Raw genomic sequence first — 143,621 nt, 5'->3', positions numbered from 1 at the left:
AATGTTGTGCAGTTGTAATATACCGTGTCCTGTTCTGTGTTACCTCAAGATTCCCACTCAAAAAACCCTCAATTTCCTCCGGGCCAAAACACACACAGCATGTCTGACAGAACGATCGTATGGGAAAGAAGTACAAGTTTGGCGTGTGAAGTCAAACAAGTGGGGTTTGTGGAATTACCCCTAAACAGATGCAGTGGATTAGAGGTGGAGCGGGCCACACCCGGACTCACAACACTTTGATTGATTAGTGTGTAATTAGATCGGTTGCTGATCACTGGTTGACAAAAATACGCATCGCATCCTACGACAAACAGATCCGCACAGTAGCACACAGAGAAAGTCTTTAAAGCTTTTCCCTTTTCCACACTTGACATTCACCAAAAAGCACCGGGGAATTCCGTGTGGTTTTCTGTTGACAGCCCTGTAAGTGGGGCGTGGATCACAAAGTGCTCAACAATGCTGCTCACTGTTTTGTGGGCGGTGACGCAAGGTAAACGGCAGATAATAGATCTGACCAAGTGAAGATAAAGAGCATCCACCAACGCTGAACGAGACAGCTCAGTGATGCCGGAGTGTCAAGTGTAGGCAGCTGCGTCACAGCTGGTCACGGTTTTCCTCTATAAGAGCTGCTGCGGGTTTGGCAGCCACTTCAGCAGAACGGTTGTTGTGAGGGGAAGGAAGGAGGAGGAGGACGGGCTGACCAGCCTTCCCAAGCATAAAGCACACTGCTCTTTTTTTTTATTTCATTCTTTTTTCTAACACGCCAACGTTCCCCCCCGTCGTGTGTTCACGCGTAACCGAGCTGTCGTCAGCAGCCGGAGCGTTCTGTCCTTCCTGTCCGTGGGCAGAGGTTAGCCGGTCTGGTCTGAGGGTTCCTGCTGAACCCAGACGGCAGCAGGTGACGTCCCGCCGGTGAGCGCTGAAAACAAACCCTGGAATGCAACATCATAAATAATAAAGATGTTTTTGGGCAAACAGCACCGTGTGACCGAGTGGAGTTTTCCACATTCCTTCTGCATCGACTGACTCCGTATTCGCCGTGAACAGCTCGAGCTTTTATTGCTTAACGTAAACCAAAGTATTGGCGTACGTTTTACTGTACAGTCATGTCACCCATATTAACATCTTCAAAATAAACCAGTGGATGTGTGTTTCTCATTGGATTCACTGGTTTAAAGTTACACAAATGTTTCCACGAGTAGATTAAACTGTCAGCGTCCACTCTGCTGTGTCCAGAGTAATGTTTCCCTCAAAGTAAGACTTGCGTTCCTTACTTTAAGCACGGAAAATCTCAAATATTTTGGCCCCTTTCATATATCATAATTACCGCCGATGTCGTAAATCCAACGCACATCCCGGGACTTCCGCTTCATGCTGCAGGTGTTCAACAGAAACACTGGACGCTCAATCGACCACTGTTACGATGGATTTGTAAGAAAAGTAATGCAAAGTTGCAAAGTCACAAACATTTTTTAGAGTGCAGCTTCCAGTCGGTGGACACCTTGTGACCGAAGACTGAGAAGATGAAAGGAAGCCGAGCTCACAGCTCCTCATGACCCTCCAATGAAACGAGGGTCTAATAGAGAAACCAGCAGGAGTAAACGCTCCATTACCCAACCTGAACAAAGCTGTTTTCCAATGAGAGTAACTCAAAGATGCTCTATAACAAAGATTGTTTTATTGTCTTTTGCTAACTTTAGATATTTACACAACTAACAGTCATATTCAGCATCACAAATATATATGTTAGTTAACAGATCTGTCGTGTTGAGACGGAGGAAAGAGGCTCGAAAAAAGTTCATTTTTGTGTCTGAATGTTTTGGAAGATATGTGAAAATTAGTCAAATATGGATTTATAACTTTGGTGAGTATGGAGTGAAATAATCTGTCATTTATTTTTAATGTCCACTTCTTCCTATTGGAGGTAACAGACTCAGGACCTGCTGCGAGTCTCCTGAAGGGGCGAGGACACCGACCTTCAGGGGGAGGATCGTCTCTCCCAAAGCCACGCCCCCAAAATCCCCAAAATCCCCAACATGAACCACACACATGACTATTGTCGGCATCTTGTGGAAGACTCAGGTCGACAGGTAGTAACGACGTCCAATCGTTTCATTCGTTCCAAATAGAATGATGAGACAGGCTTCTTACAGTCCGGCCACAAATACCAGACTTTCTGTTCTTTCTGTTCTTTCTTTTCTTTCGGTCCGATCGTGATTTATTGGCTCTCGGGACGTAAAGATAATTTCAACAAATGCACCTTTTAATGCTTCTCCCCTTCCTAACTTTAAAAGCTTCCTCCCGACAGCCTTCCTCTTTATCTGGATCATCATCGTAGTCGACTCTATTTTTCTTACGTATAACATGTCGACAAATAAAAAGCATCTAAACTAAACAGAGTTTCCTTTTTCTCCGGCCTGAAGTTAGTAAATCTATCAGTGAGGTATTTATCTAAGAGCTTTGTTTTACGGCCGGCCACGTTTTCTAAAGTCTCCCCGAAGTCTCACTTCCTGTCACATTCCACGTAACCCGAGGGGCTCCGAACACACGGGGATAAGGAAGCGTAATGTAGGATTTCAAACTGTAATCCATTACATCACAGCGTTGCACTCTCACACATCAAACAAAGAGCAGATTTAAAAGGTCTACTCAACAAAGGCTCTCTCACTCCATCCTTCAGATGCTTCTGAGCGCAGAGTCGACAGCTATGTGACGATGAACCTCTTCGGTCATTCGACGTAGAGGAAAAGAGAAAAGGGGGGGCGATAAATCTGCTGTATGTGCTCCAACCGGCCCACGTCTCACAAAGAAATACGACACTCGCAAATCTCCGAGAGAAACAACGTGACGCACGACTTTAATATCCACTCAGAGCCGAAACCTTCTAACGGCTATTCTCGTCTTTGGGCGCCGTGTAATTAAGTTCCTGTCGCTCTCTCCGCTCTCCAAACATCGCCGAGGCCTTTGCCCGTTAATTAGTTCCGGTGTGTGATCGCGAGCTCTGAGATGAACCAGAGAGGAGGAGGAGGAGGAGGAGGAGGAGGAGGAGGAGGAGGAGGAGGAGGAGGAGGAGGAGGAGGAGGAGGAGGGCCGTAAAGTGGAGCATCAATCGAGAGGAGGAACGTCCGTGTGTCGTGTTGATGAAGAGAGCGAGGGAGGAACCTCAACTCTTCTCTGGGTTCTTCTAGTTTTATTAGTGCTTTCCAGCAAGAACCAAACATCCTTTCAACACACTGTAATCTATCACACCCAGAATATATGGTTTCAGCACCGCTGTGTCACACCACCGAGTAATAATAATAACTTTAGTTATGGAGCAACTTTAAATAGTTTACAGACAAAGCAAAGCAAACTAAGATGAAAGTTAAATCCTGATAAAACAGTACAATAATACAATAAAGAACAAACTAAGAAATATAAATATAATTAATAACAAGAATTAAATAAAATAAAAAGAATAAGAAGAATAAAATAAAGCAGTAAAAAGCCGACCTCACATGAGAGCCGGTCTGTTTAATGGGTCTGAAGACATGATTTAAAGGAAAGCTTCTCTCTCTCGGTGCTCGTATGGATGCTGGCATGTTTCCATATTTGACATGAATCACATGTGACAAATCCGTGATGGGATGTATGGCACAAGGTGGAGAGATGGAAGTTCCCCCCTCGGCTTTCATCTTCAGATGCAATTACTGCGCTTGTGGAACAGGCCGCGCTGATTAATGCGGCGCCCGGTGATGTACTATAACAGGAGGGGCATATTTATGAAGTCCTTTTAATCTCCACTGACAACAGCCTCATCTCTCCGATGGCCACATTAGGGGCCAACTGAATTACTGCTGTCACCTGTCGGGGGATTTTTCACCAGGACGGCGCCTCGTTTGAGGTCAACTTCTCCCCCTTTGACAGCAGATCATCGAGTCCAGCAGAGAGAGAGAGAGAGAGAGAGAGAGAGAGAGAGAGAGAGAGAGAGAGAGAGAGAGAGAGAGAGAGAGAGAGAGAGAGAGATACAGTTTTGGGGATTTCGAGGAGGCGGATTATAGGATCAAAAAGGCGATGGCGCTAATCCCCCCCCCCCCCCCGTTATTAAAGACGATAGAGTTATAAATGACGACACATGCAAAACTTCTCCAAACTCTTGGTAGCGTATGTAAGTACTTAACGGACCCGGGCTCGGGGGATGGGGGGGCCGCCCCTCCGAGCTGGATTAAGCGAGGAGAGATGGGATGTTGATCCTGGAGTTGCTCTCAGTTTCTTTTTTCCGTGAGGAAAGTGAAACGACTCGATGCAGGAATGCAGCAGCAGCAGCAGCGATGGGTTTTTTCGTGGGAGCTCCTGTCTCTCCGCACTGCGCGCTACGCAATTATCTCCAGAAGCTCAGGAAGCTAATTGGAAGAGATGTGGGATAAATCCCAGCCCGGGGGAATTGTGCTAATTTTCCACTTCCAGCTGACCTAATAAGAGGGCCATCCACTGGAATGACACCGGGAGGGAGGGAGAGCAGCGCCATCCTCATTCTGTGTTAACATGCATACTTAATGACCCTCACACGCGGGGATCGAGCTCCACAGATTATAATACATCTTCTTCTTTTTCCTCCTACACGAGCATTCCGGTGCACGAGTGTGTTATTTCTGGGAAGTGAGCGCCTCGTCTTCCTCTGTCCGATGAGCGGATTCCTCCCGAGCAGTGAAGTGTGCACGAGCAGGGCTGCTCTGTGCATATGACAAATCTAATCCCGCTCCTCGGAGGTTCTTACAGGGAAGTCTCTATTCAGACACACACACACACACACACACACACACACACACACACACACACACACACACACACACACACACACACACACACACACACACACACACACACACACACACACACACACACACACACACACACACACAGTTCTGGTGCTTCACAAGCTCCAGGTTTACTGAACATCATTTGACCACTGAAGTAAAACGTTTAAGACCTTCATTGTTTGTTTGTATTCTGCTCATTTTGTTATATTATATTATTGATATTCTTCCATCCTAGAAGTACTGTAATTATCAAATATATAAATAAATACAGAAGTTATTTTCTTTGATAGTTGAATTATTTTTCAGTGATTAAAGAGGCTAAAGACAAAAATGCCGTCATTCTTCACATAAACCCAGAGTGGAATGTAACTAAGTACATATACTCAAGTATACTGTCCTTTATACTACTTTATACTTCTCCTCTGCTACATCTGAGAGACACATATATACATATATTTAGATATTTTGCTGCACTATTTAACAGGCCTGCAGCTTGAACTCCTGGTGGCTTCTACAAAGAAACCGTCCAAGATTCCACGTCCAACTTTGTAAACCGCGAAGTGTCATTTTTTTCAAAATGAGCTTTTTTTGATAGATATGTAATAATGATAGTGAGGAGAAAATACTTCCAATTTAAACTGACAATCAAAAATATCTGTTTTGTGGTTGTGCACGATGTTCTCGTTAGGTTTTCCTCAGTGGAGCGAGGCTCGAGGAGGACAGCGTGTCTCGTATGCGCTGCAGATTGTAAAAACCCCCCCGAGGCTGATTTGTGATATCGGGCTGTATACTGCACGCACAATCCAAAGCCATGTGTATTTGTAATCAATAAGCTGCTGCTACATGTCTTGTTTGTGGTTGTCTGGCACCGTATTCTCCGGTCATCGCTCTACATCGTCCGTTCGAACACACATGAACACAAACACTCCGACATGCACGCAGGCTTATTCATCTTTTCCGTTATTTCATTTCAGTCGCACCAGATGTTTGTCGTTGAAAGGAGCCTCGTTAGAACTAAAGTGTAAAGGAGGTTCAGAGTCATGGATTATTAAATCGGGAAAAACAAAACAGTCCAGCATGTAGCAGCTTCTACACCACACGCAGCCTCATAAGCAGTATTGAGTAGTATTAGTATTAGTAAGTTGAGGAAGGATAACGTTTTGATACTGAGGTTCAAAATGAAGTCCTAATGAGTTTTAGTCCCAAATACATCGTATACTGATTATTGCAATAATGTTCGCTAGGAGCGTTAGCAGCAGTAAAGTTAGGCTACATTATTATTATTTATATTCTGCCACGACGAATGCTGTAATGAACCCACAATGGACTCCGTTAGATTATCAGAGCTGTTTTGCACTCACAATTCTCCTTCACTCCTTCACAAGTTCTTCAAAGCTTCATGTGTTAAAGCTGCATTCTCTCTAATGTCCACCAGGGGGCGACTCCTCTGGTTGTATAGAAGTCTATGAGAAAATGACTCTACTTCTCTCTTGATTTATTACCTCAGTAAACATTGTAAACATGAGTTTATGGTCTCAATCTCTAGTTTCAAGTCTTCTTCAATACAGCATGATGTTCATTTAGTAAATGATGGTCCATTTAGAGTCAAACAGACCATAAAGCAGGGGATGCTTTAGGGGCGGGGCTACACAGTGATTGACAGGTCTCTACCAGAGACGTATACGGCGTCTCTACGTCACTCCTCCTCAGTCCACTGGTAGCAAAAAGAAACATGGCGACGGCCAAAACGCCGAACTCGAGGCTTCAAAACATCAGTCCACAAACAATGAGTGACGTCACAACGACTACGTCCACTTCTTATACACAGCCAATAGACTTGAAGCGATTATTTAGACTTCAAGTCTATTTCTTTTAACAATATGTCTCATAAAAAGGCACAAAATAACACAATCCTGCAGCTGAGCGAGAGCAATGCAGTCAGCGCTGTGTGTAGCTTTGTTAGCTGTTAGCCAAACACACCTTTCCAAAACAATAAAAGTGAGCAAACTGTGTTTCCACATCGTGTCTCACTTGTGGCCTCCTACCAGAAGGGGAGCCAGCCGTAAATCAACGGTAATAAAAAGGTGCGTTGAGAAAGTGTGAGTCACTCCAAACTACCAGAGGTCCTTGAGCAAGCAGCCATAAAGGAGCACCCGAAATATGAAGCCGTTTGGTGCAACAGTATGCGACATACAAAGTGGACGGACGCACACAAACTCCCTCACATTGACTGATCTCATCATCTCCTGGCGGAGACACTGAAAATACTTGCTTTTGCTCTGCACTGCACTGTTACAGGCCTTCAGCTTTACTAACGGAGGACTTTGCACATGAACAGATTTACAGATACAGTAAACTGGTGTCCGGAGCTCTAAAGCCCTCCTCTACACCTGAACCTTAATCCCGCTGGTGTAACCCGGCCAACATGTGACCGTAGTGTGAGGGTCTGACGTGGCTTTGGAGGGCTCGGGTCATGGGGGGGGGCAGGGAGACGCTTTGAAGTTCTTCTTAGAAACGTGTCAGTTTGGATCATTATTTTCTAGCCTCTTGTTGAGTTCATGTAGTTTTATTTTTATGATTAGGATTAAGGAACACCTTCACATGCACCAAATATTCCAGGTTTTGCCCTTTACTCCGAAAAAGACAATAGTCCTAATAATCTGTTTACATGGCTAATAATCCCCCAACAATTCCTTTTGCATGTCCTAACACGTCGTTTATCATGTCAGAATATGTCAAAGTGAGCTAACAGATGTTTCTCAGCGTGTTCCAGAGGTGGAGGACTTGTTGGACGTCGTTCATTCCTTCAAACAGCTTCTCTAAAAGATATTTGTTCATCTCCAGAAACCTGTTGATGTCAAAGTCCTCCATTATGTTTCTCCTGATCGTCTCTACTCCAGAACTAATTCAGAATATCCAAACGGAATATGATGTTTCCATGAACCATATCAAGTCATTGATGCTTCTCGTAGGTCAAAACTTGCTTCTCAAACACTTTGCAGCAGAATTACTGTATTTGTGACTAAACAAAAGAAACAAGAGACCCCAGTACCCCCCCCCCCCCAACAGATGCAAGCAATGACACTCAAAAGCCTTTCCAGAGGCCGGCTCATAATGCCTTTTAATGGTCTTGTTTAACAAGCAAGGGAAGTGGTTTTTTCCCCCCATTACCCACAAACCCCCCAACAAATCTTGCCCAGCCAAGGACAAGGAGATCCCAGAGTTCAGCAGGAGCAGCATCAATCTCCTCGTCCCCCAAAGACGTGTGCTTATTCACTAGAGAAGGATCAACGGAGATCTGGACCGTGTCAGAACTCACTAAACACGCTATCTCACAGCCTCCGCTCTGCCGCTTCAGCCAAACCGCTCGCTCTAAACTGAAACGCCACCAGAACAATCGGCTGTAATTGGTGTTTTTTCTCGAAGAGCGGTCTCAACACCGCCGGATAAATTCAACGAATCAACTGCACGTTGTCTGGATTAACCACAAGAAACTTCAAAACGCTCGGGTGGCGTTGTTCCCAACATGTCCTCTCGTTTTGTTCCACAGTGTGACAGCAGATATTTCCCACTGGAGGAGACTTGAAGCGAGGAAAACAGTCATGAAAAGATGAAGTTCTAACTTCACAAACTGTTGGATGGAAAACTTTCCCCTTCTTCACACTAATCCTTCCTCAGCGGAAGTATTTGTCCAACACACGACTCCATTCGTAGAGTAGGTACAGAACCTTTGTAATAACATCAGGGTAACACCTTGTTTTTTCAATCTGCAGCCAGAACAGGTGTGTACTTCACTCTACAAATACTGCAAATACTCAATGCAAACACACTCTCGGGCAGGTGGGGCTGGCAGCACACTGTAGCTACGCGCTGATGCTGACTGGCATTTATGAGCAAAGTTCACACGTTAAATACTTGTCAGGACACGACCTTCGATTCGTGTTCAGGTCCACCTTCACTGCACACCAGGAGGACGTTAAATGTCTCGGATTAAAGACAAAGAGGGGCCAAGCCAACAGCAGAACCACTTCACAAAACATGACTATCGAAAACACTACAGCTGTTTATGCCGAAGTGCTTTAAATCTACAACTGATCAATAATAAGTAATGTACATGAAGGGGTCACTCGGAGAATCCTCCCCTCAAACCCAAAAGAGCGTTTTAGCGTCTTTCAGCTCGTTGTTGTGGTTTCCCAGCCAGGCAGTTCTTAGTGTGAAAGCTCTAAAAACAACCTGCTCAGCTTCAAACATCAGACTACAGACAAGTTGCTGAACTTAGTGGAGCATTTAGCAGCTGAAGAGCCAGATGTTTCCCTCGAGTGTTACTGAAGACCTAAAACAGTGAACGCTAATGTTAGCCAACTGTACTAGATGTGTTAACGTGCAACTGTTTGGCTAACCAGGTCACTGCAACAACCTTTGGTGTGCGTTTAGTCAACACAAACACAGGACTTTCACAATTGAAAAGAACTGAGCCACGCTAACTGTCTCATGTTTCCAGTATTTATGCTAAACTAAGCTAACTGGCTGTAGCTGGAGTGGTATCGATCTTCTTGTCCCACTGAAATAATAACTTATATACAGTATGTCACGTCCTGCTCTGTTCTAAGGTTATGATTTTCCATCCATAGTTTCTTCCTTTATTTCAGAACACTTCCCTTCCTTCCCTCTCGTGTTTCCTGGAAAAAAAGGCGACTTCAAAAATAAGTACGCATCCAATGATTACAAGGTGTTTCAGCTTTATTTCTTTATAGGATTTTCATTAGTAAGGGTGTCATAAAAAGCCTGTAACGCAAAAAGTTGTGTTTTTCAATTAACAAGATATTAATTCTCTAAAACACAAGTTTCCATATCTCACTGAAATGTTACTCGTTAGGTGCTTGTGTCTCATATTATGAGTTATGAGATATTTTGACTAGTAATGAGTCTGCTCCATCCTGATGAGTTTCACCTGTTCTTCATCAGCCTGCTGTCTCCTCACCTGAACCTCGTCATCACCCTCCTCTCCTCCCGTGTCTAGTATCTGTGCCTCTATGTCGTATTCATTTGTGTATTTTTCTTTTCTTTAGTTTCATTTCTGTAATTTTTGTATTTTAGATTTTTCAAATTGAGGCAGAAGAGTTTTTGATAAATAAAATATTCTAAGAGGTCTTGTTTGTTTGTTCTTGTTATTTTCTTATTTAAAAAATGTAAATAAAGTGTCTGTTCTGTTTGTCTGTTACCTGACTACTCAGACTCTGCATCTCTACAATACCTCACTGAATTCTTCCTGTTTACTCCTCGACCGTCTGCGTTTGGGTTCGATCCCGGTTCCGGCTCTCGCTGCCCCGTGACGCTGCTGCTTTAAAGGCGTTCAGGTCTAACGAATGACATGAGACGGCGGCGTCGTGTTGGAAATCACCACCAGGCCGCTGTGTGCTGCGACGCAGTGGAACCAAACCGTCCCGGATCGGCATCGCTGAACAGAATAAGTTGGAAGCCACGGGGCTCACGCTGCTCATAATCAGTGTGAGATTTTATAAACTCGCTATATGCTTCCAATCTGTAATATCCGCTCTGCTCCAAGGAAGCGGAGGGGGAAGGAAACATTAAAGCAAACCCCCCCCCGAGGTTTCCCATGAGGCGCTGAGACACGCCGGACTTTATTGCACTGTGTTGCTTTTCTAGAAAAACTCCTTAGATGTCTTCTGAAAGAAGCTGCACACCTACTTTCCTTTTCAAATTTCAAAAAGTCAAAAAATGTTCAAATGTGTACCGCAAATGTATTCATTTGTGCCATATTCATCAGGATGTGGTGTGGTTTTTAGTCAGGTATACAGAAATACATGTGTATATTTCAAACATAACTTGCGCTACATTTTAAAATATAATTCTCCAAACCACGTTTTTCAGCTGAAAATCAATGTACATGTGTATTTAGTAGCGCTGTTGATGGTTTCAGGGCCACATCTGGACATTTTAGTGCAATGTATTTGAATTCTACATATTGTGGCAAACTGGCTCTTGTGATTTAGGCCGAGCCTACACGTGGACAAATATCTCTGATATTTTCCTCTTATGTTTTAAAATAAAATTCTGTCCTCACCACCTTCGTTTTACAAAATATCTCCGTCCACACCAGAACACAAAAAACGACTCCAAAGCTCACCGGGCCAGCAGGTGGCGATGAAGACTACGTCAGCGACACTTCAAATACCAGAGAGGAAGATTCTGAGCGCGCTCAGTGAGCCGATTCTCCTTTGACGGTGTCAACAAAAAGTAAACAATAGTAAAGAAATAGCTAATTATTTCTTTAATTATACAAATTTTGGTCGCGCACCTCTGAATTTTTGTAACTTGGAGCGATCACGTAACTGTCACCAATAGCACATTGAGCATAAACGCCTTCATGCTTCATCTGCTGAGACCAAACTCGCCAAACGCGAGTATAAATAAAGCTTAAACTCTACAAAACATTCAGACCTTTCGGGAACAGTCTCCTGCAGAGGTTTTTGATGTCCACACAGATACATAGTAACCATAGTTTAAAGAAAAATCAGGTTTATTGACCTAAAACAATGTTTGCAATATCAGTTTTAAAAGAAATCTGTATTTGTGCACATGGGGAAATTTGTTTTCTTATTCTGCCCTTACTTTAAGTGGTAGAGAGATGAAACCAAACTTGCAATACTTGTCACACTTAATGGAGTTTAACGGATCTAGAGGATAAAATTCTGCTTAGCGCCGAGAATGTTTTCAAGAAAACGCTGTTCTTCCGTTACACCTGTGCGTTTCACGTTTCGCACACAGCTCTCGTCTCTCTCTTCCTCTCATCCCTCCATCCGTCATGTTAACGATCCTCCCGTTCGGGTGTTCCTGATATCCCGGCTCCTCTCAGAGGATCCTGCTCGGCAGAAATAAGAGTGTAGAGCAGCAGAGACTGTTTCCTCATTGATTTTGGATCTGACCTTCCTGTAACCTTGCGTAAAACAATCGCCTGTGTGCACAAAAGCTGCAGCAGGAGGAGGAGGAGGAGGAGGAGGAGGAGACCGGCTGACTGCAGAGACGCTCAAACATAGAAACAAGCAAAGAAAAGGCAACTTTATCACACTTCCTCCTCTGACTGCAGTGAAAACACAAGCGAGACAATAGCGTCCAAACAACCTGAGAATACGAGCTCCGTCCCAGAGCTGGAGGATCCCTGTGAGGCCCAAAAAAAAAAAAAAAAAAGCTGAGAATTTCTTCATCATCACATGGAGTCAAAGATGTCCTTCATTCTCAGAGGAAACAGATAAATTAAGCAGAGGGTAAAGAGGTGAGCCAGGAATACCCAGCTGTGAATTGGCCTGAAATGCGTGACTGTGCCGAAACCGAAGAAGACGGACAACCTGAGGGGTCATCGCTCTGTGATTAAATACCGTGTGTGCTGGAAGTCAAACCTGGAGGGGATTGAAGGGGAATGGAAGTGTGGTTTAGCTGATGTGCAGCTATACGCAGTGTGACCCGGACCAGCATGATGGCAGGTTGTGAAATAGACACGAAATGCAATCTTATTGCTTTCGTGTGCAGAAAACATGAATTGTCTTGATTTCTTTTTGAGTCGCTCACCACGAAAATAATGCCAATGGAAAGTCAATGAGGATCCTTATTTGTGGTGGACACATGAATTAAATGCATCCATGTGACTAAGCAACAGTGAGAACAAGTGACGTACTTTATATTATCAAAAAAGACGACTATTGGTGGACGGGAGACCGTTTTCCGAAACCTATCTGTTGGTTTTGTTGCCTCAACCTAACTATTCATGGTTTTGTTGCCTCAACCTAACTATTCATGGTTTTGTTGCCTCAACCTAACTATTCATGGTTAATTTACGGCCAACCATTTAGTCTTTCCGAACTTAACTAAAAAGTGACAATTCGTGTCCCTCTACAGGAAACCAATAGATTGCATTTCGTGACTCATGTTGCGTCACCAGAGATTGCTCTTTCCTTCTCCCGTGATGAATAAAAGTGTTTTCGCTCACCTTTTTCATTTTTCCAGCTCCTGCACTCGTCTCACTTTCGCTCACATCTGTTTCCACGCTGTCTTGTTATCACGGTCCTTGACCACGGCAGGGAGCTCGCCGCATAATAAGAGATCACAGTGATGGATGGGGCTGGAGTTTGGAGAGACCTCTGGAAAGAAGTCGGGGATCGAGCTTATGAAGTCTGGACGGGAATCCAGAACGTCCTGGAGTGAGACGGGAGAGGTGAAAACCTCAGACTGAAAGCCTGTAATCAGAACAGAGCAAACTAGTAATTCCCTCACTTTTCAGGGCTATATTCTGTTATCCATGGCTCAGATCCATTATCTAACTAACTAACTAACACACACATACAAACACACTTGGGTGTGTCTCATTACGTAATGGCAAGGGTTCTCTTTAGGACACAGCGTCCCTTTTTAATGCTCTCCTAAACTAAACTTTACAATCCTGTTGCTGAGGTGAGACATTTTTTCCTCCTAAGACTTCTTCTGTGTACACTTTTAGGTGTGTGTGTGTGTGTGTGTGTGTGTGTGTGTGTGTGTGTGTGTGTGTGTGTGTGTGTGTGTGTGTGTGTAAAACATTCCACTGGGCTCGCTATTGTATTGAACAACAGCAGGACAAAGACTGAGGCAGCTGTTCACTGTGAAATGTGTTACCAACAGAGATCTGTGATTGCCGTTATTATGTGATTACATTCTTAGATTTCCAGTTTGGGTCAAGTGGAAACAGAATCTGTTTTGGGGATAAAATGCAAACATGTAGCACACCGGTCCATCCTAAAGGCTTTTCCCACACCAGGGCGTGACGAATAAACAACACAAACATGCTAAATGCTCGCCTGCGAATATTTGATATATATGTTCTGAACATGTAGGTTGATGCTTTTATTCATGGTTCCCAAAAATCGACCTTGTTCTGGAAAAAATGTTGCTGCTTTTTCACCGCGTAATATTCACTTTCTGTCGGAAAGTACTCAAGACAAAAACATTGATGGATTTGTTGCCTAAACCTAACTTTTCCTGGTTTTGTTGCCTAAACCCAACTGTTGGTTGAGTTGTCTAAACCTAACTTTCATTGTTAAACGTAATGCCGTCCCCAAAACAAAGTCGGACCAAGGGACACGAAAAAAACAGACAATTCGTGTCCCTGAACACGAAACCAATAGATTGCATTTGGTGAGACGGTGAGGACCGGGCTTTGAACTCGTGCTCTCGGTTGATACTTTGGGACGTTCACAGTTCATTCCTCACTGAGGAGAGGCAGGTATTCAGGTATTCTTCCATCCTTTTCATTCATCCTTGAATCCTCGCGCTGCCAAACTTTTTGACTTAACGTCACCAGATGTTACTAAAGTTCTTTAGAGAATGTAACAAACATATCAAACAGTGGTCGTTATGCCTACCGACATCCTTTTTTAAATCCTTTTTAGAAAGGTTAAAAATACGGGAGATTCACAGGAAAATATTTAAACGTCACCGGATGACAGCCGGAAAGAAGGGTAAAAAAACGGGAGAAAACCGTAAAAAATATGTATGTTCATCAAGGCAACCCAACCTGACAAAATCACAAACTACATCCTCAAAAAATCTCCACAAATGAACGATAAAATTCCACAAAAGTAGTGAATATATATTGTGCTGGTATGCATTATGTTTTACGTGTCTTCTCTTTATTGTGTTCGTCCTTGGGAGATAGCTGACAGTCCACAGAGAAGTTAATTTTTTATTGTAGTGCGTCCACAGACGGATCTAAAATAGCTCCATCCTGTAGCTGAGGTTCATCCACCCCAGTGTAATTCCCCCTTTTGTATGGAGCCTCGCTGAGGCTGTCAAAGGTCTGTAATGAGAAGCATTAGCCTCCTCACTGCCTGTTAATTGCTTTTCTTTGTCAAAAACGAAGAGACGGAAATCGCTCACTCTGCATATTTTAGATAGCATCGCCGCCTTTCGCCCCATCTGCACATGCGTTATATTGTTTGTCTGAAAGGACAGAAATGTAAAGACCACCCCCCCCCCCACCCCCCCTACCTCCATGCAGCATGGGACCATGAGACAGTGAACAACCATCAACATGCATTAATAATGTGGCAAACCACTAACAACTACAAAACCCAACACAGTCTCATGGCAGTTCGTAAATTGGTCGCAAAATGCAATCGATTGGTTTCTTGTAGGGTGACAAAAAATGTTTCACGACAACATTGGGTTCAAAACAAACAGTCAGATTTAGGCCAAAAAAAACTAAACTCAAGTTCAGGCAACTAAACCAACAGTTAGGTTTAGGAAAACTGTCACGAACACTTTGGAAAACAACCAGAACGCGTTGTCGAAAAACATATCTTCTGGTTGAAAGTCCTGTTTCTGACTGAAGGTTGTGTTTGTTGGACCCCACCCCTCCAGCCCACCAATAGTCATCTTTTTGGAAGTTATAAAGTACGTCACTTGCTCTGACTGTTGCTTAGTCACATGGATGCATTTCATTTGTGTCCACCACGAACAAGAATCCTAATTGACTTTCCATTGGAATTATTTTCGTCCTGAGCGAAGAAAACATGGTACTAGGCGTGTGGTGGAGTTGGACAGCTGAGCGCTGAGGGCAGGGAGTGGATGTAAACAAGACATTCCATTTATTGAGGTCTGCCGCTCGGCTGTAGTGAGTGTGGAGGGAGTGGAGGGACCTCGACACGGAGATGTCCTTACCCGCGGCGGCACAGCGAATGTGAAAGTGTGTCTCCAGCCTTACATAATGACAGCTGTGGGGTTAATGGTGTCACGGTGATTATATCTGTCATAACTCATAAAGGCTGGGTCGTTAGTGAATATATCAACAGTGTGTCCATAGATGGTAGATACTTGTTCTTATCTAAGACCTCAGCAACATTCCAGTTCCTGCTTTGTTTTCCAACCTTTGCTCCGATCAAGAGTGCTCTGTGGACTAGTTGACTGCAAATCTAAAGTTAATTTATGCAACATTTTCTTAACATCATATCATGCTGATGTTTAACAGAAATGTTAACAGAAAATTAGGGGTATAAGAAAATATCAAGTGTATCCCGATATTTTTATATTGATTCTCAAAAATGTATAGATTTCAAGCAAATGTTCTTGGCAAACGGCGGCTCAAATTGCACAAGAAGTAGTGCTGTGATGTTTCAGCGACTGATGAATACAAATACAGATCCAACTGTTCTTTTTTGTTCAGATTGTATGCATACGACAGTGTTATTATAGGATGACAGTTTTCCTATAATTAGATTTAAAATAAATCACAATATATCACCTTGCTAACACTATCGCAATATATTGAATCGTAACCTTTGTATCATGATGCGTATCGTATCACCAGATTATTGCCTTTAAGTAGCTTTAATTTCAGATTATTTCACAGCCAATCAAATCGTACATAAAGCAGTGATGTCAGCGTCTTCACATCCCTTTGATGTTTACCATGTTAGCATGCTACCATTTGCTAATTAGCCTTTTGCACAATAATGTTATTCAAAATTACAATTGTTCCCAAATTATTGTTTTCATTTAATACCATGTGCCAGTAGTTGCAGAGACGTTTCACTCAATAACAAAAAGTTCAACCGCATTGTGGCGCTAACCGAAAAGTCCGACGATCTCAAAGGATCCACCCTGTGGGGACCATGAATGTACATACAAGACTTCACAGCATTTCATCCAACAGTTGTTGAGATATTTCGGGATGGACCAAAGTATCGTGGACCGACATGAAGGGACGACCATGCTGGTCTGCCTAAAATTATACAGCAAAACAAAGACACAGAGCAGTTATTGCTCCTCAAAAGAAAAATGTTTTATTAGCTATTAATCTGCAGATTCTTTTGTCAAGATTAATCGATTATTCGTTTGGTATATAAATAAAATGTGAAGATTTTCCATCCCAGTTTCTCAAAGTCCAAGGTGTCGGTCTAAAACAAAAGATATTCAGTTTGATGATATAAAACAGAGAACAGCAGTACATTTCTATATTTGAGAGCCTGAAAACAGCATTATCTGCCATTATTGTGTGATAACTGACTTGTATTTACTTATGTAGTTGGTGATTATTTATTATTGTATTAGCAAGTAGTTCATTTATTATTAGTACAGTTCTTGAAATCATAAAGTCATTGGTTGCATTTTATTGGGTCTCAATATCTGAAGTGTTGGGAGTTCATTTTTAGCTCCATTTACCTTTTTATTAAATCTAATCTCTCCTGGGACCTGGAACCATGTTTAGCACTCAGGTGTTTCTGTCCAGAAGTAGATAAATACACAATATCAGAGCCAAAGATATCTGTTGCTGGCTGAAGCCAAGCTGCTGCTCACGCAACCCAACCGTGTCATTGGCTGAAAGCAGTTTGCTGTAAATCACTGATTAAAGGAATGAACTGTAGTGGTTGTATTTATTGCTGCACTGTGCTGTACCGTCTGCTTTTATGGAGGCCACACACACACACACACACACTTACAAGAGGCAGAACCGCAGAAGGCAAGGTTTACCAGGCTTTATTTAGAAAAGTGTTCTGTAGATTTTTCAGTCAGGCAAATAAACCTCAATTTGTTCATCTGTACGGGACCTCCCTGTCTGATGAATGAACCTGTGCACTAAGTGCCAGCTTTTAAATAGGAGCTATTTGACTAACAGTCGCACTATTAATCAAGAGCTGGAGAAGAGGATTGTACAAACAGATTAGAGATGATTCGTAATAAGACTCGTATCCGCAGGTCGAGACCTCCTCATGCGCCACATGACAATTACTTTGGATGTCTGTGTCTCTGTAGTTGTTTTGGTCTTTTTGAAATTATTTCTCTGTGGTTATTTGCCCCCGTTTGTCATCAATTTGCTTTGTATCTGTTTTTTGTCGTTTAGTGCCTCTTTGTGGTAATTTTGTGTCTCTTTGTAGTTGCTTTGTGCCTCTTTGTGGTAATTTTGTGTCTCTTTGTAGTTGCTTTGTGCCTCTTTGTGGTAATTTTGTGTCTCTTTGTAGTTGCTTTGTGTCTCTTTGTGGTAATTTTGTGTCTCTTTGTAGTTGGTTTGCATCTCTTTGGTGTCATTGAGTGCCTCTTTAGTCATTTTGAGTCATGCTGTAGTTGCTTTGTGTGTTTTTGAGTAATTTTGTGTCTCTTTGTTGTTGTTTTAGTCTGTTTGTGGTCATTTTGAGTCTCTTCCTGGTTGTGAAATGTTGTGGGTGAAGGTCGTGGGTCCCTTTAGGCCCCTGGGCCTGTGCTCAGTAGGCCCGTTCACTAATCCATCCACATTCTCATCCTTCGCCGTCAACATTAAATTCAAATCCTTTTAACTCAGCCGTCCACTCTTTCCTTCGCTGTGTTTCTCCACCCTCTTGCTTCCTGCCACCCATCCTTTTTCCACCCCTCCCTCACCCCAATCTGTTTTTTCCTCTCTTCTTACACTACTTGCCATCCCCCTCTCTTTACCCAGTCCACTCCCTGTCTCCTTTTCCATGTTCTCTCTCTCTCTCTTTCCTGCCTCTCTCTCTCTCAGACCTCTTTCCACTGCAGCCGTATCACCTAACGCTAATGAAGGTTTTTAATCATTTATATGGAGGAAGAGAGGGCTCACACCCAGCGGCACGAGATACTGTGTCTGCAGAAAGAAGAGAGACAGAAAGAGAAACATACTAGTAGACACTTCACCTTCAAAGGGAGCAGTTAGTTGTGTGGCTTTCTATTTATTTGCAACGAATGCAACCCTTCAAACAGGACCCCGGCATAAAATTCCCTCTGTCTCCTTAGCTCAACAAACTAGTTTGCCAAAACGAGACGACCTGAGGGCACGATGGCAGATAACAGTTAACTGAACAGATGTCTGAGTGGAAGCGCAGCATTGTGCTCCCACCCAATCTGGCCCTAGCTGGGCCTGGCCTGCAGTATTTACACAGGATAACATGTGTGTATGTATGGCTCGGGTCCATGGAGAACATCCAGGCCCATAGATCCAGAGCCAGAGCGGGTCTAGTGACCCCTGTGCTCTTGCAAAAATGAAAAGTAATTGGAATGTGGATGCTTTACAGAGTGAAAGAGCTGCATCTATGTTGCAGCTCAGCTGGGACCGAGCTGGCGGAGATCACCCATCTCTAGACTGTCCTGCAATCTCTGAGCCTACATCGTAAACAAGATTTTGTGTGTGTGTGTGTGTGTGTGTGTGTGTGTGTGTGTGTGTGTGTGTGTGTGTGTGTGTGTGTGTGTGTGCATGCTCACAACAAATAGATGATAAGCAGGAAAATAACATCTGTTCAGGCTCATAAAATCTTTTCTCGATGCTGATATCTGGCTCATAGCGGAGTGTAGAAGTTAGACAAATGTTTTTTTGCACCAGCTTTCAGCAGTGGTGGACGGTACCTAAGTACATTTAAGTACTTGTACTGTACTTTCCAGTTCAAGCTACTTTATACTTCAAAATTACTCCACTACATTTTGTGACAACTGTAAAGTCTGGTTACTTTGCAAATTAAGATTTAAGACATTTGAGGACCAAAACAGAGCCAAAAGGAGTAACATGGACTTTCATTTGCCAAGTGGTCCGATAAATGACTCCACACTAATGCTAATGCTACAAATGCTAATGCTAAAGGGACAATATGTCAATGTTGTGTTCATCGCTTTCTGCCCTGCCCCCAAGTGGCCAAACAAATGAACTAATCCAGCTTTTACAAGGATGTTTGCAGGACTTTTACTTTGTGGTATCACAACTTTCAAGGTTCTTAATATTTCTATTACAACAATCTAGGGAGTTATCTTACTTTAAAGCAAGGAATCTCTGTATGTCGATGTGTCCTTCGCGTCATCCGTCTGATCCACTTCACACGGTGTATGGTTGGGGAGCCAAGGATGTGCAGTGTTGAAGATTGGTGCAATTCTGACACTTTTTCAATATTATGAATAAACTTTCAATGAACAAGATATGTGTTCGTCCTCGGGAGATAGCTGACTGTCCACAGAGAAGTTCATTTTGTATTTATTGTAGTGTGTCCACAGATGGATCTAAAATAGCTCCATCCTATGTAGACTTCACCTACAAAATGTCACTCAAAGACAGATACCAACTAAAAGTGAAATCAACTACAAAGAGACAAAAAAATACAACAAAAAGAGGCTAAAACGCTATAAAGTCTGTGTCTTGCTCCTATGTAGCAGAGGTGGTGGGGCCTTCGGGGGCTTTTTGGGGCTCTGCAGACTCGAGTCGAGCATGACGTCCACAGCATCATTACACCCAAACTCTTCTTCACTTACGTGGAGTCAATGAGCGATGAGCGGTTGTAGGCCAAGCAATCAGCCAGCTCAGAATGGACACGCCCCCAACGGCCACTGCACTACTAGTAATGGGCATAACTTGTACATTGATAATCCTGGAAGCTGTCTAAACCTATCTTTATTGCCTTTAATATAATTTACATCTTTCCCACTGCTATTGGGGGTGCTCCTGCCCTTCAGCAATTAATATTGATTTCTGTATTTCTTCCTTTACTACCTGAGGGCACAACAATACTTATTAACCTCCCACAAATAAAGACATCTGCACGCTGCAAAACGTCCCACATGGCAACCCGATAATGATTTAAGGCTGTAACCAGGGCAGAAAATGTTTAAAGCTTATTTATGTCTGTTTTTCATGGGGGGGGGGGAGGGGGTGTGTGTTTATTATGTCACATTCTTTCACACGAAGTGAAAAGGCGGGAGTTTGTGAGTCCTCGCGTCCATTCATTGGAGGCATTACCATGTTCTTTGATGGACTTCATTGGGCCCAAAGGAGAAGGACGTAACCCTGTTTATTTAAATGCACAGCTTTGTGGGCCCTTAAATGCTGCTCTGTCTTCATCCCCTCAGTCACTGTGCCTCCATTCACTGCAAAAAAACAAAAACCTTTGACCCCTTTTGTCTGCTCCATTTGTTGCCCCATTCGATTGCAATCTTTGTGCTTCATAGATTTTCTCAATTTAACAATTTTCCAGTAAAACAAGGTCGTTTCTCTTCAGACCTGCCTTTGGCTTTCCTGGCTGGCTCTCTGTGCTGTTCTGGTGGGAATCTGCACCCAAAAGACCCCGTTTGCTGTGATGTCCCGCTGGGAATGCTTACCCAAGTGACATTGCCATAATAGATTTCAGTCTTCTTTTTTTTGCTTTCTCCCCCTCAGCTTGTTACAATTAAAACCGTAAGCAAAGACACTAAACAGATTCTCAGCCAAGCAGTCGCCGAGTCTGGCCAGTTTTTCTTATTTCAGATAATAGTCGGATTATCTAATTCAGAACGGGGCCATTATTTGAGCTAATATTGAGCCCTTTGCTCAATACAGTGCGGGCTCGACAGGTCAATCCTCCCCAGGACTCTCTGGAAGATTATAATATTTCATCTCACAAAAGAGGTTTTAAACGGCACGTCTTAATTCAGTCCCCCACTTTACTCTTCATGGTTGAATTGGAGCTCTCAGTCAAATCACTTTGGGGTGATTCGTGGGTCATGATGTCATTGTAAGTGCAAAACTTTTAGACAGACAGTTTAACATAAAGTTTTAATGCAGTGAAGTTAAAACATTTATCAGTTTAAAGCCTCTTTAATCACTCGGCCCCTTTTCAGGTGAAAAGAACCGCTGGTGCTTTGACTTGTTGTTGGTACCGTGATTCGGTGCAGCGTTGCTTCGGATGCTTTATGTTTTTTTGGGCAGAGGCGGTTCTGTTAGTGTCAGTTTATGAGCAGCTTTTACGAGCAAGTCGCAGCTCTGCTTACAGAGAGTGATGGAGAGGCCTTGAACGGTGCCATTGACTGGACTCTACGTCTACAGCCGGCTAAAATCAACACCGGTATTATACGCTATGGTGAAAGACCTGCCAGTAAAACACTTCTTTGAGAAATACCGTCGTAACCTCTTTGTTTCTGCTGCAAAACATGCATCTACTCTGGAATACGTGTTAAACTGAAAAGGAATATACGTTTAATAGAAGAGAGTTTAGCCAACTCCCTGTTTTAATGACTGATGCATCCGGCAGCCTTGTGATGCGCCAATTTTGGGGTTTTGGAAGAAAATATCTTCTTTTTAAAGAGCCTTAAATTGTGACCCACCACAGAGAGGGGTAAAAAAAAAAGGCCTCAGCAGAGACAGACAGGAAAGTGTGGTAATATGAGGTGTTTTATGACGCCGCCAGGGGCAGCCTGATAATCGTGAAATATTGTAGCAGCGCTGGGGCCAGAAAATTCAGCCTTCAAGATCCTGAGCAGTGTTTCTCTTAACAGGATCGTAAATTACTTTGGCAGGTGGGCCACACAAGACAAGGGCCCAAGCTGAAAGTCTAACTTTCGACAGTGGCGCAGGACTAACTCGCTGGTCATTGGTGCGAAAATCTGCTTTACATGGTGAGGGTCGACCGGCGTGGCGAGACTCTGAAGGCTCTTTAAGTTTAGCTGAGATGGTGTTTTGTAACATAAAACCGAAGTACACTTAAGAAACATGTCTGTGCAATGAGTCAGGTTTGTGTTTTTGTGAAAACCAAAAGACACTGTCTGTGTGTAATACCCTCATTATGGGGACATCAGTCCCATTACACACTCACATTGTGGGGACTCACCTTCCTTTTGGGGACCAAAATGCACGACCCCAAAACGTATTACAGTTGCCCTTAGGGTAAGTCAATGTTATGTCCTCTAAAGTGATGGAAACTCAAATATGTGTGTGTGTGTGTGCGTGTGCGTGTGTGTGTGTGTGTGTGAGGAGGGGACAGCTTTAGTAAACCAGAGGGCTCATAAAACCACCAGGATTTATATGGAGTGAACAGTCTGTCCAAGAACCACTTCTGAGTTATGTGTCCAACAGAGACTTGTCCTCAGACACAGAGCAGGGAGGGGCCCCAGTGAAATCCAATAATCTGGTCTGGTGTTCAGTTTACTGAGTCCCCAGTTAAAGCCTCCTAGTGGCAGTGTGTGTTCACTCACAAAACCATAAACATTTAAAATAATTAGCAATAGAACATTTTCAGTTACGGTAAAAGTATGTGCAAAAATAAAAAATCTTTATGGATGTAGACAGGAGATACACACGTTTGTAGCAAAGGTGCATTTGTAGCATGAATTACCAACAAAGTGTCTCTGAGTGGAACATATCCGCAAAGTTACTGCTCATTTTTTGTGTGTTTTCCAACGAAAGTCCAGGAACACGTGTAAATTTCCACTTGTTACATGAAAAAAATTAACTTTTGTCTTTACAGGAAGCCATGTAGTCAGGTTTAGGAAAAGATTATCGTTAGTGCAAGTAAACGCTGCTGTCAGCCTTCTCGGGTTGCTTACAGTAAATATCAAATCCAGTAGTATGCATGATTAGCTGTGGACAGACAGACAGACTCACACGACTGACACATCATCCCCCCTCCCCCCCAGACTTCGGCCTTGGGGGCTACACATTCAACCTCAAAGCCCAGAAACGTCCCAAACAAAGCAAAATACATTGTTTATTGGGAAAAGCCTGCATCGTATTCCTTTTTATATACATGCATTTGCTTTGCTGATTCATTTATGCATTTATCCATCGATGGATGATGTATTTTTTGAAGTAATAGCACATGTTAGTAGATGGATGGAACTGCATGCATATTTTGACAATCTGGTCAGGGTATTTGGGAGACATAAGAGATGTTAAGATAAGATAGAACTTTATCACTCGCAAAAGAAATTCTTGTGCCAGAGTTTCGTTAAAGATTACAACAGAAGAATAACAAAAAAACAATACAATAAAAAATACAAACATATGAAGAATAAAATAACAATTATTAATTGTAAAATAAATAATATTGACACCATTACAAAATAGAATACAATTGCAATAAGGTAAATATATAAAGTACATAAAAAATAAACAAAAATCGAAAAAGATGAACAAAACAACAAAGGACAAGAATAAAATTACAAAGTGTATAAGAAGTGATACTAACACCAGTAACTAATAGAAGTTAAAATAGAAACATAATATTGAGCATCACATTGAGAGAGATGTTGTCAATGATATTGATAGAATAATGAAAATAATATTGCACATGAAATTGAAATGTAATATTGCACGTGTGGTAATCATTGTTGTATATGGTCATGAGTGTTCAACACTAGTTCATTCAGCTGACAAGAGTCCAGCTGAACTTTTAAATACAGGTCTTGGGACTCAGATGTAGATATCTTTGTGAAAATAAATGTTTTTGTTTTTTTTGCAGGGGTTTTGTCAAAGAAAACATATTTGAGGATATGAAAATGACTCTTTTACAACAGCAATAACGATGCACTAAACGTGAGGCTGGCCTGCATTGGACAGATAGGTGTGTGTGTGTGTTCGCGGTGAGCAGAGTTCATGACAGCGAGGTGGAGCAGGTCGCGGGGGGGTCAGCGGGCTCTAGCCTGGTGGTCTGCAGATGCCCAGAGTGACAGTTAAGACCCGGAGACCTCTAAAGGGCCGAGCCGCGAGGTTATCACAGTCACCATCGCACACTTCCCAGGTTGTGGTGACATGTTATGGCTATCGCTGACAGCAGCTTAAAAAGCAGGTTACATCAAATAGAGAGCTGCAGCCGAGCATGTAAGAACCCGTCGCCGCGACATATGAGCCAAATTAAATCTCTGCTCGGTTTATTTTCCGCCTGAGAGACCTGTTGTTTTTTTTTTTTTTACACGCATTAGCAAAAGTTACCCAGAAATTATACGCCTTGCAAATGATATCTGATCATAAAATCACGCGATGCGATCGGGTAAATGAGGGTGTTTTCTGGGGCACATTCTTATTTAACAATCAGTGAACACACACACATGCAAATGCTGCATACGCGTCAGCTGAAGCAAATCCGAGAGGTTCGTCCCACACTTTTTGAAATCCCTGGGACTTTTTTTTAGGTTGTCCGTCCCCCCCCCCCCCCCCCAGTAAGAATGAGTCATTGGCCTCACAATGGGCCCCAGTGACAGCCCCGTCCTCCACAGAGCTCTGATAGCGGGAGAATGCAACTCTGGGAGGGTTTGGACGCTTTATATTCTCTCCACGCCTAGACCCCCCCCCCCCCCCCCGTGTCTTGGCACCCCTCACCCCCTCACCTCCTGTCTCCTCTAATGTGGCTTTATTGACTGTGACACACTGAGCACGGAGACGATGACCAAACAATTAAAAGTGCCCCCCAAAGGAAGGGCCATCAGAGTCACAAACCATTCCACAGGCTTTGTGTGTGTGTCAAGCAGCGGTGGACGAGTGAGGCGGGTAAACCCCCCCCCCCCCCCATCACCATGAATATGAAACGGATCCTTAAGCATAGTTTGTACTCGTCGTAGTGAAGCCCGCGCCAGAAAATGATGTAATCACGGCCGACGCGTCGCGCATGAGGGGTCGAGTGGTCGCACCTCTGAATTTTTGTAAATTGGTGTGCGATCACGTGTCTGTGACAAATAGTTCACTAATAAAAACACTATTTACATGTCTGAGGATTATATAAAGAAGGCCAATTAGGTTTTAGATGCTTAAGAAACAGGAAGTCTTCTAGCAGCCAAATCAAATAGTTTACAGGATATTAAACTTTCATTTCTAGAGATATGAGTTTACCTCTTCATTGTGGAGGTTAGTTTATATCTATTTGTTACACCTACAGTCTATGTTCATATCTCTGAGTTACACTCGTTGTCTTGATTCTTCACACTTCATTTTGTTTGTACGCCCTCTGGAGTTTAGGAGAATAATGCGACGAACAGTGCGTTGAGTATAAACGCCTCCGTTCATTCTCAGGTATCAACAAAACTTCCTAATTGACCCAGAGACGACAAACACAATCTTTCATTTTGGTGAAATCATCATGAGAGCCAAAAAGAGATCGAGATGTGATTAAGATTGTTAGCTGATGACTGTAACTCAACCCTGAATCCTTTAAAGGCAAAACATTTTTACAGATTACCTCCCGACACACATTGTACCGCACGTCTAATCCTCCACAAACTGGGAACAGTTATCAGGGAAATCAAGCTGGCTAAAGCTCCAGCAAACATCTCAGAGATCAAACCGGATTATGAAGAATTGTGTGCATCTCTGCAGAGATGGATCTCTGATGAAGTGGGGCAGGGGGGGGATGACGGCAAATGCCCTTAAAGAAACACACACATGCATGCATATAAATGTGTTGCTTCAGAGAGTTCCTGACGGCTTTCAGGGCCTTAATCTTTGTCTTCGTTTCCCTCCGGTTCTGCTCTGAATGTAAACGTGAAGCGAAACCCCGTAACGACTAGTTCTAATGGTCTGCGTGACCTCTGACCCCGTGTCTCTGTCAGGGTCTTCACAGGGGCCACAGGCCAGACGCATAATCGCTTCCATGAACTACTACATGGCCCTGTCAAATGTGACTTTTAGCCCCCCTCCCCCGTCATAGACTTAAATGTTAATTCTGTGAAAACGCAGCTAATGCCCGCCTGTCACTTGTCGTCAGGTCTGATTACGTTCGTGAGCTGTTGTTTGTCCTCCTTTATTAGTTTACGCTGCGATGAAATGATCTGCGTTTCATTATGACCTCCTGGAAACAATCCTGTCGACAACTTAGACACGGGTTACACACACACACACACACACACACACGCAGGGACAAACAAACGCACACACCAACGTGGACACGGAACGATATTTAGAAGGAGGAATAGAATAATGTTGCAGGTTTTTAGTGAACTGTGTAGAAAGCTGTAAAACAAAATAATCTGGTCGGAATATGTTTACATATTTACCTATTAAAGGTTTTTTTTTTTTGTTCTTAAAGCCCGTCTGTTCTGTACATTTTTGCATCCATATATACCGGCAGATCCCCCCCCCCCCCCCCCCCCCCCCCCCCACACACACACACACACACACACACTGAGCCATTCTCATTACTGTTCGAGATGACATCAGGCCCTTTTATCTCAGTTGGGAACAGTATCGACTGGATTTTCAGCCTTAAAGAAACCTGGAGGAACATGAGAGCAGAGTGAAGAATTCACTTTCCTCGTGTTTTTTGTTCACGGAGGAAATCACAAACTCATAAAAACAGGTCTGAATATTCGCAGGTGAGCCGCGAACACAAAGCCGGAACTCGGCAAGAGACGGTGTTTCCTTTTGTTGAGCATCAGCTTTTATTCCATATGATTCATTTTGGAGAAACCCTCTGTTACCACACAACTAAACCCCGATCTCATTTACTCTTCAAGGGATTAAGGTCACACTTTTAGACAGTTTGAAACACGATTTAAATTACTGCAAAACTATTCAGTCAGGTTTAGTAAAAAAACATCATGATTTAAGATGAAACTAAGTAAAATATGTACGGAAACAACAAAAGAGGAAAACACGTCACAACAAAAACCACTTCAGAAAAAAAACAATACCGGTCTACTGGTTTAATTCAAGTCCATTCAGTTTGTTTATTTATTTTCAGAATCAGCTTTATTGGCCATGTATGTGTGCGCAAACATGGAGTTTGACCCCGGTTACACATTACTCTCATCGTACATACATGAAATATATACAATAAACAAGAGAAATATAAAAACAAGGACATTAAAGATAACAAGTAGAACAGAGAAACTAAGCATAAACATTTAACATTTGAATACTATGTACAATATAAATATATATCTAAGAATATATATGAGCATAAAGAACAACACAATGGACAATGGATTTGGGGATATTAGTGCAGAAATCATAGCCCAAAATCACAAATCTTAAATTTGCCTCAGAGGGCTTTACAATCTGTGTGACCAACAACATCCTCTGTCCCAGGACGCTCACGTCAGAACAGGAAAAACTCCACTCTTAGTTCCTGTTTCCCAAGAAAATGTGTTTTTAGCGAGTCAGACGTTCAACTCCCTTGAGATGCCGATACTGTCACACCTAGTTAGCTTATTTTACGTAGCTCAAAATGTTGTTAGCGTGTCAATGTTTGCTGTCATGAGTCACAGTACAAGCTGAGGGGAAATTCTCTGATTACAGGACTTAAAGTGCAAAAATAGAGAAGTCTTGATGAATTCAAGTCGTATGATCACTACTTCACAAACATGAATCTTTGCAGAACCTGAAAACACTTAAAAAAGTGTCGAGAATCAAGAATTTTCTATGTTTTTTTAATTCTTTGTTCACTGTGGAGGCATGAGGGAAAGATTCAACAATTCAAGGTAACACGGTTAATAACTGATGTATAAATGGTCATTTTGTGAGTAAAGGATTCTTTTAAGGATTCTATAATATCAACTGTACGTCAAAGAATCTGGAGTTCCAGTCGGTCACAATTTGTTTTTTGCACAATTAAAAATGTTGCACAATTAAAAAAATACACAAACATAACCAAGATAAATAATTAATATACATAAGATATGACTACGTGATATCCACTCTGTCACATTGAACTCGCAGGCAATAAACTGCAGGAACGAGTTTCACCAAATATGACCGTAACAGATCACAACATCAGTGTGTCCTTTAAAAACCAAAGTGTTCTAATCACAAGTTACCTTGATGAATGAAAACCTGCTCCAGAGCTACCCACTGCTACCATCTACTGGAGACCGTCTGTGTTCCTGCTACACCGTCACAGCCACCTGCAGTAGATGATCCGATGTAAGCAGGGTGACCTTCTTGGGTTTCACACATGCTGGAGCCACAATCAGCCCCGAACAAGGACAAGAAAACCCTCAAGAACGCGGCGTAATCTGCTGACGTGAAAGCAAACTCCGCCAAGTAAACCCTCGTCCCGCCGCCCGAGAGGATCGTTACTCCGACGTCCAAATATGACCTCAGATCACGGACCATAAAACAGCAAATGTGACACAGGAGCTGCTAACTGTGATGACGTCAGGCCTCTTTAGACTCGTCTCCTGTTGCCAAAGTCGTTCAAATACAATTTTAAAAACAGTTTTTCCTCAAGCCTCATAAATAAAGACGTGATTAAAGGTGATTCAGAGCTCAAATTTCCTCTCGAGGCATTAAAAAATGAGGAGTCACAATATCCGTGTTTGCTCTGTGAGAGAATAAAGTAGTTATGTTGTAAAAAAATGTCTCATAGTGACATGTTGAGGCCTTCTCAAATACTGTAGTTTAATGAGTTTAACCTGCAAAATATTACAGGAACACAATCTAACTTTCACTTGTGTAAAAGTAGTCCTGTTTATTCTCGAAAGTAGGTTTAAAAAACACTTTTCTTGTATAAAATACATTGTTTTTGTCATTTAAATACATGTCCCAGAGCAGCGAATTGTAAATTGTGATGCCTTTTGAGACACTGCCCCCCTCTGGATCAACTCAGAGACATCATCCTCTCAGGTCACACAAACAAGTGTGTATAATGTCATTCAGTAGAACATTAGTGCATCATCTCTGGCTCTGGATATGAGCGGCTATGACACAGTGAATCGCTATCATAATGAATACAGTGTTTTTAGTGGAAGTTGCTGTTCACACCTTTTCCGTCCCCGGTTATAAACCAGATTGATACGGCTCGCGGTGTAATGTGGAACATCTGCTCGGCGCTAAAGAGGATGTGGATCCTGTCATAACAATCCCCAGACCGGCAGCGTGTCATTCAGTAATCAGATGACTCCGTGAGCATCCACTGGGATTTGTAGACGTTTCCCGTCTCCTTTCCCTCACACACAAAGACTTACATAACCAGAGAAGAATCCGCCAGAAAAAAACGGGATACATAAGGAGACGAATGGGCAACAACGGGTCTCATGTGGATTCTGCCAGACAGACAGAAACATCCTGGTCTCCAGAGGTCTGAGAGGGAGTCTGCACCTGCTCTCAGGAGCTCATCTTATTCAGCCCGGTCTCCTAAAAATCACATTCCCATAAAAATATATTATTTTCCTTATAAAATAAAAGTTTTATGGGAATGTTATTTGCACGGGATTACGTGGATTACGTTCGTGGATTACGTTCCGCTTTTGACATATTACAAATCAGAAAAAGTTTCAAATGAATCCTCAGCTTCAGTGTGTCGGGGTGGTGGTGAGGAGACCAGAAGACTGCCGTCCATGTCCCACGTACACAAAGTACTTCTGTTGCCTAAACATGACCAAGTACTTTTGGAACGTCTGTTCCAATCACATCCACCAGCATCAGGAAGTCAGTGGTAAAGTAGTAAAGCCCGCCTCTTGCTTGATTTGATTGGCTGCCATTGACGAGCGATGCGACTCTGTGCTTGGCGCTAAAAAGTTGAGAATATTTGAAACTTTTAAGCGCGTCTAGAACATAAGAGAAGAGCGCACGCCAGAGGAAAACAATGGGTTTTGCGAGCGACGCGTTTCAAGCGACGCCTCTCGGTGTGATCGGCCCCTAAGCTACGCTCGCCCCCTGCTGGTTCTAGCCTCATATCTGATGGAAAGATGTGAAAGTGGTATCGACCTTTGCAGATGGTTTGTCCTCAGTACAACCTTTCCCTGGGTCTGGGGGGGAGCCTGATGTTGTTTAAGAGTATCACCTCTTGCAAGGACAACAGCCAATCAGCAACCAGCATTCCTTCTTTTTTAAGAGTGTTGGTGCCGGCACCGAGAGACCACGGCCCCCCGACAGCCCGGCGTACACAGAGTAGAGCGGTGAAATCACTAGCACATGGGCCATAACACACACACACACACACACACACACACACACTCAGCTTGTGTTTGGAAAAACGGCATGCTCAGCGCCACACTGCTGACCCCTGACGCACCCGGACTATTCTTTAGAAAATAATAAAAATAAATGCACCTGGGAAACTTGAGATGAATCTGGAGATATTTAAACATTTATAGGGGAAATCATAAGTCTGATATTTACGTTTAAAAAACTGTTCGTAGCCATATCTGCCGTGCTAATTGTAAACGTGGCTACAAAAGTTAATGGCAGCAACACAATGTGTGTGTGTGTGTGTGTGTGTGTGTGTGTGTGTGTGTGTGTGTGTGTGTGTGTGTGTTGAGCATGTGTGAATGCTTACATGTTACACAGAGAGCTCTTTGTGCGTCGCTCTAAACTTTCTGGAGGCACCAGCAGTCAGAGGCTCCAACTTTGTGTCAACGACTTTGTGACAATATTTATATAAAGTTTGCATAAAATGATAAATATACAGGTGTATTTACCTGTAAGGACGTCGTCTCTTTCCCCCGTGCCGTCTCGGAGCCCGGGCACCGCGGACACACTGGGGCAGTGATTTGTCCGTGTTTGTTTAAGCCTCGGGTTTCAGGTTGAGCTGAGTACGTGTCACTTTCATTAACGCGTCGGTGCTGCCGGCCATGTGACTGCAAGGTCATCTAGAGTTACACACTTTCCCTCTGTGGTTACCAGGACGCTTTAATTTTAACAGGCGAGAAAATATAGAGCTGTATCCAGCATATTTCAGCTGGACCTTCTGTATATCATGTCAGTTCTTAGATGTTTCTGCTGTGCTTCATCTGTCATCATACAGAAGACTAGAAGTGCATCTTTTCTATTCATTAGCAATTTCTTCCCTTTTCTCTCCTCGCTGAAAAGCCCTGTGTGTTTTTATTTTGAAATGCAGCATATGCAATACATAGAGATTTGATTTTTTGCAAGTAAAAGAAAGAACCCGGAGTATCTGGAGAGGCCTTGTCTCTTCTGTGGCCTCTAAGCTGCTATTAGAGATTTATGGACACTTCACAGCTTCAGTATATTAAACCACTGCCGCCTGCCAATTTGCAGGGGTGTTGCAGGTGTCAGTGGGAGTGTGAGGTGAGCTCAAGCTGGTCAATGGCCCCATTATGAACCTAACACGTTCAGGAAAGTCAAGAGAAAATGTCCTGAAAATCGCCATGATTCAACTACATCTGTTCAAACGTACAAGTATACTGTTTAACCACTAAACATACTGTAGTTTACCTACAAATGTTTCTTTTCCTTTAGTAAATGTAATGTTTTAATTCAGCCTGTTAGAATGCTAACATTTGCTAATGGGATTAAAAACAAAGTTTCTCTGTTGACCTGATGGTGCTGCTTTTTAAAAAGTTATGGGATCGTGAGCTTTTACGAGGTCTGTTTGCCAAGTCCCAATCAGATATGTTTTGGTTCCTTTTCTTTTTAGTGTGGTTTTGGTTTCACAGTGAAAAAATGAATGCGGACCAAATAAAAAAAAGATGGAGAGAATTTATCTTTTCTATCTCGAGAGCTGCCACTATCCTTCTATAAACGTCTATATATGTCCTCTGCAGACGGTTTGGTGCGGCGTCATCAGTGATGCAGACGTTTGGGTTGAGCTTTGGGTAGCGACAGAACAAATTCATTTGCAATTACAAGCGGCTGATAGATAGGTTGAAGAGCTCAGACATCTGGCCGGAGATCGAAGTAGAGTTGGTGCTCCTTTGCGTCGAAAGGGACCGACTGAGTTGGTTCAACATCAGATCAGGATGCTCCTGGATGCTCCTGGATGCCACCTTTAGAGGTTTTACGGGCATGTCCAAGGGAACACCTCAGGGATCATCAGGAAGAGATGGAAAACCTTGCCGGGGAGAGGGATGTCTGGAGAGGATGGATGGATGGATGGATGGATGGATGGATGGATGATTGGATGGATGGATCATGGATGGATGGATAGATGGATGTAGGGATGAATGGATGGATGTAGGGATGGATGGATGATTGGATTATGGATGGATGCATCATGGATGGGTGATTGGATGGATCATGGGCCGGATCATGGATAGATGGATGTAGGGATGACTGGATGGATGTAGGGATGACTGGATGGATGTAGGGATGGATGAGTGGATGAGTGGATGGATGCATCGTGGATGAATGATAATTGGATGGATGGCTGGATAGATGGATTTAGGGATGAATGGATAGATGGATAGATCATGGATGGATGGATGTAGGGATGAATAGATGGATGTAGGGATGAATGAGTGGATGATTGGATGGATGCATCATGGATGGCTGGATAGATGGATGTAGGGATGAATGGATGGATGCATCATGGATGGGTGATTGGTTGGATCATGGATGGATCATGGATAGATGGATGTAGGGATGACTGGATGGATGTAGGGATGGATAAGTGGATGATTGGATGGATGCATCATGGATGAATGATAATTTGATGGATGGTTGGATAGATGGATGTAGGGATGAATGGATAGATGGATGTAGGGATGAATGGATCATGGATGGATCATGGATGGACGGATGGATGTTTTTTTCAACCCAGATGTCAAGCACACATCGGACTCATGTTAACCTGTTTACGTGTGTCTATCTCAAGAAAAGCTTGTGTTTTGGTTCACTTCCTGCAATTGTTTGGATTGTTCTCAATGAAATCCAACCACACTAGGCTTCACTTTAAAACATGGAACAAAACTCACTAAATGTTGGCTCGAGAAGTACAATTCATCCTTCCACATTTCATGGCAATTAATTCAACTTCATGGTGGTGCTGGAGGAAAGATCAGAGGATCACCACAGTCATTAGGGTTCATCATCTTGGGACCATAACAAAACTAATTTCAACTCTTTCAATACTTGTTGATATATTTCAGTCTGAACCAAAGTGGTGCTTGACATTGCCAATCCATGAGCTCCTCCACCAGCATGCCAGAAAAATAAAACTATTTAAAAAATAATCTGAATATGCATGTTGAGAATCAAGTACTCTGAGCATGTGGTTTTTCTATTTCATTTGAAGTCTATAATAGCAGCATTTTCAGATCTTGCGAGAACAAAAAGAGCAGCCCAATGTCAGCACATAACTAAGACATATGGAGGGGTTGGTGTGCGGGGCGGCTTCCTTGTTATTGTCCATCAGTCACAGCCAAGAAACTCTAGCCTCTGTGGGAGAGGAGACTAAAGAGGGGGACTGTCTCTCAGTCTTCCCTGTCTGGTGTTTCTCCGTCACTACCCGTCTGCTGGCATCTCAGAGTTTCTTTACAACCTCCCTTTGAACATTATATTCAGTAGCATATTTCTTCTCAGCTCTGGTAGGTTAGTGTTAAACATCGAGCTGTCTAATCGAACCCGACAGTCAATTTTGGGGTCATTAGCCATCAGAAAGTTAGTGATTAAGCCTTATTATGCCGACTTCCTTTTGATGTTGCGGACCTGGAATTACGGATCTGTTCGGTTCAATTTGATCTCACAGTAACCAGGTGGCACTGAGAGAAACCGCTGTACGGTTAGTGCCAAAAAGAGTTAATCCTGAATCTCATTTTCCGTCTGTCACTGCAGTTCTGGTAGTCGCAGTGTCAAACTGTTTCATTGTGCTTTCCATTTTCTTGTAACCAAATCAAATTCCACTCTCAGCGACCCAGATCTGCTCTCCACGTGCTGGGATCCCCCTTCGTCGTGAAATAACTGTTTCCGCAATAAAGACGCCGGGCTTCTCGTTTTCACTCTCCTTCATAAAATGCTCCGATCACATCGGGGCCTGCAGCTGAACCCAAGTTTGATTTGTGAGTTAAAGGAGCAGAGATAATCACAGGGCCTCTGTCTTATATGACCAAAGCACTTTGTGTTCGTGGGCTTGTGATGCAAGCCAGTGCAGCAGGCTAAACTGTTTTTAATTTGACCAACAAGGTTTTAGTTAGGCAAGGAGAAGGCAGGAAGAGGAGGTAAAGAAAGAATACACACAAGAAAGGGGGGGGGAGGGTGGTGATGAATCAAACTGAAAAGTAGCTCCACAGGAGCCCCAAGGTCCCCAAATGGAGTCGATTACCAGTAAAAACTCACTTTTTCTGAGCTGACCGGCAGGGGGTCCGAGGTGTTAAGGTTGAATCATCAACAGTGTGAAATAAAAGATGATGATGGTTAAAGACACAAAGAGAAAATAGAGCTCCAGCTGCTCTGCCCAGAGCGGTTTATCTGGATTTAGGATTTCCTTCATCCATCAATGCCAATTACCAACTGCCTCGGTGTGAACAGCTCTCTTTCTTTTCCTCTACGTTTTTGTCTGCTAGGCTTGAGGGTCCATGAAAGACAACAAAGGACATTAGAAGTTGTTCTTTCTTCTGACAATGACCTCACCGTTATGCTGCAATCAGAACAAGACATCTGAAGGTAAAAAAAACTAATTTGGCTTTGATTTTAGTCTTACAACAACAAGCTTAAATCTCCCCTTTCATGTTGCCAACATGCCCAAGTGACCTTAACCTGAGAACCGTGGCCAAGTCCGTCCAAACGTAAAGTGATGCCTCAATATATAACATTTACATAACAGCAGTGATGTTTGACATTCTTCTAATTCTTTGTCTAAGAGATGCATTTGAGACAGAACCCTCACACTGCTAAAGTGCCATTGAACGCAGCACTTAACCACCAGTGAAGCAGAGTCCAACGGAGACAGACTGTGCAACTAAGTGTGAAATAACGCACGGCTGAGAGAAGAATTACTCACTCGACTTTTCACGGCTGAGTAAATGTTTTTTTTGTTTTTTAAATGTACTCAGAACCAACATCTGCTGCAATAATTAGATTAAAATCATCCCATCCGTCCTGACAAGAGAACACAGCGGTCTCAGTAGTTGGAGAAGAGGATTGCATGTCAAAGAAACCCAGCCGAAGGCTTCTTTTTGTGCTACTAGCAGACATGATCATCTCTGACTGGAGCCTGAAGGCGGACTTCACTCTGCTTCTTCCTCACCAGCAACCATCCTCTGAAAGAAACAAGGAGAAGTGAGAGAACCGGATGGTACCGAAATAGCCACAGGGAGCCAAAGGAAGACATGGATTTGATTCACGATAAGCATTTGCTGTGAAATATTGCTGAACCCGTTGGTGTTAAAGGACTAATTTAGAGAAGAGAAGATTGACACCTCTCCTTGTTGGAGCTAGAGCCTCATATTTAAGCTAGAGCTTCCTATACAAGCCAGCTAGCTTACCTACAGCTAGCTTACCTACAGCTAGCCTGGCTCCATCTAACGCTAACAAAACCGCCTGCCAGCAACTCCGAAGCTCACCAGTTAACACATTATATCTTCTTTGTGTACTCTGTACTAAAAAAGGTTTGTATACACAACACATTTTAAGCTAAGCTAATCAGCAGCTGGCTTTAGATTCATATCAATCTTGTTATCTAACTATCAGCAAGGAAGCAAAGACGTACACAGAAATGTCAAACCTTCCCTTTAAACTTTCTGCCCTTTTGGAAAACTATTCTGAATCACCGGGAGACATCGTGTGAGCTTTCAACCAAATAACATCATGTTCACGCATCACCTCCTGTGGTGAAAGGTGATATCATGAACGAACTGCATGTGCTACGCATTTATTCAACCTACTCTATGCCTCCTATTAATGACTGATATTCTTCTCCTCCGCGACTGGAAACTGAATATTGGCCACTTGATGTGACAGCAGTAAAGTGTGATTTATGTTGCAACGGTCTAATTGGCAGCATTTCCTCCGTCTCCGGGCTGCACTCGTCAGATATTTTGACATATCTGAAAACCTTGGGAGATATATACTTGGCTTTAAACAGCGCTGGCTGGTCTCAGATCATTTATCTCTGTCGACCACGGAATAAAAAGCAGGCCTGCTTCTGTGGCTAACTGCATTTCTCTTTGGAAATATCGATTTACGTAGTTCAGCAGTATGTCTTGATGGGATTTTTTTTACACAGTAGAAAAAACAATAAAAGTCTTATTATACATGCAGGCGGTTTAGGAACAACTCGTATAACTTTACACCAAACTATATTTTTCCAGCCATTTTATCGTACAGTCTAAATATACTATGCTATAAAATGTTATGAACTGTAATATGATCTAGAAATCATTTCTGATAATGTAGACGTCGGCTGGATTTGGTTTAGTGACGTTGTTTATTTGATTTGCAGTGGATGAGGCGTTCATCTTGACACACGTTTTACCAACAACACAAGCAATACACAGACATGATGAAAGCACTTAAGGCTCAGGACGGATGCTCATAACTTTGATCCCTTTTTATTGATCACGTTTTCAATCTAGCGCCCAGATTTCTATTTGTCCAATAATTTGTTTTATGACCAAATTCCTGCAGAACTAACGATAATCCCATCAGCCTCACCTATATTGTTCGCTAAGTGCTAATTAGCAAATGTTAGCAAGCTAACACACAAACATTTTGTAGAAACTCATCCCTGTCTTCTACAAAATAACATATAATAATATATATAATAAGTCCTGTTTGTTTGACCCATCTTCCTCATCATGTGGACTTCCATGGACTGTGTTTGTGATACGTCAAAGACAAACAACATCCGGGAGAAAATACCTTTCCCCCAAAACCTATTTGACATACAGTCTCGTTTTATTAGAAACTGAATTTTGGTGACCAATCTGCAAAAACATACCTGCTAAACATCAGCACGTTAGCGTCGTCTTTTCTGAGCATGTTAGCATGTTGACATTAGCATTTAGCCTCGAGCTTCACTGTCCCTAAACACAGCCTCACAGAGCTGCTATCTGTAGACTGTAGACTATTAATCACAGCTGAAGATGTAAATCAGTCCGTATGTTTCTATCATAGTTATTTGATGGCTTTATAATAATAATGGATGGAACTGTAAAAGTGCTGCTATGTACAAAGTTTGCAGCAAAATGTTAAAAACCTTGAAATGTGCCTTTTGTAAAATAACATTAACATGATTTAAAGATGACCATTGATTCATTTTCCCACTGTTTAACGTTATAGAATTCATAATAAATGACGACTCCCACCTGACTGACCTCCTGTAAACAGCGTCGCCGGTTAATTCCTCGTGAGCTGGAGCCCTAATCCGAATTATTCACAGTTCTGTCATTGCTATGTTATGCAAACACGCAGCACATGTCAGCTTCATAAATCTCCCTGCGATGTCTGGTGTAGCGAATTATCTTAACACGGCGGGAAAACAAGCAAAGCCTCTTAGCTGTTGAGGCACTATTGATTTGATTTGCCTCTTTTCAAAAAAAAGGGAAATTTATAGATGCACGTCGTCTTCTCCAGAGAGCGATATCCGTTTCCCCTCAGGAGGAGGGATGCTGTCTGAGCGAGGCGTGAAGAATCGGGTCCAGGTCCAGCAGGACCGTGGGCCCCTTCGTGGATGTATAACATGTTATTAAAGCAGAGAAAGTTGTTACAGGACTGTTTCTCTTGAAGGTAACCCAAAGCTATCCAGTTCTGTGGTCGCAGGATGAAAATGTATTTCTCTCAGTAAACTGAGCACCGAGACAGCTGACGACACTAAACCCTCCGTCTCGGTTTCCTCTCTCCCCGGTTTGCTCCTTCTCTCACTTCAGAGTTGCTACTTCAGCGACTCTCATTTTCACAAACACCACAGTTTCACCCGAGGAACAGTTTGTTTTGTGTGTTCAGGCTTTTTCATGCAGCCACATGCAAACTATTGATTTGTTTTGGTGATATTTTGGGGGATGAGCTTCCCAGGGATCACGGTTTAATGTCAGCAGTTTACATTAACGCTAACTATGCAACGCTGCTGCAGAGATGTGAAATTGCATCAGACAAACAAAGAAGATCTTTTATTTAAAGTCACAGTGAGGAGCTTTTAACTGGTCCTGAACCAGTCTCAGTGTAGTCCTGATCCTCTATCAGACCTCCATCAGTAGAGAGACCATCAGAGAGAAGATGGTCTGTTTCTATAGTTATTCTTGATGCTCGTCATCGGAGCCACCGGGTCAGATTCTGGTGAAACCAGATGAACTCATGCAGGTTCACCAGAACCTCCTTCAGCTCAGACTCCAGCAGAGACCGGTCCACCGTGGACGGACCCAGATCCTCCAGTAGAGACCGGTCCACCGTGGACAGACCCAGATCCTCCAGTAGAGACCGGTCCACCGTGGACGGACCCGGATCCTCCAGCAGAGACCGGTCCACCGTGGACGGACCCGGATCCTCCAGCAGAGACCGGTCCACCGTGGACGGACCCGGATCCTCCAGCAGAGACCGGTCCACCGTGGACGGACCCGGATCCTCCAGCAGAGACCGGTCCACCGTGGACGGACCCGGATCCTCCAGCAGAGACCGGTCCACCGTGGACAGACCCGGATCCTCCAGCAGAGACCGGTCCACCGTGGACAGACCCAGATCCTCCAGCAGAGACCGGTCCACCGTGGACAGACCCAGATCCTCCAGCAGAGACCGGTCCACCGTGGACAGACCCAGATCCTCCAGCAGAGACCGGTCCACCGTGGACTGAGCCAACACCGACACCACGCTGCTGGAGACCCAGGACATATTGCTGGACCTGCTGGAGGGAAGGGAGGCACGGGAGAACCAGAACCAGGACCGAGCGGGGCAGACTGTCAGACCTGCTGCAGTAACATGAGAGGTTTTCTAAAGAGACTCTGGTGCTCAGAGTCCCAAAAGTAAAAGTAAAAGTGCTCACTGTCCACCCTGCATAATGAGTGATTACTTTTGATACTTAAAAGATATTACTAGTTTTAATTTTAGCAATATTTGGAAAATAGGACTTTTACTCATAATCATACTGAATTATATAACTGTCATTCCTGAGCTGAACTCCCTGAATCTCTAGTTTTACGCTTTTACTTCTGTCCTCTGTTCTGTGGAGTACTGGTGTGCTGGGACATTATCTGTACAGACGCATGTATGTGAACACATGTATGTTTTTTTCCATGCATGGACAGATCAGTGTCCTGGCAGACCAGCGGATGCACCTGTGGAACACAACGTTTTTCTCAGCCACAATCGGCATGTGGACGCTGATAACGGTGTTCCACGGGTTCAATGCATTCTGTGCTTGGGTTGACAGACGGACGGACGGACGGAGGAGGTATAAGAGAGCTGAACTGTGTGTGTCTTCAGACTGACACCATGACGCACACTCTGGCCCTCCTGCTGCTGCTGCAGGTGGCATATGGTGAGTATGAGGCTTAATAACTGGAGAAGTCAAAGTGACAAAGACAATAAGATCAGTTAAAATCCTTCACTATTATGTGTTTGTAGTTTTTGGATGTGGTGAACCTGCTGTCAAGCCTGATACCAACAGGATTGTGAATGGAGAGGATGCTCGCCCCCACAGCTGGCCTTGGCAGGTAGTGTGAGCTTAATGTTTTGAATTCACAGCTAATACAGTTAATTATAGACCATTTCACAGTCGACGTCATGAGTACGTCACAGCGGGAAGGAAAGACTGGAGGCCAACGTGAATCACCTCAGAGTAGTGGGCTAGAGTTACACATCGAAAAATGTCATCTTGCCGTGTTGTTGGGTAGAATTGATATTGCATATGTTTGACGTGATAAACTGTGAGTCAGGGATCCAGTGAGCTACAACATTGGCGAAGCGTCTCAGAGATGGAGAGAAATGTTGCTAACAGTTTAGCTTAGCTTCCTGCTAACCTCTATTAGAGAGATGGAGAGAAATGTTGCTAATAGGTTAGCTTAGCTTCCTGCTAACCTCTATTAGAGAGATGGAGAGAAATGTTGCTAATAGGTTAGCTTAGCTTCCTGCTAACCTCTATTAGAGAGATGGAGAGAAATGTTGCTAATAGGTTAGCTTAGCTTCCTGCTAACCTCTATTAGAGAGATGGAGAGAAATGTTGCTAATAGGTTAGCTTAGCTTCCTGCTAACCTCTATTAGAGAGATGGAGAGAAATGTTGCTAATAGGTTAGCTTAGCTTCCTGCTAACCTCTATTAGAGAGATGGAGAGAAATGTTGCTAATAGGTTAGCTTAGCTTCCTGCTAACCTCTATTAGAGAGATGGAGAGAAATGTTGCTAACAGGCTACACTATTAGCTAGCTGGAGATTGACAGACGTTCAAATTATTCTGCCTCCACCTATGCTCCGCCCACCGACTTCCTCATGTTTACTAACAGAAAAGAGGTCTATTCTCTAAATTAGAATTACATTTTAATGATTAACATTTCTTTTCTCAGATCTCCCTGCAGGTGAAGCACGGCAGCCGTTTCCATCACACTTGCGGAGGGACTCTGATTGGACCTCGCTGGGTGCTGACGGCTGGACACTGCATCGGGTGACTAACAATACGACGCCACAGCTGCTGTGTGAAGCGTGTGATATGAGGGAGATGTGATCTGACATGAGGTGTCTTGTACAGACCAGGAGACGTGTACCGTGTGGTGTTGGGAGAGCACGACATGAGCCAGCAGGAGGGCACTGAACAGATCAGAGACATTATGCGCATCATCGTACACCCGATGTGGGACATTGATTTTGTGGCTGCTGGGTGAGTTTATTTTATAATAATTTTAGAAAGCAAATCAATAAATTCCCTTGTTTTTGAATCACTAGTGGAATGATTTACATATTGTGAAAAACTGTCTTTGTCAGTGTGCACATACATTTGGGTATCTGGAGTCCCTGCTTAACCCACAAACTGTGAAATAAGACAAACAAATCAAGAACTACCTTTGCAAAGATGCACCATATTTGTTTCTCACAAGCCAATCAGAGCAGACTGGGCTTTTGACAAGAGGGAGTCTTAAAGAGACAGGCGCTCAAACCGAGTGTTTCAGACAGAAGATGAACACATAGTGAAGAAAATAACATGTTCTAGAAACATAAAATACAAGCGTGAAGCTGATAATCCATTATGTGTCCCCTTTAATAAGCATAAATAACACTGATTGTTAATGTACACCTTTACCGTTTAAAGGAATCCAACAAATTCATGTTATTAATAAATGAATTATCTTAGCTGGGCCTCAATCAGTGAAAAGCTAACTATAACCATGATTTTCTCACAGCAATGATCTTGCCCTGCTGAAACTGGATAAGAGCCCCGTCATGAATGACAGCGTTGGCGTAGCTTGTCTTCCAGAGGCTGGAGAGATCCCCGTCCACGGAGCACCGTGTTACATCTCCGGCTGGGGAAACCTTTACAGTAAAGTCACTGCGTCGTCACATTATTCCCTGTATATGACATACTAGGTTGTTTTTATTTTCAGTCTGGGATAAGACAGTCTGACACTGCATCAAACACTGCAGTGCTCCATAATACAGTAGTGATGCCTCTAGTGGACACCAGGAGAATAACATGTATTATCTCTATAATACAGCAGTGATGCCTCTAGTGGACACCAGGAGAATAACATGTATTATCTCCATAATACAGCAGTGATGCCTCTAGTGGACACCAGGAGAATAACATGTATTATCTCTATAATACAGCAGTGATGCCTCTAGTGGACACCAGGAGAATAACATGTATTATAGAGATAATACAGCAGTGATGCCTCTAGTGGACACCAGGAGAATAACATGTATTATAGAGATAATACAGCAGTGATGCCCCTAGTGGACACCAGGAGAATAACATGTATTATCTCCATAATACAGCAGTGATGCCTCTAGTGGACACCAGGAGAATAACATGTATTATCTCTATAATACAGCAGTGATGCCCCTAGTGGACACCAGGAGAATAACATGTATTATCTCTATAATACAGCAGTGATGCCTCTAGTGGACACCAGGAGAATAACATGTATTATCTCTATAATACAGCAGTGATGCCTCTAGTGGACACCAGGAGAATAACATGTATTATCTCTATAATACAGCAGTGGTGCCTCTAGTGGACACCAGGAGAATAACATGTATTATCTCTATAATACAGCAGTGATGCCTCTAGTGGACACCAGGAGAATAACATGTATTATCTCCATAATACAGCAGTGATGCCTCTAGTGGACACCAGGAGAATAACATGTATTATAGAGATAATACAGCAGTGATGCCTCTAGTGGACACCAGGAGAATAACATGTATTATAGAGATAATACAGCAGTGATGCCTCTAGTGGACACCAGGAGAAGAACATGTATTATCTCCATAGGACAAACATGAGAAAATTACTCTATCTGGTGGAAAATATTAAAAGTTAGAGGCTAAGTAGTCTGAACCAAGATGGCAACCTTTATCACTCCTTTTAATTTGACAAAGGCAGTGCGGACCAGATCCACACCTTCTGTTCTTACCTTTCACAATAAAAGCCCTTGAGAAATTATATTCGCAACCGTGTATTTCGCATTTTCGTGTGATATGTCACTAAGTCATGTGAATACTTTCAGATCATTACTGTTACCAATCCCTCAATGACTCCGTTACTTTGACATTTTGTGATCGGCTTTGTGATGGAAGAAGTATTCACATCCTTTAACTGAAGTTGCCCGACACTTTTCTCAACTCTGCCTTGATGCATTTCCTTGGTCCTCCTTGTGTCTCAGCCCACGGCCCCATGCCCGATAAGCTGCAGCAGGCCTTGCTGCCGGTGGTGGAGCACGCCGTGTGCAGTCGCAGCGACTGGTGGGGCATCAACGCCAAGAGCACCATGATCTGTGCCGGAGGAGACGCCGTATCCGGATGCAACGTGCGTCAGGCCACCACGTTCCTGTCAGAAGTGAACTTCCCGCTGTGATCGAGGGTCGAATGTTTTACTCTTGCTGTGTTTCTTGTCTCAGGGAGACTCCGGGGGTCCTCTCAGCTGTTTGGGTCAGGACGGTCGCTGGTACGTCCAGGGCGTCACCAGCTTCGTGTCCTCTCAAGTCTGCAACGAAGTGAAGAAACCCACCGTCTTCACCCGCACCTCCGCCTTCACCGACTGGCTCAGTGACGTGAGTTACTGATCTACACCAACAGCTCGAATGTCACCAAGAAAGATAAAAGATTTCATAATCAATAAGTCATGTTTTCTCTTCAGGTCATGCTGCGATACTGACGGACTACTGGACTCCAATGGATCAATAATGAATCCCGATATTTAGTTCATTGTTTCACATCAGGGTCTGAAAAGATACAATTTAGCACAATAAACCTTTTCAGTCTTTTATCAGCACGTCTCTGGTTGTACATTATTGCACCTGCATTTCAATTATTAATGATTATTATTTAATTTCATCAGCACTACATGAAAGTTCAGCAGCTTTTAAGTAAAAGTCGAAACACAACAGTGTGAAAGTAATCCCACAAGTGAAGTACTCTTTATCCATCCTGCATAATGACTAACTTTACTTTGGATACATAAAATGCATTTTTTAAAATAATACTTATATATTATATACATGTTACATCTTTTTACCTCAGCAATATTTTGAAAATAGGACTTTTACTCGTAACAAAGTATTTTTTACCTTTAACAACAGAGTTAAGAAAGTTCTTTGATGGACAAAGCGAAAGATTGTTTAGTTTCATTGTTCCGTGCATCACATGCTCGTTAAAACACAAACCTCAACTGTTTATTACAAAGTACTGCAGCAGCGAGAATCAAACCAAATCAAAAAAGATTCAGCGTCTCTGTAAAAATGCATGCTCCCCCCGTAGACCATCAGTGTGTGTGTGTGTGTGTGTGTGTGTGTGTGTGTGTGTGTGTGTGTGTGTGTGTGTGTGTGGACGACTTATGAATCAGGGTTTCACATCATCTCCGAGGTCGGCCAAAGCTCCACGTACCGTCTGATGGACCTCGACGCTGGACCTCAGCGAGCTGCTGCATCCGGTAACGGCAGCGTTCTGAGACTCTTCTGATAAAAAGACGTCATGTTTAGTACAACAGACGTGACATGATAGAATATCAGCTTTGTTTTAAATGCATCATGTTTAAAAAGGTTTGTATTGAGAGTGATCGATGCAGAAAACGCAGTAGTAATACCTCTGTGTAGTACTCTACAGTGAGAGTACTAAAGTACTGACATCAATAATAGTGATGGACCCTTTTAGAATGATATATATTCTATTACTGTGTTATAACTATTGATGCATTAATGTGTTCATATCCCTTTGATGTCATGTTTAAATGAATCATTCAAACACTGATGAGTGGCTTTAAAACTGTGACACGAGACCATGAAGTCTCCATCTCCATCTGCTGGAGGACGAGTGGAGCTGCTGAGTCCTGACGGCTTCACAGCAGCTCCATCCAGTGGACGGACCGGAGGACGGACCGGAGGACGGACCGGAGGACGGACCGGTGGACGGGTCAGAGGACGGGCCAGAGGACGGACCGGAGGACGGGCCGGAGGACGGACCGGTGGACGGACCGGTGGACGGGTCGGAGGACGGACCGGAGGACGGACCGGAGGACGGACCGGAGGACGGATCAGTGGACGGACCGGAGGACGGATGGACCGACCTGCAGTGTGACGCAGACAAACAAACTCTGTAACATTTAACTTTAAACTGTTTGATGGGTTTCCAACAGAAGCCTGATTCTTTGGGGATCTTTTTAAATCCTGTTTTTGTTTCACAGCTTCAGTTGAATATTTGTGTTTTTCTGAATTCTCCTTCAATTCTTTCAGTAAAATCATCTTAAAGGAATATTTCAGCCGCAACATGAGAATTTATACGTGAGTCACTCTTCCAGCGTTTCCGTGAACTCTTCAGAATACTTTAGTTTAGTTTTTCTCTCTCTCCTCCTCAGTGAACGGAGACCCAGATCCAGTGAGACCTGCAGACTCAGATCTGAGATCTAAATATTCGCTTCGTGCTTTTGTGTAAAAAAAACAACAACATATTGTTTCTGAAGCCCCAGAACATCACAGGTCAGCTGCTGCTCTCACATCTTTTAAATCAAAGCTGAAGACTTTTAGATTTATGAAATCAGTTTCATATTTGTCTCATTTGTATTTTCTGATCTCTTGGCCTTTAAATGTTTAAACTCTATTTACGTGACCTTTAATAATGTTACTTTTGATGTTTTATACGAATAAACTTGACTTATAGATAAAACAGAACACCAACCAGAAGAAAGGTGGCGACGCAAACTTAATAATAAAGATGCAAATGCAACATAATCTGTCATTTATATATTTATATCAGTCTCACATCATTACAGTTATTTAATGAACATGTTTGTTATTGTGTCATAAAGGAAGCACAATAAGCAGTTGTTGTTTGCTCGATAGATTAAAACAGAGATTAGAGGAAGTTCTCCTGTTAACCGTCAGACTGCTGCTCGTGCTGCTGTTCTCATGTGTTCATTCAAATGTGAGAAGTTGGTGAAATGTTTGAGTCATTTTATTGTAAATGATTATTTCCTCCGTGTGTCAGGAGGTCACAGCAGGAGGCCTTCTCTGCTCTCCGTTGGGTTTTATTTTCAACAACGTGCATTTAATTATTCATCATGAAGCATCATGAAGCATCATGGAGCACTGGAAACATTATGTTTCAGAGAACAGAACTTATTACTGCAAATATGAACCACACTATGTGTGTCAGGTTATTATTTATTACATGTCCGGATGTCAGATGTCTCCCTGAAACAAACTGTCTGCGTCGGTAAAGCTGGAGGTGGAGGATCGTATCTCTTTAGAAGCCGAGGACCGGACCTGAAGACGGACTCTCCGTCGCGGAGCGGTCCGTGTCCTCCGGTGACCTGGATCACTGCGCCCGCTCTCCGGTCTGGACGAGTTCTAACAGCTCCAGGTTTTTATGTCTTTATGGATCTCGGCTCAGCCCGCTCGTAGTACTACAGGGAGCCTGACCCCGGGTGGACTGTGCCAGCATGGCAGCCAGGTGGCATCGACCCGGTGACCTCGCGGGCCAATCATTGACTCCGGCACCATGACAACAAGGAAAACAACGACTTATGGAGCTCACGAGGACGAGACAGAGAAGCAGCTTTTAGGGGAAATTAAGAGATACGTCACGACGTGTTTTCTTAAAAGCAGAAAGAATAGAAAGAGATACCTGGAGACGTTTCAACCTTTAACTAAGCATGATGACGGTGCTTTGATCGCCGTGTGGGTGGAGGCACGGTGAGAGTTCCAAAGGTTGAAGGTGAACCGGAGCTGATCTTTCCGTCGTATATGTGGGTCTTCTGATGTGTTCAACGTGTTCAGTCAATAAATAACCCGGAGAATCGTAAAGCGGAGCCACTCCGAGATGTTTCTTTAGACTCGAGTCAGGTTCACTCACAACATCAGCTCAGCTGCACAGAAGCTCAGCGATCATTATGAATCGCTGTTTGATCCATAATGTCTTATCTGCTAAATAATAAATAAGCAGCCTGAAATCATGACTCAGTTACGCAATATTTGAAGGAATAATTATATTTACATGGTGATTTATTGCTCTTGATTGTTATTATTAATTTAGATGAATGAGGTTATATTCAGATACTTCATCGTGTACTGTTTATGGTATTTATACAGTTTGCTGCTCGTCTCTGTGTTCAGCCGTTCGTCTACGAGTGAAGTCGAATTATTTGGAACATTTTTACCGTATTTTATTTTCAGTGGTCAGAATGTGCAAAAAATAAAAAAGTTAAATAATCATAAAAATAAAACAAATCCAAGTGAATTCATTCAAATCACGGTTCAGATTTTTGCACATTTTTCATTGTTTCAGAATCAGAAAAGGTTTATTATTTTGTGTTTGCACAAACAATTAATAGGACTTAATAAAAATAAACATAATTAATGATCAGATTATAAACATGTATATACATTTATTTATCAATACGTAAACCAAAATACTACGTCTGTGAATGTTTGATATCACTGACACAATAAAATCTAATATGTTGGATTTGTTTATCATTCGTGGTTTGCAGAGATTGTTTATTTGGCTGAACACTGTGAGCCTGATGGAGCTGATGGAGCTGATGGAGCTGATGGAGCTGATGGAGCTGATGGAGCTGATGGAGCCTGATGGAGCTGATGGAGCCCGATGGAGCTGATGGAGCCTGAAGGAGCTGATGGAGCTGATGGAGCTGATGGAGCTGATGGAGCCTGATGGAGCTGATGGAGCTGATGGAGCTGATGGAGCCTGAGCTCTCTTATTGGCTGTGCAGTAAAATAATAGAGAGTAATCACGCTGGTTATGAGCTGCTGTTTAGAAGATCAGTTCAGATATCAGGTCACTATCTCTAAAAAGATCATTTTACTCTAATTGTTTTAAGATAACCGCTGTTTGTGTCTTTACAGCTTGAGAAGAAGAAGAAGAAGAAGAAGAAGAAGAAGAAGAAGAAGAAGAAGAAGAAGTGTGTGAGTGCAGTCGTTCTCAGTCGTCACATTCAGAAGAACATCAAGCAGCGTTCTTTAATTAACATGAATCTTTACAGTTGACCTGAGTGAACTCTTGTTTCGTTTTATTGGCTTTGGGAGTAACTGAAACAGATTAATCATTGACTTGTAATCATACCGTTGACTTTAGATGCATTATGTTGTTTCATTCGTATCTCTCGCTATAAACTCATTCTAATGAGCAGTAGATGTGTACAGAGGAGTGTGTGTGTGTGTGTGTGTGTGTGTGTGTGTGTGTGTGTGTGACGGTGCATCGTGTTATGTAACAGTTCTGGTCGTGAATACCAACATATCTGCTGAAATGAAATGCTGTTGCTCCAGTGTGACATATGAGTCAATATATAAATATATAAATATATATTAAAATGTGTAGAATTCACATTTAACGACAGCGTGCAAAGACAAAGAGTCGATATGATGCAGAACCTAAGAAGATAATGTGATAATGTCGTTACAGTTTATGGTCTTTGTATGGTCGTGAGTTATAAGTATTTAAGAAAACAAAACAGTAATAGTTCAAAACATTTCTTTAAAAAGTACATGAAGAGATGAAAATACAGCAAAGTGAACATAGATGACACATCTCTGCAGCTTCGTGTTGCACTTCCAGCCACCAGGGGGCAGCTTCCTTTATCTCATCACGGTGTTGGTCCACCTGAGCCTGCGGACCTGCTGCTGAGACTAAAACCTGTAGACAGGTGTTAACAGGTGTTTATGCGAATACTATATTCTATTTATAGAGCTGATACCCCACTAAAGTCAACATATTATTATTGTAAAACACATAAATACAAAAAGAAACTGCTGTGGGTCAGATTTCCTGCCCTTTCAACACCAATGATCATAATACTGTGGATCATTTCCAGCCCTCCTCATAATTAATAAAACCATAACATCGGCTTTATCACACAGATAAATGTACCTCGCAGCCTCTTGCACTCTGCACGTGTGCACGACCTTTGAACCGCGAGCAGCCTCTCACTTGTGTGTGTGTGTGCGTGCGTGCGTGTGTGTGCGTGTGTGTGCTCGACGCCGCGCTATAAAAGCAGCGCTCCGTCCGGAGGAGAGCAACAGGTAACCCAGGTGAAGCCTCCCGCTCTCCGCTCTCCGCTCCGCTGCAGGTGCGTACATCTCGTCCACCATCACCGCTGTGTTAGCGGGGCCGCGTGACAACTCACCGTTACCGGGGACATCTGTCCAATTGATTAGAGGAGGAGGAGGAGGAGGTAGCGCGCGAGAATGTATCAGAGATGAAGTGTAATTTCTGTAATTTGTATTGAAGTTATCTGGTAAAGTCTTGTCGGTTCTGTGTGTGTGTGTGTGTGTGTGTGTGTGTGTGTGTGTGTGCGCTTTTTTTAAGTGTTATTTTTTAGTGATTTCTTTGTGATTTTTGAGATCCAGTCCCACTGGATCAACCATAAAGGTGGAAAAGTTGAGGCTATTGTTTTTTTATAACTTCATCACGTGACACAGATTGTTTATACATTAAAATCACTGCATTGAAAGAGTTTTATTCTGAAAAGCTGGCTTGGACAAATTTCCACTTTATCAACTTCTGCTCCATTAATAAACCTGCTTGTAAACATATAATGACATGTCTATAATTTAACCATATAACGTATTAATTGTGACTTTTCCTTCCTCAGACCGTCATGGCTCCAAGACCACGGGTGGGGACCGATTCCTCCCCGACTCTCGGTGCGTCCTTTTCCTCTCGGACACTTTTAAACCTGCTCAAACTGTGCTGCTGTTTTCTAACATCCCTCCCTCCCTAGACGGCGACGCTCGGGTTAAAGATGTCACCATCCTGCCGTCTCACTCCACCGTGGACCTGGTGAATGAGGATCCAGATGGAGAAGACCCCTGGGACCTCCCGGAGCTCAGAGACACCGGGGTCAAGTGGTCAGGTGAGGCAGCTCGCCGGCCTCCGCGCCGCGTGTACGCCTTCACAAAAACCCGACTCTGAGTCAGTACTTTGTACGTGTTCTTACAGACCTGGATACAAAAGGGAAGATTTTGAGGGTGCTGACTGGTATTGTGAAGGCCTTGATGCTGCTCGGACTTCTCTACCTGTTTATCTGCTCGCTGGATGTTCTCAGCTCAGCCTTCCAGCTGGTCGGAGGTAAATTCACAGAACAACATTTAATATCTTGATGTCTTTATCACCACCAATCACTGCACATTTACTTTATCTCCTTGATAATGCCAGGGCCAACAAAGCGCTGCTTATCTAATGCGCATGCAGCGCTGTGTTTTTTGACCTGAGGTTTTGTGTGTGTGTGTGTGTGTGTGTGTGTGTGTGTGTGTACAGGCAAAGTTGCTGGTGACATCTTCCAGGACAATGTGATATTGTCCAACCCTGTGGCCGGGCTGGTGATCGGGGTGTTAGTCACAGTGCTGGTGCAGAGCTCCAGCACCTCCTCCTCTATTGTGGTCAGCATGGTGTCCTCTGGATGTAAGTCGGACACACACACACACTTACATTTTTGTCAACATGTCTACGCAGACACAAGCATGCATGGTTAGATTACTGAACGTGCTAACCGGGGGACAGGCCCAGGGGCCCTAAGTGTCAGGGGCCCCACCTGTTCTTCACCTACAAGATGTCTCTCAAAGACTCAAAATGACCACAAGAAACATAAAATGACAAAGAGACACAAAGCAACTACAAAGAGACACAAAATAAATATAAAGAGACACATAAGAACTACAAAGAGACACATAAGAACTACAAAGAGACACATAACAACTACAATAAGACACATAACAGCTACAAGAGGCACATAAGAACTACAAAGAGACACATAACAACTACAATAAGACACATAACAGCTACAAGAGGCACATAAGAACTACAAAGAGACACATAAGAACTACAAAGAGACACATAACAACTACAATAAGACACATAACAGCTACAAGAGGCACATAACAACTACAAGAAGACATTTAAAGAGTACAAAGAGACACATAACAGAGCTGCTAGACTATTACAAAAGGGAGAAAAACAACCACAGACAAAAAATAACTACAAAAAGACCAAACCAATTACAAAGTGACTCAAAACAACCACAAAGAGTCACAATACCTCAGAGAGATGCAGCTAAACAGAGACACAAATCAACTACAAAGAGCCATAGAGATGCAAAACCACAGAGATGCGGCTAAACAACTACAAAGAAACGTACAACAACAAAAAAGAGCAACTAAGCAGCTATAAAATGAGTGTGTCTTGCTCCTATGTAGAGGAAGTGGGGGGGTCTTAGTCCAGCGACCTGTTGTCTCATTATCCTCCCAATGCCTGCGAGGACCTATAGTATACAACACATTAACATAACGCCGCTACTCTTCTTCAGTGCTGGATGTCCAGTCCGCAGTGCCGATCATCATGGGCGCCAACATCGGAACATCGGTCACCAACACGATCGTGGCGATGATGCAGGCAGGAGACCGAAATGAGTTCCGCAGGTAAATCCGAGAGCATGTGATGATAAAGACGGGACGAAGATAAACCCCGAATAACTCCCGCTAATAAAGAGCGTGTTCCCTTCACTTCCAGGGCCTTCGCCGGCGCTACGGTGCACGACTTCTTCAACTGGCTGTCGGTGCTGATTCTTCTGCCCCTGGAAGTCGCCACGGGCGTTCTGTACAAACTCACCCACCTCATTATCGAATCCTTCAACATCCAGAGCGGAGAGGACGCCCCCGACCTGCTCAACGTCATCACGGACCCTCTCACCGACTCCATCATCCAGGTACATTCAGAGGCACCGAAAGCATCAGGAAACAATGATACATTAACACAAAGAACTTTAACAAAAATATGTTGTTTGTGTGTTTTCTTAGTTGGACAAATCTGTCATCACTGGCATCGCCACCGGTGATCCAGCAGCCAGAAACAAGAGTCTGATCAAAATATGGTGCAAAAAAGAGGTCAACACGGTGAGAAATCAACACGCCTAAATTGTTAGTTTGCCGCACACTGAACACAACACGGCAGCAGTAAAAACATAATGAAGCTACACTTACCTCTTCCTGTTAATCACTGATATTGTCCTTCTTGCATTGTGACCACAGTGATTGCATTGTTAGATCATGCTCTGAAGGTGTGTTATTTTATCAAAGGTGGAATGTTGCGTGTGGTAATTTAAAGATTATCACTGACTTCTTCATTATTGCTGCTATTTTTTTTGCCTGCAGACTTTCTGGAATGCAACAGTGGACAACTGCCCTGCCGGTGCCGTCTGCTGGGTCGAAGGAAACCTGACCTGGACCCAGATGAACTCGTCTTGGACCGATTACCAAGAGAAATGTAAGCGTGCCTCTATCAGCCGGGAGGCAAAAAAAGAACATTTACAAAAGCAGTTAGGATTATCTGATCCACTGAAGCTCAGTGACATATGAGACACAACAACCTCCTTCATCCAGACCTTCTGATGTTCGGACAATGACTACCTTTGAGTTGTAACAGTGACTCAGCTCAAACCCTCCCTTGACCCGTCTACCTGCTCAATACGTCTATTCATGCTGCCTCACTGAAGCACCTGAGTGGCCACGTGACCGTTAAATGGTCAGAGTATTCTGCCCCCGTGGAGCCCACACTGTCACTAACTGCACTCCTTGAAGAAATATTAACTAACTTATAGTAAAAAAAACAAAAAGTGATTTCAGAGAGAACGCAGACAGAAAGGGCTGCAATATGTGTTTAAGGATATCAGGGAGTCAAACTGATTCAGCAGCAAAAAAACAGGTTAAAAAAGATAAAGATAGAAGCTAACGTGTAACAATAAACCTCCACATCACCTGGTGATCAAGACAGAAGACAATGAAAGAACACTGTTCCTCTTTATTCACAATCATTAAAATACATTCAACACACCTTCAGTTGCTAGCGTAGCATAGAGGTGCTAACGCTAGTTAAAGATGTGCTAACGTACTCTGCTAATGTTAGCTCCACAGGTTTTTAGGTAGAAACGTCACGTTAAGAAACAAATATCTCCTTTCAACTTCCCTGGGTAACGAGTATTGCTTTTCAACCGTATCCTCGTACAACTGCTCGTATATATTACGAAAAGTTGCTCCTCATTTTTCGTGCTTTTTCAGCAACACTTGTCAATCTTTGCTCGTTACATGCACAGAGTTTTTTCAAACTAAACTTCTGTGTTCACAGGACACAACTTAGTTAGGTTTAGGAGAAGGTCTCCTAGGTGGGAGTTTCAAAGCTGGATGATGCTACCCTATGATTGGCCAGTCTGCGTTTCGAGGGGCGGGACATAGCTTTCTTTAATTGTCTATTTGCACATAGACACTTATATAAAATGACAGTGAAAAATGTAAAGAGGTTTGAACATTGTCCAGGAGAGGTTAGAAGCCAAAAATGGCTTATGTAGATCCCTCCGCTATTAGATATTAATAGTCTTACGTGATAAAAGGATCAAATATATTTTTTTAAGAATAAAAAGACAAAGAAACAAAAAAATGCTTTCAAGTTTTAAGACTAAGCAGTAATACGAAGATAAAACAGTTAAAATAAATGCCTTTGAGTTTGGCTTTATAAATAGTATAAACACTCATTTTTTACAACCAAAGCTCCATCTATCAAAGAACGGTTCGCTCTCAAGTGAGTCATGCATATGAGGCTATATTTAGCCGTCACATTAAGTCGAGCCTTGAGTGGACGCTTTTAATGCCGTTCGTCTCTTTTGACCGTCCGTTGCAGGCAAACACATCTTCGTCAACGTTAACTTGCCGGACCTGGCCGTGGGCCTCATTCTCCTGGCTCTGTCCCTGCTCACCCTCTGCACCTGCCTCATCCTCATCGTCAAGCTGCTCAACTCCATGCTGAAGGGACAGGTGGCTGTCATCATCAAGAAGGTGCTCAACACAGGTAAGAAAAAATGAATAATAATCGGCGGCGTGCTCTCACACCTGCCCTCCCATGGTGGTGCTTGAAGAGGACACAGGTACGGCCTCCCTGCTGCTGCTTCTGGCTCGCCGACGGGTCCAGCGGTCCTTCTGTGTGACGGACAAAGCTCAGGCACAAACACTGTGGTGATAAAACACCGTGGGCTCACTTCACCGGGTTTATTGCTCACCTCCGGTGTTTTCTGTTTGACCGCAGACTTCCCCTTCCCCTTCGCTTGGGCTACTGGCTACATTGCAATGTTGGTGGGAGCGGGAATGACCTTCATCGTTCAGAGCAGCTCCGTCTTTACCTCAGCTATAACTCCTCTTGTTGGTAAGTCATCGATGACATAACATGTTCTTAAAATGTCTTTTTTTAATACACACCATGATTTATATCTCGTCGATCTTCTTTCACCAGGTATTGGCGTCATTAGCCTCGAGAGAGCTTATCCTCTGACGCTGGGCTCAAACATTGGTACGACAACCACGGCTATACTAGCTGCTATGGCTAGCCCTGGAGAAACACTGTCAAACTCCCTGCAGGTGAGACGCAACACAAAGTTTCCCTTGTGTCCCTGTTTTTAGCCATGCTAGCAGCGTGGGTCTATCGATGGCAATATTGCTCTTAGGTCCAAAGTGAAATATCTCCCCAACTGTTGGATGGATTGCGATTAAAGCATTCATGCTCCCCAGAGGATAAATCCTACAGACTTTGGTGGTCCCCTAACTTTTCCTCGAGGGTCACTATTTTGGGTTTTTAGTTAAAATGTCTCAACTACTATTTGATGGATTGCCATGAACTTCCGAATCAGATATTCATGGTTCCCAGATGATGAATCCTAATAGCTTTGATCCCCTTGTAGGGTACGTTGGTCCAAATATTCACAAAAACAGCTGCATGCCAGAGAGGAGAATAATCAAAAACCTGTTGCTTTTAAATATTTGGAAATAAGTTAATTGAAAATATAACTTGTTATACTCGCTACAAAGTTACACAATAGTGTTGTATCATAGAGCCCCATCATTATCATCAAAACTAATGGCGTTCCCATCAGCCGCAGCTGTGCTTTTACTGCTAATTAGCAAATGTTAGCATGCTATCACACTAAACCACTAGAGTGAACATGGTTAACATTTGACCACGTGCTAAACATGCTTACACTGTCATTGTCACCATGTTAGCATGCTAATGTTAGCTTTTAACCAGCCCAGCAGTTGCCAGGAATAAATGTTGGCCTTGTACATATCTGACGACAGATACGTTGAATATGGACATTTTTGCATTCGCTCAGAGCAAGTGACGTAGTTCAATGAGCGAACTTTATTGAAAGTTATTTTGTCTAATAACGAGAGTATAATAATAAGACCGGTAATGGCGGGAGGGCGGGTACAACAAAAACATGACTTTCACTCAGGAGACTGCCATTCGTGCCCAATTGATGTTCTGCAAGCGTGAGACGAGGCTGATATGAAACGTGTTTTTTGGTTGCGAAACGTTGACATTCGATGTATCCCGCAGGTTTTGCAGCTACACTCAATGCCAACATTATTTTCTGCCAATTGCGTTGCTTTTAACTCAAAGCATTTTCTGTTCATTAATATTTGACAGCCTTGTTTAAATGTCATATGTGTTTTCGTCTAGATTGCACTTTGCCATTTCTTCTTCAACATCATGGGCATCTTACTGTGGTATCCGATCCCCTTCACACGGCTGCCCATCAGGTTGGCCAGAGGGCTGGGGAACCATACGGCTGAATACCGCTGGTTTGCCGGCCTCTACCTCATCCTGTGTTTCTTGGTTTTACCTCTGAGTGTATTCGGCCTGTCGATGGCCGGCTGGCAAGTCCTGGCCGGCGTCAGCGTGCCCATCGTTGCGTTGGTCATCTTTGTGATCATCATCAACGTGATGCAGTCTCGCTGTCCCCGCTTCCTGCCCAAGTGCCTCCGCAGCTGGGACTTCTTGCCCCTGCCCCTGCACTCCATGAGGCCCTGGGACGCCGTGGTGACCTCCGTTTTTGGCTTCTGCGGCAAACACTGCTGCTGCTGCTGCAAGTGCTGCAAAAAAGACGAGGACGAGAAGGTGAGGAAGAACAGCACGAAGAGTCTGGAGATGTACGATAATCCGGCCATGACGAGAGATGAGGACACAGCTGTTAAAGCGACACATCTTTAATATTGTGGAGTTAAATTTGTATCTACAGGGTGAAACTCAATGCAATAATGTAATTTTAACATTGATGATTCACGCTGCAGAATATGCAGAGTGTTGAACCTGCTGTTTCTGGGCATGTGATGTTTATTATATGATGTTTTAAATGTGTAGTTCCGACTCAGCTATGACTTAACTATGGGTGGTTCAGAAAGTTATGACTTATTTTTATATTTTTTATGGTTTGTGCGAGAGGCCGTCGGTTATATTTACATTTTAAATTTCCAATGTTTAATGTTTAAAATATTTGTTATCCTTCAGTATTTAAAACTATATAATATTTGTACAATAAAGAAATTACTATTTTTTAAATGGAGCACTATCACTTTATTAAACTTTTTGTATCACTTTTATTTATCACTTATATGTTGTCATGTTGTACCTTTTGTCATCTGACCTCGTGGGTCCAATTAAAATGTGTGTTCTCCTCCCACACACACACACACACTGCTGCACATGGACACTGCCCTACCTGTCTTTATGGGGTCCGGGAGCTCCAGAGGAGACTCAGATAAAAGGGAGACTTTAGCCACATCGTTTATTAGTTTATTGACTAGTATCATTCATCAGGGCAGTGGACAATGCTGAAACCCTTTCCACTCTATGACATTTTATTAACAGGCTTACAGACGTATTAAATTATTAACATAGTCTTGAATTGTTTGTTTATTCTATTGTACATTTTCCTATTCCTATTTAAATTAAATTAGGTCTTATACTATTACACTGTGTTAATTGTTATGCACTAATCACCACATTTTTTTAATGCGTATTTGGCAATAAACCGTTTGTTTCTCTGAATGTTTTTTTCTGAGCCAAATTTATTAAATAATTCACAGTAATAACACGTAATTCAACACATTTTATTTTTGTCACATTGTAATCAAACAGTGAGACAGTTTAGTGAATGCATTGTGCGACCGCTGCTCTGTGAGACGCACTGACAGCTGACCAATGAGCAGAGTAGGAAGAAGAAAAGATCGTCGTTTATCATGAACAGATGATGTGTGACGATGAAGTCTTTATGGAGTTTTAGGGAGATTTGTAATCGAGGGGCGTCCGCCCTGAGCAGCAGCAAGATAAATTGAGTTGATTCCAGACACTGGTGATGGAGGCTAATGAGGCGGATGAAATTATGAAGCTGATGAATCTGATGAAGCTGATGAATCTGATGAATCTAGGGAGAACGGGCGGGGGATGGGGAGGCGGAGGAGCGCGTCTAACAGTGAAATGAACGTACTAAAGGCAGATAGTCAATCATATTTTAAAAGACGACAGCAGCAAGATTATATGCTAACGATGTCATTGAGTCAATATTGGAGAGAAGAGATGAGAACAGCGTGAGAGGAATGAATTACAGATGAATGACAAATGAACTACAGGTCTAAAGCATGCAAACGTAAAGTCTTTCTGAAAGAACTAAAGCTGAGCAGCTCAGGTGATGTTCTGTGTTTTGCGCTAACAATGCTAGGCTACAAGTGGATGCGCAGACAGACAGAAAGTGCAAACAACAGTGGCACGTCATCAGTGTTGATGACACAGAGCAACATTAGCATTCATTTGAATTTAAATCCCACATTCTCTCTCTTTTAGCTTGTTTTTTGGTCTCCACCAACTCCTGTTTGGCGCTGAACACACAGTGTAAAGTGGCTTTAGGAGCCTTGAGATTGAATTAAAACAGCTAAACAGTCGGGGGTCTGTGAAACCAACACTACGTGCTAAAGGAATGCTAAAACAAACCCGTATTCTCTTATTTTTTCCTGTTTAATTTTGAAAAACTTCTTATTTCAGACGTGTGTTCTCGCTCCGGTGTGATTGTCTGCCCCGCCCTGATTGTTGTCACCTGTTCCTCATCAGACCAGCTGTCACCTGTCCCTCGTTATCTCCGCTCCTCTACTTGTGTATTTAGTCTTTGGGCTTCCTTTTGTCTTCACCGTTTTCACTCCAGCATTAGTTTCATGAGTGTTTTTAACCTTATTTCTGCATCTAAGATTTGTCTCGTGTTTATTTTTGGAAACCTTTACCTGATACTTTGGACTTGAATTTTAGTTTTTGTCAAGTTACTTTTACTTTTTGTGTGTACAAAAATTAGAGCAGCTCTAGCTTTTCATCTTTTCATCAAATGATCACTTTGCACTCTAGCTTGTTTCTCATATTTGTAGAAGCTTTGTCGCTCTGCACCTCAGCAATCATGTGTTTTGAAAGCTATGGCTTCACTTAACAGTGTTCATGAACTATTAAGTAGTAGAGAAACACTCCACCAGTTATTAACAGTGCTGCCCAATGATACTGACGGACAATGAACCAGATATATGACCAGCTGTTAAATGGACATTTCACCACCTCTTATGTAGAGGTTCAATCAGTGTTTATGGTAAATGTAGTAAATTGAAGCAATAAATTCCTCAGTGCAGCTATATTGATCCTGAAAGCCGAGTCATCCCACTCGCCGATATTTACACAATGGAGCCGACGGCAGGTTTAGGAAGTTTCTGTTTTTGAGCGGCATCTATAGCACGGCACCTTGTGGATACCCGGAGGCAGAGACTAGAATATTATGTAGTTGTTCCTCGCCACAAATGTCGCAGCTGCAAACTTAGATATTTGGGTCAATCTAGCACGCACTGAGGAATTACATTACATTACAGTCATTTAGCTGACGCTTTTATCCAAAGCGCCTTACAATTCAGATGCTATCATACCTTAGGCTACGAGAGCATTTTTGGGGTTAAGTGTCTTGCTCAAGGACACATTGACAATACAATCAACTACAAATACCACAAAAATCAACGCTAGCGTGCTCACGGTGTCGACAATATTAAAGTATGCGTGCAAATCTCTGATCCATGTACAACTAATGCACCAAACAGATCTGCAGAATAACTCTTAACAAAAGCTAAAACTCTTTGCTTTTCACATCTAACATCTGAGTGCCTATCTTCTCTTTTAGAGCCACGGCAGTAATGTTAGTTGTGCTAACAGCGCTAGCTCTTTGTTTGATGGTACCACACCGTCATCTTTGCTAACACTCCCAGGATCAATATACAAAAATCGATATCACATTCCTCAGCAGTTCACATGTAATCTGGCGATACTGCAGCTACTGCTATTGGTTACTCCGCTGTTTGGCTCATGAATAGTTGGCTATCTTAAAAAAAGTGCCAAAGTTGGGCTCTATGGAGCACAGACTGTATATAAGAAGTAGACGTAGTCATCGTGATGTCACTCATTGGTTTGTGGGCTGCTGTTTTGAAGCCTCAAATTTGGCAATTTCGCCGTCGCCATCTTGGATTACGGCCGTCGCCATGTTGTTGTGAACAGGAAGTGACCATATCTGGACTGAGGAGGAGTGACGTAGAGATGTCGTATACGTCTCTGGTAGAGACCTGTCAATCACCGTGTAGCCCCGCCCCTAAAGCATCCCCTGCTTTATGGTCTGTGTGACTCTAAATGGACCATCATTTACTAAATGAACATCATGCTGTATTGAAGAAGACTTGAAACTAGAGATTGAGACCATAAACTCATGTTTACAATGTTTACTGAGGTAATAAATCAAGAGAGAAGTAGAGTCATTTTCTCATAGACTTCTATACAACCAGAGGAGTCGCCCCCTGGTGGACACTAGAGAGAATGCAGCTTTAACACATGAAGTATGATATGGACTCAAGTTGGGTGGAGCTCTGCTGGAATTACACAACGTCACCAAACCTCATGAAGCAATTAGAAAGATTATGACTTCTCTCATTAAAAACAGGTCAAACAAGTCCAAAACATTACTGGATGTGTTACATTTACATCCATGTGAATGTCTCCAAGTGTCTTTCAGGTGATAACATAAACAGCCATATCTTTATCTGATCATTAAGGTGTAGCACTGATGGTTTTACAGCAGAAGGCCGGCTGGTATGTCATTACTGGCTGAAGGTCCACAGCAGCCAACCATCAAGTGAGGACACACGGCGGCTGTGGTAGACACAATCACATCTGCACGGTTGTGTGAGTGCAGAGTAAAGTCTGTGTGTGAAACCAGCAGGCTTTATTTGCAGCATACGGTGGTGGTTTGAAGCTTTTTTTCATTTTGGCACGTCGTAGCTGGCGGAGCACGTCTTTTAATTAAACACGACTGCATTTCATTTAGTCCCGTCATCTCCGCTGTGCTGAATTATGAATCCCACCGCTCTGCTCGGCGAGGCCGGCCCTGCATGGCTGGTTGAGGCGGAGACGATCGGTTGAGGGGAGGACTTGAGCTCGAGTGGTTCAGGCGGGTCTCATCTACATCATTGACGTTAGACACACGTGTGATTATCCTGCTATGAAAAGGCCACATGTGAAAAAGACTTAATGATTATAATGCAGCAAAACCAAATGATACCATTGACCAATGATTTTAGTCTAACAATGCTCACTTCCTGTTTGCTTAAAGGGTTGTGGGTTCAGTTTTGATTTTGCATGATGACATAGAAGTTGTGGAACGATATCAAACACTGAAAGCAGAGCTTTGACGTGAACGCAGGCTGCTGCAGCGCCGTCATGACACAAAACATACTGAATCATGAAACAACAGCTGCACAACGTACCAGCCGGGCAGTGGAACGTACCGGGTCCAGTAAATAACAACCAACAACCTCCCACTGCGTCCCAGAACAAACTCGCTCCACACACACACACACACACACACACACACACACACACACACACACACACACACACACACACACACACACACACACACACACACACACACACACACACACACACACTGCCAGTAACTTTTCATTTTATTCAGAGTGGACAAATTGTCTCTTCAGTGTGTGAGTTCCTGTGACGGAGTGTAGCTCACTTTTAGCAGTGTGGCGGGTGGTGAAACGCCCCCCCCCCCCCCCACACACACACACACACACACACTCTGCAGTGCATCAGGACATTCAGTACTCGTGTTAGCTGGTGACATTGTGAGGCTTTATTTGTGTTCTGACCTCGGGTCCGTCGGGGTTCTGGGTGTGGATCACTTTTTAATTGTTCATACTGTGCAATAAAAAAACTGATAACATTCCTGACTTACTTCACATCGTTCATAGTTCATCGCTGTTCAGATGCAACATCGACACATATTTTAGATTCATGAGAGGACCTGTGTGTGTGTGTGTGTGTGTGTGTGTGTGTGTGTGTGTGTGTGTGTGTGTGTGTGTGTGTGTGTGTGTGTGTGTGTGTGTGTGTGTGTGTGTGTGTGTGTGTGTGTGTGTGCTATGGTTACATTGGTTGTGTTGTGCTGTGCCTTCTTCTGTGATTTCACTTATAATCACAGGTATTGATATCTTTTGCATGTTTCATGTTAAATATTCTTATCAAAGAAAATGTAGTTTTATTGTTTCTTGAAGTTTGCTTTTGTTCCCTTTTTAGATTTATTGTCATGAGGAGTTTGATTTTTGTTGATTTTCTTTCTGCTTTGGCTTTAAATATGAAATGTTCTTTTACTTTGTGATGTCGTGTTTCTGTACGGACTCCAGGAGAAGCTTCTGCCTCGTTAGTGACTAACAGAGACTCTAATATTATTATTAAATACATAAGCAATTCAAAATAAAACATCAATTACCAAACTTCAGGTAAATGTCATCACATCCCTTTAAAAACAGCAGTTTGTGTTCTGTGTGGGATAAAGAGTGATGTAGCTGCTTGTTGTCTACATTTCCTTCATCACCTCAGCCAGCGGTTCACCGGGTCACCAGATACAGATGTTGCCAAAGTCCAGCCGAGGTTGAACAGAAATACGCAGTTTTTTAGCCGTGTTGCTGCAGGAACACAACGGAGGAATCCATCGTTTCTTCCTGTGGAGGGAACCAGTGACGCTAACTTCCTGTTAGACGACAGAGATACGTCGTCTCTGCAGCTCTCTGTTAGAGTGGGCAGTACAGTGTGTGTGTGTGTGTGTGTGTGTGTGTGTGTGTGTGTAGCTGAGGTATAAAGCCACACACTACTACCACCTGAAGTGCTCACAGGCAGCCATGTGTGTTGTTTCTGTTTCTCTCACTGAACAGCGCAGCAGGAATGTCAACGACTGTAAGAGCAGCTATTTGAGAAGAAGTGAAATCAAATGAGATTAAACTCTTTGATTCTAGTTTTTTATTGTCTTCACAAGAATGTTTCCCGGTCAAAGTTTTTGTCCCTTCATGTTGATCAAATATCCTGCAAGGCTTCAGTGAGAGTTTAATTCATCTAGAACAGGATGAACGGTGTGAAAGAGAGTCGGTCAGCGAGTAATAACGCTGTTAGTGAGAACTGAACTACTCAAGGTCACATCATCCGACGTGTTAACTCATTAAACCATCAAATGGAAATAAGGACTCTCCACCACATCGTTTAAGTCCACTTCTTCATTTCTGGCAATATTTGTATTGTTGTTACGCAACAGGAAAGAATGTTGAATTGTTATTTTGAAGTCGTGACACATGTGATATTGGATTCTTCGTGAGGAGCTTGGAGGTGATCCAGCTCTGGGATTACACAGTTAAAGATTTTGATCCATAAACAATCCATAAAAACTCCTCATGGAATGTTTTTATGGTCTGTCAATTTACTTAATTCAGCAGAGAAATGATAAGAACGATGTCAATGAGTAACAGCAAGAAGTGTGCGAGCAGATATCAGGTTACAGACCGGATGTGTTCATCACAACCACGGCTAACTTCAGGACAGCTGACTTAATTAGAGAGGGCTATTAAGGAAGTTAAAACTGATGTACCGTAGGAACCAAAGGTACCGTGGAGGTTCGACACCATGATGATGCAGTAAACTCACCGTCAAAGCGTCCAGGACGCTACATCCAACACATCCATGTAGAAATTAGCAGGAAGAAAGCTAATTAACGTTAGCTGTTAGCAGCCGGTGGGCGGTTCAGTCCTAACGTTGCATTGAGTATCATTATGACACGTTCAAGCTCTATTCAGTGAAACTAGATTTTAAGCGAAGGGGAAATATAACGTTATCACGACGTGTTAAGATGTATTCGTGTTAATCTTTTCATTTAGTGTTTGTCGAGAAACTTGAATAAATACAGATGTTTGAAGGAGATTTTTTCAACACAAAATATATATTAGAGAGGAAATTATGACACGTTTAAAAATAAAGTGAAGTGAAAGCTTCATGTGTTAAAGCTGCATTCTCTCTAGTGTCCACCAGGGGGCGAGTCCTCTGGTTGTATAGAAGTCTATGAGAAAATGACTCTACTTCTTCTCTACTTCTACCAATGAGCCACAGTTTCCCCTTTTTACTGGTTGCAAAAAGTCAAGATGGCGACAGCCAAAAAGTCAAGATGGCGACGGCCAAAATGTCGAACTTGAGGCTTCAAACTGTCGGTCTTCAAACCAATGGGTGACATCTCTACGACTACGTCCACTTCTTATATTCAGTCTCTGCTCCGAACACTAAGTCACACTCAGTGTTTTGTTTTTGACCTGTTTTACTCTTCTCAGATTGGCTGTTGAGAATCTTGGTATTGGTATCGACAACTTCATTTCTGGTATTGTGACATCCCTAGGCGGTTTGGTAAAGATGAAGCAACGGCTATCAGCCCGTTAGCTTAGCTTAGCGAAAAGACCGGAAACGGAAAGGGACCAAAAATCCACCCACCAGCACCTCTAATGAAGCTCACAAATGAACACATTACATCTTGTTTAATAGAATCAACACTAGGCGAGCTGTCTCTACTGGTGTCCAGTCTGTAAGCTAACCAGCTGCTGGCTGTAGTTTTATATTTAGCAGACAAACAGAAGAGACCGGCATCGACCTCCTTATCTTAAGCTGCGTTTGTGTGGTGTCCGGAAAACGTGAACGTTAACCTCACTTTGGATCAACATTTTGGAAAGTTTTGAAAATGTTGGTACACGACTTTCTTTATGCAGAAATACTGCAGACGAAAGTAAATGTTTGGTTGATGACTTTAATTCACATGTTTCTTGTAATATGGTATCAGGTTGTAACCGCTGAGTGACCTAGATTAGTTATTAAAGTGATGTATTAGCATTAACCCTGATAACAAGTCAAGTCAAGCAACATTCTAGTCGTAATAAATATTAATCGTTGATTTTTGTTCTCAACGTCCATTTTGTTTCCACATTAGCTCGACTAACTTTGTGAATTGTGACCGTCTGAGGAGCACCTGAATGCATCGTAACTAACTAATGTGTAGCGAAGCTTCCTCCGTGGTTTGATTTTACATTCCGCAACATATTTTATTGCTGGAAACACATTTGACCTTTAGAGCATGGATTAAAGAGGTGGGGCGTTGACAGATCCTGATATCTAAAATCTATCATTTATGGGATGGCAGTACCCATAAAAATACCACATGAAAGGATATTACTGCAGGTCACGCCTGAACACTTGTTGTTGTTTTGGTGACCTGACGACAGAGACAGAAGGAGGAGGAGGGAGATCATTACTCCATCCCTCAATTATATCCAGACTCCACTCTGTTGACACGTTGTAACTCCTTATTTAACTAATGACCCGAACACCAGGCGACACGTCACCGCTGCAGACGGAACATCATCCCGACGCGCCGTAAATACCCGTTAAGACGTTAAGACGCGACCGCGCGGCCCGTTCCTCCGGAGTTCAGCTGTTTTTATTTATCAGACGCAGTCGCAGAGAAGCAGCCTGAGGACGTCGGCCATTATCGTTAAAAAACACAGCGACAACAGAGAAGCATCACTTCTGACCGATGCTCCCTGAAGGTGTCTCATCGCCGTGGTAACTCATCCTTTCAGGTCAAACCGTTCTCGTCTCCCGTAGCGACGGCTCAAACTGATATCGTCTTATTATCTTTTGTATCGACCCGGAGCTCCTGAATCAATAACGTCTCAGATTCCTGTGCTCCGGCCTCGGACGAAATGTTTTTAAGTGCCCCCCCCCCCCCCCCCCACATGTCCAGTCTCCTGATCACTGATCATCCCGATGGAGCCGATGGGCTCAGGAACAGCTGACCGATTAGAACGCAGCTTCCGGTGCAACTTGTCCATCCCTGAGGTTGTGAGACAGTCTTGATTCTACGTCTGATTTTCAGACAAATAAAAAACGAAAAATACTTCAGAAAAATGCGTTTTATTAAATTCAGGAGCAAGTGGGTCAAATATTTATGGACATGTTTTGTGGAGGTGTCGAATAAATGACCTTATGTTGTTTCATTGATTCTTATAGTCTCGAGCAAACTTTACCTCCAGAAATGTGAAAACGTTACCCAATTTGAAAAATAACTGGAAAGCAGAAGAAACATTTAATAATGATATCCTATAATATTATATAATATTAATAACAATTTGTTTTGTACTTCTCCTGTGTTCAGGCTGCTTCCTCGGCGCCGCGTCCCCGGAGACATTATGGACTTTAGGCCGGACGCAGCATTAATTAAATGAACGATAAGTGTTTTATGTTCCTCAAACAAAACGATGGAACAAAACGGTTACCGAGGAAACATCATCACCGCTCTGATAAAGCAGCACTTCACTGCTTCTCAGAACTTCCAATGAGTCACATGTCTCTGAAAACACAGAACGTGTCGGAGCTGCTGCGACTCATCCCCCCTAAATGTGTCTGTCGGATCACTGCGCCGGCTGTTTGTGAATCATAAGAGATGAGAGAGGATCGCGGTGCAGAAAGCACACAGGCACACGCCGGACAGGCTCACGGCCCAATCGCAGGTCTGCAGGAGCCGCCGCTCCACGTTCGGGTTCCCCGCCGCTCCGTGGGCTCCTCCCACGACGCCATCCCGCTCTCTTACCGAGCCGACACCACCTCGGCTGACGGACGAGGCCCTCGGTGCAGACGCTCGCCGACTGGCAACCCTTCGTTCTGCAGATTGAGTGCATGCAAAAAAACCCCACAAAGATTATCTCAATGTGCAGGCGAGAGGTGGTAAGAACGATATGTGGGGAAATGGCGCCATCCTGTGGCAAACGGGTGCAAGTGGGTGCAGCACAATTACCCACCGAGACAACTCTGCAGCGGCACAGTGACAACAGTGACAATGACAGAAAGAAGAGATGCATATGTCTGCAGAGAAATGAGAACAACACATTTAAATAAATCATCACCTTTTCTTTCTCAAAATAGCAGCCTTTAGTGTCTTTAATGTCTTATTCATGACCAACGTTCAATTAGCATTGAAACGTGTTTCAATAATTAAAGGTAGATCGAATTATCAAAGGAGGATAATAAAGTGTAAGAGCTTTCTCCTCTCGCTACACGCAGTCGGAGTAAACCGCCTACCAAGAGGAGCTGTGCTCCGCTCTGACTCATCCTCCTCAAGGCTTTCCCCATCTGGACTCGGAGCAGAGCTAAAGAACAGGGCATCACTGCCTCCTCTTCCTCCGCCTGCACACATCTGAGGGGAGAAATCAATGGAGACGGTGTCACACGCGACCACCAACAAATATATATAATGTATATATAACCTATACAGCTCCTCTCAAAGCACTTTACACTACATGTCAACATTCACCCACTCATTCACACACCGATGGCAGGATCCAAACTAAATGTTCATTCACCCATCTGGGGTTCATCGGGGTTCAGTGCAGAGGGAAACATTCAGCATGCAGGCCGGAGGAGCCGGGGATCGAAATGACAGAATAATACTTGAAACGGTGTTTTAAAAATACTTCAGAAAAATGTGTTTATTCTGGACCAAGTGGGTCAAAAAAAAATTGTCGATATTTTTGGAGGCGTGGAATAAACGACCGTGTTGTTTTAGTTTTAGTCTCATCAGGTGAAGTGAATGTTTCCGTTTGCAACTACTGAACATGAGTTAACGCTGCCTACGCACTGTGCCGTCATTTGTAGATATTCCATGAATTGGTTTGGTATCTTATCCACGTAGTCGTGAATGAGGAAGAATAAAGACTGAAGCACTAACGGGGTTCAATAAACGGCGATCAGCCAAACTGCTGTTGGTGTTTTCGTCACAGAACGTCTTTACTTCAGTGAAGACAGTTCACTAGTTATTTTTGATCCAAAGGACAATACGTCATAAACCTAACGAAGGATTTCACTCCCGCTCCCTGTAGGTATGAAGAACTCATTCTAAGCTACAAAACCCGACGATTCTCAGTTTCAGGTGATTAAACGATGAAAACAAAGCTAATAAATCCCCAAAATGTTACGCACTGTTCCTTTAAACTAACAGAAGAAGTGCTATAAACAAATATTAATGATCATTATTATTTGTTGTGGCAGTTCATGAATTTAAAACAAGCACCTTTTTAAGATCATCAGCAGGACGTCCCGCTCGTCACGCTGCGACTCATTAAACATGCTGAAGACGCTCGCTGGAAGAACGTGGCCTTGTTCTGCCAAAAGCACCAAGTTGAACATTCCCTGTGAAAATAATAAAAAAAGATAATCATAAGAGGAGCTGGGGGGTTATTCACAGAGCAGCGCCTCGAAACAATAACACTGTATAATGCTGTTTTTATTGCGGTGGGCCTGAGCCTGAACGCTTTAATGAAGTTTATCACGGCGGTGATGAGGTTACGGTCACCTGGGGGCTTCCTGCTGCAGCTGCTCGGACGTACATCGACACAGCCTCAGCCAGCGACCATAACGAGTCTCCTCTCCGGCTGGAGGAGGAGGAGGAGGAGGAGGAGGAGGAGGAGGAGGAGGAGGAGGAGGAGGAGGAGGAGGAGGAGGAGGAGTAGTAGTGCTGGTCTCCCATCTTCAGCAGAGCTGCAGAAAGAAGATAAGTACTCTGCGGTGTTCATTGAGCGGACTGACGGGGAAAAACACAACAATGAGAGGAACTCACCTGCGGGATGGGGATCGTGGTGTAATATGGAGAAGTTGTGATACCTCCACCGACAGTCGTGATGGAGGTCCAGCTCCTGTGTGCAGAGGGAGGAAGAGCAGAGTGATGATGACTCTTCATCAAGCCGCCTTCACAACTCGAGAGACGTCGGGCCTCGTCGCACAAAGCCATTTCAAATCCTCGTATCGCTGACTTGTTCTTGTTTCGATTTCTGGGATTCCCCAATATGTTCTTATTTTTTGCTTAGAGAACGTTTTCCTAAAACAAAATGACAGAAACCATCTCGAGCGTTCACAGCAGGCCTCCTCTATAAATCCTGAGAAGAGAGAACTGTGCATAAAATAAACGCTCTAATTCTTGGGTGTGTTTGCACACGGCACATCGCCAGTGAATCCCACTGCTCCTCTACAATAACGTGAATACGAATAACGTGAATACGAATAATGTGAAAAACGTGAATACCAATAACGTGAATACCAATAACGTGAATAACGTGAATACCAATAACGTGAATACGAATAACATGAATACGAATAACGTGAAAAACGTGAATAGGAATAACGTGAATACCAATAACGTGAATACCAATAACGTGAATACCAATAACCTGAATACCAATAACCTGAATACCAATAACGTGAATACGAATAATGTGAAAAACGTGAATACCAATAACGTGAATAACGTGAATACGAATAACGTGAATACCAATAACCTGAATACCAATAACGTGAATACCAATAATGTGAATGCCAATAATGTGAAAAACGTGAATACAAATAACGTGAATAACATGAATACGAATAACGTGAATACCAATAACCTGAATACCAATAACGTGAATACGAATAATGTGAAAAACGTGAATACCAATAACGGGAATACCAATAACCTGAATACCAATAACGTGAATACCAATAACGTGAATACCAATAACGTGAATAACGTGAATACCAATAACGTGAATACCAATAATGTGAAAAACGTGAATACGAATAATGTGAAAAACGTGAATACGAATAACGTGAATAACAAAAACGTGAATACCAATAACGTGAATACAAATAATGTGAAAAACGTGAATACGAATAACGTGAATACCAATAACGTGAATACCAATAACGTGAATACCAATAATGTGAAAAACGTGAATACAAATAACGTGAATAACGTGAATACGAATAACGTGAATACCAATAACGTCAATACCAATGACGTATTTATAATATAACGTGTTTAGAGGGCGTTAGCTATAGTATGCTAATAACTAGGGCTGCCTTTTAGTAATAGTCTACGAAGATTTCTTTAGTCGATTTGTCTTTTCTTTATGCTGTTTTCAAGCTGAATTATTCCTCAGAAACTCCTCTGGTAAACATCTAAAGCATTCATTTATTTAAAAGGTGCTATATAATCATTATTATTAGTATGCAGTCGATTATTCCGTCTATGGGCTGAGAAATACTTTATTATGCTTTATTATTAAAGAGCAATAGTTAGAAAAGATCTCTTAAAATGAACAATTAATACGTTTTCTCAGAAAGATCAACGTTTGTATTGCTGACCCATTTTGATAAATTCTTCTTCTTTGAAAAACTAAGCCTCTATTCAAAGAAGTTGCATTAATTTCTAGTGTTGGAGTTACTTGAGGAGTCCTTTCAGCCCACCAGGGAACGGTTACGAATATTTAACGCATCTGGAGTCGACTTCTCTTATTTTAAGAGGCTTTTTTAGAGAATGTTGCCGCACGAGGCCCTTTGATTTCAGAACTGTGCTGAAAATCAGGTGAAAGAGTCTGTGTTTGGTTGAGGACATGAAGGGGTTAAAACATTTACCTCACACAGGTGTGCAGCGTTGCTCTGAGCCAAAGCCAGACCGGCTTCAGCCGCCAACACATACTTCACCAACGCTCCCTGCCTGTTTGCAAACACAAGAACAACAAACGCAGAATGAGCCAAAGAGAGCCTGAGATCAAATGGGGACAATTTAGAAGAAGTAATTGAAATGAATGTCCGCACCGGGAGCCCCGGATGTAGCCCAGCAGGGCGTCTCTGATCACGAGCCCAAGGTGTCCGTTCTGGTCGCAGACCTTTTTCAGCATCCTGCACAGAGAGGGAAACGGGTGGCTGATGAATTATGGAATATCATTTCTCCACATGTTATCGTAAAAATATTTTAACGCAATCTAAAAATAGTTCCTGATTAGTTGAGGTAAAGCCTCCACAGCTGCAGCAGGAGCTTCTTTAAATGCATGAGATCCCAGAGGACCAACGGTGAGCAGTGTGTCTCTGTGCCAGACAACAATGCAGCGACTCGTATTTTTAGATATGCAAATAGAACCTGACCTTGAATTAGCCGGCTGCCATGGAAATTGGATGCCACCGAGCTGCAGGCTACATTATGCACAACAGCCCGTAACAAAGCTTTCTTCACCGCTAATGGAAAAAAAAAGAGGCCTCTTACGTCACAGCCCTCTCCCCGTCCTGAGACACGCCCTCCAGGATCCCCGTGGAGAGGTACCACGCCGCCTCCACCGACGCCGCGTCGTGGCCGAGCCGGGACGCGTTCAGGAACTGCAGGACTGCGGCCGTCTGGGGGGGGGGGGGACAAATCAGCTCTAAAACAGATCAAGTAAAGTAAAGCAAGCATTTTTGACCTGGGGGGGTGGGTGACCCGGACCTCGTTCCTCCGCGGGTCGTCTGGGTTCTGGTTGCCGAGGTGATAGATCCCCAGGTTGAAGATGGCGTCGGCGCTGCCGTTCAGCGCCGCTTGCCGGAAGTATTTCACCGCCTTCTTGTGGTCGCTCAGTATCGTCCGGTAGTACCAACCCAGACCGTTCAGCGCGTTAACGGAGCCCTGCAGACAAACACATGTGTGTGTGTGTACACACAGATTATTGGGAGAACACACACACGGACATGCACAGACACACACACAGACACACACACAATCACACACACAAACACACGCACACACACACAAACACGCACAAACATGCACACGCACAAACACACGCACACACAAACACACACGCACAAACACACACACAAACACGCACACACATACACACACACAAACGCACACACACACATACACACATACACACAAACACACGCACGCACACGCACACACACATACACACAAACACACGCACGCACACACACACACATACACACGCACACACAAACACACACACGCACGCACACACACGCACACACACAAACACACACATGCACACACATGCACACGCACACATGCACGCACACACAAACACACGCACACATACACATGCACAAACACGCACACACACACACAAACGCACGCACACACATACACACGCACATACACAATCACACAAACACACGCACGCACACACATACACACACACACGCACACACAAACACACACACACGCACGCACACACATACACACGCACGCACACACACGCACACACACACACAATCACACACACAAGTACCATCGCTGCAGCTTTCTCCAGCAGCTTCAAACCTCTGGTGGCGTTTTTTTTCACTCCCTGTCCCTGAGGGAATAACATCAATCAGAGGATCAATAAGTGTCAAAACACACACACACACACACACACACACACACACACACACACACACACACACACACACAGAGGAAATACCCAGTGTTGAATTTGACCATAAATAAGAATCGCTCCGGTCTTTATCATGTTGCAGGACCTTCATCAGCAGGACGGAGTAGTCGTACATCGCTGTGGGATCCTTCAGCTGCAGAGCGCTGCGTTCGTACCACTTGACGGCGGTCGCCACGTCCTTCGGGACTCCGTGTCGTCCCCAGAACAGCATCGTTGCCAAGTGTTTCTACACAACAAGAGTTTTACATTTGGTTCTCTTCTGAAACTACGATTAAATAAAAGAACTAAGAAGCGACTCAAACGTACCTGAGACTCCACGTCTCCTTCCTCCGCTCGGTATTTGAGGTAGTGAAGGACGTCGCTGGTCTCCTCCGTGAAGCTGTTTAAATCCTCTTTGTTGCTCAGATAGATGAGTTCCAGCGGGTGTTGCTTCAGAGGAGACGGACATAAAGTAACTTATTAGTGCTGAGATAAGAGAGAACTTTATTCATCATCTTTGTTTCAGTTCTTGATCAAAGATCACAACAGAAGAAGAATAAAAAACAACATAAACATAAAACAATAGAATAACAAATATTAAGTTTAAAAGAAATAATACTGATTCCATTGCAAAATATAACACAATAGTAATAAGAGTAAGGTAATAAATACAGTAAAGGGTATTCAACTAAAATAGAAAAAGGAAAATTACAACAACAAATAAAAGTGACACAAACACCAGAGCATCACATGAAGGGAGGTATTGACTGAGATTGGAAAAAGTAGTAAAAAACGTTATATTGCACATGAAGTACTGCTACTTTTACAAGTACTACTTCGAACATGACATCACATCATGGTTAGGTTTAACCGGCTGTTTCTTCTCTTATTTGTGGAACATAATGACAGATTGCACACACGTCGCTGTGCCCTCTGCTCTGGCTGAAGGCTCGTTCTATGATGAGGATCATCAGGTCACAAATCTTTTCATCTGCCAATGAGAATGATAAAGGTGTATTTCGTCCCGCTCTAACAGGTGCATGGACGCTAACAGGAGACTGAGGAAGATGTCAATCCATGAGTCTGTACACGCCCACACAGGAGACGTGTGATCAGACAGATTAACTGGAAACACCTGTGTGGGTGTTCACAGGCTGCAGGATCAATGTCACAATGTGTAGAACACTGTTGACGAACGACCACATCGACCAAACCACCGGTGTGATCGATAAACTGTGATGCTGAGCAAAGAGCAGTGAGCTGGATCTTCTTCTTCTCGAGAGACACAAATAATACTCTTTAAGTAGCTGAAACACACAAAGTGCATGAGGCAGGAAGCTCGGTGACGTAGTGACACAACCGGCAGTGATGGTTAGAGATCCGCTGAAGCTTCAGTACGACCAGACGGCAACCTCCGGTTCTGCCGAGTGTTTTTTGCAACCAGTGAACAGGAAGTTACCACATCTGGACTGAGGAGGAGTGACGTAGAGACGCCGTATACGTCTCTGGTAGAGACCTGTCAATCACTGTGTAGCCCCGCCCCTAAAGCATCCCCTGCTTTATGGTCTGTTTGACTCTAAATGGACCATCATTTACTAAATGAACATCATGCTGTATTGAAGAAGACTTGAAACTAGAGATTGAGACCATAAACTCATGTTTACAATGTTTACTGAGGTAATAAATCAAGAGAGAAGTAGAGTCATTTTCTCATAGACTTCTATACAACCAGAGGAGTCGCCCCCTGGTGGTCAGTAGAGAGAATGCAGCTTTAACACATGACGCATCGGCTTGCCTCCTGTTTGCAGGGAGAGTTTGTATTTTCGGAGCAATAAGCATTCGTTTTCAGGATGAAGGGTGGTCTCCAATGAGACATGTTATGGATTATTGGGGTTTAGGAATAATGGGCCGTCCCCGGATCTGATGAGCTAACCGTTAACTCACTAGCCTGCCAAACTTGCCGAGTGGTCATTTGCCGAAAAAATACTTCATCAGGACCGCGTGGGTGTGGTTTGATCAGATTGGATTGACAGAACTGACAACACCAGCAAACAACCCAATGACAGTCATCAGTCTGTGCTTGCCGAATCCTGATTGGTGCTCGGATGTACGTGCCATCACACCGTTTTAACTGAGCCCCGCCCACTTCCAACCAGTCAGACAAAACAGCACAGAAAGATATCGCTCACTCTAAATAAATTAAAAAGCATTCTACCTTTGGCAGAACATTTTCTGGTCATATAGGACCATGTTGCTGATAATAAGAAGCTGATTGAGAAAGCCGTTTTCGGGGCCTTTAATTAAGATTGAATCCAGATGGATTATTGTGCCGCCATCGACTCGGAAGTCGATTTAAAATGCAGCAGCTATAATTTTCCTATTAAACACCACGATTGTTTTTCTCGTTGCACTGGCTGCCTCTTCAGGCTGGAGTCTTCGTGACCCTCTTTTTATTTGATGCATCTTATTTAAATAATCCAAGAATAAACAGGAAATCAGTGTGTTTTCTCCTGATCTTCGGATTGCTCTTCTTCTGTTCATCAGGACAGCAAACGCATTCCTGTTTCTACATTCAGATTTCACATGTGACTGAACCAACAAACACACTATGAATCATATTCTGGAGGCAGCCCTGTATCACTGCTGTCATGTACTTGTACACATGAATACAGTGTATGTGTTTGTGCATAAGTGTAATTGTAATGTGTGTTGTACATGCGGATGTCTTATCCTTAAATCTGGTGATACTGTACTTTGCGTTTCTGTGTGTGTAATGTAAACATCTGAGACACAGTTTGACATGATGCATTGATCGTGTTTTACTTCTGATCCTCATTTTCTTTCCTTTTTTTTTTTTTTAAAGGTGTACTTTGACACTTTTGAGATTTAGGAGAGACGATCGATACCACACTTCATATTCGTGACTAGCGTCGCCTCTCAAACTCTACTTAAAATGCTACATTTTGTTTGTTTGATCCGTACAAAAAACACAATTGTGTCTGTACATTTTTTTTTAATGTTCTGGAGATCCACAGTTATGAAATTCACTGAATGTGACACTGAAGTCATTTTCTCCATTGCCAGGTTTGAGGACGCAGTTAAAGAAATTCATCCTTTCATCTTGAACCGTGTGAGATGCCTCTGCTTGTCGAACATTTCTACTTCGTCTACGTTTCTCTTTCTTCCTTTCACTACTGTTTATGTTTGCGTCTGTAGATGTTCTTTGCATACGAGCTCTTTGTTTGTTTCGTTTGTTGTTTGCTTTGTTTTTGAAGAGATATGATGTCATTTCTTTATTTTATTAAATAGAGGAGGACTCTGAATAAACATTCAGGCTTCTTTTCTTTTCCTCCACCATCTGTTCTTTTATATTTTAGGTATTTTGTATTTTCATTTTTGAGCAAAACTAACTAATTTGTTGGGATCAAGACTGTTTGTACAAAATTGACAATTGACAAAAGTAGACATTCAGACCCGACCAGAGTGGAGGACTGAGCGATATTGCCGCTAGCATTAATTAATAATAATCTTAATAATGTAATATCCACATACCACATTTTCATGGACCCTGGAACTATCAACGATGCTCTGTGCCCCGACATTGGAATAGTAGCTGTAAGCAACGTCCAAGTCTTTGGGAAACCCATCAATTCCTTGTTGGTGCTTGTACCCAGCATGCATCAGGGCGAAGCGGTTATCGCCCAATGCGCCAATCAAACTGTAGACATGACCCTGAAACACAGGTGACAATACTTTCTGTCATCGTTACAGAAGCAACGTGAAAGAGGGTCAATTAAAGGTACAGTGTCTGGCCTTTAGGGGGATCTACTGACAGAAATGGAGTATAATATTAATTAGTATGTTTTCTTTAGTGTAAAATAACCCGAAAATAAGAATTGTTGTGTTTTCATTATGTTAGAATGAGCAGTCTATATCTACACAGAGTGGGTCCACAGTGTTTCTACAGTAGCCCAGAAAGGACAAACCAAAAACAGTCTTCGGTTGGTTGCAATCTGCAGCTTCACCACTAGATGTCGCCAGATCCTGAACACCGCCCCTTTAAGGTAGAAGGACGGCTGTGACTCTACCTGTTGTTGATCGACTGGGTGGCCGAGGCCGGAGAAGAAGACAGCGGCCAACAAGAGAGACGCTTTGTGATTTCCAATGCAGGAGGATATTTGGAGTAGAGCCGTTGATCCGAACTTGATTTTATTTTGTTCCTGATCCACAGTGAACATTGTACCAACTGCCTGATCAAACAAAACACTCCTGAGCTCCTTCATGCTCAAAGATCCTACAGAAAATGATGCAGAAACACAGTCAAGAACTGTGAATAATGACGGGATAAATGTAACTAAACGGTGCAACAATCCAACACACCTGTTCTGATGCTCTCCGTTTTTGTTTGCAATAAATGAAAAAGTGTGCTGTGTTTAAGTTGTTCTTCCCACGTCCATGTTTGCGTGCACACTTTCTCTCTGGACGGACCCCGAAGTCTTGTGAAGTAAGGAGTACAGGCATCTAAAACATAAAAGCAACCTGTCAGCAGGAATCCTTAACTTAAGTACTTTAAGAGTTATTACAAGGAACGTTCATGCAGTGTTGATTCTGTTGGTCCCTGTGGTCTAAAGCGGTCGTGTTTCTGAGCACCAGACTCTCTTTAAGTCTCTCATTTTACTGCAGCAGGGTCTGACAGTCTGCATCTGGGTCTGTTCACAGTGGACCGGTCTCTGCTGGAGGATCTGGGTCTGTCCACGGTGGACCGGTCTCTGCTGGACTCTGAGCTGAAGGAGTTTCTGGTGAACCTGCATGAGTTCATCTGGTTTCACCAGAATCTGACCCGGTGGCTCCGATGACGAGCATCAAGAATAACTCTATAGAAACAGACCATCTTCTCTCTGATGGTCTCTTTACTGATGGAGGTCTGATAGAGGATCAGGACTACACTGAGACTGGTTCATAGAGGATCAGGACTACACTGTGTAAACACCCTGTTTATGCGATCTATGTAAGGTTGATCCCTGTGGAATAGGACGTGTCGACATAATACCTCACCTGTGGCGTCTGGTGTCGTGTCATGACTCTCAGTTACTTGCTTGAGAAAAGCTCGTGTCAGCGCTTTCACTTCCTGACACTCCTGATGCGTCCGATCCAGCTCCTGCGACGTTGACTCGAGGTGGTTTTCCACCTGTGACACGGATAAAGTTTCAATTTCAACACAGTTAAATAAAACGGCAAAATAAATGAACTCAGAAAACGGATGCTTCACCTCTTCCGTTCCGAAGCGGTAGTATTTGATCGGCCCAAAGTACCCGTGGATACCCGGCATGTGGTCGCTTCCTCCGATCACAAAGTATCCATCGGTGTCGTCATAATGGACACTGTGCTGAAATCTGAAAGATATTCACCACCGCTCAAACCAGCTCTCGTGATCATTACCAACATATGAGTCATCGTTCTATTTTAATAACTGGACAAACCGGTGCTTTGTTAGGACAGCAGGGTTGTTTCAAACATTTAAAATCTGAACAAAAAGCCCCCTTTAAACCCGTAACCCGTCTTACTGGTATTGATAGCTGCGGGTTTTATCGTCCCATGTTGCATCCAGCAGCACCTGGAAGTCAGACACAATAATAAAGCGTGAGCTCACGACACACGGGATGAAAAAAAACAAACTGCTCAGCTGTGAACGACTGCAAATTGCAGCACACGTTGAAATCGCCTGGAGTTTCCCAGCTGGAAAGAAAACCATCTTTCAGGAACTTACAGCTGTTCCACAAGGAATTCAAACACCTCGAACGCAAAGGGCACCAAACCAACCAGAGGAGACGGGACTGGGAGACGTTGCCCCGAGCTGTGTTTTCATTTCTGTTTCTTATCCCTCCACCCAGAGGTTTCCTTCTCTTTTATACCTTTGAGTCCTGTATGTGGCAATCCAATCTAATCCATTTCCACCGGGGCAACACCACGTTGGCGCTGAAAGCTTTATCTTCTCCCGATGTCACACGTGTCTGAATTATGACGTTCCCTACACAGGAGATATGACAGTCATATATTTCACCGCAGGAGATCCAGCGCTCTTTATTAATACATAACACAGTCTGTTCCCCGAGTCTCGCGAAAAAACACACATCATCGCTCACAATCATCTGGCGGTACCCACCCACCTGTGTCTGTAAGCTGCAGCAGGACGGAGTCGTACGAGCGCTTCCTGCCGACGTGATGGATGATCCCGCAGAGCTTCTCCTGACACACGTTCAGCAGGTAGATCCACACGGATAAGGTGACGCTGGAATATCAAACCGAAAGCGACGACACACGATCAGCCAACGAAGCCAAGAGGTCGGATTCAAAGCGCTGAAGATGACCGACCTCTCTGCCTTTCATTGACCGTGAATAAAAAGCTCACATGCTCCGGTGAAGAGGCTTCGTGAAGCTTGTAAAAGGCATTTGCAACGACAGTGAAGTAAAACTAAAAGAGGACGAGTGTGTTATAACAGCTGAAACAGAAACAATCAGTGACCTGTGGCCTGTCAATGTGCTGATTTCAACATAAAGCACCAAACTCTACATTTGAGGGACTATATGGTGCTTTATTTTGCTTTGTTGTGCACGTTTAATGCTTTTAATATCTACAAATTCTGCTGTTAAGTACTTTTTGATACAACATTTGAAGACCCTGCAGAGGATTTCACTGTGTGTTCAAACTTCAGGCAGACTAAGCTCCAACGAAACCGAACTAAACGAGTCAGTGTGTGAAGTTTATGTCCAACCTGGGCTGTGTCACAGCACGGAGACGGGCGCTCTCCAGGGCTCCGTCGATAAAAGGCTGGAACCTGCGGACTACTCCAAAGCGCTGGCCGGGACTCGCCAGGGGAAACTTCAGCACATCGATCACGTCTATGCACGAGTGAAAAAACAGCAATAGATTACTTACAGCCATGGATGGATCAATGAACGGGTCTACTGGACGCAGGCCCAGGGGCCCAAAGTGTCACCTTCAAAATATGGCATCAAGGGACACGCATCAACCAAGAAGAGACTCACAAAGACACTTAAACTACAACAAAGAGACATAAGACACTCAAAACGACTATAAAGAGGGACAATATGACCACAAAGAGACACAAAACAACCACATAGAGACACAAAATGACTACAGCCAGATGCAAAACAAACACAAAGAGAAAGAAAACAAACACAAAGAGACACACACCTACAAAAAAAGAAGCGTAACAACTACACAGTCTGTGTGTTGCTCCTGTGTAGGTGAGGTGGAGGGGCCTTTCAGGGACCCATTATCTCATAATCCCTCCATCACAGAGTCAATATGTTTATGTTTGCATTCAAAGTTTCGGTGATGATCTAACCTGACTCATGCGGACATTGACGAACTCTGTTCCTGGTCGTCTGCCACACCAGTAGAGCGGCCCACGACGGGCACTCAGTGGGGGGTTTGGCTGGACGCTGTGAGAGCGGCTCCACCTGCAGCTCTTTATAAACCCTCACCGTGGAGTCCCGGTACGTCCCGGGTTCCCCGCCATCGTCCAGATGGTCTAACCAAGCGCGAACTGTCACATTCTGGGTTCTCAAAACGCGCCTGTTGAAGAAGTCGTGCCGATATAAAACGGATGGAGGCAATCCGAGCGGCACCCGGTGGACCCTGTAGACTCCGGATGTGCTGCCGATCCACTTCCTCCTGAAGACGGCGAAATCCGTCTCCCTTAACGTGGACGCCACCACCTCCACCGCGAGCTGACACGGCCCGGAGCAGCGATAGCGCACACGGACCACTGAGCCGTGGGCCACTTTGTCAGGGGCCGAGGCGAACCCGATGGAATCACCGGCCTGGGACGAGGCGGTTGAGGCGGCTTGTAGCTCGCAGTGTCCCTGAGTGAAGTGAAAGATGAAGGAAACGAGTTGCCAGAGGACACATTTCATTTTAAAGACTCAAACCTGCATTCACTGATTATTTTGGCCAGCTGTGAGCACAACACTGACATGTCAGTTTAAGTAGATGTGGTGAACTTGTTTGCTTCTTATTTACACATCCAACAGTTAGGAAGCAACACATCTTTAGAGCTTTCTCTCTCGGAAAACAGCCGCCTACGCTATGAAAAAGTGAACCAAAAGAGTAAAGTCCATGCAGTGTCACGTTCTACAGTTTATATCAGGATAATAACTCGTTACACTAGAGCACAATAGAGTTTCTTACCATTATAATAGCAGCAGTGAAGACATAACCGCAACAGTAGAAGGCTAACCCATTCATTTTGAGTTGTTGTTTTTGCATTAAAGTGAATTAAAAGCAGCAGGTAATCCTTGAGTTCATGATGAGTCCCTTCAACCAGCTGGTAATGAGCTAAACTAATGTTTGGACTGAGAGTCACAGGTGTGTGAGCAAACACCCTGAGTGACGCAGTATTACCTGAAAATCAGGAGTTGCAAGTTTTAGCAATTGCCTACAGAATTCCTTCAGGGCTCGGCTCAATAGGCTCAATAGGCTGTTGTTTGATTCGTTTTGTTTCTTGCTTCTATTCGGGACGCGTTTCATGGGAGCGATGAACTTAATGTGATGTGCTCGAGCCAAGGCCTCGCCGTCACCCTGGGTCCTCTTGCGCCTTACGCCCACACACACAAAGACTTTTGCAGAAATTTGATCAGAAAAAAAAACAACCTGATACAGCACTCGAAAATTAATTACCCATGATGGGCTGTTTATGCTTCAAAGGGAGGGAGTGAGGCGTTGGCAACGGTTGCTGGTGGGTTTGTTTTGGATGACCACGCGTAGACCAACGCTGCCTTGGCGTCTGTATAAAGGTTGCTAAAGTCGAGAAACTCAAAGACGGCGAACAAACCTGTCGGGAGAGTTGATGAATACTTTTGATTAGACTTCAGCAGAGAGGGGGTTTCTTTTGGGGGAAAGAAAATTAAATGGCTTTACAGGACCTGTGCAATCTCCAGGACGTCCTCGGGGACAGTTTAACCACCGGATGTTCTTCAGAGCTTTTTGGGAAGAAGACCGGTTGTAACTATGTGAGTGGTTTTCCCTTTAGCAACACCACGAGTATGTTTACATTTTATATACCAGTTGCAGAATACTTGGACGAAAGCCCGATACAGTTTGGACAGATCGGCTCCGTCCAGCGCTTTGGCGCTGCCTCGTCTCTAGACTTCCTCTTACCGTCCGTGTCCTGGCCCGTGTGTCCTCCTCTGGCCTCCTCTCATTCCGTCCCTCTGCCCTTCCCGATGTCTCACGGCACCACCACCCTGGCCTTCCTGTTTCAGGGCGGCGTCCTGGCCGCGGCAGACACTCGCTCCAGTTGCTCGGGGCTCGTGGCGTGCCCGGCCTCCCAGAAGATCCTGCCCATCCACAGCCACCTGGTGGGCACCACGTCGGGTACGTCGGCCGACTGCGCCCTCTGGAAGCGGATTCTGTCCCGAGAGCTGCGGCTCTACCAGCTCCGCCACGGCCGACGGTTGTCCACGAGCGGAGCCGCCAAGCTGCTGTCCTGCATGCTGCACCCGTTTAAGGGGACCGAGCTGTGTGTGGCCGCCACGCTGTGCGGGTGGGACGGAGGGGAAGTGGGCGAAGGCCTGGACCACGGGGGTGCAAAGACAGAAACCACAGATCCTGGAGAGCCTGAAGATCTTGAAAAGGCCTCTCCGGCCGAGACTCTGAGCTCTTCTTCCACAACAGTTCGTCAACGGCGCTTCGTCCGAGAGAAAGCGAGCTTCTCTGGACCCAGCCTGTGCTACGTGTGCAGCGACGGTACTCGTCTGCAGGGGACGCTCTTCTCCGTGGGCTCGGGATCGCCCTACGCCTACTCGATTTTGGACCAAGGGGTTCGATGGGGGCTGACGGTGGACGAGGCCACGTCCGTAGCCAGGGAGGCCGTGTACAGAGCCACGCGCAGGGACGCGTACTCTGGAAACTGCGTGGACGTCTTTCACGTCTCCTCTAAAGGATGGACCCGCAGGAGCAGGGAGGATTTGAAAGAAGAGTATTACAGGGAGAGGGAACGACAAGGGAGACGGGACGAGGCTTTGTCTGAGTGACGACATGAAACAAACACAAATGGCACGAGAAAAGAAAGGCAAACATCGGGGGAGAGTATTTGTGGAGAGAGAGACGCGGTGGCTTCTCTGCATGCAGATACTGAATTAATGAACAGGACAGGCAGTTGCATCCTCCAGGCTGTTTCTCAGATGATTTGGGCATGCATATCGCTCCCTCTAATAAACAGCTGATGTTTTGTGTTGGCTCCGATGATAAAAATGTATTCTAACAGCACTCTGCTGCTGCACCCTGGCATTTGGATTTGGACGCTGAAAACATTATGAATCATGTGAGATAATCACGACGTACTCCTGCACCGTTTGAATCACACCGACACAGAGAGAAGCAGAGAAACCAAGCGGAGGTAACGGTCCAAAGAACCCAGAGGTCTCTCCGTGTATCAGGGAGCTAATATAGCTTTTGCAATAACCGGTATGTTGAAAACTGATTTGTGTCTGCTGTCAGAGGTTTCTCTCCGACACTTCAATAAATGAATGAATGAATAAATGTGATTTTGCTGAACTTGCTTGTTCGTTCTGTTTGAGCAGCTGGGTGGTAAATTAAGCGTACTAGTAATTATTCTAGTGACAATGACTCTGCAGGGATATTAGGGCAAAAGGTAACGAGCTGTTCGTCCTGTTCAGACATGCTTTTTGTTTTTATAAAGTTTTCAAGGCTGAGGCACTTCACCATACGGGAGGAAACATTATAGTTTGAATTATGCTTCCACATTTTTTAAATGCTTGTTGTTCTCAATATGACGAGCTTATTTTTTTGCAAAAATGCCATATGTGACAGACTCTGTATGTGTGCACACGCACGTATTTATCCGCCGCGTTAAATAAATCACAGGCACGTCTCCAGCGCGACATCAAGAGAGTCGAGATGTCTTCTCAGACCTGCGCTGTGTGACTGAGCGGGGAAAGCCTCCCTTTGCTCCCCGACCTCATCCATAATTCCCATCTTCAGAAGTTCATTAATGACAGAATTATTGAGCGAATGAAAAAACAACAAACACCGAGTGGAAACCAATCTGGTGGTCCAGATTTGAGAGAGAAAGGACCGAATTGTGAAAGTAATGAAAGTTTGCACGAGGAGCTGTGACTCAGGGCTTCCTCTGCTTCAACCTCTTCTGAGCTTTCTGGTCACTTTCTTGCAGAACAAACTCCACTGGACTGGATCAAAGAAGTTAAATGTCACAGCCCCTGCTGTCTAAGTCACATCACTCCATCTGTTTGTTTGTTTCGTCTCATCTCTCTAGAAAAACATATCGACCCTTAACAGCCAGAAATTTGCCAAAACTTTGACAGCCCCCCCCCTCCTTTCACACCCGGAGCATGTTTTCACTCGTAAATCTGTCGGCGTGTAGCTCTCAACTCCCGGCCAGCAGATTGATTACATCTCGGCTTTGTTTTGTGCTAACGCAGGAGTTCTGCCCGTTAATAAACCTCCGTCTCCAGCCGGGTGTTCGGGGGATCTGTGGAGTGACCTTTTGGGCTTAGCAAGTTTGCTTTTTTAGTCATATCAGTCAATACTTGTCTCAACACCACTTTTTTTTAAAGGCTCCCTTGTTTCTCAGTCGGGAGACAGAACTCACGAGTGATCAAGAAACGATGTGCAAAGCCAGACTGCACTCTGTAGATGAATGAACTCAAAGCATGTCTCGCTCCTTCTTTTTTCAAATTATAAATATCTGAAACATGTGGGCGAGAAACAAAACTTCTATTCCAGGAGGTATGGGATGTCAAAATGTAAAAAAAACATCACATTACCTAAACATCTCATGCTGCTTGGTTCACCAAACAGACACTCTGGATGTAATGATGCTGTTTGGAACATTCATACTTGGAATTTGGATTAGTAAATACAAATTTAGATTGTTTGTTTGAAGACAAAGATTTGAAATGACTCATGAAAATCTGCTCAGAGCTAAGACTTAATGGGAGACTGAATGACAGAAATGTACCGTAAATTAGATTGATCATTAATTTCCAAGAAGAAAAAACGATTTATTCATCTCGCTGGAGAAGCCATGCTATCAGAGTGATGGGGGGGGGGGGGGCGGTGGGAGAACACTGTTGGTGAAATGCAATCTTTTAATGCATCCTTGAGTAGCAATTTTCTGGTCCAACTGTTGAAAATGCAAAGATGATTATGCAGACTGGCTATACTTTAAGCAGATTACAAAAAAAAGCGGATTGCTTCCAGGGAACGATAACCAGCAAATATTGAAGGGTTTAAAGGATTTACATGTTGTCCAGAGGAAATAACAAACGTGAAAATTACAAACAAAAGCTCTGATTCTGAAGACATCTGGTTTGAGCTCAAACTGAGTGAAGCTAAAGTGGTCATTTGTCCGGAGTGGTGACACGTCGTGAGGCCGCTGTGTCCTCATGATAGCGTTTAGAGTGACGGTTATAACACCATTAATGTCATTATTTAAACATGTGTGTGAAGATTTATACGTGTATAAGATCTCTGAATGCATCCGGAGATTAGTGAATGTTGAAATGTACCTTTCTATGTACGCATTTAGAGTTTTATACACACATTTACAGATTTATGTAGTAATTACAGTTTCTTCTACACATTTATGTGAACATTTACAAATGAACTTAGAGTTACATACACATTTACAAATTAGTTTACACATTTCTAGATTTATGTACATTATTATGAACACAGATTTGTATTTATTTTTATTTTTGTACACATTTATAAATCTTATTATGCTCACACGCACAGATCTCAGTACGACATACAATTAAGACTTCACACACAATTACGTCCCCAAAGAATATCATCTGAGTGAGTTACACACTAAAGGAGAGAGAGAGAGAGAGAGAGAGAGGGGGGGGGGGAGGGAGAGAGAGAGAGAGAGCGAGAGAGCGAGAGAGAGAGAGAGAGGGGGGGGGGGAGAGAGAGACACACAGGGAGGGAGGGAGGGGAAGAGAGAGAGAGAGAGAGGGAGGGAGAGAGAGAGAGAGAGAGAGAGAGAGGGAGAGACTGGGCTAAGTGGACAGACCTCACGGTGAGCTCAGATGAACCGGCATTCTTTCCCACGTTGGATGATTTCAGCTCCGTTAAACCAGCGGAGCACCGGAGCAGAGCCGCAGACACACGGTAAGCTCTATTTCTATCAAGCACTTTGTGTTCATCCGCACCATTCACTACTTCATTGACTTTAACGCCCACTGACGTGACAAGTTTCCCTCCACTTCATCGTTGTTGTGTTTTCAGGGGCTCAGCAACTGTTTCTCTGTCGGTTTGTTGTTCGCAGATAATAATAAAAAAGAAGGAAACCTTTATTCCTTTTGCTGCCGCGAGCAGATGCGCGAGCTGTTTAGGTGGAATAATGAACGTCTGGAAGGAGAGAGGAACGCGAAGCTTTTGACAGATGGTTCGGATAAGTGCTGCCCCCCCACCACACACACACACACACACACACACACACACACACACACCACCAACACCTCTAATTTTTTGGCAAGGAACCGTTTGTGAATATGCGTGCGCGCGCGTGCTCCACACTCACCTGCCGCGTGCACTTTCTGGCTCGCTAAATATATGATGGAGTCGCTGCTGGACGTCGCTCCGGAGCTTCCGACAGCGGCGTTGTTTGTGGAGGCAGCATTCATATAACAGTTATCCCGAGTGTGTAAATCACATTAACGTGCATCAAGTAGGTCATTCTTCTTCCTCCCTGGGACGAGACAAGGTCACGCTCCAGGGCTGTTTGGTCTCTCTCTCTCTCTCTCTCTCTCTCTCTCTCTCTCTCTCTACTAGATATGCTAATAAGCTGTCCAGATGTGAGCGTGTGTGCGTGCGTGCGTGAGAGGCTGCAATCATGTGCTTTGAGAAACATAATGATCCTTCTGTGTTTACAATATGTCATCGACTGCTCTCCATCTCTCACACTCACTCACAGAAGCATGCAGATGAAGGTAATTGAGTGCAGGGCTACTTTCTGGGTACATGCTGTTGTATCCAGTGCTGTAAGTTAGTTATGAGGGGCCCCAGTGCACGCTGTAGTGAGGGGCCCAGTGCACGCTGTAGTGAGGGGGCCCCAGTGCACGCTGTAGTGAGGGGCCCAGTGCACGCTGTAGTGAGGGGCCCAGTGCACGCTGTAGTGAGGGGCCCCAGTGCACGCTGTAGTGAGGGGGCCCAGTGCACGCTGTAGTGAGGGGCCCCAGTGCACGCTGTAGTGAGGGGCCCCAGTGCACGCTGTAGTGAGGGGGCACCTTGTTACTGACTGCTGCTTTTATATTTAAAGGCATGGCCCCCTCGCTCGGCTTGCAGATGTGCTCGTTCACACTGTCTGGACGGGTCACATGGTCAGAAGTGCCCAGAAAAGTCCATTTACTTAAATGGCCACTTGAGGCTCTCAAGGCGAGTTATTCCCAGCCCGTCGACATCCGGTTCTGACGAGTGAAGCCGATACGGAAGTGTCTGAAAACTTGCATTCTCTCTAGTGTCCACCAGGGAGCGACTCCTCTGGTTGTATAGAAGTCTATGAGAAAATGACTCTACTTCTCTCTTGATTTATTACCTCAGTAAACATTGTAAACATGAGTTTATGGTCTCAATCTCTAGTTTCAAGTCTTCTTCAATTCAGCATGATGTTCATTTAGTAAATGATGGTCCATTTAGAGTCAAACAGACCATAAAGCAGGGGATGCTTTAGGGCGGGGCTACTGAGATTGACAGGTCTCTACCAGAGACGTATACTGATGAAATATTTAAGCTTTATCAGAGGTGAAGTTTATATTTGTGTGGACAATAAGACACACAGTAGTCAGATGTATGCCTCATCACAAGTCTTTTAGTTAGTTTAGGTTTTATAGGGCTCTACGTCACTCCGCCTCAGTCCAAATATGGTCACTTCCTGTTCACTGGTTGCAAAAAAAACCCAAGATGCCGAACTCAAGGCTTTAAAACTTCTGTCCACAAACCTCCGGTGCTGCTAACGCTACTAGCTCTCCTCCAGTCAGTTTCAACAAAGGTTTGCTGATCACATTATCAGGGATCGGCGAAGAAAAGCATAAACGATGTCCTGATGTCCTGATCGCATATTTTGAATGAATATCAGCCGACAGTAGACAGTAGACAGTAGACAGTAGTCAGTATAACTTTATTTGACACCGTGACGGTTAAACTGTGGAATCAATTCGTTGTTCACATGCGTGCCGAACCAAAAGCATTGACAACGGTCCGTTACACCACGAAGTTCTCCGCCCATCACATCGTTGGGGCCCCCCCCCCCCCCCCTCTACGCCCCTGGTTGCACCACTTAAGGCTAAGCCTCGTCGGGCCTGGACTATAATGCGCTGACTGATGTGCTGAGTACAGTGGGCCTCTCCTCCTCACCACCACCAGTCTGATTTGGAACGACTTAAGAGATTTCCATGTGTGCGCCGAGCAGCAGAGAGAGAGGAACGGATGAGAGGTCTGAAAGACGAACGGCAGCAGCAGAGAAAGCCAGAGATGGTTTAATGGAACAGAATCCGTCCACGTCTTGGTCGTGAAAGCCGGGGCTGCCCCCCCCCCCCCCCCACACACTCTACCTCCATCTCTCCCCATGTTAAAGGCCTGACATGCACAGGGCTATTTTTAATAAAAGACGAAATAGCCTCGCTGCAGCGAAGCGACTCGATGCCGAGAGTGAAGTGAGACAGAAACAGCGATTTGCAATTTAGAGCTATGTCACCACTCATCATTCCGTTCTGAGCCGGCAACGGCAAAATCGTCCTCACGCTTTCATCCTCCATCCCCGCCTTACATTTCACACACACACACACACACACACATCTCATGCACACTCACACTCTAAAGACTTCAAACAACGGGGGAATGACATGCACTGCCGACAACGTGGGGGGGTTTGGAGAGAGAGAGAGAGAGAGAGAGAGAGAGAGAGAGAGAGAGAGATGTAAGCCGTATGCTAAATGCACAATAGCTGAGGAAGACGAGAGTGTTTTCTTTTTTGTTTTTTTTAGAGGAGCCACTTCTTGTGTTTTGTTTCGATTTAAGATGCCGGCAAACAGATGCTGAACACGAGGCGTTAGGAACGCTGCGGTTAACTAAGCCAGATGAAAAATTCAAGGGTGAATCTCCTCTTCAGAAGAAAGTGACGTGAAGAGAGAAGAATTTACTTAATTACTTCAGAAAGTAGGTCAGTATCTCTTGAGTGGAAAAAGAAGAAAAAAAGATGTTTAATTTTCATGCGTCTTGTTCCTTTTTCATATGAAGCATATCAATTTAGATATATCACTAAAATGTTATGGTCTGTATTATATCAAAGGCCCGGCGCCTCACTGTGGGGCCTCGCTGGGCTTATTTGCATCTATATTAATCAAAGCTTCCAGTTCCAGTGTACATTTATTCAGCGGGTTTACAGAGGAGGCCGGAGGATTTAGGTTCATCAGCATGCACTTTGTCATTCATGTTCTTCAGCTGCGATATTGTTCATTTGCATAACGTGACGACCCGTTCAGGGAAGTCTCTCCGGCTGTTTGTAGGATGTTAAAGCTCGAAATGTTCAAAAGAGAAATGCATCCGTGCAAAACTTAATTTGAAATAGCTCGTGGACCACAACCCTGTTTGGTCACACTCGGTGGTCACTTTATTAGGTTCAGAATTAAATCAGACAGAGAACCGAGTAGCTCCTCTTTGTTTATTGCTGCGTAACGTTCGGAGCACCAGGCTCTCCTTCAGATAAGAGTCGCCATCTTGAATACTAAAGCATCCCCTGCTTTATGGTCTGTTTGACTCTAAATGGACCATCATTTACTAAATGAACATCATGCTGTATTGAAGAAGACTTGAAACTAGAGATTGAGACCATAAACTCATGTTTACAATGTTTACTGAGGTAATAAATCAAGAGAGAAGTAGAGTCATTTTCTCATAGACTTCTATACAACCAGAGGAGTCGCCCCCTGGTGGACATTAGAGAGAATGCAGCTTTAACACATGAAGCTGTGGCTTCACTCAGGTTGCCGCCTGGATAAAACAAAGAGTTTGACTTCATGATGCGTGAGTTTTGCAACGTGCAAATGGCAGAGAAACATAGCGACATCGGTTTTTTATGGCATCACTATTACAAAACGTTTAACCACAACAAGCTCCAAATCCACTCAACCAGCCTCAACATGGACACCGTCTGAAGCCGTTGACGAGAGTCTGTGGAGCAGAGCTGTCGGACCCTGGTCGGAGCCGGACGATGTCTACGCTATGATTGGCCAGTCTGAGCTCGAGAGGCGGGGCTTAGGAGAGGGTCAATCTGTAACCAGTTCTCAACTGGAACCTCTTCCTCGATTCCCAACTCTATGACCAAAAATAACTTTAATAATAATGAAAGTAGATGTTACGGCACAGGTGCGTAACGCTGCACAGGTAAACCTACTAAAGTGGCCTCTGAGTGACTCATGCCGTGTTGCATTGTGGGATAACGGCGGCAAAACGAGGATGTGAAAACTACGATTACGCCGGTTTCTGAGCTGCTGACACTTCTGACCAAACGCAGGTCATCAAACCTTTAGGAAGCGAGGACCAGTCATTGATTTAATTATCTCTGAGTCTAGTTAATCTCATAAGGGGGGCGACTTCTTTCAGGCATGGGGGACGCCATCGTTAGAGACGGCATCCATCACACCTGTGTGTGACAAGGAGCAGTAAAGATCCTGAGCTCCGCCCCATCGACGGGCCCTCGGGGCGCCAAATTAACATTTTTAAGACCACACTGAACTCTCCGAGAATACCTGAGTGATCAATAATCACAGTGTTCACACACGAGAGCAGCGCCAGCAGCGACGAGCACAATATGAATAACATCATCTGGTGTAAAGCCTCATCAGACCGTAATGTTTCAGCTATTTGGGTTTTTTTAACAGCAGCAGAGCAACAAACAGCAGAACTGATTTACAAGGTTTAAAATATTTAACGAGCAGGATGTCGACTTCTCTTTGTCTTTTTCACTTCTGCATTTTTTAAAAAGCTTGTATCCCATTAAAATGACACTAATTATGTGTTTCTCTCAGGTGATCCTGTCAGCATGCGTGCCGCCGCAACGGGGAAATGTTCGGCGAAACAAAGAAGAAGAAGCCTGAACGAGTGAATGGATCGTCATGAAAGAAGCCGCATGTGATCGGCCGTCCGTCAGTGATTCTTTGAGACAGTTAAACGCAGCGATGGCTGCACGTCTTCTGCCTCTTCTTCTTTTTCTTTTGTTCCGTGAAGGGGAAAGAAACGGCGTCTCAGTGGCTGTCGGCCTCTCGGAGGAGGATCGAGGTTTGGAAGTGATTTCAGGCAAAGGACAGCATGTCGTACTTCATCCAGAGTCCATTGACGACTTTATTGAGCGATTCAAAGAGCACAAAAGCCACTTTCAGAGCAGAGAGGGAGATGTAAGCGCCCTGCCTAATGCGGCTTTGAGACTAAATGACAGTAGACCGAATGATTTTGACTTTAAGGACAGTTTAGCGAGGCAAACAGTGATGCTTAAACACCCCGCATCAGCTGCCAAAGCCCTAATAGCCCAGCACAGCCGTGAACTCAGTCTGAGTCGCGAGAAAAGAAGCCATTTGACTAACGGAGAGGCCGAAGGTGTAATTGAAGCTCTCGGTTTGGGCGAGGAGCTCCGTTTGGAGACGGGTGTCGGTGACATTCGGCCCGAGGGGACGCGGGGGCGCTCCACGTGGGTCGCCGCTTCTCGAGTCGACGGGTCGGAGCCTCGAACTCGCCGCCGGAGGAGCTGGCTCTGGAACCAGTTCTTTGTGATCGAGGAGTACCGAGGGCCCGAGCCCGTGCTCATCGGACGGGTAAGCTGTCAAACCGTCACGTGAATAACCTTCTTCAGTGCATGCAAATGGGACATATTTTGTGGAGCCGGAATCATTTAATTCAAGTGAACTAAACATTTCTATGCACCATTACCCTCATAAGTGACGTTTCACTGCAGCTCCGCGTGTCCTTGGACTCCCGCTCACAGTGCCGCTTTGCTGTCTACATCATTTCGCTGCACACTCCGTCGATGTGTTATAAGAGCTAAATCATGACGCCGGCCTCGCACATGAATGAGAAATGCTCGCCGAGCACATCTGCCGAAAAAAAAGGTTCTCTGGCTGCCAAGGTTTGTTTCCTCCATATGATGGAGAGCCAACAGCGCCATTAAACGCCTCTATTCACCACCAACAACACAGCTTTTTGCACCACTCTTTAAACTCTTTAGAACACCGTGTAAAAACAGTGAAAAATACATTTTTACAGCGTTTTTCATTCAGTGATGGTCCCCTCCTCCTGTTGTCTGTAGCCAGTAAGCTCAACGTTTCTGTTACCAATCAGTCGAGAGTAAAACAGACCAAAGCATCATGAAACGCACCTCCCATCACTTTGTAAATTGCACATTATTCAGATGATTACATATAAATTTGCCAGACAATATAATCACCTTGCCTTCCTTCACTGTCTTTTAAAATGACCTCTTTAAATCATTGTAGTATACCTGTTGGATTCTGTCAGTGCCAGAATACTGAAATTATGATCACTTTACCGTTTCCTTTAAAAGTACCTTTATTAATCTTCTTTGAGAAGATTTTACTCCACATGACTGGCTGTGCAAAACAGAAGGAGGGGCTCATAATCATCAGGAAACAACCAGGCGGCAACCTGGAAGTGTCTCAAAAAGTGTGTTAAAGCTGCATTCTCTCTAATGTCCACCAGGGGGCGACTCCTCTGGTTGTATAGAAGTCTATGAGAAAATGACTCTACTTCTCTCTTGATTTATTACCTCAGTAAACATTGTAAACATGAGTTTATGGTCTCAATCTCTAGTTTCAAGTCTTCTTCAATACAGCATGATGTTCATTTAGTAAATGATGGTCCATTTAGAGTCACACAGACCATAAAGCAGGGGATGCTTTAGGGCGGGGCTACACGGTGATTGACAGGTCTCTACCAGAGACGTATACGGCGTCTCTACGTCCAGATATGGTCACTTCCTGTTCACTGGTTGCAAAAAAACAAGATGGCGACGGCTAAATTGCCAAACTCGAGACTTCAAAACTTCCACAAACCATCGGGTGATGTAGCGACCGCTACGTCCACTTCTAACATACAGTCTATGGGGAAATAGAGCCGTTTAATGGCTTTCCATACTCGTGCTGAGGGAGAGTTAAATGTTACTGTTAAAAACAAGACAGACACTTTGAATGAGTGTCCGAGGGTCGGGGACATTGAGAGATGGCAAATTAGAAAATCGTGTACTTGTGTGCGATCGTATTTTTGATTGAAAAAGCTGCATTCTTAATCAATCAACCAGGTTTTTATTCAGATCATGATGATGATGTTTTGGCTCGACTAGATTGAAGATTGACTGAAATATTCAATATAATCTGATGAAAAATAATTCAACACAGGACTAAGACTAAATAAAACATAACCGACAGATTTAAGAGAGAAAATGTTTTGACTAGAAGTTGAAACTAAAACTGGGCTGAAATCTTTTGAGGGATAAAAATGACTAAAATGTGACATTGAGTTTCTACGAGGATTACACAAAGAAGAACAACTGCTTTAGAAACAGGAAGTCTTCAAAATCTACATTTCAGTAAATATTTTGCAGCTAAATCAAATAGTTTACAGGATATTCAACCTTTTGTTTCTTTATAACACATTTAATACTTGACTCCTTTCTTTCCAGGGTTTGTATGAAGGTGATAAAGTAGTTTATGAATGTGGAGGTTGATTTATGGGTTTTTACTGGTTACACCTGCAGTCTATGTTCACTCGTTCACACACTTCATTGTGTTTGTACGTCCTCTGATGACAAACACAGCTCAGCAGGTCACTCGTGGCTGAAGCACCTGTTGCTCTGGAATCCTGATGCTTCTTGGATTCTGTAGAACTTGAATGGACTCTGACGACCGTCAATGTTTGAATCTCGCTAAAACGACACTTCAGTTAACATTTAAACTCGTGTTTTCTTTGCACGGTGATAATTTCTCCCCAACGTGTTAACGAGCGTTCATGCAAAACTCTCACAGCATCAGGTTCACAAACACAACGTGTAACTGCGGCGTCCTGTCGTGTCACGCGCTCAACGTTAGTTGTTACAGTCGCCACACCGGCAACCTTCAACGCACAAAGTGTCTGAGATGATTTAATCCACACCTGAACCGTCCCCGCGTCCCCGGAGGGTTCACTCGTAGCGTTTTCACAGTCGGCCGCTCGGCACTAATGCAGCCGCTGGCAGCCGCCGCAGGATGATATCAGCTGTAACGCTGCCAGCCACTTTGTAGCGCGCAGTATACTATACAGTGACAGTCTAGATTGGATTCGTACCAGTGCAGCATATACCTCATAAATGTTTAATCCTCCTCTCCGGTTGTTATTGATACAGCTGGGGGGGGGGGGGGGGGGTAAAGCAATCAGTAGTCACACGAGACGGCTCGTTCCTCCTGATGTTGATATTCATGTAATAAAATGCTGCTAAAGCGGGTTTGTTTGTCCAAAAATAAAAGAAACAGAGAGGTGACATCAACGGTTCAAATCACAGGTGCCTTGATCCCCCCCCCCCCCCCCCCCCATGAACTGTGAGAGGAGGAGGGAGAGTGACAAAGGGAATTGGAAGAGACAATTTCCTCCTTCTCTTTCTCCAGCTTTGTTTTTCAGCGGGGCGGATTCATGTCTTCCCCGCCGCGAGAGTGTTTATCCATGCTGACTGAAGCACAGCAGGACGGAGCCAGCAATTAGAGGAGGACTGCAAGTATAAAAGATAGGTAGAGAGAGAGAGAGAGAGAGAGAGAGAGAGAGAGAGAGAGAGAGAGAGAGAGAGAGAGAGAGAGAGAGAGAGAGGGGATGGAAGTATAAAAGATAGGGAGAGAGAGAGGGGGGGGTGGATGGATGGATGGAGATAGAGAGAGGCAGCCGACTCCGACAGAGACGTCTCTCTCGTTGCTGAAGTGGGATCAGAATGGAAGCTCTGCAGGAGGGAGGAGGGAGGAGGGAGGAGGGAGGAGGGATGTGGGTGGTAGAGAAGGAAGAAATACATTAAAGCGTGAGTCCCTTATCTAGCAATTTGTAGGGTCTGCTATCACGAGTTCTTATAATCCCCCAACTTTATCCTCCAAGACATACACACAGAACGTCCTCTAATCCTATATATATTCTCCTGGTCTCTGCCTGCAGTGTGTGTGTGTGTGTGTGTGTGTGTGTGTGTGTGTGTGTGTGTGTGAACTGTTAACATGCATTATGCTGGAATATGTAGATACTTTTAAAATAGCATTTCAATTTCCTCCAGGAAGCCTCAGATCTTCACTGCTGGGTTTCTAGCTCCTCAAAAAACGCTTGAAAAAAGAAAATTTGATTTTTTTTTTCACTCGCTCCCAAACAGCCGATCCCGAAACCCTGAGAGAGGCCGTGTTCATGCATCTGTCTGATCTTTATGTATTTAAACACTTTTATGTGAACTTATGACTTTTTGTTATTTTAAATGTGGATTGTTTTCCAGTTTTTATGCATCTGTTGAATTTTTTTATACTTAAAAAGTGCAAAATCTGTGCTTTCTTCCTCCACTTTTTATTTATGTTATCTGTAAAAAAGGAAGGTTTTCTGTTTTTATTTATTTATTAAACGTACAGCACTTTGAGCTACATATCTGTATGAAATGTGCATTTCATGCCGTGCAAAAATCTCTATATATATATTTGAAATTACTAAGTGAATTTGTAAAATTGTTAAAGCTGAATTTCTTTTTTTTCTTTAAGTGGGAGGCTTTAGCAGCTCGTGAGTATCTGAGGGCCACGGCAGAGGTTGTGAGTAAGCCTCGTGGATTATATGAACATGTGCAGATGCGCCTTAAGGGGCCGAGAGAAGTGAAGGTTCCTGGTCAGAAAGCTCAGCGTGATGAAGGCTGAGTAATCTCCTCAGCTTTCTATTTCTGTGTGTGTTTGGCCTTTTACCTATCTAGCTCGCACTAATATCCTCTCTGCCATTAAATACCGAGCGAGTGTTCTGCACCGGAGAGCAAATAACAGACCGAGAGAGAGAGAGAGAGAGAGAGAGAGAGAGAGAGAGAGAGAGAGAGAGAGGAGGAATGTGAGCAGATGGGCATTCTGTGGAAACTTGATATAAAAAGCGGAGACACGAGGAGAAAGAGAAGGCTTAAAAGGTACGAGGAAGTCAGGCAGATGGATTCACAAGAAGGGGGAAGGAAGGGACAGATGGATGGAAGTGAGAACGTACATGTAGGACATCCACGGTCCACGTCGATGTGGGTTTGTTGTTTTTGCTCTCGACAAACCCCCCAATGGCACGTCTGGTCCAGTGAGTTAATTAGCTGTGTGCATCAGCACTCATCCCCCGGTCCCCATGTGTATCATCCAACACCTGGTGCCATTCAAGTCGGACTCACTGAGCACACGTCCACATAAATCACCCATAATATCCACACGCGGTGTTAACGCTTAATGATGCTCGCGTCTTGAGGGCGACGTCGGACCCCCCGAAAGGTGTTGCTGTAATTCACTCTTGAGTGGTTTTTTATTTCTTCCAGCTGCACACGGATATGGACGGAGGGGACGGACGCACTAAGTACACGCTGGAGGGGGAGGGGGTGGGCTCCGTGTTCGTGATCGACGGCAACACGGGGAACATACACGTCACCAAGTCCCTGGACCGCGAGGAGAAGGACCAGTACCGCCTCGTCGCCACAGCCACGGACCGCCAGACGGGCCGGGCCCTGGAGCCCTCGTCGGAGTTCGTCATCAGGGTGCAGGACATCAACGACAACCCGCCCATCTTCCTCGACGAGCCCTACGTCGCCGTGGTGCCGGAGATGGCCAACATAGGTATACATGAAGGCTGTGAAGCGACTTCCAACGCTCCAAAAACTGAGGTGTCAGACACATCGTCTGTGAAATGCAGAGCATTGCATTGTGGGATTGGTGGCAGAAAGTAGTGTACGTGCCGCTACATGTCTGAGGGTGTTACAGTGGATAATGTGACAGTTTTAAGGCTTTACACAGCTCGACGAATACATGAATGCAAAATGTGAATATATTATTTTCAGTATTTTTAAAGAAAAGGAAAGGAAGGAGCGGATCGGGTCCTCGCTGACTTTGTCGAGATTGAAAGGAGAATAAAGTGAATATAGGGCCTCATGAATAAAGATGCAACTCAACTCGTTCCGCACAACGTTTTTCATTCGTGGTGCGAAACCTACGAAAATCGACTTCGTTCCCCCAAAAGAATTACATCTCGCTGCGTAATATTCACGAAAAATATATATTGACCGCTGGTGTGTAAAGGGCCTCAAATCAAATGCTGGACAGTAATTATAGTCCAATAATAATGTAAATATTCACAGTAAATAGAGTTTGTGAAGCTGCACTTAAACACAGCAGAGCTTTGAGCTGAATGCTAACATTAGCATGCTAACATGCTCACAGTGACAGCGCTAACATACGGATGTTCAGCAGACGTGTTTCTGTAGTCAAACAGGAAGTTAGCATCACTGGTTCCCTCCAACAAACAGCCTACGAGACGGGAAATAAACAAACGTTTATGATTCTTACAGGTAGACATAGAAATGTTTAAAATGATTTTTTTATTAAATAATCTGTTCAAGTAAGAATAATTGTTTTCAGAAAACGGCTAAATTGACCCTCAAAGCTCTCAGGTAGAAGTATTCAAATCACCATCAATACAAGAACACCCAAACGGTCCCACAGGTCAAATAAAAGCTTCACATCTTTGCTTGAAACATGATTGATCATCACATCAGGTGCAGATTAATCCGCCGTTAATCGTTGCAGGTTCTGTTTGTACTCCTGCAGAATATCTGACTTGTATTATTTATGTATATTTGAACATTTTCCTTAACGTGTAAATATCTCTAATATTGCTTAACATGAAAACCAGGATATGTAATCATATTTCATCTAAAAAGATGAACGTTTCATTGAGCAGAAAAAGTGGATTATCCGTTTAATCCGACAGATGAGACACATTTCTGCGGCGTATCACTTTAAGCTTATAAACCTGCCGCCCAGCCTTGTCGACCTTTGACCTTTTATCGCCTCTCTCTCTCTCACAGGAACGTCCATAATCCAAGTCACGGCCAGAGACGCCGATGACCCGACATATGGAAACAGCGCCCGGCTGGTGTATGCCGTCACTCAGGGCCAGGACCACTTCTCTGTGGATCCTCAGACAGGTCTGACGATTACACAGTAAACCCCAGAGGCCCCCCCGCTTAGATACCACATGTCTCTACCGCCATATGTCCAACGTTTACATGATCTGCCTCCATGTTTTTTCCGTGTCCTAATTCTGAACACGTATGACTCGCTTTGACGGTGATTTGCAGAGACGTGGTGATGTCGCTGTGTTTCTCCCTTGTGATTTCCTGCTCTGCCGTCCACCAGGCGTCCTGAGGACAGCGGTGCCCGACATGGACAGAGAGACGCGGGACGAGTATCTGGTGGTGCTCCAGGCCAAAGACATGGGGGGGCATCTGGGCGGACTGTCGGGGACGACCACCGTCACCGTGAGGCTGAGCGACGTCAACGACAACCCGCCTCACTTCAGGAGGAGTAAGCTGGAATATAATATTCATAACTATGTTTTAATCAGTGCAGAATCACCGGAAACTAAGAATCGCAGTGTTTTCGTTATCTCAGAAAAAGGTTTTTATATCTACGTAGGGTTCCGCCATCTTTCTACGCCGGCTCTGCAGAGAGACTTTTCCTGTTTTTACGTTATCTGAAGGTAGTGATGCGTTCAGGAACCTGGTATTTAACGACCCCTTTAAGATCGTAGTGTTGATAAGCCCCGACGTTACTGGTGCTTTTTATTAGTACTTTTTAATGTTTTGGTGTAATTTAGCGCTCATCTGCTCTGCTCTCTCTGTCGGGCAATAAAATATTTCCGTGTAAAAAGACAAAACTTTATTAATACATCTGTGAACATGTAAACAAAAGTGAAACCTAATTCATTGAGCCAACACCGCTATTTTTACAAAAGGACGGCATGAATGATCGACCAAAAGCTTTCTTTTTGTAAACTTCTCTGCTGGATGAGACAAAGCAGCCAGGAGGACAGAGGACAGGAGGACAGGAGGACAGAGGACAGGAGGACAGAGGACAGGAGGACAGGAGGACAGAGGACAGGAGGACAGAGGACAGGAGGACAGGAGGACAGAGGACAGGAGGACAGAGGACAGGAGGACAGGAGGACAGATAGACAATAGGACAGAAGGAGAAGGACAGGAGGACAGAGGACAGGAGGACAGGTAGACAATAGGACAGAAGGAGAAGGACAGGAGGACAGGTAGACAATAGGACAGAGGACAGGAGGAATGACTGATACTGACTGATGTCTGTGTTCTTTATTCTTTATAAACTTCACTCAGAAATGTTTTTTATTTTATTAACATTTCACATTTGTTCCCAGTAAAATATTAATGACTTTACAAATTGACTTTGCTTTATTGTAAAAATAACTGTTGCTGCTCTAGAGACAATATTTAGATATATTTTAAATATCAATTCTTATCCGGTTCTGAATTTCTTTGTTTTTAAAATTCTATATATGTTTTTTAAAGCAATTATTTATTCATAGAAGAGCAGATTATAGATAAGAGTAGCTCCGTGTTCTCCTAAAACCCTAAATATAAATCTGTACCTGAAGGCCACCGTAGTTCTCGACACACTTAGAAAGGGGAGGGGCTTAGCCGAGGGGTATTTAGTTAGTTGCAATCTGTAACTTCACCACTAGATGTCACTAAAAAATACACACTGCTCCTTTAACTGTCTTTCGATCTCTGGAGTTTGTGTGCGTGAGCGAAGATCTAAATGATGAAACGTCTTGTAATTTGCGACAGCACTCAGATATTTTCCTGCCTCCTTTGGGTTCTCGTCGTCTCGACGGGTTCGAGATAAACCGAGCTGCTCGTCACTCCACTATTTCTCTTCCTGATCATTGTTCTTTTTCACCATCAGTTGGAATAACTCGTCCTCTTCCAGAGACGACGGGCATTAACATTCATACTAACACTACCCGTTTGGTCCCTGAGGTTCAGGAATGGACTTGTGCCTTGATGTAGAAGAGTGAAAGATCATGTCGGCCTTTTCTTATCCAAGCTTTTCCCCCCTTTCCATGCTATTAATATTTCATCTTAAAGTTCAGTGCTTTCCGCTTCAATAGACAGTAAAATCACTGCAGAATGCGTCTAATGCTTTCAGACGTATGCTGCTTTTCTCTACATACCACCTCTACTTCCTCTTCCTCCTGACAGTCTCCGCTCACCGTCGTTCATCTTCACGTTGAAAGCTCCCTTTTTGTTCTCGCGTTGATAAATTGTTCCGCATCACAGAAGCAATTTAACAATTTCCCAAATGCCAGCGGTGTTATTTATCCGCTGATATCTAGACTTTGTCCCCCCCCCCCCCACAACCTTCTACTCCGGGTCATTATTTCTCTGTTTGACAATAATGCCTGAGTTTAAGTGAACGGCTCATTTAGTACGCGCTTTGAATGCGAAGAGGGTGTGACTTTAAACCGCTGCTCATAACGTGGAGGATTTCAATGATTAACAATCAGCAGAGCGACTCTGATTAAAAAAGGAAAAAGTGTTTCTCTGAATTCTGCAGCTTGTTGTGATCCAATCTAAACTGTAGCATAAGAGGAGATTCACTCAGCAACTTTTTAATTCTCTGTTCAAAGGGAGAGACGTGTGTTAGTGTGAGGTTCTCCTCCACAGTCAGGGTTCTACTGCAGCAGATGAGTTCATAGAAACAGAGTAATGTTCTGCTGTGGACGTATGTTAGACTCCTAACAGAATGTCTATCAGTGTGAGTGAACGCTGTATTTAGAATGTGTTCACCTCTTCACCTTGCTGTCAGACAGACCTTTCTGAGGGAACTGAAGCTGTTCTCTATGATCTCTACAAAGACACCAGACTCATTCACTGACACACTGATTCTACCTCACAACACAGGAGCTGCTTTGGTGTTTTAAAGAGTTAATTTATCGGCAGCAACTGGTCCAGACTAAAACATCACATACAGTATATGTATATAATATATATATATATTATAATATATATATATATACGTATATAAATAATAGAAAGAAACTTTCGTTTATTTGTCAATCACCTTTCATACAAGGCATGTATCAAAACGTTATTTACAATACGGGAAATTAGACATGAAATTATTTGAAAAACATGGAAAATAAAAATACACTTGATGAAATAAGATTTAAATAAATTTGATGAAATAGAACACATTGAATGCACAACATAAGATGTCAACTAAAACCCTCTTAATAATAATAATAATACAAATAATATCAATATGCACATACATCAACAAAGATTACAGTGGCATTGATTGACTATATTAGCTCAAATAAATACAAAACACGTACAGATTGTGGCTAAAAATAATTTACAAACGAGGGCTTTGAATTTGTAAATGGGTTAAAATGATTGTGAGCACACGATGTCGTTGTAAAGACATGAAACGTGCCTCTATGTGGACACCGATGAAGCGGTTTATGGTCGCTGTGGTAAATGTTCTTTCCTTTCTGGCCAGAGAGAGTTTTTCTGTGCACAGATGCATTTCAAAAGTTCAGCCAAAGCAATTACGACTTCAGCAGTCTGAGTTTGTCATTTCTAGTGGATTTATCTTCAAAATGTAAATTCCCACAAGACGTTCCCAAGAGGGACTTCCACACTAAATATAACTTCGGTGGATCTGATATAAGCTCCAGCTGAACCGTGGAATACATTTTACAGACTGTCGATTCAGTCCTCCAGCTCTCACATTAGAATTGCATTAGTGAGGATCTCTTTGTAGTCGCTATATGTGCAGGTGGAATGATTACCTGGACATGAAATATGTGAGTGAAAGCCGTATCGGCCTCGTGCATTATGTGCGTTCATTGTCGTGCTGTCTCTGCAGGTGCGTGGTCGTTCTCCGTGTCTGAGCTCGCGGCTCCAGGTGTGGAGGTGGGCCGTCTCTCCGCCACCGATCCCGATCTGGGAGAAAACGCTGAGCTGGAGTTCACGATCCTGGACGCGGAGGAGGCCGACATCTTCAACATCACGGGAAGAGACCAAGAGGCTGTCATCGTGCTGAACAAGGTGGGCTTGTGTTGATTCTAGCGACCCCTGTGGACGAAGATGGTACTGTTTCCATGAGCAAAAAGATCCTGATCTGGCTAATGCGTATTTCTGTTTTGGAAGCGACTAAAGAACGTTTTTTTAAGATATTTTTTTCTTTTTTAAGCTGAAGAGATTTGAACGTTTAGTTCTGGTGAATCTAGAAGCTTTTACGTGTCTTAAAAAAAGTGTCTAAATGTTTCGACTAAACGTCCTCACTAGAACACTAATCCTCCTTTAGCTTAGTGGTGGAGACGTGAAGTCATGTGACCGTGGTGGAGTTCCTTTATAGACTAACGTGAAGTCACGCGACCGTGGTGGAGTTCCTTTATAGACTAACGTGAAGTCACGCGACCGTGGTGGAGTTCCTTTATAGACTAACGTGAAGTCACGCGACCGTGGTGGAGTTCCTTTATAGACTAACGTGAAGTCACGCGACCGTGGTGGAGTTCCTTTATAGACTAACGTGAAGTCACGTGACCGTGGTGGAGTTCCTTTATAGACTAACGTGAAGTCACGTGACCGTGGTGGAGTTCCTTTATAGACTAACGTGAAGTCACGTGACCGTGGTGGAGTTCCTTTATAGACTAACGTGAAGTCACGTGACCGTGGTGGAGTTCCTTTATAGACTAACGTGAAGTCACGTGACCGTGGTGGAGTTCCTTTATAGACTAACGTGAAGTCACGTGACCGTGGTGGAGTTCCTTTATAGACTAACGTGAAGTCACGCAATGCTAACTTCCTGTTTGACTACACATCATCCATCCGTCTTACACCTAGACTGTTTCACAACCAGTTCAAAGTTCCTTGTAGCTGCTTTTTCCTAAATGGCTTCAGAATGAGAAAAATACATGACATTTCAGAAGTTTTTAAAAAACAATCTCCTTCGGCCTGTTATTGCAAAATTGATTTTATTTGTCCATTTAAACTCTTCGGCACTCAAACACACTCTGAAGCCGACAGGTTGAGATTCCCAAGACTCCACACACGAGCAATTAATGAGTAACAATGAACTGATGAGCAAGGCACCCAGCGGGACTCAAAGAACTCTTGCTCAGTGAAATCTTAGATGGAGGGACTGCAGAGGGTGAGGTAAGAGGAGGCCGATGATGAAAGGAATGACTCCGAAACGTAACATTGTATGTGAGTTTAACGGCGAGATTAAAGAGCGAGAATGATGAATGAAAAGGAATTCATGAAGTGCAGCGCATATACATGTGAATCATACATGAAAGGAAATTATCTCTTTCCGTCCCTTCAGCTGCTGGATTATGAGAGTCGCAGCTCGTACACTTTCTCGGTGGAGGTCTCCAACACTGTGGTGGACGCGCGGTACCTGAGGAAAGGCCCCTTCAAGGACCAGGCGACGGTCCGGGTCATGGTCCTCAACGCTGACGAGCCTCCGCGGTTCTCCCAGAGTCGCTACCACCTGGACGTGTCCGAGAACTGCGCCCCCGTCTGCTCCGTCGGCCGGGTCGACGCCGTGGACCCAGACACGGGACAAAGCAGCAACATCAGGTGGTTATGACATCATTTAGTCGCTCGTGAGCTCTCCTCGCTCATCTTGTTTTCCCCGCTCCTTATGCTTTAACGGTTTCTGCACCTCAGGTACTCCATCGATCCCCAGTCGGACCCCGAGGCGCTGTTCCGCATCGCCTCCGACACGGGCTCCATCAGCACCGTGATGGAGCTGGACCGCGAGCAGGAGCAGTGGCACAATATCACCGTCATCGCCACGCAGCGGGGTAACGTCAGCCCTCCGGCGGCGGAGCTCACCGTGCTCCATATTTCACCCAAAACACACACAGCGAAACAAAAATTCGGGGATGATTTTCAAACATGAAGTGTCTGTTTTCCTTTTTTTCTCTGTCAGACAATCCAAATCTTGTGTCAAGGGTTGTGGTTGCCATAGAGACGCTGGACCAGAATGACAACGCGCCGGAGCTGGACAGGCAGTACACGACATCTGTGTGTGACTCCAGCGCCCCCGGCCAGGTCCTGCTTTCTGAGATTATTCCTGTTTCTATCCGTTCCGTCTCCAGCTCCTTCCTTTTTTTAACTTGATTTAATTTTGCACTTCTGTTGTTAAAAACATCGCATATTAAAAAATGGATGCAGCTGAACATCTCTCTTTACTCAGCTTCTGCTTTTTCAAGCAGCATCCATGTTTAATTCTATATATCATGATGGGTATTAGAAATATACTGGAAGGACTTAATCTTCAGAACTTAAGTAGAGATGCACCCGATCGATCGGTCACCGATCGAAACCGGACGGTTGTCAGTTGATCTGTCTTATTTATCTGATTTTTTATTTTTGAAGGTCAAATTTACACACATGTGCTGCATGATGGTTTTACGTTACACACACACTCAACATGTCTGTGTCAATCAGGCGGCAACCTCCGGTTCTGAAGCGTGAAGTCAAAGCTTCATGTGTTAAAGCTGCATTCTCTCTAGTGTCCACCAGGGGGCGACTCCTCTGGTTGTATAGAAGTCTATGAGAAAATGACTCTACTTCTCTCTTGATTTATTACCTCAGTAAACATTGTAAACATGAGTTTATGGTCTCAATCTCTAGTTTCAAGTCTTCTTCAATACAGCATGATGTTCATTTAGTAAATGATGGTCCATTTAGAGTCACACAGACCATAAAGCAGGGGATGCTTTAGGGGCGGGGCTACACAGTGATTGACAGGTCTCTACCAGAGACGCATACGGCGTCTCTACGTCACTCCTCCTCAGTCCATATATGGTCACTTCCTGTTCACTGGTTGCAAAAAACAACAAGATGGCGACGGCCAAAATGACGAACTCGAGGCTTCAAAATGTCCACAAACCAACGAGAGACGTCCACTTCTTATATGTCTATGATGTCAACACATTTTCACACTAATACATCAAATAATCTACTTTGATCAGTGGCCCTGATATTCAAACTCCGTACCGTAGACCGCAGAGCCTGAGTGAAGAAGACTTGTAACACCGGCAAGTCCAAAATGACCCGCGGAGGAACGACCCCTCAAATTTAAGCAACCCCAAAATAATTTCCATGTGTCGGATTCTTTCATTTGATCAACATTTAGATTTTTTTAAAGCGGTGAAACTGAGAAAACTAATTATGTTTTTTTTCTTCTTCTCTGTCGTCTCTGAGTCAGATTTATCTTTACCATTAACACAGAGCTTCCTGATCTGTGTCACGCAGGTGGTGCAGGTTCTGCGAGCCATCGACAAGGACCAAGGAGGGCAGGACACCCCGATCCACTTCAGCATCCCCCCAGAGTCCAGCTCTGCCCTCAACCTCACCATCAGGGAAACCGGAGGTCACACCAATCAGCTCAATCTCTCTCTATATTTCCTGCGCAAAATCCAGAATCATGACACCAACCATGTGCAAGCTTGTTGTGCAGCGACCGTGTTTGATTCCTCTCTCTCTCTCTCTCTCTCTCTCTCTCTCTCTCTCTCTCTCTCTCTCTCTATCAGGTGAGACAGCCAGCCTGGTGCTCCAGTCGGCCTTGGAGCCCCTCCCCGGCTTCTCCTCGTCCTCGCTCGCCCTCTACGTGCCGGTGGTGCTGCGCGACGGGGCCTCGGGTCTGACCAACACGGGCACGGTGACCGTGACCATTTGCCCCTGTCTGCACGGGGGCATGCAGACCGAGGACAGGGGGAGGCAGAGGGACAGGAAGTGGGAGAGACAGACGGTCTGTCTCCCCTTGTCTTCCGCCTCTCCGTCTCTCATATTCAGTCTGGTCACACTGCTGGCCATGCTGGCTTGTGTCACCACTCTGCTCGGTAGGTTTGGTTTTGGGGAAAAAAAAGTCTCTGAAGCGCCTCAAATACGTTCGTTTGTGACTTTGAGCCGTTGTGTCAGGTCGCCTCTGCGACGTTGGAAGCGCGTGGTGGTCATGTGTCGCTCTTTTGCCCTTTAGTGGTGTGTGCACTCTCGCTGTCATTGCGCCATCAGAAGCGGGACTCCCACTCACCCTTCGAGGAGGATGATGTCAGGGAGAACATCATTTCCTACGATGACGAGGGGGGAGGGGAAGCGGACACCGCGGCTTTCGACATTACGGCGCTGCAGAGCATGCACCGGATACAGCACATGCACAACAACAGGAACATGTGAGCTGCCGCCCCTAAAAATAAAACATCCTTTTGCCACGGTGGCTTATGGGGGGAGCGTGTGTGCATGTCTGTGCATGACCGTGTGCTTCTCTGACATTTATCTCTTGGCACAGATGGTACACCCAGCCCAATCCGCCGAGGGCCAGGACGTACAGCTGGAACCGCAACCCGCGCCCGGGCCTGGACCCTCAGCAGAGGCCGGGCTCCGCTCCGATGTACGGGCGCCTCTGCTACGGCATCCACACGCTGCCCGTTCTCAGGGATTACTATCCCGTCGGGCCGCTGGAGGCCGGCCTGCAGCTCACTCAGCTGACCCGCGGGCCCGCCGGAGGTCACGTCAATTCCCTCGTCATCCAGAACCAGAGCACCTTCGAGCCTCTGCGGCGCTCTCCAGAGACGAGCCCCGCTAGCTACGCGGTGGCAGAGCACATGCCGGCGAAGAGCAAAGTCACGGACAGAGAGGAAGGCGGCGAAGCTGCCGACAAACAAGAGATTAAGGATCAGGCAAAGGTCAGATAACAGTGTTGCTGCTGACAGATAAAAAATATGCAGCCGCCGTATGGAAGCACAGAAACGCCAAAAGGGCACGAGTCGTGTTATGAAGTGAATAATAAAGTTTCCCAATAACATTTTCAGGACTAGATATGCAACTGTGTGACTCATCAGGACGTGAACAGTCACCCGCCGACTGACACAAGATTCTGATGATTCAGATGTTGCTGCATCCGGATCGGTGCGAGGAAGAAGTAACGTCACATTTTATTTTAGTCCCGCCTCGAACCAGTGAGAGGAGCGCAAACAACATGACGAATACAGAAATCTGTCATGTGAAAGAACCAGAAGCAGGAAAAACGTTTCCAGACTCTATATTGATTATACCAGAAAGCTGTTCAACAGTAATTAAGAAATGTATGTTTTCATATGTGGCTCTATGTACAATTTATTTGAAATACCTTTTAAATCATCCAATTTCAGCCCGTATGTTTTTTAATTCCATTACTGCGGCCTAATTTTATTTAAAAATTGCACTCAAAAAAAAATTCAAGATGAAATATTCAACATTCAGTCCAAATTAAGTTAATCTGACCTCCGTCCAATCAGGTTAAGTCATAATGACATTTCTTTTTAAATTTTTAAAGTAATTTCTAGACTTGAAATCATCTCATTCAAACCACATAAATTCAGATATCAGTGGTTTTTCAATGTCAACGCAAAGTCAGTTATTACATTTCACAATTAGCACTTTTTCAGTTAAAAGGATTTGATATTTGGTGTTTTTCTGCTTCCATACACTCATCCCTGCGTGGGCGCGTGAATCGTCTAATATCGCCCTTCTTCTTCTTCTTCTTCTCTTTCAGATAAACCCAACAGAAGCGACAGAGTCGACACAAACCACCAACGCTGCCAATCTTACCAGCTGCGACCCAAACGAGTCTTCATGCCGGAGTCACAACAGCTCCTCGTCAAACCAGCAAGAGGGGCGGCCGGGGTCATCGCAGACTCAGACCAGCACCGGAGCCACCAGCTGCACGTTGGACGACGTTGACACCGATTCCTCCATTCCCTCCGTTTCGGAGAGAAACTACTCAAACGGCAGTGAAATCCTCTCCGTGAACCCTGCTGTTCACCTGAAGGGAGACACGTACAGCATCGTGGGCTCGCTGAACCCAAACAGCAGAGGGACGTGTGTGAACGGGGCGAGCGGCGGCGGCTCGTACCCGGCGGGAGTGCAGTTACTGAGCATGTGCGGCCTCCAGAGAACGGACTTGACCCCGCAGCCTCTGCCCTTACCGGGGGGGATGTTTGGCGACAGCCGAGGCTGGGCGGCGTGCGGGGCGGAGCCCGCCGGGGCAGAACCCGCCAACATGCAGCCTCTCCGCATGGAAGACCTCCTGAACATCCGCCTGGACCAGGTCACCTTTGACCTGTCGCAGCCGCCCTATGACTCGCTGCAGACTTACGAGTTTGAGGGCCGCGACTCGAGGGCCGAGTCGCTGAGTTCGCTGGAGAGCGACGGGGAGAAGGACGACGGGAGGCCGGTGGGAGGGATGGAGGAGTTAAACCAGAAGTTCCAGAGGCTGGTGGAGATCATCCGAGAGAGGGAGAAGGAGAGAGAGGGAGAGGCTGCACTCGGTGAGACTCATGAACAAAAGGAGGACAAAGACAACGAACAGCAGAGATGGGATTTCTAGACTGCAAGAAAAGAAAAGTTGGATTTTAAAGAACACGCCGTGATCCCCCCCCCCTTTCCCCCTGAAAACCCCAAGAAGCTGGAAATCAGTGCACAGCGTATAGTTTCCACCTCCACTATGTTTATAAAACGCATATGGAATCTGTCACTTTTCACACTGCTCTTGTATTAATAATAATAATGCACTTGGGCTTTCAAAGCTATGAAACATTTACTTTTTTTTTAAATATTGATTCTGAAGCCCTGAAAGCTGCATTGTTTAAAAAAGAAGAAGGAGAAAAAGACCTCATCAAATATTGACCGGAGTTGTGATATTATTGATAGTTTAATAGGAGGCACGCTCACTAGGAATCCTTTGAACTTGAGAGGGTCTGTTTGTTTTTTTACTGTAAGCCGATGAGTAACTGTGTACATTCATATTCTGTAGCTCCGAGTCCCACTCCGGCAGATAGTCCCCGTTACGGTAGCTCACTATGCAATCTGCACACACACACACACACACACACACACACACACAGAGTTAGAAATGATTAGATTGTCACTGTCAAAGACGTGTGTACTGTTTGTGAAAGTACAGTAAATAATATGTCCATGTGTAGATAAATATCAGCTTCTGCTTCCGTGGTTTATCGCTCACAAGTGGACTGTTGTTTTGGGGGACGGGGGGGGACGGGGACGGGGGGGGGACGGGGTATTTACCGGAATCCACACAGGAAATCAAGCATCTGATTGTCGGTTATTAAACTGTTGCAGACAGACAAACAGTTTTCCACATAATTTCACCCACACTGGATTAATTATAATTCACTATTGTGTTTGCTCGTCCAGAATAACTCCAAAGGCTTATTTATCTCCCACCTTTTTAAATAGACAAAAGCCATTATGCGGTGCAGCACAAGCAGCTATTGTTCCTGTGATGAGCAGCGAAACAACTTTGACATTGTGTAATATTATTCTGTCATTTGACTCATTTCCATAGCTATTTCAAAACTCATTTCTTATTCAGGGAGGTATCAGGATGACTTATTAGAATAATGACATTTATTCTCAATAATATGATAAAAATGTGTTTTGGACTTCTGCAATTATTCCAGCTTCCTATCGGGAATTCAGCTCTTCATCTCACAAGATTGCAATGCTTTCAAACCAAATTTGACAGAAAATCTTTGGCGTCTCGACAAGAAAAATGAGGTGTTAAAAAAAAAACACAAAAAAAACTGAACTCCTCAGGCAAGAGAGAGAAAATGAGTGGGATATTACACCAAGTGCCAAGTGATAGCGAGTCATCGCTTGCTGCGTATTGTCAGAACACAGCGGGTTTCTTCTGGCGTATTGCTAACTGCTGCAGAAATGTCAGCGTGCGACTGATCAACAAGGGAGACGTGTCCTCACCCAAGAGATCAGAGACAGATTTAATTTAACAATGGACTAAATATAGACACACGTGTTACAATGTGAAAAGACTCTCTGTGTTACCACTTCAAAAACTAAATAGTTAGACAAAAATAAAATATAATAAAAAACATTAAAAAAACACGTGTTTGAAATTAAAATGTGTAAAGAGACGTGTTGCCATTCAGGCTTCACTTTGAGGAGGGCTGGGAAGTGGAGGACACAGAGGACAGAAGGTACGACGGTGCCACCTAGTGTCAAACATGTGCACTGCAGCCAAGAGGATCACATCACAACACAGCAGCTGGAAATAGTGGTGATGGGATAATAATAATAATTATATGTTATAATATATAAGATAAGACTATAAAGGAAAAACTAGAATAATTTGCCTTTTTAACAAATGTTTGGTTGTGCAGATGTTTGCTGCTGTGGCTCACATTCATTTTAATGTTTATATGGCGGTAAAGGGACCAAAGGCGTAGGTTTGGTTTCAGCATTGAACATTTTTGCCATCAAAAAATTTTTCTGCATCAATTTCTGGAGGAAAAGTCTTAGTTTTTTTAAAGGAAAACACTAAATTCAGGCGCTATGTGAGAAAATATAAAAATATTATGGAACATAATGCAGTACAGCTCATAAGCATTCTGTATTCATTTCAAATATTTATTCTCCTGTAGATCAACTTTTCTCATTTAATGTCATTTCTGCTGAGTCATTTCTTTATATTCCCTCTTTAGTGTCTTTAACCTCTTTAAAATGTGCGTGTGGCACCTCAACGATAAATGAGATTAATCTTTATTCATTTATAAACCTCTGGACTTTAATAGTTCCTATGTGTTTCAGCAAGATTTCTGTCCGTGTTCAAAACTTTCCTCACAAACACATCCCACATTTCTGTGTTCTCTGGGAAGTCGAGAATAGTTTCTATTATTTTATGTATAAGAAAAAAAGCCCTATGAAACCTAAACTAACTAAAAAGCTTTTGATGAGGCATAAATCTCACTACTGTGTCTTATTGTCCACACAAATGTAAACTTCACCTCTGATAAAGCTTAAATATTTCATCAGTATACGTCTCTGGTAGAGACCTGTCAATCACTGTGTAGCCCCGCCCTAAAGCATCCCCTGCTTTATGGTCTGTTTGACTCTAAATGGACCATCATTTACTAAATGAACATCATGCTGTATTGAAGAAGACTTGAAACTAGAGATTGAGACCATAAACTCATGTTTACAATGTTTACTGAGGTAATAAATCAAGAGAGAAGTAGAGTCATTTTCTCATAGACTTCTATACAACCAGAGGAGTCGCCCCCTGGTGGTCACTAGAGAGAATGCAGCTTTAACACATGAAGCTTTAGCTTCATTCGTCAGAACCGGAGATTGCCGCCTGGATTGAACGTTATATCTCCAAAGAGCGTAATATTTGACAGTAAAGTTTTGTGAAATGTGTCGTATGAAGCGAGAGCTCTTGGTTCGAACATTAAGAACATTAAGTCCTGGGTATCCGGTAATCAGGGAGCATCATTTTGTTCTGTTTTCCATCATTTTTTGCAATTACTAACTTCACCATTTCCAATTCTTTGTGCATTCTTACTTATTAATGACAAAGTGAGTTGTACCAATTTAATAGCATCATATCCATTTTTTTATATTATGGGGGAGGTTTGTACAGTCCGTAATTATCTCTTCTTGAAGAGCTAATAACATGTCAGGAAATTACTGCTACACAAAACTTTGTTACTTAATTGTCAGACAGGAAATGTTAAAACCTCTTCAGGCCTCCACAAACACTTTATATACAAATATGAAAAAACACAAAATCCAACCTGCATCTTGATCGTTGAAGGGAATCAAACACTGATTACACAAATCTCTGCTCACTATACAAGTCATATAGATATATCCAGCCATAAAGATAATTTCCTTTCATTTAGGGACGATGCTACAATACTGCAGCTGCTCGTGACTTTAGGGGGTTTCCTTCTGTCGTTCTGCAGAATGGCAGCAAACAAAACAATAGCAGACATCCAGCATCACCGCCGGGCCCTCGCTCTGATTTGATCACATCAAAATCAGTCAAGTTTTGCAAAAAAAAAAGTGCAGGTTAAAACATAGTACAGAACCAGCAATTGTTACTGATTCGAAAAATACAGATACAGATACATTCTGTGTCATGAAAAGGCTTTCAAATATCGAGATTATTTCATTTTACATACACATATCTGTTTATAATGAGCTGCAAATGAGCCCCAGTTTCTTCCTGGTTTCCGTCCCGTTCTGTTTGCTGAATGAAAAACAAACATTTGCTTTCATGTACAGTGGAGTTAATGGTTAGTACGCTCACACATCATTTCATGCAGAGATCGTTATCATCCCTCAGCTTAGATTTGGAAAATGAAAGACATTAAAACAAATTGCAAGTGCTTGTTTTCTGTTTAAGGCAGCAGGTAATGAGACTTAAATCATATTCATAGTAAATCATCTAAATGACAAATGTATGATAAATTACAACTTTAAAATGATTTTGAAAAGTGCAACAGAACTGGAACAGCTTAATAACCTCTTTTGTTTGTTACAGTTCTACATCTGTGTGACTGGGCCATCGTCTGAGAATGACATGTTGTAAACTCCGTCACTCGCGGCGCCATTTTCCACCGTTTTCACCCGCGTCTCTTCATCATCGTCCTCATCACCACTTTTCTTGTTCTTTTTGCTGAAAGTAAAGGAGAAAACAAGACAGATTAAAATGATAAATAAATAACGCATTTACAATCATCTGCTTACCGTTTCTTTTGGACCGCAGAGGTAACGAGTAGAATGATGATGCCGGCGCCCACGGCGCCCATGACCACCCCGAACACGATGAGCCACTGAGGGGTGTCGGGGTCGACCGGTGCTGCCAGAATCGGAGGGATGCCGATGAACTCCAGAGTTCTATCGGTTAGCAGAAAGGCACTGTTGATGCGGTTCCTCGTCTTTCTATTGGGAAAAATAAAAAAGTTTAGATTTAAAATTTGAATACTGGCTGTTTTCAGGCCAACGTGTGTCAGTCAGAAGTCAATTGATGCAACAAATGTTATTACGTTCTTCATAAAAAAAATACATTTTAATTAACACCAATAACACACGCTAGCTTAGCTAACGGTTATATTCAGGAGTTTAGCATTACAGCTATTACAGCCTTGCTTGGTCTGGTATGAGCTTACATGGCGGCTAGTTTAAGCTGATGTTAGCAAAATAATACATTAACATGTTAGCATAATAACATGTTTGTCTTTATAAAAATGGAAAGTTATATTCACACCAATACAACACATGCTAGCTTAGATAACAGTTATATTCAGGAGTTTACAGCTACTACAGCCTTATACGGTCTGGTATGAGCTTATATGGCGGCTAATGTTAGCTAATGTTAGCCAAATAAAACATGAACATGTACACATTCTTCTTCATGAAAAGTGAAAAGTTGAATTTCCACCAATACCACCCATGCTAGCTTAGCTAACAGTTATACTCAAAGGTTCACAGCTGCTACAGCCTACTTGGTCTGTATGACCAGAAGTTTATGGTAGCTAACGTTAGCTAATATTAGCATAATGCTGTGTAACTGACATCCTGAACTTTATCTAATTGCGCTTCTGTTATCTGCTTCACTGCATTTTAATATTTGTTATTATCTCTCAGCTGTAGTCTCACAGATTTGTTTAATTTATTGCTTATCTGGAACCACATTAGTCATCTTGGTACTATTTCTAAGGGCCATGACAAAAGAAATGTATTGTCAATAAATGGTTTCACCCACAAAACACATTAATACAGTTACAGCGATGAGCCCCACATATGAAGACACTGTCACTATAGAACTGCATCAAACCCAAACATGACACATGAATGGATGTGACCTCTGACCTCTCTGAAAGAACGACCAAAGAGAAAATTAATCTTATTTCTAAAGAGGAGCAGCAGTGTCCCGTTGATGATTACCTCACAGCCTCCTCCACAACGCTTTTATCGACGAGGCGTGAAGCGTTGAGCGGCGACGTCACCACGAACCAGAAGGACACTCTGGGAGTCTCGCCGCACACAACGATGTTTGACACACTGGTGGAGTTTCACGAGACAATAAAGACCACACATCAGTGTCACAACACGTCCATAAACCATGAGTCACCGACTTCGTTACGGTAAAATGAGATTGTATTACAGCTTTACTGTTATTGTGCCTGTTTTAAAACACAAAGGTTTTCTTACTCGTAGTCTTGGCCGTCGGAGTAACTCCTCATGGCAAAAGCCAGAGTTGCTCGGAAGAGGAACATTTCGTTTTCATTCCAAACATACTGCAACAACAACAACAGATGATGTGCTGGTTTTAAGATAAAACTCCTTTAAGGTTAATTGATCACCAGTTTGGACCTTGTCCTCATAATAAGCACACACACACACACACACACACACACACACTCATATTCAGCATATTACTATTTATAAGAGCAGCTGGTTGCATCACTGATCAGTTGATTATGAATAATATATTATTGTTACAGTATTAAAACAGCATGCAAAATAGTAAAAAGACAGCTTATGTATGATCTGATGCTTTGATGGTTTTATGCAGACGGATTAATATTTAATTACATACGTACAGCTTGAGCTCCCAGAGCGGTGTTGATGCTGAGTCGGACTTTGTAGCCATCTGAGGCGTCTATGAAGATATTTGAATGCACTGTTAGGAGAGCTTAACATCGTGTTATTTCCTCACAGAGGTGCAGAAAGCCAATGCACGCATTTCTCAGAGTAATTGGTGAAGTCACATGGAGGCAACGTGTCTAATCCGATTTGGTTTCAGATTAGAAAGCTGCATTCCACACCTGAGTGGAAACGAACAATATCCTGTGTTTTTACTGATCTTGGTAGGATAAAAAAAAAAAAGTGAACACACAACGTATTATAAGGTGCCTCACCTGGCGTACACAGCTGTTGTGCCGAAGCAGACGACAGACAAAGCAGGACAAAGATCTTTTCCAACATTTCCTCCAGAGAACAAGAAAGCTAAATGAGTGAAATGTTGCAAAGCGGCTGGAGTGAAACTCAGTGATTTGTAGGAGGTCATCAGAGGAGCGTCATTGGATGCAAGTCTTCAGGGTTAATGGTTAAACCAGGACACGCCTCCACTAACCCGGCCTCGTGAGCCAGCTGCACAACATGGAAACTGTAAAGTGTTGCAGTGAAAGGTGCTAATGTTTGTTCAAGATATCTAACACGAGGGAGAGAGGCTCATTGTGTTTACGCAGCACAGCGGACAGTTTGTGTGTGAAAGTAGCAATATTTTCCACTTTCTTTTGTTTTTGTGGCACGAAAACTGGCAAATGTGGATTGTATCAAATAACAGAAAAAGAGTGAAGCGTCTGACCTTCAGCTCATCGGTTTAAGATAAGAGCAGCATTCCTCGCAGGCCAAAAGACGAGAATGTGGACGGTACGAACTTAATTCAGCACACAGTGACCTAAAACTATAACACATGTCAGACTGAGAGCTTCATGAGCCTCATTGAACTGTTCTTCATGCTCTCATCAAATTACTGATTTTGGTCTATTTTTCTTCCACAACACGTCTTCTTTTAAACTAGTGGAAATAAATATGATTAATATTTATTTTATACTTTGTCTGTTTACGTCTGTAGATTTCTTTTAAATTCACCAGAAGTTACCATTACATAATGCCTCATTTGCATATTTAAACACATTTCAGTAAACGTGTAACACAATAAATCCTCCTCTTAGTGTGAGTGATGAAGTGGTGAAGGTTCATGGTGATCTCTATGAGTTCATGTGTTAACTCTTCACCTGTAGAGTCTCTAAACGTCTGTAATGAACTAAACGTCTCTTTAAAGGACGTTTTCTCTGAATGAGTTTGTTCTCAGACTCTGATGATAAATCTCCACTTCAGCAGCTCTTACACACACCAAACTCTACACGTTCACTCCTCTCTGTGTGCTGAAGGTTCACACAGCACTCATTTATACATTTAATAATAAAAACATGGTGATAATGGATTTTTTTAAATGTCTGTTGACAGTATTTTCTGATTTATAGAGTGACATAAAGAGATATCATAAATCCCCTCAGGAAAACCTTTGACTCTAATATGTCAAGAAAACAAAACGATCATTTTGAATCTGGCTTTATCCAATGTTCACATTTATGTTCTGGAAATATATGCAAACTAGCACATATTTAGCAAGAAATTGACTCATTGTCAGATTTAAACATACATTTTCAGAAAACTTGTCTTAAAGTCAATAACCAACTGGAGAAGTTTCATGTTGATATCTTAATAAGGTTTTTCCTAAAACACATTGTTATGTGAGATAATCTCTCTCAGTAGATCCAATGAGCTCAGTACGGAACAGGATGGTGAGAAGATTCTTCAATTTTAAGGTTAATCATCCATCCTGTCCTGGCAATCACACATGCAATTTGGTTAATTGTTCAACCAGTGACTGATGCCTGACGGAGCAATTCTTAAGAAACTGAGTTGACTCACTTGAGCTAAAGTCTCTCTCATGACAGCGGACGTTTAAAACCCTCGTCAACAACATTAAACCGAGCACTCGGCCCTATAAACGCTCTTTTGCTCCCATAAAATGTCATAAGTGTTATTACATCAAACAGACAACGCCCATGATGAAACAATGTGAAAACAGGAGTAAAAACACGAGTAACTTTAGATTATTTTTCATAATTTGGAGCAGACTTCCACTCGTTTATTTTTGTTATTGAGTTGCTTCCAGTGCAGCTGTTTGCGAAAGGCTCATTTCCGTGTCTTACTTTTCTGACTGTAGAACCACAGACTGCACATATTTTCCTGAACAGATGATGGCAGCAGAGGCGTGGACTCGTTCAGAATACATTTATTACTGACAAGCAGTGTTTAAAGTACAATAACTGAAGGACCATTGTTAGATACTTGTGACTTACTAGAGTATTTTAATTACTCGGTTTCTCTACATTACGGAGGGATGTATTGTACTTTTTACTGCACTACATTTATCTGACAGCTCACAGCTGTACTAGTAACGTTTTAGAATCAAAACTTTCATTAAAACATATATATATATTTTGTCAAAGATCAAACCAGTTGTTTCATTACATTACATTACATTACAGTTATTTAGCTGACGCTTTTATCCAAAGCGACTTACAATTCAGATGCTATCATACCATAGGCACAGCTACGGTTTCATATTTTATATATATTAAAAAAGAACACAATCAGACACTTAAGCATCACAAATGTATGGAAGTCCATTAGACACTGTGATACAAAAAATTAAGATCCTGTAAGTCATTATAATGAGAATATTTCTCATAATAATGATTTACTATCTGATAATACTGACTTACTATCTCATAATAATGACTTACTATCTCATAATAATGACTTACTATCTCATAATACTGACTTACTATCTCATAATAATGATTTACTATCTCATAATAATGATTTACTATCTCATAATACTGATTTATTATCTCATAATAATGACTTAGTATCTCATAATAATGACTTACTATCTCATAATAATGACTTACTATCTCATAATAATGACTTACTATCTCATAATACTGACTTAGTGTCTCATAATAATGACTTACTATCTCATAATAATGACTTACTATCTCATAATACTGACTTACTATCTCATAATAATGACTTACTATCTCATAATAATGACTTACTATCTCATAATACTGACTTAGTGTCTCATAATAATGACTTACTATCTCATAATAATGACTTACTATCTCATAATAATGACTTAGTATCTCATAATAATGATTTACTATCTCATAATAATGATTTACTATCTCATAATACTGATTTATTATCTCATAATAATGACTTAGTATCTCATAATAATGACTTACTATCTCATAATAATGACTTACTATCTCATAATAATGATTTAGTATCTCATAATACTGATTTACTATCTCATAATAATGACTTAGTATCTCATAATAATGACTTACTATCTCATAATAATGACTTACCATATCATAATAATGACTTACTATCTCATAATAATGATTTACTATCTCATAATACTGATTTACTATCTCATAATAATGACTTACTATCTCATAATAATGACTTAGTATCTCATAATTATGACTTAGTATCTCAGCTAAGTCATAATTATAAGATGCTAAGTCATAGTTTTGAGAAAATGTCTCATTATAATGAATTACAGGATCTTTATTTTTTCATCACAGTGGCAGAAATGAGCTTCCATACAAACGTCTTTAATAAAACGTCAGAAAGTGATCCTGTGAAGAGAAGGAATCTCTATTAAAGTTGTTTCTTCATCGTTGGATGTAAAATATAAAGCAGACATCTTCTACCTGCGCTCTACCGCCCCCAGCAGGCGAAGGCCGGTACTGCTACAACCGGCCATAATCGGCAGTGGGAGTGGATGAGCCTTAAACCGGAGCGGCTCAGTCAGTCTGATCCTCCCCAGGAGCGCTCTTATCGGGAGGGGACACCGCCAGCTACACTCCGACTGGAAACGGGAGCCGGTGTCCGGTGCACCGGCATGTATCGATCTGTTTGCTCCTAGTGTTTCCCTCTCCAGCGGCGGCGGTGCCCTCCATGCGTCAGCACCCCACCTCTCCCTCCCTCCAACACCGACACCGGGAATGGATCAGGAATCCGGTGCGGCGGCGGCGGCGCCCGCTGGGAGTTTCATCTCCCTGAACGAGCACGAGCAGAGGTATTACTCGGGTCTGCACAGCCTGTGTCAAGCCGACGCCTCCGGAACGCTGTCGTCCGCTAAAGTGGCGGAGCTGTTCAAGGCGTCTCAGCTGCCGCCGGAATCCCTGCACAAAGTGAGTGTCAGCTGCTCGGTCGGTCGCATGTTATCAAGTGTGAAGGGAGCTGCGGCCGGAGGGGAAGAGAACCTCTGGTGGTCACTGAGCCGAGGTCGACTCTAGAGGATCCATGAGATGCTGCTTTTGTGCAGTTTTATTTCTGGTGGTTTGTATGTTGCATGTGACAGACAGAGGTCTCGCTGCACTGGCAGCTGCACGTTTTGTCTGCATGTCTCCCTAAATGCATTTGTGGCCCTGCAGCATTTGTGTCTGTTGATCCACAGGAAATATGCATTTTCTACACAGTTGTGTTCAGGGACAGGCTTTTAGTTGTAGTAGTGAAAGCTAGAGATGTCATTTCAAACCACCAATCGAAGCAGAGGAGTTTTTAACGCAAGATTCTGTTACTGCATTGACTGTTTCTAGGCCTAAAAATGCATTTTTATAAAATAAAAGTTACATTTAATGTGATATAACTGATATTGTAAACACATAATAATAATACTAACAAGTATATGTTCATCGTAGTGAACAATCTGCATTCCAACAAAATGCACTTTCATTTAAATTGTTTACATAATAATTTGGCAGCATGTTAAGTACCAAGTTTGACGTGTCTGAAAAGAGAACCAAACCTCACAAATATATTGCTTCTCTACGTCTTTTCCTTAATTATTCTCTTTGTTTGAACAGCTTACACTTTGTCGTTCAGCTTACTTGAAAATGTTAAGTCAATCGGTTCACTGATATTTTCCTAGTACTATGAACGCTTAGACTTGTGGGGATAACTTATTTTTTATAAGTACTGCTTACTTATCATAACTCATATCTTTAAGTTGTCTAAATTAGCATTTTATAGTCAATCTTAGTAATGGTTTTAAGTTGATTTTTTTGACTGATATCTTATAGTCAACTCTATTTGTGATTGTGAGTTAACTGAGCTCAGGTTTTGAGTTGCCTAAACAAAGTTCTTTTCAACATTAATAAGCTTCTTCACTTTTAAGTAATGTCAACTTATTACCATTTACACTGTAGGTGTGTCCTCCATATTATTAATCCTTCTTAACTCAGTTACGTAAAGAGCTTGTTTTCTATGAGCAGAACACTCTTGATGGTGTTTTTCTAGCCCATTGACAACAGAAAATATAAACCAAGCAACACGATTCATTTGAGCTTATTTTCTTAATAATTCATTGATGGTTTTGTCCATAACATGTTGGAAAGTGATAAAGTGTAAAGGAAATATCCGTCGACTAATTAATTAGTTGATTTTATGGAAATAGAATAAAAGTGGGACGGACATTTTTACATTTTCCCATGATTTCACTGTCGCCATCTTGTCTTTCTCTGGAACAACAGGGAGTAAAGGTGTGTTCACACCAAACGCGATGAACGCGGTGCGAATCGCGTTCATTGCGTCCATCCCGCCGCCGGCATCGCCGCTTGTCAAACTGTATTACCAAACAACAGTTTGATTATATGACAAAAATAGTACAGGCTTGATGTTCACTGTGAAATAATGTACATTTTTTAAATGGAAACCAATGGCTGCCTGGAGCCGGAGGGGAAAAAAAGCTAAAATTTGAAATACATATGATTTGTAGTAAAGGAGCTAAAACGTGCACAAAACAAACACTGGCAGGGTGCCCTAAGTTTGAACCCACTATTTTTTAATGAAAGTATAATTTGAACCTGGAAAAAAAGCATGTAGGATTAAAAATGATGTTATTTTTCTGTACAATCTCTTAGATAGAAATATCTCCTTTCATAGTATTTATTTTAAGCTTGATACATACGTGCAGCATCTCATTGGCTCCAGAACTACTGAGTCAGAGTGGTTTTGCTGACCCATCACGGGGACGTAAACATATTTTTTCCAGCTCAGATGAACACAGCAGGTTTCTGGCGGGCCTCCGTTCATGACACTCCCGGTCCCCGTGGGACGATCCCGGCCCATTGTGTCTCTGTGTGGGTGTCAGGAAGTTTGGCATTGAGCTGCGCTTTCCTTCCTGTCCGGGCCTGGACCGCCGGCACACAGGGGTGATTGACACGCAGCCCTCAGAGCAGCGCTCGGCCCGGCTGCAGGATGTCTGCAGGATCACTCCGTGGTCTCTGTGCTGGCTTCTGGGTCATTGTGTCAAACTGTCTCACAAATGGTGCGTTTCCTCCGGGACTCACGATGACATGGGAGACGTGAGGCGGAGCTTTCGCTGTGAATATACACTTTGTTTTTTCTCAAAACAAGGTTGAATTTCTCTTCATGACCCGAGTGTTTTCTGTGGAGTCACGGTTCCCCCTAACGGGACCAGCTCCACAGAGGAAGGGTCTTCATGTCTAGTCTGTGTTTACTGCCGATAAGGAGCTGAAGCAGGACTCTTCTTCCCACTTCATCATCAGAATGAAATCAATTTTTATGCTGACTTCACGGACAGCAAATGTTTCCCATAATGATGATAATAATAATAAAAACAACTTTATTTATATAGCACCTTTAAAAAAAGAGTTTAAAAAGTGCTTTGACAGACAAAAGCAATATAACAAAAGAAAGCCAAACAAACTCCGATGTAAACACGGATAAAACAGTACAACGAATGAGAACATTAAACCAGTTGGAACAACCTAATATATTTTAATTTAAAACAATAAAATAAAAGCAGTAAAAAGACCGCATCACATAAAAACCAGCCTGTAAAAATGAAGTTTAAGAAGTGATTTAAATGTTCATCAAAAGCAAGACAAGCTAAGGTCAAATTTAAATCCTTAATAAAACAATAGATGAGACAATAAAACCAATCGATACAATAAGAACAACTTAATTACATTCAATTAAATCAAAACAAAACCAATCAAATCTTAATTGAATTTAATAAAATAAAAGCAGTTAAAAGAACAATACACATAAAAACCAGTCGGTAGTAATGAAGCTTTAGAAGTGATTTAAATGTTTTATCATGTGAACATCTAGAGAGCATCACGGGAGGTCGGATGTTCAGTCGGATGCCTCCAGTGTTTAGCAGCTACATGACGTTTAAATGTGGACTTTGAACTGAATCTCCCTTTAGTGCCTCAGCTGGAGCGAGTCGTCCGTTTGGAGGTGAAGTCTCCGGAATGTGGAGCATGTTGACAGACTTGGTTGTGGAACCTGTCTGGTTGCAGAAGGTGTGTCCTCGATCTGAACTGAACACAAGACGCTCATTGTTTTGTCAACTACTTTGTCTTCGGCCGATCTTGTGGCGCGGCTGGTTGGTGTATTGTCGTTGGACTTTTGGGGGGACATTCGTGATCCTCAGAGGGTGAATCCGTCTGACTTTGGTGGTCCTCAGACATTTCTTCTAGCGCCATCAGCAGGTTTTTATTTTTCACTTATCTTGAGAAATATCTTCACATCTTAGATGGATTGGCTCAACATCTTGTAAATACATTCATGGTTCCCAGATGATGAGCCCTAATAGCTTTGGTGGTTATCTGCTAACGTTAGCTAGCTCTCCTGTCGATTTCAACACAGATTTGTTGTTTACAATGTAAACGTGACGTCCCTAATCCACGCATTCATCAACTTGTCAAAACCCAGCAACTACATTACCCACAATGCAACTCAATGACAGTTCGGTTGGAGCGAAGATGAACAGCTGACCATAGAGGTCTAGCAATCCACAACAACCACATTCTTTCCCCATAAACTTCATTATGAAGGAGACGTCTGTAACTCAGCGGACATCTTTCTTTAGGTAAATCAACTCGATCGCTTGAAGAGCCCCAGAGTCAGATATCCATCATCTCAACATGGATAATATTCAAACTTCTCATTCACATTGTCAACATATGATTTATTAATATGCAGAGCAGACATATCGGTGGTGACAATATGCACTGATCTTCTTTAAAGTTACTACATTGAACTTTAATTCAGCGTGACGAGCATCAAGAATAACTCTATAGACACAGACCATCTTCTCTCTGATAGAGGTCTGATAGAGGACCAGGACTACACTGAGACTGGTTCATGTAGAGGATCAGGACTACAGTGAGACTGGTTCAGGACCAGGTAAAGGTCCGTGTGAGAGCTGTTGAATGAACACAATGCAGGTCAAGCAGAAGTAATGTCTCATAAGGCGATAAGAGCCCCCCCCCCCCCCCCCCCCCCCCCCCCTTTAACCTCATTACACAATGGGTATTAACAGCACTACTGTCCTTCATATTTCATAAAGCAGCAGATGTTCTTAGATGAGCTGGACTTGAATGCATCTTGTTTGTATGTAGCCTTTATTTGACTGAGGACAGTGTAGAGATGGAGGAGAAGCTCAAGCAGGCCTCGTGTTAGTGTCTTAATGATGATAAATGTCAGTTTTTCTTGACTGATTTGCTGCAATGTTCATCGTTAAAACTCAGAGGATGAGCTGTAATGTGACTGAAATGAACGGGAACAGTGAAAGCAGAGAACAGAGAGTTCTATGAGCGTCTGAGTCGCTGCTATGTTGTTATTAAAGGTTGACTTGTTTCAGTATTTAAAAGACTCATGAAGTCACAGTCTCACTTTTCAAGAAGCTCCGGGTTTTTTCAAAACAATATTTCTTTCGGTTGTAATTTGAGGAATTTAGACACACTTGTCCTCCGTAATCCTAATCTTCTGTTCTCCCCCAAAGCTTTCATTGTACCTGGAAAGAATAAACCGATCTCACTGCTGATCCCTCACATTATGTTTCCTTCATAGCTTCTTTGTGTTCGTGCAGCTTGTGACTTTTACACGACACATTATCTTTGGCCGTGATGTGAAACGATCACATGTTAAAGATTACTCTGGCGTGAATGTACGGAAGCCCCGAGAGGCAGAGAGGAAAATAGTTTCTCTGTCAAAGGTTTTGCCGAGATAATATTTCCAATTATGTATTTATTTTATCTGTGAGAGAAGAGGCCGGAACAGTTTGACCAGAATAATCTTTTTAAAGCGATCATTCCTTTTGTCAGGATGATGTGTTTGTTGTTGTAATACTCATTTCAGCCACAAGAGGCCGAAGTGCACCACGACTCACCGCTCCATGTTCTTCATGTGACGTAACGCGTTCATGTTTGTGTTTAGAGTGCAATTAAATAAAAACGGAATGCTTTTAAGTTCTATTTAAAACACGAGGAAGTGCTGCACTTCTCCCTCTTGTGGCTGAAATGAGTATTACAACAACAAACACTTGACAACTGATCCAGACAAAATGAATAGAATCACCTGTTTTCACAGATGGAAAAATTATTTATTCAGTAATTTAGAGAGATTATCCGGCAAAACCTTTATTTCTTCAGCTGTTCTTCAGCCATAAACACAGCAGAGAAAAGAAGATCAGACTTCATGTGACTTTGCTCTTCCGTAGCTTCTGTTCCTGAAAAGAGTGACACAACTTCAGCGTTATGAAAGACGATATTTAACGTATAAAGCATCTTAAAAGACGAAGCTCGTCTCTTCCAGGTGACGGAGTTGTGTGGGGCGAAGCGTCTGGGGTACTTCGGTACGCCGCAGTTCTTCGTGGCCCTGAAGCTGCTGGCGGCGGCCCAGTCCGCCCTGCCCGTCCACCTGGAGAGCATCACGGCCAGTAAGTCTGAGGAGGAGGAGGAGGAGGAGGAGGAGGAGGAGGAGGAGGAGGAGGAGGAGGAGGAGGAGGAGGAGGAGGAGTCTCACCAGAGCAAAAGAGGGGATCAGGAGATTATCTAGACGGCAGGATTTGGTCTAATCTGGTTTAAGTGGGTTTGCCCTCATTAGAAGAGCCGCACCATCAGTCACACCAGGACCTGAGAGAGAATCAGCTCCACAAGTGAACTGAACGGGTTATTATTAATAAGTATGTTCATCTGATTATTCTAATTCATCACACAGGAAGCTCACAATCAGACAAATCCTCTTTGTGTTCATTAAACAAGTTAAAAAGACAGAAATCCCTCCGTGTCTCCCGTTCAGATCTACCTCTGCCCAGGTTTGTCGGGCTGAAGACCGAGCCGGAGATGCGGTACTCTGTCGTCCCCCCGAGCGTAGACGGTCAGGGGGCTCAGTGCGGGACGGGGACCGGGGCTCCCGGGGGGTCCGTCTCCTGGACTCCAGCGGACCGGAGACACCCGGAGGACCACGTCGACAGGAAGGTGAGTTCAGGAAGGTGACGTGTGTCGACCTCTCGCTCTCAGAAGCTGCTCGCTCTTTAGAGTTTGTAATAACGCTCGGATCACCGAGGAGAGGAATGGGGCAGAGACACATTCCTGTGGGCTTTAATCAGCGGAGCAGAAAGGCCTCGTTGTTTGAGAGATTAGAGCAGAAGGACGAGACTCCTTCAAGGATCCACAACATAAACCTCATGAAGCCTCCACGTGGATTCTACAGAGCACATAGAGATACACGGGTTTAGCTGATAGTATCACCATGAAGGTTTCTCAAATGTTATGTTTACATATGCAAATGAGGCATTATGTAACGGTAACTTTTGGTGAATTTAGGAGAAATCTACAGACGTCTGTCTGTCTGACAGCGAGGTGAAGAGGTGAACGCATCACTACGGCCCCTTTAATGTGCGACTGACTCTCTGATGTGTTCTATGAGTAAATGTATCCAGAGTACTTGTAGTACTTCTTTGTATGTGTAATAACTAATACTTTGTCCCTGAAGGAACCCTGGTCTCCACCTCGATCCCCGTGCAGCTCGCCGCCTCGCTCCCCGCCGACGTACCGAGGCTACCCCTACGCCAAGCAGAGGAACGGGGCCGACCCGCTGACCGGTACGACGACAACCCGGCAGACGCACATTCACACGAATCATTTCCTGATGTTCATAAAGGAATATGTCCTGTTTTACTTCAGCAAAGTTAATAAACTGTAACTCAGCATGTTTTCAGCTCATCACTCTGGAGATGTGAAGGACGCCTGTCCGTCCTCATGGAGCTCTGATGTCTCTCCGCTCGCTGCTTCTTCATCTGAACAGCTTTCGTTCTCTCTGATTTCTGTTTTTCAGATTTGTATAATCGTGTCGTGTGTGTTGAGTCTCAGTTTTCTTCTTCTTCTCTCGTCCCTCCAGCCTACGAGAGCAAAGCGTCCTCTCGGCCGATGGTTCCCCCGGATCAGCGCTCCTCGCCCGGGTCCTACGGGACCAGAGCCGCCGTGGAGCGTCCCGCGAGGGTAAAACGGCAGAGTCCTGACCGCTCCACCGTCACGATGACATACGTTGTTGATATTGATTTCTGTGTGTGTGTGTGTGTGTGTGTGTGTGTGTGTGTGTGTGTGTGTGTGTGTGTGTGTGTGTGTGTGTGTGTGTGTGTGTGTGTGTGTGTGTGTGTGTGTGTGTGTGTGTGTGTGTGTCCCTTAGACTTCCCCATCAGAGAGGCTGGACCAGCAGGGCCTCGTGGACGACCCTGACGATGACCCCTGGAGGATCACAGAGGAACAGCTGGAGTATTACACCGCTCAGTTCAAGAGCCTGCAGCCCGACCTGGGGGCTCTCATCCTGGGTATGGACCCGCCCCCCCCCCCCCCCCCCCTCCTCCTGCTGCTGCACATATTTATAATTATAAATCACATTCAAACTATTTCACCACTTTGTGTCTCTTTTCTAGGAACCATTGCAAAGAACTTCTTCACTAAATCTAAACTCCCGATTCCAGAACTTTCCCACATTTGGTAAGTGCTGACTTCTTTTTGGTGCAAGTTTTCTGAAATGTTATGTTTCAAAATGCAAATGAGGTTGAATGTTAACTTTGGGTAAATTTAGGAGAAATCTAGAGACGCAAACAGAGAAAGTAGTAAAATAAACGTCTAAATGTGACACGTAGAGACACGTAGAGACACGTAGAGACACGTAGAGACACGTAGAGACACATAGCGACACGTAGAGACACCAGAGATACGTAGAGACACGTAGAGACACGTAGACACGTAGAGATACATAGCGACACGTAGAGACACATAGCGACACGTAGAGACACATAGCGACACGTAGAGACACGTAGAGACACCAGAGACACGTAGACACGTAGAGACACATAGCGACACGTAGAGACACGTAGAGACATGTAGAGACACATAGCGACACCAGAGACACGTAGAGACATGTAGAGACACGTAGACACGTAGAGACACGTAGAGACACGTAGAGACACGTAGAGACACGTAGAGACACCAGAGACACGTAGAGACACGTAGAGACACGCAGAGACACGTAGAGACACCAGAGACACGTAGAGACACGTAGACACGTAGAGACACGTAGAGACACGTAGAGACACGTAGAGACACCAGAGACACGTAGAGACACGTAGAGACACGTAGAGACATGTAGAGACACATAGCGACACCAGAGACACGTAGAGACACGTAGAGACACGTAGAGACACCAGAGACACGTAGAGACACGTAGAGACACGAGACACGTAGAGACATGTAGAGACACCAGAGACACGTAGAGACACGTAGACACGTAGAGACACCAGAGACACGTAGAGACACGTAGAGACCGTAGAGACACATAGCGACACCAGAGACACGTAGAGACATGTAGAGACACGTAGACACGTAGAGACACGTAGAGACACGTAGACACGTAGAGACACCAGAGACACGTAGAGACACGTAGAGACACGTAGAGACACCAGAGACACGTAGACACGTAGAGACACGTAGAGACACGCAGAGACACGTAGAGACACCAGAGACACGTAGAGACATGTAGAGACACCAGAGACACGTAGAGACACGTAGACACGTAGAGACACGTAGAGACACGTAGAGACATGTAGAGACACCAGAGACACGTAGAGACACGTAGACACGTAGAGACACGTAGAGACATGTAGAGACACATAGCGACACCAGAGACACGTAGAGACACGTAGAGACACCAGAGACACGTAGAGACACGTAGAGACACGAGACACGTAGAGACATGTAGAGACACCAGAGACACGTAGAGACACGTAGACACGTAGAGACACGTAGAGACACCAGAGACACGTAGAGACACCAGAGACACGTAGAGACACCAGAGACACGTAGAGACATGTAGAGACACGTAGACACGTAGAGACACGTAGAGACACGTAGACACGTAGAGACACGTAGAGACACGTAGAGACGTAGAGACACGTAGAGACAGACTCACTCACTCACTGATTCTACCGCTCATGAATCTATGAATTAAAAAAGAATATTTGCTTTGGTTTAAATTGAGCTTTTCTTTCACGGAAATTCATATTGTTGCTGAAATGAAACAGATTATTGTCTGTATATATGATTAGGAAATGATGGATTTTCTTTCATTATTCATCGTCATCGTTGACCTAAATTGAATAATCAGCGTGTTTTTCTAGACATGTAACATTTTGTAAATTGATTGTTTGAAGGGAGTTGAGCGACGTGGACAGAGACGGAGCGCTCACGTTCCCTGAGTTCTGCACGGCCTTCCACCTGATCGTGGCCCGTAAGAACGGGTACCCTCTCCCAGAGAGCCTCCCCCCGACGCTGAGGACGCGCTTCCTGCAGCCGGAGGACGAGGACACGCCGGACACGCCCGAGGTGAGAGACACCGCCGGAGAGTCTCTGGTCTGGAACAGTTTGCCGTTGTCGTTGCTTCTTCACAGTCAAACTCTTCGTGCTTTTCTATTTGTTCTTTTCTTTGCAGAGTGCAGAGCCTCTTATCGTCTTTGAGGACGCTGAGCTGAGGCCGAGTCACGCGGTAAACTACGTCCTCGTATTCCACCTTTTTAAAAGAAATGAGTTGATGTGGACTTCCTGTTTGCTGCCTGTAGGGGGCAGCAACACGCTGGATGTGAGGCCTCTACTTCCTGAAAGGGAACGCAGACTTTACGTTCTAATGATGAAACATTTTGTCTTTTAGAGTCGGAGCATCATCGAGCGTCTGACCTCAACAGAAGCAGATGTGAAGGAGGAATCCTGTAAACGAGGTGAACACGACGGCCTGTCGACCATCAAACAATAAACTACAATATCAGCACATTTAATAAAGTGCATTAACACATTAAGGAGATTATCTCTGTTCTAACATCAGAATATTTGAAGTGCTCTTGTTTTAAGAGTTTAAACGTATTTAATTCATTTGATTTAAATATAAGAGCAGCAGAAACAGAAATACTTTATTTAATATGTGGGAACACAAAAACATGTAGAATGTTAAACTGTTTAGTTGTTGTTTTAATAGAAAACTAATTTATTTATTATGAACATTTACTATTGTTTGACCTTTGACGCTTTATGAGTTTCTGTTTGTATTGATTTAAATAAATGAATCTAGAAATACTGAGTTATATTCTCAGACCAGACGAGCTCCTCGTCTCTACTTTATTATGACGATGAGTCAGCGTGTTCTCTTCCTTCACGTGGTTCTGCTGCTGACGTTTGTCTCCGTTCTGCAGACGTCGGCGTGAAGACGGAGACGACGTCTGAAGAGAAACGTGTTCTTCACCTCGCTGCTTTCACCGAGAGGCCAGGTGAGTCTTTACATCATGTTGTCTTTAGAATAACTTCACATCAGAGGAATTCAATAATCAAAGAAGAGAAGTGATGAGAGATCCTAAATATAATAACATAAAACTCTATATTCACCGTTCACGTGTTCATTTATCACGTTGAATAGTTGCATCTACGGTGTGTAGCTTTGTACTCAATTAATAAAGATATATGTAAATATATATATATATATAAATACATGTAGTTGCACAGGATCAGTACGTTGTTGTGAGTGTTGGTGAAATCAGAGCGAGCTAGTTAGTGACGGACTTCTCAGGAATTTAAATATACATTATTGTGTAACTGTCGACTTATTTTTATGAACTAGAACTGACAAAAATACTGATGCTGAATAAAAACCATATCTGAGAAGAAGCTGAACTGAAATGATACTACATGGTTAAAAATAAAATAAAAAATGAATTTCAGTATTTACCTTCAATACATAAATAGAGAAAAAGAAGAAAGCAATAATTGCTGTTAACTGGTGACGTTGACGTTCCAGCAGATGGCGCTACGACGCTTCACATTCACTGTTTCTGTAGAACGAGATAACAAGAAGAGGATTTATGTATTTGATCAGATGTTCCTCTGAGTCTCTCTGGAAACTGAAACGATTCATAAAGTCCAAATCAAATGTAGAAAGCTCGTTCAAAATAGACACTTAACGCTTTAATAACAGACTGATTTAAAAATACTCAACACATTGTGTTATAGATGTTCCTTTGTCTTTGTCAGGTTCCTTGTTTGTGCAAATTATTCTGATTCTAATTCTGAAACAAACGTATAACTTTCTTGTGTAAGATGTGTCACAAAGGTTTTATTAGAAGCATTGAAATAGTGTCTGTGACGTAATGTGAAGGAGTTGCTTCTCATTTGCAGCCATTCAAACGAGACCTAAAGTGTGTGACGTGTTCATGTCTCATGTCCGTCCTCACAGAGCCGCCTCAGGACCTGGACCCGACCATGAGGACGAGAACTAGACCGAGGTGAGGACCCCCCCCCCCCCGTGAATTATTCCATTAGTCCTCCGAACTCGTTGCTCCTCTAAAACCTCTTGTTTTTGTTTTCCACCCATGTGACCTCTGGTCCAGGTCTTACTCCAGCACCTCTATCGAAGATGCCATGAAGAAGGCAGAAGAGCCTCCCACCCCCCCGCCTCGGCCCCAGAAAACCCACTCCAGAGCCTCCTCGCTGGACCTCAACAAGCTCTTCCAGCAGGGAGCTCCAGGTACGACCAGGAGGCAACCTCTTTAAACCTTCTTTAAAGTGAAGTCAAAGCTTCATGTCTTTAACCTGCATTCTCTCTAATGACCACCAGGGGGCGACTCCTCTGGTTGTATAGAAGTCTATGAGAAAATGACTCTACTTCTCTCTTGATTTATTACCTCAGTAAACATTGTAAACATGAGTTTATGGTCTCAATCTCTAGTTTCAAGTCTTCTTCAATACAGCATGATGTTCATTTAGTAAATGATGGTCCATTTAGAGTCACACAGACCATAAAGCAGGGGATGCTTTAGGGGCGGGGCTACACGGTGATTGACAGGTCGCTGAATGAATGCAGCAAGTTCTCCTAAATCACTTGTACAAGAAGAATGAATGTGTTCACACGAGAGGTTGTTGCATGAACTTCCTGCAGCTTGAAGTGATTGTGTTTTGTAAAGCAGTTCTTCTTTCACGGAAGAACAAAAAAGGGAAATGAATCTTTTAGTGCTCAGTCAGAAAGGTGAGTGTAAGTCGGTGTCTGATCATGAAAATAGAGTTTTATTTGTGTTTTTAAAGAGTGAAAACAGACTCCTGAGAGGACAATAGAGGTAAGCCGCTCTAGTTTACTCCTCTGATGTTTTGTCTGGATTTCAGGCATAAAGAGCGGATGGTTGCCGCCTCCTCCTGCCCTCCCTCCTCGACCGTCGACCTCACAGGTGAGCCTGGTTTCAGTTCTAATGTGCTTTAAAGCCTTTTTGTTCAAATGTCTCTGAATCACTGATGAAAGAAAAGTCCTCTGATCTCTCTCGTCAGGTTTCTCAGTTCATCGGCGTTTCAGAGAAAACTCCCCAGAAAAAAGTGCAGCAGCCAAACTTTGCTGACTTCAGTCACTTCAGAGAAGAGGTGAGAACAGAAAATCAGCTTTTGGACTCATTGAGTTGTGTTCAATACCTTGATATCGATATCGCAACTGTTACGGCTTCTAGGCGTCATGTGTTAAAGCTGCATTCTCTCTAGTGTCCACCAGGGGGCGACTCCTCTGGTTGTATAGAAGTCTATGAGAAAATGACTCTACTTCTCTCTTGATTTATTACCTCAGTAAACATTGTAAACATGAGTTTATGGTCTCAATCTCTAGTTTCAAGTCTTCTTTAATACAGCATGATGTTCATTTAGTAAATGATGGTCCATTTAGAGTCAAACAGACCATAAAGCAGGGGATGCTTTAGGGGCGGGGCTACACGGTGATTGACAGGTCTCTACCACCGTGTTGTTGGGTCTGGGAGTTGTCCTCTGTCCTCACAGTATGTTTTTGTTCATGAGAGTTCACATTTTGGTCGCCTAAGAATGTCTAATTCAGTGTTCCATAAAAAAACCAAGATGGCGACGTCTAAAAATCCCTACAGTGACGGCCCAAAACCAAAATGGCGCAGCTAAGAAAAAAAAGATGCTAAAACCAAGATGGCGAAGGACAAAAACTTGCACATGGGAGAAGTTTGCCTTCAGGTAGAAATCTCCTTATGTTTAGACAACGAACCTATTTGGTTACGTTTAGGTGAAGATCGTAGTTCTGCTTCAAATAAACTCTTCGTGACATGAAGCCCTGAAGGCAAACTCCTCCCACGTGCAAACAAACCAAGGCGAGTGACGTCACGATGACTTATTCCTTTACAGCGCATGCTTAATATTTAACCTCGGGCCTTTGTTTATATAGTGGTGTAATTCCTCTTTGCTTATGATCCATATCTAATCAGTCTGTTGTTTCCACCCGTCTGTCTCATGTGATCTGATGCAGCCTTCAGGTCAAAGGGCGCTGCAGTCCTTCCTCTCTTATCTTGGATGTCATAAAATCACTCAAATCCTTCCTCCTTTAGAGTCTGACTTTATCACGCTGTCTTTGTTTAGTCACTCGTATTTATTGAATCCAGCAGACACAAGTCTCTCTCTGCTCTCGTGTCTTTAATCTCCATCCTGTGAACCGCTCCTCTGTCTTAGTGAGAAACAGAATAAACTCGCTTTTTTATGTATATTTTTCACTCAGTAAGACAAACTGGAGCTCACACGAGTCCCAAAAGCTCTCAGAGAGACACAAGTGAACCGTAGTTAAAAAATAACTTTCTGAACATAAAACACGTCGATGTTAAGTTAAAGGCTGAATATTTGATTCCAGCTTTTTACAGGAAACCATTGGGAGCAGATCAGTTTGTAGTTATAGTGAACGAACCAGAACCAGAACCAGGACTGAGAGGAGCAGACTGTCAGACCTGCTGCAGTAACATGAGAGGTTTTCTAAAGGGGACTCTGGTGCTCAGAGACACTACCACTTTAGACCACAGGGGGCGACAGAAACAACACTCAATGAAAGTTCAATGTAGTAACTTAAAGTAAGCTTAGTACCTTACTTTAAGTACTTGACAGTATTTTACTCGACCTAACTTTACTTTACTTTACTCCTTTTTGCTTAACTAAAGGTTCCAAACTCTCCCAGTGATCCCAGCAGGTCACTTGTTGGGACAGTCAGCCAGTAACAAAGCTGCTTCTTTGTTTGATTTTTTTGTCCAAATAGAGCTGAATCCAGATCATCTGCCGTCCACACTGAACACACTCCGTGTTGTCTGACTGTGTTCAGAATGTGGTTCCTCTGATCTGGATTTGCTCTGAATTGTTCCAGTTAAAGAGCTGAGTTGTACAGATCTTGTCTAAAAGAAGTCTGCGTGTGTCAGTTGACGGTATTTCTTCGCGTTGCTGGAGTTAAAACCACCGTGACCTCGGTGTGACGTGACCACACAGACGGCTGATGGAGCTCCTGTGGTTTAACTGCTGCTGGACCTTTTTTAAAATGTTTCCATGCTGCGGTGGTGTTTCACATCCAGCGGCGCGGTGAAATCTCAGGCTCATTATTCGTGTCTGTCAGTTGTGTTGCTTGGGTACAGTTTAAAGCGGCAGCATTAGCCTGTTTAAACCATCAGTCGGCCCAGGAATCTCTACTTGCCACCGCAATGGAGACGGCGGCCCGTAGAAATGAGAGGATCAAATTCACAGAATCCAATGTGAACAGAAGTGGAGAAGGTGCCGCCCGGGAAGAAAAACGCCTTCAAACTCTCCAAACAGCTCATCCTGCAGCTCAGCCTCACGGGCAGTTTGTGAAATAGTCACAATATGCAAACTATTAAGTTTCTTGTACAGCGACATGAACTGTCTGCTTACTCAGCACGAAAATTATTCCAATGGAAAGTCAACGAGGATCCTTATTTGTGGTGGACACATGAATTAAATGCATCCATGTGAATAAACAACAGTCAGAGCAAGAGACGTACGTTATGAAATCCAAAAAGACGACTATTCAAGCAGAAGGCCGGTTCTCTACAACGTGTTGTAATTAACTTTCATTTTTAACATAAAGTCCTCAGACAACCAATAGATTGTATTTCATGATTCATGACCTCACTGTTAACCTCTCTGCTGAATGAAAGCAGGCGGGGCTTCTTCATACATTCATATCTAGAAGAGAATATTTGAGGCACGTTAATCCATCGTGGCTGCTCCTGAAGGGGGAGAGCACCAGATCCCTGCAGGACCCGAGCTGGACACCTTTCATCCTGCCTCTTCAGCCGTTACTGCAAACCTTTAATTGTGTAGTCTGATTGTACTCACACTCGTTTTGCTTGTGTCTGTGCTGCAGGAGGAGAGCAGCGTGAAACCAGAGGATCAGGGTCCTCGCTCTAGAGTCGGGCCGAGCTCCGAAGACCCGGCAACCGCTTCAAAACAGGTCGCTGACGCGGTTTCTGTTCACCAGCGTCTCTGCAGGAGTAATGAGGAGGAGGAGGAGGAGGAGAACTTTGATTTCTGAAATGTTGCTTCCTTTCCTTCAGGACGTGATTGGCGTTTCTCTCAGTCAGGCGCCACAGAAGCCGGTCCGCAGGAAATACCACGCAGAGAGCCAGAACCCGGAGGCCACGCCTCCACCTGCCGCGCCGTTTCCTACTCCAACCAAACCTGCTCAGAGGTCAGTTTGACTCTGTGATCCTAAAATACAAACGAGTTGACTCCTCGACTAAATCTGACAGATTAAATGTGGTTTTATTGAGTAAAATTGAGCCCAAAAAATTACATTTATGTGAATTAAGAGAGAAAACAGCTGCTTTAATCAATATTGTTCTTATTAAGAATTATAAACCTCAGCTTTTTCTGCCCCCTAGTGGCTAAAACAATCAATGAATGCAGGTTTAAAGGGCCAGTGTGTAGCATATAATATAACATATTCATAAATGTCTTCACTAGTGTATAACAGCAGTGTCCTGAGGTTTTTTTATTGTGTTTAATATACAGAAAAATATAATAAAAGGAGTCAGGAGTCAAACAATATTATTAAATGTGTATTTTTCAACCAGTTACACTGTGTTTCCGTGTGTGGGACTGATGGTGAGTTCAGTGATTTCTAACATTGAACTCTTTCATCAGTAGAAATTAAGGAAACACACTTCCTTAATTTATGCAAAGAGAGGAGGAGGAGGAGGAGGAGGAGGAGGAGGAGGAGGAGGAGTGAGAGGAGGGGTATTCAGTTGGTTGCGATAGTCAACCTCACCACTAGATGGTGCTAAATCCTACACACTGTCTCTTTAAGTTGTGCTCTTAACAAGTTTAGCGATGATTTACTACTTTATCTATCCAGACGACGAATCACAAAGCTGACCAAAGTGTATAAAACTCTCTCTCAGGCTGCTGTCCAAACAGAAGAGGGAGATCCAGACGGCGATCCGTAAAAACAAAGAGGCCAACGCCGTGTTGACGCGCCTCAACAGCGAGCTCCAGCAGCAGCTCAAGGTCAGCCCGTCTTCTTGTTTCTGCACATGCAACCGTCCCAGTATTCTGTGTGTGTGAACGGGTGTGGACTGCATTAGTGGCTGACCACAGCGGCTTCCTGACATTCCCTGCCCTCCAACCTCCTCCTGAGGGGAAGAAAACCAGCTCCACAGCTCGTAGAGAAGACTCGGACACAAAGAGTGCTCAAAATTGTCGCCGGTTGAATTCTGCGCTTGTAGTTCTGCTGGTTGTTGGAAGTCTCTGTCGTACTGGAGAGCATTTATGCTTTTGTTCCTTTACAGGTTCTGTGTGAACTTCACAATATTTTGTGCAGAACAAAATAAGCATTAATAAGAAAAAGGACCTCGATCGCCCTCCTCAAAGCCGCAAACTGTGACTTCAAACATCCGCTCCGTAGACAACCCCGCTGGACACCCCGCGCGAAAAGCTTGAATAATAGTTCCTCTTGGCAGTAGTAGAATTATAAAATGCAGAATTTAACTGCACAACAGCGGCTAGCAAAGACAACAAGGTCAGCAACGCCTGTAATCCGTTGTCCACGTTGGATTTACCCGGTAGTCGATCGGTAATCGAGGCTGATGTCGTTTGTTTTCCTTTCGGCGGCGTAACGACTCAGGGAAAGACACGTCGTGACTGCTAATTTGATCTAAAATGAATGAATATTCTGTTACTGCGTGGCCTATGTCTCGCATTACATGTTTTCAGAGATATTTTACTGAATTGTTTAGCTGTAAAATGGGAAAGTTTGTCACCCGGCTGACATGTTGAAAACATGCGTAAACCTCCGGTCCTGAAGAGTGAAGCGATGCTGAAGTGTCTTAAAGCTGCATTCTCTCTAGTGTCCACCAGGGGGCGACTCCTCTGGTTGTATAGAAGTCTATGAGAAAATGACTCTACTTCTCTCTTGATTTATTACCTCAGTAAACATTGTAAACATGAGTTTATGGTCTCAATCTCTAGTTTCAAGTCTTCTTCAATACAGCATGATGTTCATTTAGTAAATGATGGTCCATTTAGAGTCACACAGACCATAAAGCAGGGGATGCTTTAGGGGCGGGGCTACACAGTGATTGACAGGTCTCTACCAGAGATGTATACGGCGTCTCTACGTCACTCCTCCTCAGTCCAGATATGGTCACTTCCTGTTCACTGGTTGCAAAAAAACAAGATGGCGACGGCCGTCCACAAACCAACGTGTGACATCCACGCATCCTGCGTCCACTTCTTAGTCGGGCAGATTTGGTGGATCTCCACCATAAAACCCAATCAAGTAGCGAACGTGGATTCATCGTTTTCAAAGGTCTACGTTTCTGCCCGTCTAGACTAAATCGCAACCCCAGAGTTTCTAAACTTAAAACGGCTTCAGTAGCGTTTTAAATCGTCTCCGGAGTCGTGTGGACGCTCGGCGTAAACGTAGATATGCGTTTTTTAAAAAACGAAAACGTAGTTGTGTGATTTGTAGCCCGACAACAAAAGCTCCCTCTTCATTCCAGCGCGGTGAAAAAGCCTCCAGCTCAACTGTCTGCCCTCTTCAGCCGTCACTCAAAGCTGAACTAATGGCTGTTTGCGTTGGAGGTCCGCCCGTGGCAACGCACTCACATTTGGAAACACATGCCGCATGCCGGTCATTCCCCTTCGTCAATGATCCGGTAGTGAAAAAACCCTTTACGCTCACATGCGGCACATCTATCGCTTTAAAACAACACAGACCAAAGAATAAAGAAGTTTTTAAAAAAATCTTTTACATTAATGTCAGTCGTGTTCCAGAGAGACGCCGTTTATTGGCTCTAATTCTGCTGGTTCCTCAAAGCATCCGAGGAATTTTGCAGAGAAAGGCATATGTGTCTCTATATAGACTCCAGCCATTGGCATTCACAACTGTCTCCTTTAAAATAGAGCCTGGGCTGGTCCGGCATCCAACGACAACAGGGTGTGTGTGATGAAAACAACAGCTCCGTCCTGACTTTTCACATAAAGCTGAAGTCAAGAAACTCTTAATAAAAGCTCCTCAGATCAAAAAACCTGGTTATTTCCTATCGATCTCTCTGAAGGACGTTTACTGATAAAATGATCTCAAAGAAAAAACACAACGAGACAAAACGTGCTTCGGATAAACTGCTCAACGCCACGGACTCTATTTAAGAAGTGGGCGTGGTCATGGTGATGTCGCTCGTTGGTTTGTGGACTCAAGTTTGGCCGTTTCTTTCCGTCCATCTTTTTTTTGACTGTAAATTGTTTGACTCTAAATGGACCATCGTTCACTAAATGAACATCATGCTGTACTGAAGAAGACTTGAAACTAGAGATTGAGACCATAAACTACGATGTCCTCTGCTGGTGGAGTGTGCGCTGCTGTGTCACCTGTTACCGGGCTTTACATGAGAGAAACATACATAGAGTTTATTAATGGGGGTCAATGGATTCTGAGCATTTCTTCTCTCTGGTGTCTTGATTTTCACTGTAACATAAAGTTCTTCATCTCTATAGAACCAGAACCATCATGACTACAAGTAGAGAACTAGAACACGTCTTTAGTGCAGAACAACAGTTATGATGACGTCAATCATGAAAAAAGAAGAAAACGAAAGTTGATTTTCTTTGATCATTTATTTGACAAACATTCAAAAACAATAGAATCTAAACATCCAACATTTCTTCAAGTGTTTCCAATGTTGGAAGAAAAAATGGAGGCTCTATGTGCTCTATACATTTTTACATCCTCTACTTCCAGCCTCTCCTCTCTCCTGTCTCCTCTCCTCTCTCCTCTCCTGTCTCCTCTCTCCTCTCTCTCCTCTCCTCTCCTCTCTCCTCTCCTCTCCTCTCTTCTCCTCTCTCCTCTCTCCTCTCCTCTCTCCTCTCCTCTCTCCTCTCCTCTCTCTCCTCTCCCCTCTCCTCTCTCCTCTCTCTCCTCTCTCCTCCTCTCTCCTCTCCTCTCTCCTCCCTCCTCTCTCCTCTCCTCTCTCCTCCCTCCTCTCTCCTCTCCTCTCCTCTCCTTTCCTCCTTCCTCTCTCCTCTCCTCTCTCCTCTCCTCTCTCCTCTCTCTCCTCTCTCCTCCTCTCTCCTCTCCTCTCTCCTCCCTCCTCTCTCCTCTCCTCTCCTCTCCTTTCCTCCTTCCTCTCTCCTCTCCTCTCCTCTCTCCTCTCTCCTCTCCTCCCCTCTCTCCTCTCTCCCCTCCTCTCTCCCCTCCTCTCTCCTCTCCTCTCTCCTCTCCTCTCTCCTCTCCTCTCCTCTCTCCTCTCCCCTCTCTCCTCTCCTCTCCTCCCTCCTCTCTCCTCCCCTCTCTCCTCTCTCCCCTCCTCTCTCCCCTCCTCTCTCCTCTCCTCTCTCCTCTCCTCTCTCCTCTCCTCTCCTCTCTCCTCTCCCCTCTCTCCTCTCCTCTCCTCCCTCCTCTCTCCTCTCCTCTCTCCTCCCTCCTCTCTCCTCTCCTCTCCTCTCCTTTCCTCCTTCCTCTCTCCTCTCCTCTCTCCTCTTCTCTCCTCTCCTCCCCTCTCTCCTCTCTCCTCTCCTCCCCTCTCTCCTCTCCTCTCTCCTCTCCTCTCCTCTCTCCTCTCCTCCCCTCTCTCCTCTCCCCTCTCCTCTCCTCCCTCCTCTCTCCTCTCTCCTCTCCCCTCTCCTCTCTCCCCTCCTCTCCTCTCTCCTCTCTCCTCTCTCCTCTCTCCTCTCTCCTCTCCTCTCCTCTCCTCTTCCTGTAGTTCAGAGTGTCTCCTCTCTTGTGGTCACATGACTGCTGGTCTCAGATGAATCGATCATGACTTCATGGTTTCACAGTTTAAAGTTTTTACACATTCTGGTTAAAGTTTATTTGTGGAGAGATTTTAAATGAGAACATGTAGAATTTTAATCTTCTAGTCTCGGACCGTCGGAAAGAGAAAAAACTGACTATAATGACTTTTTGCAGATTATTTTTAAAGAAAAGCCTTTTTTGGGGTTCAGAGGGACTAATGATGGACAAAGTGCTCGAGGACAGAGGAGTCTAGGAGGGAAGTTAGGATGAACCCTGAGCATCGTCGCTCCCTGCTGTGTTTGAGTCACGAGGTCAGATTCTAGACATGAAATGTCAGCGCTGGAACATATTCTGCATTCTCTCAATAATCCGCTCCATGTGAGCTGATTGAGTTGTTTTCAGTCTGCTGCTCGTTCTCTCCACTCTAGAGCCGCTCCGTGTTGCTCTAGCCCGGCGTTACGCGGCTAACACAACAAACAGCGTAATTAATGGCTGCCCGAGGTTGGTCTCGTGTTCAGCGTGCGGTGATCAAAGCTCGTGTGTTTGTTTGGTTTGGCCTCAGGTGGTTCACCAGGAGAGGGTCACCTTGGAGACCCAGCTGGAGCTGCAGCGGCCTCTGGCCTCGACGTGACGGAGCCTGAAGTCCGGTTTCTGTAAAACCTGAAATGTTTTCGTCATGAATGCAGAATAAATGTGGAACGGGTCGACGAGGGCAACAAACAGAGATGTTTCTGACTTTTAATAACGTACTGCAGGATTAAAACCAAGCATTTCTTTTTAAAAAAACACTGTATGATATGCACATGTAACTTATTCTCTCTTCTGATTTCACCCTCTCATGAATCGTACCCTTGCTACATGTAACCGTTTGTGCACAAACTCTCTCTCTCTGTATATAAAGAGCATTTAATCTGGTCTAAAGCAAGTAATGGTGCTACGGATTAGTTTCTGAATCACTTAAAGAAGGTTGTACTTGATGTACTTTAGCTTCAGACGGTCTGCTGTCCCCCCGTAGCTCTGACACACGAGCACACTGACGAATGTCGACACTGGATTTGTATGAAATATGGATTTTTTTTTTCTTACTTGAAGATTTGCACCATCTTTAATGATCGCACTGCATCATCTTATGTTTACTATCAAATGAAGAGCTTTGGAGAATAAATAGACCAAAAAGAAACATCTTGTCACTCCAGAAGATAAAATAAAAGGTTAATATTCCTGTAATGTTTTCCCCCACAGTCAGATGTGGTTTAGATTTGTTATCTATGCAAAGACGTGGCGCTGCCTCAGCTTGCTTTAGACCATGAACCATCAGGAACAACGAGGGTGGATGAAGAGGTGGAAACACACGACGGCATGCTTCATACTGCATGTTTGCTAGAATGAGCATCGGACTGTAAATCATGCACAACTACTGAGCTCCGGGCTTCAGACAATAATCCAAACTAATCAATAAAGTTGTCTATTTTTTATTGCGTGTGGTTATTTCATTATGCTGTTTGTCAATAAAATGGTTTGACTCTTTTACTGACGTGTAAAGATATAACTTCAGACGTGGAAAACCTTTAAATAGATTTCTCATCTTCTGTGTTTCATGAGAGCAACAAGAGAAAAAACTGTCATTTTTCTCATTTTTAAGACTCAAAGGAAGGTGAAGTTTTACCAGATGCATCAGAAGTGGTTCATCAGATCATTGGGATGAGAGTGAACCCACGGAGCAGCTGTGTTTTCTCCGACGCAGACATAACAAACCGAGGGTCAAGCAGATCGCCAACGGTGGCCGTATTCCCAGACCTTCCTCCTCCGCTGCCGCTGCCGGCGTCCAAAAATACCCGCTGACACACTTGGCTCCCATTTTAGAACCCCCCCCCCCCCACACACACACACACACACACTTCAAAATACACCCTCACTCCAAGTGTTCCAAGCAGCTGCTTTGATCGCGATCAATGACTTTGATATTCGTCCAGACATTATTTTCACCTCACTAAGGCGTTAAATCAACTTCCTGGTGTTCAGTTTCTAGAGACGTCTGTCAGACCGTCCACCACTTATGTCCTTGACGGAAATATCTCAACAACTACTGCCATGAAGTTTAGTACGGACATTCATGTTCGCCAGAGGATGAGCTAATAATGACTTTGGTGATCCCCTGACTTTTCATAGCGCCACCAGCAGGTCAAACTACCAACTTTTCATGTGAAATATCTTTACACCTACAAGATTTATCGGCACCAAATTTGGATCAGACATTCATGTTCTCCAGACGATGAACCCTGATCACTTTAGTGATCCCCTGACTTTTCCCCGACTGCGATCAGCAGGTCAAACATCATCCTGTGAAATATCATCCTGTGAAATATCTCAACATCTACAAAAATAATTGGCACCAAATTTGGTACAAACATTCGTGTTCTCCAGAGGATGAACCCTAATTACGTTGGTGATCCCTTGACTTTTCTTCTTGTGTCATCATCAGGTCAAACTTTCTAATTTTCCTGTGAAATATCTCAACGTCTACTAAATGTATTGGCACCAAATTTGGAACAGACATTCATGGTCCTCAGAGGATGAACCCATATGACTTTGCTGATCCCCTGACTTTTAAACTAGCGCCACCATGAGATGGACATTTATGGTTTTGAGGGAAATTTCTTGCCAGGAAATTTGTAACACACTTACAATTGGATTGGATTTGTGATTTCCTAAAATCCAAGACGACGTCCTCAGATGTTTTGTTTTCTACACGACTCAAAGATATTCAGTTTACGGTCACAAAAGAGTAAAAACAAACTGAAAGTATTTACATTTAAGAAACTGGAATCAGAAAATGTTGCCTTAAGTTTGCTTAAAACATAACTCATACCGACTATCAAAATAGTTTGCAATTCATTTAAAAGTTGACAACTAATCAGTTAATCGTTGCAGCTCAAAATCAGACCTCTACACATGTTCCCATTCAAAGAAAACCATAAACCATCGGTCTATTTGGCCAGCTCACGCCTGTAGTGAAGGCCAATGCCTTTAGAATGAGTGCAGTACCATAATTCATCCTCCAGATGGCGACATATTGTTTTCACATGGAAGGCTGAGGATAGGCTGTTAGATGCTGGAGGAAGGCCATGTGCAAACGCTCCTAAAATCCATGCAAATTAATACAGACAAATCAACTCAAAAAGGATCCAGAGAGCCATTAGCAGCGTTGATCTGCTCTTGAACACAACTTTTGAACACAAAGCAGCAAAGGTAAGACATCCTTTATGTTTTTGGCTATATAAAGTGAAGTTTATTATTTTATCTTTGGCTGCCAGTTCAGGGAGTTTTGGTTGTAAACTTCATACTTTTGGAATCTGTGGATTAGTTTTAATAATAATATGGTTTGTGAAGGTAGCATGAAGTATCACTATGTGCGCATGCATCGTTGGCGTGTTTTGCTACGTGCCCATTTAGTTGCAGTAAGTGTTTTGTTTAGGATAAAATGCTAACCGTTTAGGGTATGCAGGGAGAATATTTTGCTACTCCGGTTCAAACATTACTCCTGCTTAGCTATAGCATGTTAGCATTGTCACGGTGGTTCATGTCAGATTGCTAATGTTAGCATTTAGCTCAAAGCCCTGCTGTGCCTCGGCCTCACAGAGCTGTTAGCATAGCTGTATCCAGTTACAGTTTGCATGGTTGATATATTTTGCCTCAAATTTTTCCTGGAAATAGCAGCATATAACTCATATTCAGGATGTGAAGAACTATTTTTTTTGAAGAAAAGAGCAAAATCAAACAGGTTTTTAAATCCAAAGAAAACAGCTGAGCGGAGCTAAAGGCATTCTGGAATAAAGCGTTGAGTCCCACATCTGAGAAAAACGAAACGGAGAGAAACTGAGCTGGAGTGAAAGAGTTCAGACGGATGACAACAAGACGCTCGTGTAGCTCCACTGTCCCATAACCAATACTTGGCATCTCCTCCCATACTGCAGGTTTCTATTTCATCTCATGAGTGTGTATTAACTCAGTCAGACGGAGAGCTGTCCTCTCTCAGCTATAAATACCACTTAAAAGTGTTTGGCTTGCACTTCGAGATGACAGCTGCACGTGACGAGGAAACTATATGTGTCAGCCATGTGTTGCCTCTTAAGTATATGCCTGTTTGATATAATTACCGTATAGCTATCTCACATTAAGTCAAGCAACGTGGTTCTTAGCCTGCTATTAATTCGTCTAGCTGGAGACATTTAGTGATCTCAGACACACGCAGACCACATTTGGCTTCCGTAAAGTACGTTGTGATGAAACAAAGGTTCGTATAGATACACTGTAAATGTTCTCAATAACTCGTATCAACTCCCCCGGTGGCTTAAAGTTAAAGCCGACCCTACTCACAACAAAGATTACCAGCTTTTGTCCGTTCAAGTTCGCCCCTTTTGTTGCGGCACCATTACTCAAAGATGACGGCATACAGCGTTCCTCTCGTCCCTCTTTTGTCTCCCCCGGGGGGCTTTGCAAAGGTTGCACTTCTGGTGTGGGCATTAGTTAGGCCACAGGAAGGGCTTTTAGGCCGTCACCTCTGGCGATTCTGGCTTCGTCAGCTGCTGGGATTTAGTTAAAACACTCATTCAGCAAATGTGAATGAAGCTGGGTTCAGGCTGGCAGGTCTGCACGCAGAGGTGAGAGCAAAGAAGAAGAAAAACGGGGAATGCTAACAGTTTCATCATAAAATATTATGTCCAAAGAGTTCAAGAAAGGATGTATTTGGGAGTCATGTGAAAGCTGGCACCTCAGGATTATTTTAATACTTTGTCAAAACACACGTTGTACTGCAGCTTTTGCCAGATACTCTGCATGCTTTTGTGTGGTGGTGAAGGAATGTGCCCAAAATAATCCGAGTGTGTTTTTTCATGTGAGGCGGACCGAGACCTGAGAAGCTGTCCATCCCCCTCAGATTGTCACCTACAATGCACCCATACTAATACAGCTGAACCACTTGTCCAGGATACATTGCTCAAGTTCTGTGTCATTGTTTAGCAATTTCTCTGATTTAGAAAAACCAAAACCCAAATTACACAAATGCCACACAAATGCTACAAATTGTACATTTAAATGCCCCTCACTTTAACTTTAAATGTCACACGCTGTACCTTTACATTTCACAAACTGTACCTTTAAATTTCACACACTGTACCTTTAAAATTTCACACACTGTACCTTTAAATGCCACACACTGTACCCTTTAAATTTCACACACTGTACCTTTAAATGCCACACACTGTACCCTTTAAATTTCACACACTGTACCCTTTAAATTTCACACACTGTACCTTTAAATGCCACACACTGTACCCTTTAAATTTCACACACTGTACCTTTAAATGCCACACACTGTACCCTTTAAATTTCACACACTGTACCTTTAAATGCCACATACTGTACCTTTCAATTCTAAACACTGTACCTTTACATACCACACACTGTACCTTTAAATTTCACACACTGTACCTTTTATTTCACACACTGTACCTTTAAATGCCACACACTGTACCCTTTAAAACACTTATTTATTCTACTGTTTTCTCCTAACAACATGAAAGTGAACTCACTTTAGTGTACACTGGGTTGTATTTTCCATTTTCCCATCACGTGACTTCAACATGTCCTTCATTATCATTTTTCCTGGTGGGCTGTGAAGCCAACACGGCAGCTCAGTCCTGATCCAGTCAAGCCAGAGACTCCACTCCACGTTTCACCGCCGCCTCTTTTCATTTTTTAAAAACCACCTCTACAGAAAAACACACTTACGCATTAGTGGAGCAGATGACCCGGAGGAGCGGCCAGGAGCGCAGCAGCAGTCCGTGAAAGGATGAGGATGGGGGGCATCAGCAGCAGCTGAACTCCGCGGACCCGGATCAGGGGCCGAGGGGAGAGAACCGCTCACTCTTTGGGTCACTTTTTTTTTGTTGGATTTATCCCCCTCCTCAGGTCCGAACCAACATGCCGTTCGCCAAACGACTCGTGGAGCCCCGGTTGCTCTGCAGGCGTCAACCCTCCGACGAGGAGGCTCCGCCGGTGGAGGACCTGGTCTCCGTGAGTAACGTGGCTCTGTCCCGGACCCTGCGCCAGCTGTCGGATCTGGCCAAGCACGCGTGCTCCGTGTTCCAGGAGCTGGAGGACGAGCTCGCGGCCACCGGCCTGCGGGTCCGCGGGCTGCAGGGCAGGATCACCGGCCTCCAGCAGGGCTGCACCGAGCTGGACCCCAAACAGGAGGCAGTGCGTGAGTACACGTTACTCTTCTCTTTTTAAGGTTGC

The 143,621-nt window shown here is 43.6% G+C and overlaps 8 protein-coding genes across 10 annotated transcripts in view; 6 read left to right on the top strand and 2 right to left on the bottom strand.

Annotated features, from left to right (window-relative positions):
• Positions 1 to 39,487: 39,487 nt before the first annotated feature.
• On the top strand, positions 39,488 to 43,574 carry LOC306694538 (proproteinase E-like). Its single transcript, XM_079157439.1, has 8 exons — positions 39,488 to 39,637; positions 39,724 to 39,812; positions 40,657 to 40,754; positions 40,839 to 40,967; positions 41,488 to 41,624; positions 42,970 to 43,112; positions 43,204 to 43,356; positions 43,443 to 43,574. The coding sequence occupies exons 1-8, from the start codon at positions 39,505 to 39,507 to the stop codon at positions 43,458 to 43,460; spliced, it is 900 nt and encodes a 299-aa protein (XP_079013565.1). The 5' UTR covers positions 39,488 to 39,504; the 3' UTR covers positions 43,461 to 43,574.
• Positions 43,575 to 48,844: 5,270 nt separating this feature from the next.
• Positions 48,845 to 56,240, top strand: slc34a2b (solute carrier family 34 member 2b). The gene is made up of 13 exons (XM_079157299.1): positions 48,845 to 48,881; positions 49,407 to 49,458; positions 49,536 to 49,667; positions 49,754 to 49,882; positions 50,072 to 50,215; positions 51,117 to 51,228; positions 51,320 to 51,515; positions 51,607 to 51,702; positions 51,961 to 52,072; positions 53,480 to 53,647; positions 53,882 to 53,998; positions 54,086 to 54,210; positions 55,310 to 56,240. Exons 2-13 carry the CDS (start codon positions 49,413 to 49,415, stop codon positions 55,838 to 55,840), a joined length of 1,908 nt encoding a protein of 635 aa, XP_079013425.1. The 5' UTR covers positions 48,845 to 48,881; positions 49,407 to 49,412; the 3' UTR covers positions 55,841 to 56,240.
• An 8,611-nt stretch (positions 56,241 to 64,851) lies between these two features.
• On the bottom strand, positions 64,852 to 79,630 carry LOC306695209 (protein sel-1 homolog 3). Of its 2 annotated transcripts, XM_079158400.1 has the most exons (24): positions 79,490 to 79,630; positions 78,645 to 79,164; positions 78,048 to 78,174; positions 77,442 to 77,563; positions 77,187 to 77,302; positions 76,839 to 76,888; positions 76,544 to 76,667; positions 76,330 to 76,462; positions 75,655 to 75,795; positions 75,363 to 75,568; positions 74,827 to 75,006; positions 71,602 to 71,724; positions 71,381 to 71,521; positions 71,152 to 71,214; positions 70,353 to 70,529; positions 70,137 to 70,264; positions 69,692 to 69,775; positions 69,509 to 69,590; positions 67,677 to 67,752; positions 67,413 to 67,597; positions 67,131 to 67,249; positions 66,143 to 66,257; positions 65,863 to 65,926; positions 64,854 to 65,725 (listed from the first exon to the last, which is right to left on the bottom strand). In XM_079158400.1, exons 1-24 carry the CDS (start codon positions 79,565 to 79,567, stop codon positions 65,499 to 65,501), a joined length of 3,381 nt encoding a protein of 1,126 aa, XP_079014526.1. In that variant the 5' UTR covers positions 79,568 to 79,630; the 3' UTR covers positions 64,854 to 65,498. The 2 variants fall into 2 exon arrangements, with proteins under 2 accessions (XP_079014525.1, XP_079014526.1); XM_079158399.1 differs by having other exon boundaries at positions 64,852 to 65,725; positions 76,330 to 76,667.
• A 578-nt stretch (positions 79,631 to 80,208) lies between these two features.
• psmb11b (proteasome 20S subunit beta 11b) lies at positions 80,209 to 81,333 on the top strand (the record flags this gene model as incomplete). Its single annotated transcript, XM_079157835.1, has 1 exon — positions 80,209 to 81,333. The coding sequence occupies one exon, from the start codon at positions 80,209 to 80,211 to the stop codon at positions 81,331 to 81,333; it is 1,125 nt and encodes a 374-aa protein (XP_079013961.1).
• Positions 81,334 to 89,829: 8,496 nt separating this feature from the next.
• On the top strand, positions 89,830 to 106,818 carry cdh24a (cadherin 24, type 2a; the record flags this gene model as incomplete). Its single annotated transcript, XM_079157834.1, has 13 exons — positions 89,830 to 90,153; positions 94,887 to 95,181; positions 96,429 to 96,548; positions 96,760 to 96,927; positions 100,303 to 100,484; positions 101,764 to 102,020; positions 102,111 to 102,247; positions 102,376 to 102,497; positions 103,707 to 103,824; positions 103,985 to 104,293; positions 104,431 to 104,623; positions 104,740 to 105,136; positions 105,985 to 106,818. The coding sequence occupies 13 exons, from the start codon at positions 89,830 to 89,832 to the stop codon at positions 106,816 to 106,818; spliced, it is 3,456 nt and encodes a 1,151-aa protein (XP_079013960.1).
• A 2,657-nt stretch (positions 106,819 to 109,475) lies between these two features.
• cltrn (collectrin, amino acid transport regulator) lies at positions 109,476 to 113,313 on the bottom strand. Its single transcript, XM_079158262.1, has 6 exons — positions 113,177 to 113,313; positions 112,859 to 112,917; positions 112,467 to 112,552; positions 112,200 to 112,316; positions 111,000 to 111,194; positions 109,476 to 110,928 (listed from the first exon to the last, which is right to left on the bottom strand). The coding sequence occupies exons 1-6, from the start codon at positions 113,241 to 113,243 to the stop codon at positions 110,796 to 110,798; spliced, it is 657 nt and encodes a 218-aa protein (XP_079014388.1). The 5' UTR covers positions 113,244 to 113,313; the 3' UTR covers positions 109,476 to 110,795.
• Positions 113,314 to 116,702: 3,389 nt separating this feature from the next.
• On the top strand, positions 116,703 to 138,799 carry reps2 (RALBP1 associated Eps domain containing 2). 2 transcript variants are annotated; one of them, XM_079158371.1, is made up of 19 exons: positions 116,703 to 117,103; positions 122,541 to 122,664; positions 123,027 to 123,205; positions 123,723 to 123,831; positions 124,128 to 124,228; positions 124,416 to 124,557; positions 124,663 to 124,726; positions 126,445 to 126,616; positions 126,723 to 126,776; positions 126,939 to 127,005; positions 127,474 to 127,548; positions 128,508 to 128,556; positions 128,662 to 128,798; positions 129,431 to 129,492; positions 129,590 to 129,679; positions 132,459 to 132,545; positions 132,649 to 132,782; positions 133,495 to 133,600; positions 137,887 to 138,799. In XM_079158371.1, the coding sequence occupies exons 1-19, from the start codon at positions 116,915 to 116,917 to the stop codon at positions 137,953 to 137,955; spliced, it is 2,010 nt and encodes a 669-aa protein (XP_079014497.1). In that variant the 5' UTR covers positions 116,703 to 116,914; the 3' UTR covers positions 137,956 to 138,799. The 2 variants fall into 2 exon arrangements, with proteins under 2 accessions (XP_079014497.1, XP_079014498.1); XM_079158372.1 differs by lacking the exon at positions 116,703 to 117,103 and adding an exon at positions 120,293 to 120,433.
• Positions 138,800 to 143,282: 4,483 nt separating this feature from the next.
• Positions 143,283 to 143,621, top strand: part of nhsa (Nance-Horan syndrome a (congenital cataracts and dental anomalies)) — a 42,076-nt gene continuing 41,737 nt past the window's right edge. Inside the window, exon 1 of the mRNA XM_079158446.1 lies at positions 143,283 to 143,586. Within this exon, the coding sequence (XP_079014572.1) occupies positions 143,307 to 143,586 (280 nt within the window). The 5' untranslated portion in view covers positions 143,283 to 143,306. The remainder of the gene's footprint in view (positions 143,587 to 143,621) is intronic.

This window comes from Pholis gunnellus, assembly GCF_910591455.1.
Source record: "Pholis gunnellus genome assembly, chromosome: 4".
NCBI classification, from domain to species: Eukaryota; Metazoa; Chordata; class Actinopteri; order Perciformes; family Pholidae; genus Pholis; species Pholis gunnellus.
Note: the sequence above shows the minus strand (reverse complement) of the source record. Positions and strands in the feature narration are given on the sequence as shown.

What these genes read in the sequence shown, in the direction of transcription:
- LOC306694538 (XM_079157439.1), top strand. Translation starts at nt 39,505, where the DNA reads ATGCATTCTGTGCTTGGGTTGACAGACGGACGGACGGACGGAGGAGGT. An exon ending in CCCACAGCTGGCCTTGGCAG is followed by an intron (nt 39,813 to 40,656) that starts GTAGTGTGAGCT and finishes TTCTTTTCTCAG; the next exon opens with ATCTCCCTGCAGGTGAAGCA. An exon ending in CGGCTGGGGAAACCTTTACA is followed by an intron (nt 41,625 to 42,969) that starts GTAAAGTCACTG and finishes CTTGTGTCTCAG; the next exon opens with CCCACGGCCCCATGCCCGAT.
- slc34a2b (XM_079157299.1), top strand. Translation starts at nt 49,413, where the DNA reads ATGGCTCCAAGACCACGGGTGGGGACCGATTCCTCCCCGACTCTCG. An exon ending in CACCGGGGTCAAGTGGTCAG is followed by an intron (nt 49,668 to 49,753) that starts GTGAGGCAGCTC and finishes GTGTTCTTACAG; the next exon opens with ACCTGGATACAAAAGGGAAG. An exon ending in GACCGATTACCAAGAGAAAT is followed by an intron (nt 52,073 to 53,479) that starts GTAAGCGTGCCT and finishes CGTCCGTTGCAG; the next exon opens with GCAAACACATCTTCGTCAAC.
- LOC306695209 (XM_079158399.1), bottom strand. Translation starts at nt 79,567, where the DNA reads ATGCAAAAACAACAACTCAAAATGAATGGGTTAGCCTTCTACTGTTGC. An exon ending in AAGGAGACGTGGAGTCTCAG is followed by an intron (nt 71,522 to 71,601) that starts GTACGTTTGAGT and finishes CTTGTTGTGTAG; the next exon opens with AAACACTTGGCAACGATGCT. An exon ending in GGCTACATCCGGGGCTCCCG is followed by an intron (nt 69,591 to 69,691) that starts GTGCGGACATTC and finishes GTTTGCAAACAG; the next exon opens with GCAGGGAGCGTTGGTGAAGT.
- cltrn (XM_079158262.1), bottom strand. Translation starts at nt 113,243, where the DNA reads ATGTTGGAAAAGATCTTTGTCCTGCTTTGTCTGTCGTCTGCTTCGGCA. An exon ending in ACAACAGCTGTGTACGCCAG is followed by an intron (nt 112,918 to 113,176) that starts GTGAGGCACCTT and finishes ATATCTTCATAG; the next exon opens with ACGCCTCAGATGGCTACAAA. An exon ending in CCGCTCTGGGAGCTCAAGCT is followed by an intron (nt 112,553 to 112,858) that starts GTACGTATGTAA and finishes TTGTTGTTGCAG; the next exon opens with TATGTTTGGAATGAAAACGA.
- reps2 (XM_079158371.1), top strand. Translation starts at nt 116,915, where the DNA reads ATGGATCAGGAATCCGGTGCGGCGGCGGCGGCGCCCGCTGGGAGTTTC. An exon ending in CCTGGAGAGCATCACGGCCA is followed by an intron (nt 122,665 to 123,026) that starts GTAAGTCTGAGG and finishes TCTCCCGTTCAG; the next exon opens with ATCTACCTCTGCCCAGGTTT. An exon ending in CGGGGCCGACCCGCTGACCG is followed by an intron (nt 123,832 to 124,127) that starts GTACGACGACAA and finishes TCGTCCCTCCAG; the next exon opens with CCTACGAGAGCAAAGCGTCC.